This window comes from Cydia amplana, chromosome 21 (assembly GCF_948474715.1).
Source record: "Cydia amplana chromosome 21, ilCydAmpl1.1, whole genome shotgun sequence".
NCBI classification, from domain to species: Eukaryota; Metazoa; Arthropoda; class Insecta; order Lepidoptera; family Tortricidae; genus Cydia; species Cydia amplana.
The window spans coordinates 6,373,519-6,517,697 of NC_086089.1; the positions used below are offsets into that span (position 1 = coordinate 6,373,519).

Below are 144,179 nucleotides of genomic sequence, written 5' to 3' on the forward strand. Positions count from 1 at the left end.
GAAAGTGCTATCTTCAACGATGAAGTAGTATTTACTGAGTACCAACAAGAGGCTTTACATAGGTACTACGCGTGATATTGATAGGTGACCAGTCTTCAGTCGTCTAAACATTTTTGACAATCAATTTCCCTTTCATACTAAAACTACCAGAGTAGTATGCGTTGTTTTCACTTTCCTTATTCTCTCAAACTTTGTATCCCTTCTTGATAGGTATTTTAATTTTGTAACGGTATTAAGTTGAAAATAGGTAGTCCGTCTTCTAAGCTAACAGTACCAGAACAGTACAGACGGAATAACGTGTGGAATGCCTATAACCTTTTAGACGCCAATGACCGATATATCCGCACTGCAGGTCCAACGACGCAGAGCAACATAGACCTACGTGCATATGCATAAAGTTCAATTTCAGTTTTGACACTTCGGTGACGTGGCGTCCGAGTGACAGATTTGTGTTTGACACGGCGTCGAAAAGGTTAAATGTCATATTTGTAAAGCAATTTAACGTAAGATGGCACACTATGTAAAATATGTGTACAGTTAGCTTGATCCGATTCTAGGCGATTTATAATCTGACAAAAATCTACGCTCTTCTATAATTTAATCTCTACCCACTACAACACTATTGAACACTGCCGGTACTCAATATCTGGGCGATTCCGAATCAGTCAAGGACGCCGTTGAGGCGCTGGTGGAGCGGATCAGTCGAGAGAGGCGCGACAGCGGCGCCGTAGCCCAGGGCTCCAGGGGGCTGCCGGCTTCGGGGACTGGAGACACTCTGGAATTGGTAAGGACATTCTGTGTAAGTATTGGTAGTAACGGATTGGACAAGTGTATGCGAAACTGGGTAGCACCCGAAATTATTTTCGTAAATATCGGTTTTGGAGGTCTGAACTAGAGATGGACCGAATATTCCGTAGATAATAATAATTCTGCATTCCCTTTTGATCCATTTGTTCCAGGGAATTGCCTAGCAAGCGATTTATCTTCAGTTGCTCATTTAATTGAAGTCTGCCGAATATTCAACTAGATTACCACGACACTGAACTCCTCCTAAACGTGTTAAAATAATTAATTAAATATTTACAATACTTACATAGATATACATTTTATAATAATAACATTGAAATAATACTCCCTTATCATAAATATTATAGTATGCATTTTTACACACTAACACACACACACACTCACACACACAGTGTAACTCTCTGTACAATTTGTACCTACCAATATATAGATTAAGAAACTAGTATAAGTAACGAAACTGGGTCCTGTAACACAGGGTTTCCTAGATCAGGACACAGGGACGTGATTTACTGTATGTCTAAATTTATACAATAAACTTTTTTCATTCGGTTCGGTACCTAAAGGGCCCTCCACACTCGTGCGCGAATCGCGGTGCGCAGCCGCGAACGCGAGTGTGGCGTCGATTTCGCAGATTGTTCACGCCTTCGCGCATTGTTCCCCATTTTTTGTCGGTTTTTCGGCCCGCGTCAAAGGAGGCGCGAACTAGCAAGACTGCCAAGACTCCACATTACTCACTATTTTGGCTCATCAGTTGCAAGATTAATATTAATTATATTATATAAAGCTTCTATAATTTACGGTTTTACAACAAAACAAAATGGAAAAATAGCCACAGCAAGTATGATGCCGTAGATATTTGACAGTTAAACTCGATCAGCTGATGCTTTTCCGCTATCTTGGCGCGAACCACACTGCGAATTCACCGTGAAGTGTGCGAGTGTGGAGTCGTAATTCAACGTCGCGATATGTTCGCTCTGCGAAGTCGCGCCGCGATTCACGCGCATAGTCTGGAGGGGGCTCAAGATATAAACCGAACATTCTTTGCTTTTGCTGGCAAACTTTATCGATTGACCACGATAAAGTTTGCCAGCAATTTTATTATCAAATTTCACCTGTTGCGACGGGTGCGCGCTGTTTTCGGCCTAACTCTTCTCTCGTACTGCGGTTTGTTCTGAACTGGTGTAGCTTCAACTTCCGCTCCATCACCGGAACCTGCGACATATGTATAGTCTGTCAAGCCATTTCCGTCAATAGAAAAAAGCTGCAAATTTAAAAAAATGTAGGCGCGAAGGGTAATCTTCCCATAGAAAAATTGATTTTCCCGCCCTTTTCTACAAACTTTTCACCGGCTATAAAATTGTTTATAAAAGCCATAATAGACTACCGCACCAAGGTCGCGGTACGGCACACGTATCGGGGCGGTTTTTTTTTTTAAGTTGTCCCCTACACTTTTTTTTTCATATTTGGGATTTTTTATGTTAATTCTACTCAGAATCACGAGCTCTTTCTATCCTAATAGGAGAAAAAAAGTGTCCCAAAATTTCCATACATTTTTCGATCTTTCCATTCCGCGACCGCCATACAAAGTCTATGAAAAATGGTGACGGAATGGAAATAAAAACATTAGGACACTTTTTTTTCTCCTATTAGGATAGAAAGAGCTCATGATTCTGAGTAGAAATAACATAAAAAATCCCAAATAAAAAAAAAGTGTAGGGGACAACTTTAAATAAAAACGCCCATCGATAGTGTGTAAGGTGGTCGCCATTAATGCTTGCGATAAGGACGCACTATGTCGCGGTGCGGTGCGGTAGTCTGTAAAGGCCCCAGTACACAATGGGCCATCGCTGGCCACTCCAAGGGACGCAGCCATGCGGTAGAATGAGATAGCAATATCACTTGCTCCCTCTAACGCATAAATGCGTCCCTTGGAGTGGCCGGCGATGGCCCATTGTGTACTGGGGCCTTTACAGTTAGTCCACGGGGTCTACCGCGAAGTTCGCAAATTGCATTATTCTCTTTTACTCCAATAGGCGTTTGACAGAGAAAGATCCCGCAATTTACGAACTGCGGAGTTCACGATAGGCCCTTCAGAATCTAGAACCTCACCGTGTAAGGTGCTTTTAAGCTTTAAAAAAAACGCCATTACCAATATTTAAATTTTTTACGTAAAAAGGTAACGTGTAAATTGGGCTGCAGGGCAAGTTTCCTTACCTACGACATAAACGGAATGTTCCACAGGGTTTTGCCCGGTTGCCTGCAGTATGCACAGGGGTCGTGCTGCCCGTATGCGCGCCGCGTCGTCCCGACGACCTCCAAGCGCGCTGGAAATTTGATAGAGTCCTTAAAGAGGGGTCCACACAACTTTCCACCCCTTTTCATCCCATTATGCATGTGGTGGTCAAAAGTTGTCGGTTCAAATAGGATCCTTATCTTACACAGACAGGTTATCAGGGGAGTTGAGACAAAGATTCCCTTCGTTCAAACTCTTAAGGCAACTTTTATCTACTTAAATCGGTTCAGATGATGACGGTTAGAGATTTTCTTATGGTTAGTTAGGTGTTAGGTACCTATAAAGCTAAGGGTACTAACGAATTATTGCCGGAACTGGGCTGGTCTTCTAAGGGGGCGTCGCTTTCCAAAGCACTACTTTCCGATGCAACAAAATACATTGACCTGAAACACAAACAATAAGTATTATAATATATCTATATAGAGGCTTTTCACCGATTATTCCTAACTGGCAGCCTTTCTAGGTGCAATAATTAATTTCACATTATATCATAGTGTCAAAGGACTGTCTCATTTCAAACAAAGACGGAGTGAATCATACTATATTTGTCTTACACTAGTACTAGCACCCAAAAGAAAAGGATGAGTATAGTATTTTTTGTTCCTGTTTACTGACAAATTGGTATAGTTGATACCTGGCTGGTACGTAGAGGTGCGGAGGGGGTGGTTCAGCACGTTTCGACGCGGAACGCGCTCGTCGCGCCCTCGACGCTCGCCCCAGCAATACCGATTCTGAATAAAAGCAAATAAAAGATTAGGTCAACAATCAAATGAAATTACTTCACTGCGGTTGTACATAAGGCGGGTCGATATCGCTCTGTTGATGCCGCTCGCGCCGGTACCCGGTGTCGCCTTGCCCTAACGCAGTGTACTCAGTGTTGGCCGAAACGAATGCAATTGAAAATGTTGGCCATTAACCATTATAAATTGAACCTTAAACCGTAACGGACGATTACAGTTTACGGTTCAATTTATAATGGTTATTGGCCAACATTTTCAATTGCATTAACGTTTCGGCCAACACTGAGTGTACTACGTCAGACGTGTCTCACTCCGCGATTACGTCGCTTTGCTTCAGGTAGCTAAAAGTACATCCGTTCGGCCCCAATTTTGGGGAAAGCCATAAGCCGCGCGTGGCGCTGTCTCCACCTAGCGGCCATATCTGTGCTGATCGTAACAGACGCGTTTTGTTAGAGTGAGTCTTCTGTACTTAGTACTATTATTTATTCTGTGACTACGTAGACGAACAACACGCGAACGCGAAGCGAAGCGATGCGGCGCATTGTGAATGAATTATTTGATACCTATAGAAGTGTCCTACGTAGTACGTGGGCGATCTCACGTACATTGCCAACATTGAGAGTTAACACTACATTGCCCTCTGCCTAATACCTGATGGTAGATAGGAGATGGGTAGCTGATGTCGCTTTGTTCTTGCATTTTTCGGCGCTAGCCGTCGCCTTGGCCTACCAGAGTCAATATAACCTTGAAAGATATAAGATATCACCTTGGCCTCTGCCTAAAAGTGGTAACACACTATCGCACCGAACCGCGACCTTGGTGCGTCGCACCCATAAGTTAGAGCGAGAAACAGATATCTCTTCCTCGCTATGACTTATGGGTGCGACGCACCAAGGTTGCGGTGCGATAGTGTGTTACCACTATAAAGCCCTTGCTACACGGTCGCCGACAAGCCCCTCAGACCGCGTGGCCTTGGTCTGGACGGACCGTGTAGACAGTTGTTTCCGACAAAATTTGACCAAAACTGACCAAGGTCAGACCAAGGACAGACGGTTAGAAGGCTTGTCGGCGACCGTGTAGCTAGGGCTTTATACTTACCTGATGGTGGATCACTGTCGCTCTGCTCGTGTCTTTCTCGTCGCCAGCCGGCATCCGCGGCGGGCGCGTCGGCCGCCACGCCGAACAGGCCCGACACCGCCCCAGCTACCACCTTGCGAGCTGACTTCGCTGTTGTCTACATAGAAAGAAGAATGGTAAACCATATTGTTGGCACCTATAGCAGGCATACAGGTGTCTAAAATTATGCAAAATTGAACCCTACCACTTTGCAATAAAGTCCAAAATGGTAGTGGTAAACCAGCAGTAAATGTGGTAGGTATACTTAAATGCTGTTCTCGACATTTTTGTTTACAGTAATAACCTAATCGACACTAAATGGAGTCGAATTTTCATACTATTTTCGCACTATTGAATGATTTATGATATAATATCAGTCCTGCTAGCATGAGTTGTGTTCTCGCGCGCGACTTCATACATCTAGCGTTCTAGCGCGATTTCAAGTAGGTATGGACTCGCGCGTGACAACGCGCAACTCATGCCAGTTAATGTATTATATAGAAGTTTAGATGTACGAAATGCGATTTTCCATAGATATCTATTATCCCCATCGATAAAAAACATCCCTAAAAACTTACGCTCATATTGATATCGATCTCCGGAACCCCCTTCAGATCGGCGGCCTGCTCCGCTAGGTTCCGGAGCTGCCCCCGGTCAGGGCTCCGCGAGTCCGCGAGCATCACCAGCTCGAACAAGAAGTCACGGAACGATTCTACTGGCACTGGAAAGGTAATTAGGCCAGCCCTAGTAGCACGGTAGCATTTTTATCGTTTATTACGTGCCCGCTGCGGGCTCAGCACGGATCCATTTTTATCCACTATCACTATGCCCGTCACTTTCGCACTTACCTACTTGTTAGAACGTGACAGGCATGGTGATAAATGATAAAAATGCGACCGTGCTACTAGGGCTGGTGGGCCATTTTATTTAAAGTTGTCCACTACACTTTTTTTTTTAATTTGTGAATTTCTAGGTTATTTCTACTCAGAATCAGGAGCTCTTTCTATCCTAATAGGAGAAAAAAAGTGTCCCAAGGTTTTTTCCCATTCCGTTACCATTTTAAATAGACTTTTGTATGGCTGTCAGGAAATGAAGATCGAAAAATGTATGGAAATTTTGGGACACTTTTTTCCTCCTATTAGGATCAAAAGAGCTCATGATTCTGAGTAGAAATAACATAAAAAATCCCAATTTTGATAAAAACTGTAAGGGACAACTTTAAATAAATGGCCCTGTAGGTACTTAAATCAAAGTCCTTAAGAAAATAACTACCAAAGGGGCATAATTGATAATCAATTTACCAGGTGGCTGCGGTACTCCAATTGTTAACATATCCTGCATCATAGTAATCTGTCCCGTAACAAGGCCTTGTCCTGGCAACGATCCTCCAGCAACTAATCCTGATGGCATACCCTGTCCAGGTATGCCTTGCACAGCTCCTGACCCTGTCAAAATGCCTTGCGAGCTTTGAACCTGTCCAGTCAAACCAGCTCCTGGCAAACCTCCTGGAACATTTGGAACTGTCGGAATAACCCCAGAAGGCACTTGTAGCCCTGTTCCAGATGCAGGAATGCCTGCAGTTTTTGTAACTGCAAGCCCTGGTTGGCCTGGTGGCACTTGTCCAGGTTGACTAACTGTAGTTTCGCCTGGTTTTGGGATGGTTTTCCCGTTTACTAGAAGGTCTGGCGTTGGTTGTTTCATTTGATCTGTGCCTGCAAAATTATGACAAGTTAAGACAGACAACATTGACCTTTTTAGCCTACTGTTTACGCTTTACGCTGCAAAAAGGGTTATGTACAGCCAAGAAAGTGGTCTACCACCCTACGTTGAGGTTCGTTTGAACGTTATGAGACAACAAGGTCGATTTACTTTAAACTCCGTTAGAAAAATCAAATTTAGCGATCGTTAGATCTCGCAGAAACTTTTGTCAAAGCTGGTAGACCGCTTTCTTGGACAGACAGCCGCATTTCTAAAGAACGTGATGTCGTTGCAGCATACAGCGTCTAACAGAGACCAAGACTTACTATTATTTTTGTAAATTCCATGCATAGGTAACTTGGGAAAAAATGGGGCAATCAAAATTGGCAGTTTTCAAGTTTACAATACCAGTGGAACCAAGATCCAGGTCTTGCGTGAAAGCCATGACATCCAGAGCGGAAGACAGCGCGGTCCCAACTCCGTTGAGAGCGTCCCCTCCCGAGAGACCAATTTGGCTGACCTCTGCGGCTGCCACGCAGTCCGGTGGAGCGGCTTGTGGGCGCCTTCTACAAACAAACGTTAATTATTTGTGATTAGCCTATGCAAGTATCCAGTCAGACTGCACTAAGAGTAAGTATCCTACAATAGTAGATTGTTAACCGAGGGGTGAAAGGCACTCATTTCTGCCGAGGTAGTTTGGTGCTCGAACGCAGTGAGAGCGCCAATAGTCCGAGGCTGAAATGATGCCTTTCACCCGAGTTAAACACTCTACTTTTTATTTCGAATACGAGGAAAGTAAAATGCATGTGTTTTTTTTAAAACATGAGAAAGTAGAAATTAGGCAAAAATATCGTTATTTATGGAATGGGGAGTTAAATATAAGAATGGAACTTGTATAACAAATCCATTTAAACCCAAATTTTATTACCAAATGGAAAGAAAATTCAAATAGCCGTAGGTACTTACTTGGAACGTAAAATGCTCTAGTGCAGAAACGTACGTATCATTTTCTGCACACCTTTTAGAACAACAATGACCCTCTTTCAGAGCATGAGAATTGAAAACAACATTAACATTTATGTTAGGTATTACCCAAGAGGTGCTTTAGTGGGCGTGGATATAGACACGCGACCCCACATCAGCCTTCGAAGGTCTTCTCCCGTGATTCCTCGTCTTCGTAGCTCTGCTATCGTCACCCTCCCAACACGCTGTCAATCAAAATTCAATTTCATTGTTGTAGGTACAGTCGCCTTCAGATATATCGGAGCGGCCAAGGTGTTCACAATATCTGAACAAAGCACTCCAACGCCTTGACAATAGAGGCGTGTTCAGATATTTGTGAGCGCCTTAGCCGCTCCGATATATCTGATCGCGACTGTACGTATGCGGAGCATTCCAAAGTTTCAGCTTAAGAATGTTTTGATGCTTTTGAAAATGCAAGGAAGTCCATCTGGTCTGAGAATTCACGTGTCAGATAGACAATTTAAACTTTTTTGAAGATTAAGGAAGTCGACGCGGTCTTCTAGACAATATTCAAAAACCAACCGATACGACCTTTAAGAAAAGAGCATACTTACTCCCATCTTATTTTCCGTCAATGCACGTACAACCCTCTGGTGTTGCGGGTGTCCATAGGCGACGGTAATCGCTTACCATCAGACGATCTGCTCATTTGCCTCCTATATCATCAAAAAACGAAATCATCTTTTCTTTACCTTCCAGTTGGCTAGTGCGCCTTTCCGCTGCTTGGCTCTCGTCTTGTCCTTACTTTTGATGACCATGACGCCACGCTGCTCGTACCGCGGGTCGTCCGACGGGCCTAAGCCGATGGAGTACTCTTGCAGGTATCTGTGTGCATCCTCTTGCGCCACGGAGCGCTCGAGAGAGACAACGATCTTTGCCCACTGTGGGAAAGGCAAAAACATAAGTGAAGGGTTTGGTAAATTAGAACCAGGGCTCTGTGCAACGTAGGTATTACGATGTCTTCTGACACTTTTTCGAGTCACATAGGTATTAAGGATTGAGGCCAGGATAGTATATAATTTCAAGTCACTGCACGGGATTGTCTTGTGTGTGGAATCGAATTGGATGGATGGTCTCAATAATGGTCTGATTCAGTTAAAGCCTGACCAGTAATATATGATGATTGTCAGGAGGGCGCTGTTATTCTCATGTATAGGGTGACAGTTCAGTATAGTATGAAAAAAAATAGTCCCAGTGAAATTCCGCAACATGGCGCGTGACGTGATCATAATATAGTCAGGATTCACTTGGTTCTCTACTTTATCAGCTAAGTATTAGGAAATCAGGTTCATGTGTTCACCTTCTTTATTTACTTACATATTATTTTAAGTGTGAACAACGTTAATTAGTTTAACAATAATACAGAAAATCGACAGGGAAGGAAGCTAATGGTCTTTTGGCAATAAAAACATCTATTCTATTCTTTACAGACTTGTATTACAATAGTTGACAGACTGTTATCATTCCTGACCTGTTTAACCCATTCCTTCTCCGATTGCTCGATGACATGCGCATAAGTGTTCCCCATCATGGCGATCAGCATGTTGAGGAGCAGGATCGGCACGAAGATCATGAATAGAGTGAACACGGACTTGGTCAGGTTTGGGTAGGAGGTCATGCCCAGGTCAGAGTACTGAAATCAACATCGATCATTATCGTCGTCATATGTAATTGTAGTCCTAGTGAATAAGGGTAATAGGTGCAGGTGTAAAAGGGTGTAATCCACGTAACACTTATGCCCTTTTACACTTAAGCTGCGCGAGACTTGTACCCTTTTTCACTAGGTCTACAGTATGCAGTCATAAGTCATAAGTCTGGTTGGATCGTCTCATCTAAAGCAGAAATGACTTCGTAGAGCTGTTGGATCACCCTAGGAATCAAAGACATGTCTGTGAGCAATGCGGAAAGAAATGCCGATGGACTATTTGTATTATAGTCATCGCTGTCGATGTAGACGATGTAGTAGCTAGCAGGGATCGGATACCGGTATTTTTTGTATGGGAACGGAAACGGTATTTTTTCGTTCTTTGCTAATTACTTTATTTCTAATCGGGCAATCTAATAGTACGAAGTCGTAACCTAAAAACACAACCGAGTCCTACATTTCGAGTATAAAATAATTCGAAAAATATGGTTATCTCTAAGTTTTTGCAAAAAACCGGTTCCGATCCCTGGTAGCTAGACTACCTCCTCAAAATACCTCCTTAGTTCTACGCTGCAACTATCGTCTGAAAAGATGCTGTTGCCAATGATGACGATGATATGATGCAATCATGCACATATTGACATAACTCAGAATTAGAGGCTTAGAGTGAGGACACGTAACCACCAGTTCAGATTGGGAAGGCCTAGCAGTAAGTACTCTAAGTTCTCGAGTATTTTGTATATTTTTTTATAAATCCTGGCGTCTTTTACTTACGCTATAATCTCCGAGTGTTATTTGAAACAAAGCCATCCACGTGGTCGGGTAACTTGCATATAAAGTGGATGAAACATTGGGGAACCCTGTAAAAGTAAACGTTTAATAGTTGAGCGAGTTTTTCAATTACTTTCTATCATATTCACAACGAGAAATGCTCAGATAAACTTTCTAAACAAGTGCTACCATCTCATCATCGGTTTTTATCACCTCATCTACCGTCAAAGGAGAAAAGCTCATCCCCACTTCCTAGATACTTTACACTAAAAATGTGACGTCCCTCGGGTAAAGGTACCTTATGGCGGTTGGCGATTACGCTCTAATACTAATTGCGGTGCTATATGCGACGTAAGCACCAGCCGCCATAAGGTACCTTTTCCCTTGAACTTCACAAATAATCGTACTTTTATATAATTTTTCCCTAGACGGTGCAGCATGTAGAATGAGCTACGCCTCAAGTTTATTTTGTGCTTTGGGGCTCTTCAAGATGAGAGTATCGTTCGGTTCCCAGTTGGGCGACACAAAGTGTAACGCTGCATTTTTTTTTGTGTTGCAATAAATGGTTTCTTATTCTTATGCGTCTTAGCGAACAACTCGCGAACACGACGCGACGCGGACCCTCGGCGTTCGCGTTCGCAACGAGATCGCCCACGTAGAACACTTCTATGGGTTCGTACCCGTGCATACTCGTGTATCAAAGGATTGATTCACCCCGCGCCGCATCGCTTCGTTTCGCGTTCGCGTGTTGTTCGCCTACGTTAGCGGTTCTCAATCTTTCTTTTCACGCCTTTGACGGAACCCTTTTGGAAAGCGAAATACTTGATGGAACCCTACAATACGGTGGCGGCATAGTAAGATTTTTCGAGGCGACTAAAGCATAACACTCTAAATCTTGCGGAACCCCTGCAGGGGTGTCGCGGAACCCTAGGGTTCCGCGGAACACACTTAGAGTATGGCTGGCCTACGTAGTACGCTGCGTAGAGTAAGTTGGGGCGACAACAGATAGGGTAAAGGCACCAGTAGTCAGCCTTATAACGACTTTTTTAAGTTTGAACGTTCGGCATTTCTACAGGATTAGTCGGATAATTAAACAAATGACATGGTTAGATCAATTGTTTATCATAGTTTTAAAACATAATATTTAAAAAAATAACAATCCTCTTTATAATATCTCTAATTAAGTTTAAATAAAAAGTGGCACTTTTCTCCAGTAGTATGTATGTATGTATAAACTCTTTATTGTACAAACACAAAACACAAATTTATGGCACAGGATAGGCAGTACAAAGGCGAACTCAGCCAGCCTCCAAAATCCAGTAAGCAGCTTCTGTGTACCTAGTACTCAGCCTATATAAACTATTCATAATAATTAGATCAAAATCACTAATATTTATATCAAAATCAACGATATTATAATATTTTTTTTTTATAATTGTTATTGTTATTGTAGTTAGTTGTAGTTTTTAATTTTAGTTTATAATTTTTTGCATATATCAAAATCAACGAAGTTATAATATCTATATTTTATTTATAATTTTAGTTATTGTTATTGTAGTTAGTTGTAGTTTTTAATTTTAGTTTGTTATTTTTTTGCTTATATGTATTACTAACTTGTTTACTTATTTAATAAAAAAAATTCTTATAGGTACATACAATTCTTATGACACGAAATTTGTTGGCCATAGGTACTTAACTAACACTATTCTTGCAAACTAAGAATCGCAATATTTCTTTTCTAATAATTAATCCGTCAAAAATTAACAAGGTAAATCCTAATATATAATTATGTTCCTAGTAGGTATTCGGTAAAAAATAATTAAACGAGTCTATTCAGATCTAATTATCATTTTATCATTAATAAACAAAGTCATATTATACCGACCAGGAAAAAGCAAAATGTTAGTTATGTATAGTTAACGTCAAAAATATGTATACGCTTTTGAACCTTATTTCAATGAGATAGGGTTTAAAAACGTGGATATATTTTTGGCGGCGACGTACCAAGCAAGGTCAATGGCTGAGTACTGGATCAGCGAAACCCAGTGGTCTGCCGCATTAAAACGTTATTTCAAATGCGGCTGACTACTGGGTTTTACTTTAAATTGACTAGGGCATGCCTAACTAAATTTAAAAATGTAAATTTAACGGTTCTAACGGTCGCATTGGCTCGAAAATAATAAAATAAACGAATAACCCAAAGGTCAGCCGTGGGGGGCTGGGTACTGGATTCTTTGGAAAAAAGTGTTATCCAGTGGCCAGCCCCCTCAATTTATGAGTAAAATATTGATATTTTCATTCAAACATAATGTTTAATAGATAAACTAATAAATAAACCAATCATTAACAAAAACAATAACTTTTAATAACATTAAAACATAGTTTTTCTTGCCTGTTAAGAGAACACCACGTGCAGTAAAAAATATGGCGGACATGACACTATTGCACTCGTCGACAAACAGCACCTGTATGAACGAGTATATTTCTTCCCCCCGTTCCCTCACCGCACCTGTCGTGTGACGTATTAACCAATAAGGAAACAAAGCTCCTATTTGAGTACTCGTGATTTGTTTAAACGAATATACCAGATATTTATGACCAATAAACGACTCAAAAGGCTGACTACTGGTACCTGGCTGGCCACTGGTGCTGTTACCCTAGTGGTTCCCTTGATGTCCATGATCTTCCCATCAGGCGGCGTCTGCTAGTTTGCTACATAAGAAAGTAGTAATATGTACCTTTGTAGAGGAAGTAGAAAGACTGCGAGAAGCCGAACAGCACGATGCAGTAGATGATGCCGAAGGTGAACATGTCGCCAGTAATCATGCTGAAGATCATCGTCACGAACGGACCCGTCAGCCGCACTGCCCTGTGTTGGAAATCAATTTATGTTTGAAATAGTTATTTATGAGACAAGTGCGGAAAAGAGGAAAATCGAAGCGAGTGGCGATAAAATAAACGTCGTGTTTTATTTTATCGCTATTCTTTTCGAATTTACTCTTTTCCGCACCTGTATCGTAAATAACTATTAAGTCAAAAATGTGATAGTTACGTAGAAAGTGGCGCCCTCATTTATTTTCTACAATTTTATGTCGCACTGTAGCGTGGTGTTCTGTTAGTTTATTTTTGTGGGAAAATGCGTCGTACATTCTGGGTATAGTGTAGACAGGTGTAGGTAGATACCACGTAGATACTGTAGAATTGTAGACAGATGGCGCGCCTAAAATGGTGGAGATGCTGGGATTCGAATCCGGTTCATTCAACGTTCACTGGTGGTAGTATAATAGTATTTTTCAAACTCAATGGGTACGCTGACAGGTGTCCGGAGATTTAGCATATGCAGATGACACCTGTCACCCTACCCATCGAATTCGAAAAATACTATAGAGATGTCACCCCTTTGTCTTCACATCCGCTAAGCATAACAAGACCATTATTTTTTTGAATGAGTGAAATGGACTAGTATATGCTTAGATTAGTAAATATCGTACCCAGCAAAGAACATGAGCAGGAACCAGGACCCGGGCAGCAGAAAGATGAGCAGTGCCTCCTCCAGCATCGGCAGTCGCATCAGCCTCGCCGGTATACACACCAAGAGTAGGAGGTTCGATACTAGGAAGATGAATTTAGCTGGTTCGTGAATCTGCGGGCAGACGATTAGGTATTAGATAACGCTCTATAGTACTGCATGAGTGGACGCTTGAGCAGGGCGTGCAGCGTTCATATGAGTGCACACTGCATAGATCAATTTTCCCACTTGCCGGCACGGGGCTATTCATAAATTACGTCATTTAAAATTAGGGGGGGGGGGTCTGGACATCGGATGATGGTAGCAACACGTAGGAGGAAACGGGGTCATTCGAAGCATGATAGGGATGATTTTAGGGGGAGGGGGGTCAAAAATCGTCAAAAATAGATGACGTAATTTATGGACATCCCCACGCTGTTCGCCAAAATAAGCAAATTTAATAAGCATGTCTATTTGAAGCTTAATGATTTGACAGAAAGATACTCGTATAATTACAACAACTCTAAAAATGATAAACTTTGTTTTCTGTTAAGTAAATTTTGGCTACTCACCAACTGTTTGAAGTAAGCGACGACGCCCTGGTTTTTTAATTCGTCGCCTTGTTGAAGAACAATGTAACACAGCGTACTGACGATGGTGCCTAGCTCGCACGCCAGTCTGATGCCGCCTCGGGCGTCTGTTATCTGAACGATATAAAATATAAAATGAGGCTCATACTTATAATCTTCCAGCTTTAGGGTATGCGAGCCAGGTAAAGGCGCACCAGAGAGTAGAACAGCTACACTCTAATAACACTAACTATGCCTACGACCAGAGCACACAGTCGCTGTAGCGGAAATTAGAGAAAATATTACAACTTGAGCCAATAGGGACAGTCTTCTGGTGATGCGATTGGTACGACCAGGCGCCGTTATGGCTGTAATGCACCTAGGTTTATGTTGCTCTGTGGTCTATGACCGATTAATACGTCTTTGGCGTTGGACCTGCGGTGCGTATATATCGGTCATTGGCGTCCAAAAGGTTAACAGAATTAGGCGTCAGGCATACAAAAGGCGCAGGAGACATCCCTTTCCGAACAAAATAAGGTCTGGGATCAGCTTAAAACATTGCTAAGGCCGCCACTGCTCTAAGAAAAATGCGACTGATAAGTATAACTTAAGCAGTTAGTGATTGCATGTCCACTAAGGTCATTCTCGTCCCGCAATATAAGAGAGATCCAGATGAGTCCTGTACATGTCTCACCATGGCTTTCTTTATCTTCCAGTACCTATACCTACTAGATAATTGTAGCTTGGAAAATTCACCTCAAGTCTCCACTCAGGATTACCCTCTGCCTCTGCAGCGCTGTGCCGGAGGTACACAGACACAGAGAGCAGTATAAGATGTACCAGCAGGATCAGCAGGCGTTTGAGGAATTTGTTCTGAAAAGTTGTTAGAAGAATTTAAGAGAAGGAAGCTGTTGTTAAATAGGTGTTTCAACATTAAAAGTTCACTTTGGTATCCGGTCGATTCGTCCCGTCGCAGTAGCCTTAATTCTATTGCCGCAGTGAAAGTGTTAATAATAATAGTGTTAAGGTTCTCTAAAGCGAAGAAATCGGGTCTAGGTAAGTATTACAAAGTTATGTTGTGGATACTATGTCTTCTTAAAATTAGGAAAGGAACTTACTCTTGCAAAAGTCTTCCACTTTTCTTCTAAAAGCCTTTGGATGATCCCTCCGTCCAGCATGTTCAAATGCTCTTGTTTTGTTCCGTTAAGGATTATGAAAAGCGCCGAGTTCCAATCTAGATTAGAAAGCATAGGTGTTTCAAATATGATTTTTTTTCTCTATGACATTAGTAAACCAAACATTATTGGTATTCATCCAAGAAAAGCCGTAGGTTTTAAAATTAACTAAGATTTCTTTTTCTGGGGCGGGCCCAGTCGAAATACGAGAGTCAAATAATGCAGATCATTTACTGGTTCCAAATGTTTTTACTAATTCTGAACAGAAGTTGACTTCCATCAGAATAGTAATTATCCGTAGACCGTAAAGTTATAGATGCCGATGTTTAGTTTATTCCATCAAGCTGAAGACCCCATGCCCATTGAAAGGCTTTTAATTCCTCAGGACCTCAACAATTAGGGGCAGACTTGAAAAAGGAGGAACTTACTTGTTCGTCCATCAGGTAAAAGCGTGTCCAAAGCATTAAGAGGATACGCAGAGCACGTGATGTTAGAGTACCGCCAGAACTCCCTACAGGACAGCTCAAGCATCTCTCTGAACACGGAGTCCCGACCCAGCTGGCAGGCCAGAGTGAGGGGGGTGAAGCCGGCACGGTTCATGCGCCCGTTGCTGGCTGGCACCTTCGGGTGGCGGAGCGCGTAGCCAAACATGTCCTGATAAAAATACCGTGGATTTTTGAAGTGAAAACTTCTTTAGCGGCGCTGTGCACTTTCGGAGGTGGGGAAAAAATGTTAAACTCGAGACAGCGTAAGACGATCACGTGACCGTAAGATTTAGATGGCCACTCATTTAGATGGCATTTAAATCAATAGGTAAAGAAAAACTGTTACATGTAATGTTATTGAGTTTTTCTTTATTGATTTAAATGCCATCTGGTGAGTTTCGCTCTAACTGGTATTAATATAACTCGAGTACTAACAGTGATCTGCTTAGGGGTTTCAAGTAATTAACGCTAACGCTAGATGGCGTTAACCTCAATTATACATAGTGCATTTTGCACTAGTCATTGAGTTTTCAGTTTTTCACATTTGCCGGCAATTTAGATTTAGATAAGGAGTGCCTTATATTGAAATTCTTCGGCTATCTCCGAGGGAAGACAGTTAAGATGAATTATTCTAACATCACATCACATTTTCGCTTGAATTCGAGACGGACTCTAGGCGTCACAAAGCAAGGGCATATAGGCTAAATCACTATAGGAATGCGACGATAATCAAGGAATGGCGATACTCACCAGTTTGTCACAAACGACGACCATATGCAGTATCATGTTACCAAACGAGTCCTGCATGTCCGGGTCCGCACCAGACTCCAACAGCAGGTTGTAGACGGATTCATTGGCGCAGCACGCCGCCCACGCTAGGGGGTACTCGCCCAAATACGCCAGGCCTTCGTAGTTGGTCTGCCGGGCTGGAGGGACCTTCTGCTGGTCGCGGGGCAGGAAGAAACTGCCTGGAATTTTTGGGAAAGTCGGAAATACGAAGAAAAATATTTGAGTGTATTGTCACCATGTGGAAAGTAGTCCCGGTCATAGAGAAAAAAATACATAGAGTGCTCACTCCATACATCAGTTTTAGTACCAAAAAGACTATTAGCATCTAGCATCGAGTAGCGGAACTATCAGTACTGCTACTTGACATTCTTGACAATAGATGTAGCAGTACTGATAGTTCCGCTACTCGATGCTAGATGTAGACACTGAAATTAATAGTCTGAACTGATGTATGGAGTGAGCACTCTTGTCTTACTATATTTCTCTATGTCCCGGTTTACAAGTTTAATTTTCCAATGGTTATTAGGTACTTACCAATCGCTCGCTGGTTGACGTCACAACCGCAGTCCACTAGATCTTGGACCAGCTCGTTGTTACTATAAGCTATTGCCAAATGTAAAGAACTGGCTCCTGCAAATGAAGTGGAAGTAAAGTAAATAGATCCTGTACAACACACATGCAAATAAAAGTAATTCATAATGTTTGTGTGATCTAGTTTAAAAGCTCATGCATCACCATGAGACAATAGATGGCGTTGAATGGTTGAAAAATCATCATTATCGACACGGCTCTCCTGACATTTTACGTGTCCTTAAATCCTATAAATATAACATTGGACTTTGTGTTTACCTAAATACTCCTCGCCTTCCACGACATCCATAGATAGCTTTGGAAAACATTTGAGAAGGGTTCTGGCGAGTCTGGTGTGAATCTGTAAGAAAAGATTTATAGAACGATGATAAATAGGCTTCGTGTACAATGTAAGGTACATGTAGTTACAAAGTCTATACATATATACACGATGGAAAGAGTTACGATTTACGATCCAATCGGCCCAATTTTTATTTAAAAACCTAACATCTTGGTTAAGATTGTAGAGAGCGGTTGAACAACGACAGCGCACGGGATAGGTCACTGTCAAGGAAATTGAGGTCGCATTTTAATAAACAGTGACCGCCTTCTCAAGTGATTATGAACAATATGAACGATACGATTTGTGGGATATTCTTTATGTATTAACAATACCTTTGTATCGCAAATGATGAGGACATGCAGCAGTGACTCGCCCAGCGCGCCGCGATAGCTCATCTGCCAGCAGGACATGTGGTCTTCCCACTTTGCCAGGGGATCATGTGGAGACAACGACGCTTCGATCGGCAGGACCACCTGAATTTTATAGGAAATTAGAAGTTATTTAAATCAGCATATAGATATGAACTTACTCTAAATAATTATTTCGGCAACAGGACGTCGTGGCTCCGTTGGTCTTGTGTCCGATTCGGTAGTTTACTTCCTTAACACGACTGAGTACCTACTTTTGGGCAGAAGTGGACGTACTCAATGGTCCCTTGGCTGGAGTTGAAATGCACGTAACTAGTGCTATAGATAGTGGCGCGTTCGAAGCTGGAACACCCTCAGTATGTAACCGGTCTTTTGGTGTGCATATGCACACTCCCCCACTTCAGCAGCCGTGGTGGTGTGATGCAGGCATAATTATTTGTTTCACATAACCATATTGCAACCTCCTATCTATAAATGCAGTTGTATCGAGTTTATATGCTAGACATGCGCAAAACGCTTCACTGAGTTGAATGAGTGATTCATATCTTCGCTCACTTGGCTCAGTGGATTTGTAGACTATATTGTTCACGAGTGAGTAGAGAGAGATGTCAATCAATCAAATAGATACAGCCATAAGTACGACCAAGGTAGCGTATCACGTGATACGATCCCGCCATGTTTTCCCGACACCCTCCGAATTCTTCCGAACCGCTCCGAAACCTATTCGCATAGTCTCACTCGCTCCTCAAGCTCGGCCGGCTCATTCGAATCATGAGTGGGAAAGAGCGCGCAAGGAACACTGAGCGAGTTAAATCATCAGTGAGTTGAAGAGTGAGCGAGTTCAATAGATATACCTACTCACTCGTGAACGACACATGTCTATTATATACCTGTTCCTGGTCTCGGAACTTCCACCGCAAGTACTCCGCGCGGTTGATGACTCGCCCGCGCCCCCCGGCGTACATGTAGGCTGCGAACTCCTCGCGGATCAACTTCTCTGCCGCCACCATGCCGCCTTTAGCATACGTCTCTAGCAGTAGACCTCCTGTAAATTTGGAAAATATTAGTATCTGCTTTTGGGAAATAATTTTGTATCTATACATCTGCGATTAAAATTAAATAGGATTAATAATTAACACAGTGAAGATGGCATGAACGACATCAGAAATAAAACCATTATTTACGTAAGATTGCAATTTTCGAGATTGTGGTGAAATGAAACAAGAAACTGCGAGTCTGTACAAAACACCATGGATAATATGCAATATAATAACTCAGTTAAGCATGGCGTTCTCAACTATTTTTCCCATTTGCAATGGTGTAATGTCACAATAAATTTAACAGATGGCGTTGAACTCAATTTATTATCTCCCACACGGCCATCCTGACTCTGTGAGCGCCCTAGAATACAAAAAGCGGCCAAGTGCGAGTCGGACTCGCCCATGAAGGGTTCCGTATTTAGGCGATTTATGACGTATAAAAAAAAACTACTTACTAGATCTCGTTCAAACCAATTTTCGGTGGAAGTTTACATAATGTACATCATATATCTTTTTTAGTTTTATCATTCTCTTATTTTAGAAGTTACAGGGGGGGGGGGGGGGACACACATTTTACCACTTTGGAAGTGTCTCTCGCGCAAACTATTCAGTTTAGAAAAAAATGATATTAGGAACCTCAATATCATTTTTGAAGACCTATCCATAGATACCCCACACGTATGGGTTTGATGAAAAAAAAAATTTTGAGTTTCAGTTCGAAGTATGGGGAACCCCAAAAATTTATTGTTTTTTTTCTATTTTTGTGTGAAAATCTTAATGCGGTTCACAGAATACATCTACTTACCAAGTTTCAATAGTATAGTTCTTATAGTTTCGGAGAAAAGTGGATGTGACATACGGACGGACAGACAGACGGACAGACGGACAGACGGACAGACCGACAGACAGACAGACATGACGAATCTATAAGGGTTCCGTTTTTTGCCATTTGGCTACGGAACCCTAAAAAGAGCAAGTTCGGCCCTAATGTGTGTTTCATACCTTTATGGAAGTCGGCGAGTTTGTACAGAACCGTGTGGGCCTCGCTGCTGGGCTGTGAGATGACTCGGTCGAGCACAGAGCCCACAGACTGGACCTGGGGCGAACAGAGCTTGCCTAGCTTGCCTCCCATTTCACTAAAAACAAAACTTTTGTAAGAAGCCCACTCCTTGGTACAGTGACGTCCCACTTCTTGGTATCTCTCATCTTGTGCGGAGAGCGACATGCGACATGGCAACAGACAAAGATAGATTGTTGGTTGAAAATCAAATAACATTAAGTTTGGAAATACACAGAAACTTACAGAAGATAATCGGCAGCTTTTCACGATCCTGCTTAGTTTTTTCATAACCACCCTCCGGATCGAGGTTGAGAAGGAATGGCACGGGCACACCATCTCTTAATCTGCCATCTGTTTATTAAGAGGATACGGGACCTGAGATTTAAAAATTTTAGGTAAACATACCCGTCTCGCTAATGGAAGCGGCTCCTAAAACTAGTGCGATAAGGACAAGGCGAAAAACCCTGCATAAAAATGTCAAAAAACGAAGTTTCGTACTCGACTGTTTCCTCCCCCAAAACTTAACCAAATGTGACGAAATTTTGAGATCTAAATGGTAATGAAATTATCTTTGTCGGACCGTTTTGTTTTTTTGGCTAATTGATATCAGGTTTGAATACCACGCCTCTCATTGCGGCATAGGCAATTAGGCCATTTTGGCCATTTCTGAAAGGCTCTAGCGTCTTAAAAAACAAAAAAAAAGCAAAACGGTCCGACACAGATATTGATAATATTAATCTGTGTTGAAAAAATCATTGCTCTAGCTTCAAAACCCACGGAGGAAACAGTCGAGTACGTTTGTATGGAGAAATGACCACTCCTGTTGGCTCTTGAACTCAAATTAAGGTAAAAACGGAATCGACAAAAAAAACAATTGACCAAATTTCATGAGAATCGGTTGAGAAATGCGACCCGTAGAGAAGAACAGCCAACCGCGCAAAAGTATTTTTGTCCAAACTGGAACGGAGACCTTCGCTCTCGCTCAGACAATTAAATAGGTACCTATATTTATATAGGGTGTCACTTTCAGTTTGGATCAAACTAAAGGCGTAATAGTGGTCCGAGTTGCCAATTTGATTTGGTTGATGTATTACTGTGTCTTGGGTTGATTGAGTTGGCAGAAAACAATTAAACTAATATTATACATATATTAACCCTATTGATCACACCAAAGTGATAACAGGCCAGCAAAGCCTTTAAATTCTATAACTTTAGCATTTTAAGGTCAAAAAATTATACTTACCAAAATATTAAACTAATAATACACGCTTATTAATTACTTAATTAGTTATCATGATTGGTTAAACATTAGGTCAACATTCCTTTTATACCAAACGTGAACTTAATTAGCACAGTCTTATTCAAATTGTTTCAAAAATAGATTGTTTTATCCACAATCTTCACTTCAAACCTGCTTAATTGTAAACAAGGACATTCTAACACTTTAAAAAACGAAAACAAAAAATAAACGCCGAAAAACGAGAAAATTTACAATTTCGTGAAATAAACGTGGTAAACATGAAATGGTACCATGGTTACCTGTCAACAAAAGGGTACCTGTACAGTCACCTGCAATGATGTACATCCTGCAATAATATGTTACACAACGAAGACGGCAAAAATATCTGACACGATCTTATTTGTAGAGCCATAAGAGCGTGTTACATATTTTTGCGGCCTTCGAAGAGTAACATTTTATTGCATTGCAGGTGACTGTACCTACTTATTCTGATTTATAGTGCCTATACACCGTGAGAAGTTGAAAACCAATAACCCGATTTCCGGATAACGGGACAAGTAGGTAATCCACCTCTTTTTTAAGTCGATTAATAAATAAAATACCTACTTACAGGGTTAAATTTTAATCACTAGCCAAACTCTGCTTAGTGACTTTATAGGTCAATTAGGTCATATCATACGTCATACTGGACACTTTTACACAGAATGACCTAGTCCCACCAGGCACCATCCCACAGATCAATAATAAGGCTTCTTTTGCCATCATAATATCAAACAGGTATTAAAAATTATTTGTTGAGTAAATATTGATACCTCCTCTTTTAGTAGTCGGTTAAAAACAAGCCAACACGCTCTGCTTCGCGGACACTCATTCTAGCATAATCGAACTTTTACATGTACAGGTATGAATTACGAAATTCAACTCTATATCATCAGCAATAGGAACGCTAACGGCCGCATTACTGAGAAGTTGCGTCAGGGTCGTGTCCATGTTACTAGGCATAGCGATTTAGCGCCTAGCGGGGCGCGATGTAGTACTTGTGAAAAAAATATGTATGTGCAAAAAAAAAGGAAATTATGATAGTCTGCAATTTTAGAATACTTTTTTACTAAGTATATCTTATACGAAAAGCTTTAACATTTTTCCCAATACCTGCAATAATTCTACATCCTGAATCATTAAAAAAATCTTTTAGTTATACGCTACTACCTACGTAATTGATTTTAATAAGGAAAACAAGAAAGTATTAACCTACTCTGAAAACATTCGTGTTAATGTTAATACTACACCGCTTATCGCTGTCTCTTATCAACGAAACCACACCGCATCGCTATGGGGAATCACTACTATGTGTGAGTAACCTCGCAATGCACACCTACATCTACACACCCCCGCTTCCCCCGCACTCCGCCCTCGACAGTCTCGACACGCACACACATGGAAATGACGCCACAGAAGGTGACAGAAGGCACTTGAACATGTACCATTATGTATGTGTGTGTTGGCGCTCGAATTACCTACTTGCACCCTCCCCCCGCGCCCGCCCGCGCTTTCCGCAATGTCAACCAAATATTCACAAAATACTAAGCGCGTCGCTACTGTGGTTGTAGAAATATTATAAGCTGAACCATTACTACAATTGAAAGTGATGCCAGTGTAGTCATTGGAATATTGGTAATTAACTGATAGCGAAATTGAAGTAAATGAAAAAAGGAATGACATTAAATAAAATTACTAATTATTATAATTAGGTAAGTATACGGAATTTAAGTTTGGTACTTTTATTCAAAGATAATACAATAAGTAGGTACTCTTTGCTTTTTTAGGATGATAAGCTAAGTAAGTAAAAGTATCAAAACTTATTGTTTGTACTTTGCAGAGGTAACTTCTGCATTTTTATAAATAAGTAGGTATTGGTATTGCTCATTTCTATCTTACATTCAAGTTATACTGGTCTAAACCGAATTCAATATTTTGCCTGTATTTGTGAATGAGTCACAAACATTAATGCATTAGTCCAAAGCGCAGTCAAAATAGGCTATACAATCCCTTTTCAAAGGCTAAATAGTTTATTTTGAAGTTAAAAATACACTCAATCAGTAACAAAAGACAACTAAATCTTACAATATCTATGAATTTATTGTATTAAAAAGAAAAGAAGCGTCTCCAACAAAACTGCTCCTACTAAAGTCTATTTTTTATTCCGTAGACTGAAATGACAGTTAATTGTATGAACATGAAATGTCATTTCATACTATTAACTGTCATTTCAGTCTACCGAATAAAAGAATAGACTTTAGTCAAATCAGCTTCTTTTTTAGAACTGTCAAAACGATTTGCTAATATGGAATTTATACTTGGTCAACCAGATCTTGACAGTAGAAAAAGGCGGCAAATTTGAAAAATGTAGGCGCGAAGGGATATCGTCCCATAGAAAATTTGAATTTCGCGCCTTTTTTTACTGACAAGATTTGGTTGACCAAGTATAAATTGAATGATATATGAAAACTAGTATAGTGACGTCACGGTCAACTCGCCTACTTTTTAGGGTTCCGTAGCCAAATGGCAAAAAACGGAACCCTTATAGATTCGTCATGTCTGTCTGTCTGTCTGTCCGTCTGTCCGTCTGTCTGTCCGTCCGTATGTCACAGCCACTTTTCTCCGAAACTATAAGAACTATACTGTTGAAACTCGGTAAGTAGATGTATTCTGTGAACCGCATTAAGATTTTCACATAAAAATAGAAAAAAAACCATAAATTTTTGGGGTTCCCCATACTTCGAACTGAAACTCAAAAAAAATTTTTTCATCAAACCCATACGTGTGGGGTATCTATGGATAGGTCTTCAAAAATGATATTGAGGTTTCTAATATCATTTTTTTCTAAACTGAATAGTTTGCGCGAGAGACACTTCCAAAGTGGTAAAATGTGTGTCCCCCCCCTGTAACTTCTAAAATAAGAGAATGATAAAACTAAAAAAAATATATGATGTACATTACCATGTAAACTTCCACCGAAAATTGGTTTGAACGAGATCTAGTAAGTAGTTTTTTTTTTATACGTCATAAATCGCCTAAATATGGAACCCTTCATGGGCGAGTCCGACTCGCACTTGGCCGCTTTTATATTTCTATCCGATATCCGATTTATTAAATAGAAATTGTGTTTAAAAATAACTACTAGATCTATGTTTTTCTAATAATTATCTGGTACTTTATTTCGTGCATGGTGTGAAATAAATTATTTTAAGTAGAGGAAAGTACCGTGAAAGTACCCAATTGTGCTACTCGACCGACTAGTCCGTCTAAACGCAGCACGAGGGGGCGAGGCGCGCGTGAGCGGTGCGGTGACGCGCCCGCGGTGCGGCGGGCGGCCATCTTGTTGGTACTGGGTGTGAGCGGGACGGGGATATCGATGCGTCAGCTGCTCGCTCGGCTAGCGAGGTGTAATAGAATGTTGTCAAGTGAAAATACGCATCTTTAAAGATATTTGTTTTTATTTACCTACTTTATATTAAATGGAATTTAAAACAGATGTATATATTTTTGTTCACTACCTAAGTGATTGATTAAGTAAGTATATATTTTTGAAGTGAAAACTTCTTTAACGGCGCTGGGCACTTTTTGAGGTGGGGAAAAATGATAAACTCGAGACAGCGTAAGGCGATCACGTGACCGTAAGGCGATCACGTGACCGTAAGGTTTAGATGGCCACTCATTTAAATGGTATTTAAATCAATAAAGAAAAACTCAATGACATTACATATGAAAAAGGTTCTAATCTTGTACGGGCTGAAATACGAGGATCTCACAGTTACATTCTAACTTTATATCACTTAAATATAATTCAATAAAGCTACATCTTGATGAAATCACTAATAAAAGTGAACTCTAGTACTGGGGAATAAAACTCAAAATCATGACCAAATATATTTAGATGCGAGGTCTGCAGTCTGCAAGGTAACTTTACAATTTCTATTCGAATTTTAAACAATTAACGCTGCAAATTTAAGCTCACTGGCCAGCAATTTCGGAACTAAAGTTTTTCAATAGAAAGGAGGATGGGTCAATTATACATAGTGCTGCTGACATTTTGGACTAGTCATAGAGTTTTCACTTCTGTCGGCACTGCCGGAGTGCAACCCGTTGTTTTTTTTTATTTTATGTTTTAGCGAATTTGTTTAAAAATATATGTATTCTTAACAATATTTAATTATAAACGAGCATTGTTTTTAAACAACCAAAAGATTTTTTTTTATGTAAAACTATATTGAAAACAAATTATCGAATATTATATTTAAAGTACTGCCTCCCTCGAGAAAAAGGACATAATTGCTATGAGCTTCATAAGAAAATAAGCTCTTTTGTTTGTAGGAACTTCATTTTTTTATCTTGTCCTTATCCGGGACACGATGCGTAGAGATACTAATGAATGAATGAATGAAATCTTTATTTCACTTTTTCTTTTTTACTAATGTGAGTAACGTGGCTTTTTTGACTTCATATCATAATAAATTAATACGTAATATTTTTTCACATCAAAAATAATCAAATTAACGCTAATTAATTAATATAATGAATGTTATATTAATTTTTTGTTCTTGTTACATTTGTTACTTATATAATATATGGTGTTTTTTTGTTTAAATTTTAAACTCATAATTTTTGTAAAAAATAATGTAGGTAAGTACTTATACTTATCGTATTGTATATAATATTCTATTGGAAATATATAAAAGTCTTGGCAGGTCTTTTTTTCAGTTCATGTGCATTTTTCGAATTCCTCGTTATCGATAGAAGGACTATTATCAAATCAAGTTACCTCGATCGCCCCTGAGAGTTTCCGAGACCCTATAATAATTGTGGGATTAATATTATAAAACATAGCCAATGTCGTATATATAAGTACAATTCTGCAACAAGACTAGCGGCGAGTAGTAGAGTGCGAGGTATTTAAAATTATCTGAACACGATCTTGTTCATCATCAAAAATCATGTGTAAAGCCGGCTTCCCACGGCCCGTGTTTATTACAGGCCAGGCCGGATCGCGCCACGCCTGTGGATGCCTGTGCGGTTGATTAAGCCGGCTTCCCACGGCCCGTTTTTTCACAGATCTGACCGCGCCTGTAGAGGCCGACAGATCGTGGGAACGGTCGCATCCGACGAGGCCTGTGCGCTGTCCCAGGTGAAATGAACCGACGCAGACGCGCCCCTACAGGCACCGTCGCGCCGCGCCGCGACGCGCCTTTGAAGTTACCGACTCCCGACGGATCGGACGGGTGACGACAGGCCTCGTCGGATGCGACCGTTCCCACGATCTTCGGCCTGTAGAGGCGCGGTGATTTGTGAAAAAACGGGCCGTGGGAAGCCGGCTTAAAAAATCAAAATTAGGGGCTATTCACAAATTACGTCATTTCAAATTAGGGGGGGGGGGGGGGTCTGGACATCGGATGATGGTAGCATGACGTAGGAGGAAACGGGGTCATCCGAAGTATGATTTTTGGATGATTTTAGGGGGGGGGGGGGGGTCAAAAATCGTTAAAAATAAATGACGTAATTTATGAACAGCCCCTAACTTCAATAATTGGGTTTTACAACTGCCCCGTAAAGGTTAGCATAAAAGTTATTGACAAAATATGTCCCAATTTAAATATAAATAAAAAATAATTCTAGTCATTCTATTATAAAAATATCAAATATCAATGTCAGGATACCCCTCCCCCGCGCAGCTAAATGACTGGCACGAGTAGTGGAAGTCGTTCAAACGCGCCTCTCCCCCTCCCCGCTCGCGGCGCTCGCCGGTTTCCCCTCCCCCCTGTACCGCACCCCGCTCACCCGTGCCCCGTAACTTTCCCTCCCCTGCCCTTCAGTTCAGTCAAGTCGCTCCTTCGTGCGTCGGCAATATGACAACAGTTTGTACAACATAACCTAGAAATGTTTAACGTGAATAGAAGTGAAAATTATTTGGTGAATATGAGATCTGTGATGATGATGAGTTTTTAGTGGCAAATTTAAAGGATTCGGATCATGTTGTCAATTGTAAAGATGGATTTCGATTCAGGTATTTATATTGTTTTAATGTATTTATGTAATTTGTTAATACGCAATACAAATTGTATTATGGCATGTAGTTTATTAAAATACAATCACTGTTTTGCGTGTTAACTGTTTACATTTTATCGTTACTACGAGTGCATACCTATCTCATTTGTAACTCGCGCGATAGTCGGTCAACTGTACAGTTGACGTCAAAGATATGTTTACACTTTTGCACCTTGTTCCTTTGTAATATAACTTAATAAGGCGGAAAATGTAAACATATCTTTGACGTCGACTGTACCATGACTACCATAACATGAGTTACTGACAGTGTCAACACTGACATATACGGTAACATCTACGTAATTTACTTTCTACACATCTCGGTCGCACTAATAATAATTATGTCAGTACGAGCGAGATGCATAGAAACTAGAAAGTAAGTTAAGTAGACTTTGATAGACGTCAGTGTTGACTTGACACTGTCAGTAACTCATGGTAAGGGTACTCATCAAATCGTTGAGTATTAAGGTTGATTCAATAAATGACAGTAAATTATACTACTACACTATAGTAACCTGCAATAATATGTTATACAAGTACACAACGAAGACCGCAAAAATATCTGATACGATCTTATAGAGATCTCATCACATATTTTTGCGACCTTCGAAGAGTAACATATTATTGCAGGTGACTGTATGTACACGACAAAGTATTGTAAAAAATCCTGTACAGAATTACGTCAGAAGACTGCCATGGGAAAGCTTTTATCACTTTAAAAACCGGACAAGTGCGATTCGGACTCACTCGCCAAGGTTTCCGTACTTATTTATATTTTTAGTATTTGTTGTTATAGCGGCAACATAAATACATCATCTGTGAAAATTTCAACTGCCTGCCTATAACGGTCACGGTTCACGCAAAGAGTAGTATAATATATACAGTGCCAGCCACTTGAATAGCCTCACTCAACAAAATTAATATTTCTCATAGTAATATAAAAAGGAGATATATATTAAACATTAAATATGAAATAAAACAAGAAACCTTGTAATAGTAAATACAATATTTATTGTTATCTAATCAAAGTTTTAAGAAATAACGTCAAACAAATAAATTGACCCTTCCACTTGAATAGCCTCACATGCTAAAAGATACTGTTTAGTTATTAAAACTCTCGTTTAATATTTCGTATACCTTCCATTAGACCTTATTAATTCGAAAATACGTTTAGGTAGTGATTCATATAAAGAATGTATGTAATTAACGTCCACAGAATCCCAAACAGTGTAAATAGCTTGAATGAGTTCTTCTTTATTACTAAACTGTCTTCCGTTGTAATATACTTGCCGAGAAAGCCAACCCCAGGCATTTTCCATGATGTTCAGATCAGGGGACAAGGATGGCCAATCTAGAACTTCAATCAGATTTTCTTCAAACTACTTTGTAACTATGGCTGACTTGTGTATGGGAGCATTATCATGCTAAAGAAACACTTTTTTTCTACCTATTACTTTTCTGATCTTACTTTTTGTTTCTTTTAATAAATTTAAATACTTTTCAGAATTTAGTCTTCCGTCTACCACAATTAAATCAACAGTACCATAGTAAGAAATTGCTCCCCAAACCATCACCGATCCGAGAGTTGAATGATGACGTGATAGTACTTTCGGTTCTTTCCTTAGGTCATGAAAATAATATTTAAATCCATCTGGACCATCTAGATTAAACTTTTTCTCATCACTAAAAATCACATTTCGCCAAAGCTTACTTTTTAGCCAAAGACAGTCGACCCGCCACATGTTGTTCGCGCAAAGGAGGTTTACTCATGATTTTTTTTCGTTTGAGGTGGGATGATGTTCTAATAATCCGTCGAACTGTAGAGAGAGGTGCTCTAGTATTTATTTCACTAGCTATTTGCCTGGCGGTCTTGGTGGAATTTGAAGCAGTGCGTAAAATAAGTCGACGTTCACGATCCGTAGTGGCAAATTTTGTGCGTCCTTTATACTGGTGGCCGTAATTTTCCTTATTTTTAACATAATTATTAATAACTTTAGGGCTGCGACCTATTTTTTGAGCTATCTCACGATGGGATAATTTTAGAGTTAAATAAAAATTAACCTTTTCAATTTATAAACTTGTAAGTTTTTTCCACGTCCCATAGTCACAAAAACACTGTGTTTATCGCGTTACTGCAGGTACTTAATAGAATGCCATCTGTATTATCTAATCATAATAAAATAAATTTGAAAGCGAAACTTAAATGCACGGTTTGGACGATTATGTTACACTGAGGCTATTCATGTGGACGGCCCGTATTAGCTCTTGCGTCCACAACGTTTCGCGCGCAGACAAATTCGGACTTGTTAATGTGTCGTTCGATAAACGTCAGGGCGTACAATTCAAATTTAAGATATATTGATAAAAATAATCACGTATAATTATAATACTCACAATATATAGGTGAGGCTATTTAAGTGGTTGGCACTGTATATGAGAAAGAGAGCCCTCTCGTGGAACTTTTTTGTATCCATTATGAAGCGCCATCTGTAAATCTGAACACACACACAATATTAACGTCAATATTCATACCTACAGGGCCTGTTTACACATTGATTAATGTTTAATATGAGTTCATACATTTGCATGTGACTGTCCCCCCACTGGGTTCACGCCCTGCCAGCCTATTATGGATAGCTTTATCCATCTTTATCCACGTGATAAAATAACTGTCACTGTTTAACACCGTGGGAAAGAAAGTGACGGACACCGTTTTATCACGCTGTCACGTAGACAAGAACGACCATCATATCCGTACTGTACGGATCCTACAAAGTAGTTTTTTTTAATGGTACGGTCGAGGTCACAAACATCTGTACAAGCCATTTGGTTCCAAAAACATATTAACACGGCCTGAATGTCAAAGTGTCATATAGGAGTGTAAATATATTTTTGAAAAGATGTTTGTGATTCAACCGTACCATATTTCTGTATCCGCTATAACAACAAATATTAAAAATAAAAATAAGTACGGAACCCTTGGTTATTTTGAGGAATAGTTAGATGTTGTTGTTGGGCAAAAAAATGGCGCATTTTTAGAAGTATTATGAATGGTTTTAGCTTTATTACAAATATTAAAAAAAACCAACGGGTTGCACTCCGGGAGTGCCGGCAGAAGTGAAAACTCGATGACTAGTGCAAAATGTCAGTATAATTGAGGTTAACGCCATCTAGCGTTATTTCACTTATTTCATCGCATTACTTGAAACCCCTAAGCACATCACTGTTAGTACTCGAGTTATATTAATACCAGTTAGAGGGAAACTCACTAGATGGCATTTAAATCAATAAAGAAAAAAATACATTGTAACTTTCGTGTCCGTCTTACGGTCACGTGACCGTCTTACGGTCACGTGATCTGTCGAAATTTTAACATTTTTTCCACACCTCAAAAAGTGCACAGCGCCGCTAAAGAAGTTTTCACTTCAAACAGTTATTTTTCAAGGGCAGTCTATACGGGAAAAATTTTCGCACAATCTGGTTAAATTATCTATTTTTAGGGTTCCGTAGCCAAATGGCAAAAAACGGAACCCTTATAGATTCGTCATGTCTGTCTGTCTGTCCGTCTGTCTGTCCGTCCGTATGTCACAGCCACTTTTCTCCGAAACTATAAGAACTATACTGTTGAAACTTGGTAAGTAGATGTATTCTGTGATTTCTGTGAACCGCATTAAGATTTTCACACAAAAATAGAAAAAAAAGCGGCCAAGTGCGAGTCGGACTCGCCCATGAAGGGTTCCGTATTTAGGCGATTTATGACGTATTAAAAAAAAACTACTTACTAGATCTCGTTCAAACCAATTTTCGGTGGAAGTTTACATGGTAATGTACATCGTATATTTTTTTTTAGTTTTATCATTCTCTTATTTTAGAAGTTACAGGGGGGGGGACACACATTTTACCACTTTGGAAGTGTCTCTCGCGCAAACTATTCAGTTTAGAAAAAAATGATATTAGAAACCTCAATATCATTTTTGAAGACCTATCCATAGATACCCCACACGTATAGGTTTGATGAAAAAAAAATTTTTGAGTTTCAGTTCGAAGTATGGGGAACCCCAAAAAATTATTGTTTTTTTTCTATTTTTGTGTGAAAATCTTAATGCGGTTCACAGAATACATCTACTTACCAAGTTTCAACAGTATAGTTCTTATAGTTTCGGAGAAAAGTGGCTGTGACATACGGACGGACAGACAGACGGACAGACAGACAGACATGACGAATCTATAAGGGTTCCGTTTTTTGCCATTTGGCTACGGAACCCTAACAATAAATTTTTGGGGTTCCCCATACTTCGAACTGAAACTCAAAAATTTTTTTTTCATCAAACCTATGGTATCTATGGATAGGTCTTCAAAAATGATATTGAGGTTTCTAATATCATTTTTTTCTAAACTGAATAGTTTACGCGAGAGACACTTCCAAAGTGGTAAAATGTGTCCCCCCCCCTGTAACTTCTAAAATAAGAGAATGATAAAACTAAAAAAAATATATGATGTACATTACCATGTAAACTTCCACCGAAAATTGGTTTGAACGAGATCTAGTAAGTAGTTTTTTTTATACGTCATAAATCGCCTAAATACGGAACCCTTCATGGGCGAGTCCGACTCGCACTTGGCCGCTTTTTTTAATTGTGTGTTGCGGAGCTAAAATAAAATTGGTTCATCGATCCCATTTGATTCAATTAGAAGTAGGTATTATAAGTTATAACCATATTATAACATTGTGACCGATCAAATCAGGAGGTGCGGACGAAAAAATTACAAATTTTCACCAGCTATCATGGTCGCATTTTTATCTCCTGTCATGCCATGCGTCACTTTCGCACTTACATATTTGTTAAAACGTGACAGCTATGGTGACAAATTATAAAGAGCCGGCCATCTTAGCCCTACTGCGGTGGTAGCACGGTCGCATTTTTATTTGTAAGTGCGAAAGTGACGTGCATAGTGTAGGGTTGCCATATGTGTGGGGACTCAGACCAGGACATTTAAAGAAAACCGGCCAAGTGCTAGTCGGACTCGCGTTCTAAGGGTTCCGTACATTACACAATTTTTAACAATGTATTTTTTCATGTGAAATGTGAGTGAAATGTCTATAAAAAACCCGTAGGGGTAGCATCAAAAACTAAGTAATTAAGTCCGACTCACGCGTGACTGCACATTTCTAATAGGTTTTCCTGTCATCGATAGGTAAAGAACTATTTTGTGTTTATTTCCAAAATTTTAGCACAGTAGTTTCGGAGATAAACTTTCCATGTGTTTAAATGACTATTCATTAACCAGTCAAGCTATCATGTAGATTCACAGGGTCAACCAGCAAAAAACGCGAGCGCAGCGAGCGCGAAATTTTTTGTGACAAAATTGTGAAAGCGTGTTAAAAAGGCCGGGCCGGGCCTAAAAATCCGAAGTTCCCAGTGAGGCGCGAGCTTTCATGTGAGGTCGAAGCCGTGCTTCAGGATAAGCTCAGCTAGAGCATAAACGCCAACAAATGTCCATTGTATTAAAAAGCGAGACTGCAGGCCGAGCTTGGCGCAGCGAGGTCAAAGGCTAAGCTGAAGAAATAAAATTTAGGTAAAAAGTGAGGCTTGAAGGTCGAGCTCAGAAATTTTCACATTACTTAATAAGCCCGAAGCGTACTTATAACCAGCGCGGTGAGCTTTCATGCGAGGCGGGTTATTCCCACTAGTTACCACCAAGTTGTTACCGGTGGTAACTACTGGGAATTTTTTTCCCACCTTTTACCACTGGTAACTACTGGGAATTTTTATTCCCAGTAGTTACCACTAAAAAATTTGTTAGACTTAAATACTAATAAAAACAGTATAAAATAGTATAGTATAAATATAGAGTGATTTTGAATTACCGAATAAAATCACTTAAAAATAATCTAAATGGATTATTAAATTTATCCTTGCATATATTATAGTTTTTGTACTAGTACCGGTTAAACTGTTTCAATTTTTTTCGTCACTTTTAAGGCAGTTTACTAAAACACTAATCGACTTAATAATGATTTATTAAAGCACTCTATATTTATTTTAATTTTTTTTGTACTGTTTTTATTAGTAGTTAACCCTAACAAAATTTTGGTGGTAACTACTGGGAATTATTTTTCCCAGTAGTTAACAGTGGTAAAAGGTGGGAAAAAAATTCCCCGTAGTTACCACTGGTAACAACTTGGTGGTAACTAGTGGGAATAACCCTGCGAGGCAAATGCCAAGCTTCTGAAACAAATGTTTATATTTGATAAAAATTAAGTGACGTCGAAGGTCGAGATGTAAGAAAGCAGCGCTCTAACACGAACCAATCGTCAAATGTTACTCAACAATAATATTTGTCATATGTACAAGAGTTACTCGGAGGGCCGAAGTTCCATTGATGAGGTTTTAGGCCCTTCGGGAGCCTGAAATTCGTGCTCTACATTACAGACTTTAAAAGCTATAAAATAACATAATTTACATAATCATCTAATGATTGTGTGTCTGAGAAACTGATATTGGACATTAGGTAAAAGTAGGTACCATAAAACATTTTTTTTTAAATTTTGGCCATATGAAACGTAGAAATGCAGGTATTATTATTATTTACCAAGTCTAGCCCCCTACTAAATAACTATGATTTTTAAACCGGGACAATTTCCTTATCGGCCGGGACGCCGAGACACCGTGCTTCAAACCGGGACATGTCCCGGCGAACCGGGACGTATGGCAACCCTAGCATAGTGACATACGATAAAAACCATGCTGCGCCCGCTGTACTAAATTGAAACTTCCTTAGGATGATTTGTATCCTTCTTGTCTATGTATTAACCAGTATTATAAAATTTATAAATGATGTGTGCCAAATTTTCAGGCATCGGGTTTTGAGACATTAAAACGCATTGTGTGTTGTGTGTTACAATAAAAAAATGTGGAAACCGTAAGCGAGGAATGCAAGAGTAGAACTATGTTCCCGATTCTTTCAACTACACATTTCTATTGTACCCACTTTGAAGCCTCATACTTGTACTAATATATATTATGTGTAATTGTGTAGTAATTTAATAATATGTTTTAATTGTCCGCAGATGTCGAAGTATTGGAAGAAGATATCAAAACAGAGGTGATTGATATCGACGAAAACTCAAATGAAGACAAGAAAGATCTAAATATACTAAATAATGTAGTACATGATCTAGAACTAATACCCATCGTGTACACGACAAAATTGGACGATATGTTTGTGGGGAGAACTTTATATCCCATTGGATTTGACCCAAAAGAAGCTACCGACAGGATATTAAAAGAAAGTAAACCTGTACTACGCACTATCCCCGGACCTCCAAAAAAAGGACGAAAGAATAAATGGAGATTTAGAGAATTAGAAGATACACTTCGAAGAATATATCATCCAATTAATAAAATGCCTATTAAAGAAATAGAAACAGAACCTGATATATGTAATATTCAAATTGATTCTGTGAAAAGTGAAGTTATAGATGAACCAATTATTGAAGTGAAAATTGAAACTTTAGAGGAACAGTCTACAAAAGCGGCTCCCAAAGACACGTGTAAATATAGTGAACTTCTAAAACAGTGCAAACCGTGTAGTGTTTTACTTCCAGTACTAATAGGACAAGGGCAAGTGTTACATGGTGGACAGTTGCTTAAAGCAAGTAAAGTAAAAAAAGGTGGCGCAGTTAGTTCATCGCTAAGCTCTTCGGATGATGATGTACCATTAATAACATTCCCTCCAGATCTACTAATAGAACGCGGGAACAAACCTGAAATTCCTGAAAAATCAATACAACCAAAAGTAATTGAAATTAATAGTTTACAACGAAAAAAATCAAATAAAGTTACTTCATTTGAAATAGCTCAACGTGTATTGCGTAATAGCTTATTGGAAATAGAGGACATATTTTCTAATGAACATTTCTTTTACTTCACTGATAACGATGGTAATTTATTACACTATTTTGAAAACCTTAAAAACAAGGCTCTGTATGAGGCGACAAGTTTACATGAGGCTAGGTATAAAATAAGTAATTGCTGCTGGGTCAAGAAGGATGAATTTGTTATGTCGTTGTATCCTAAAGTTCTAAAATATCCCAACGTACGTTTCATAAAAACGACACACCCGTGCAAGCCAGGTGCATGTATTTGCTGCTGCCGCAAAACAGAAGTATATAAGAAGCCTGATGTAGATTTTTCTGGTGAACAATCAGTTAGTAAAAAATCTGTGGATGATGGTGTAGTTCGGGACTTGGAAGATGAAATTGATGTAAGCATCATAAATATTAACAGAGCGCCGAAACTTAATTCCAATGATTGGTTGAAAAATATTTTAACTGCAAAGCGAACTGATGACGTTAAAAATAGTTTAATAGGAAAAGCACTAAATTATAAAAAACCTCCGCCTGCAAAATCGGCCGATAATAGGCGTTTAGTGACATTAAAAAAAGCAAATTTTCATAATCCCGTCCTAGTTTTCCGCAACTATGCTGAAGACTTCATTGAAATCTATGAAGTAGATTGTATGGGAAACATAGAAACTTATTTAAGAACAACATGTTATAGTAACGCAAGTCGGCCAGATGTTGTAAAGTTATTAAAGAGACGGACTGTAACAACCGAAGCAGTATGTTGCTGGTACAAACGAGAAGAAGTAATTTCCAAACTCCATGCGTCCAATGCATTGCATCCTGATGCAATAAAATATGTTAGAACCACCCATACATGTCAGAGTAAAGAATGTAAGTGTTGTTGCAAGCCCGAAATAAAAACGGGAATACAGCTTGACAATATACCTCTTCCGAAACGAAGCTTGCTTAGTCTTCAAGCTATAAATGCCTGGAAACCTGGCAATCTTTTAGAGAAAGGCGATGACGATTGCCAAATTACTTCAGTAATGACCAGCCCGACACTTAAACAGTTACCACAGAATACTGAAATACCAGTTACTATAGTGCCTACACTTAAATCTTTGCCACAGAATACTGCAGTGCCTCCAAGCATGTTCGTTACTGACGTTGTAGACAGTGATGAATTGTCAAAGGAAGTCAACTCGCTGATTGCCTCCATTTTGGACAGGTTTAAAGACGTGCGGCTTACTATTAATGGCGATGGCAAAGTAGCTGCCGCCTTAAACACACCCGTTAATACATTATCTACAGTAGAGCTTAAAGTTCTCGCTAATATACTCTCGTTTGCTCAAAGCCAAATTAATTTGTTGGGATCGAAAGTAAGCTCAGGATCGTCTTTGTGTCTAAGTAATATTATTAATCTTAAAGTAGACGACGTGCAATCAAACACAACAATCGATCCCAATACTGTTTACAAAGAATTTGGAAAAAATATAAACTTAAATACAAGTAATACAACACAAACACAACCGATACAACCAACTATTGTAAATATGAACCCTCCATTGGCATTTCCGCAAGCTCCAACGGCACCACAAACATACACGTTCTTTACAGATTCAATGTCCTCGAAAAAGCAACAATTTAATGATGCGTTTTCCTCGTTCGTTAACTCAAAAATAGATGCAAACACTGGAACTGCGACACCAGTGATTGAAAACGTGTTTTCATTAAAAGAAACTGAAACTGAAAGTGCTGAAGAAAATTCTTCATGTTCAACCGTCTGGTATAGAAAGCCTGCGTCTCAATCTAGTTCTTCTACCTCTACTCCTGAAATGACAACCACAAATAATACAAGTAAAAAACGGAGCGACGACAGCAAACTAGAGACAGGTCAACCTAAAAAAATAAGGGTTAAGTCGCCTACGAAGTTAGGTGCAGTTATGACTAGCCCTCCAAGTATGACAGCCAATATACCAATACAACAAACTCCTCCAGCCGGAGGAGTTATGCCAGGAGTTTACGTTTTGCCAAATAATAACTTCGTTGTTCAGTCTTTAGGTCAACCTCAAATGGTCAATAGCGTGCCAACCAATGCTCCAGGGCAACCACCAATGCTTGTTATAAATCCTCTACATAATAATGGTGGTACACTAATCCCAATGAATCCTCCGAATCGCGTCCAATCACAAATACCAATTATCATAAATGTCGCTAATACTACATCACAAGTAATAAATACTGGTAATAATTATATAACAATTGAAAAAGGTGTTCCGACTCAAGAAGCTGTGACTGCAGACGCAGAGGTAATAGAAAGCACAGATCCACTGAATGACTCAGTAATGGACAGTGCTCCAGATATGGACGGGGATTCAGAAACGGTCTGCGTTCTAGAGGACGAGGGCATAAAAACGGACAACGATGACGACATGAACAACGATGAGGACATGGAACTGAAATATTCTCCAGAGAATACTGAAGAAGAGGAAGATTGTATACTTGGTTTCTAATTTCTAAAGCCCAGAAAAACACCCGTAAGGTTCAGAAAAACGCCCGTTATTTTGAAAACATGACGAGACCCGTTTATGAGTCGTAATTTTCGTACACAGTCTACGGACGTGATTAGAGCATATTTAATCGTTGACATTTGGTATAAAGAAGCATTTTGTACAAACCAGTGTCATGTTTACAAAATGACGGGCGTTTTTTCCGAGCCTTAATGATGATTGAATTTTATTTTTCGTAATATTAATGATCTCAACGTATTTGATATGATTTTAGTGTGAAGTAATTTAAATAATAAGTAAAAATGTTAAGTTTGTTTTCCAACACAGCCCATGATGGCGTTCGAATTGGATATAGATAAACCCTTTCATAATTTTCCTAATGCAAGGAAATTGTGACTAGAATTATAAATATTATAAGAGTTTTGGTATAATTTTTCCTGGTAGCCTGGTAGGGTAAGGCGCTCGCTATCTAAACTAATTTAAAGAATCGTGATGTTTATATCTAACATTTAACTTCTAGTAATTTAATGTTTTTACTAACTGTAATTTATTTAGGTACCTACTTATTGTATAGGTACTTATAATATTGTTTTAATAAAAACAAATAAATGTCATCTCATTACTAGTATCTAGTAAAAAACATCAGTTTTGTTACAATTAGTTGTCAAACATTGGGACATGTACCGTACACTGTACACTTTGTAAAATTAAACACTTTTAAAATAAATGCGTGTGATAAATGCTTTTACAATTAAAACGATTGTTACTAGTGAAAAATGTGAATACCTAGTATTAATACATTATTTAATACATTATCCTCTACTGCGAAAAAAGTAAGGATTCACTCATGCGAAATAAACAATTTATTTCTTCATTTTTGTATAGTATTTTTCTATCCCCATTCCCCATACCTACAGAGTACAGACAGCAAAGTTTAAGGCGACTAGTGTCGTCTACGACCTTGGCGGCCCGACTGCTCTCATGATCGGTCATTTTTACCTTTTGTAAAAGTACCTACCTCTCTATACCTACTTGTTTTTTTAGCATTAGAAAGAAGGTAAGCAATCTTGACGTGTTTTTTTCTTGAAAAACACTTGAAAAATAAGTTGTATATACAGCACATATTAAATATATGATCAATGATCATTTACATTTTCTTGGCTTTCGTAGGTGTATAGTTTATATTTTATTAAGCGTTTTTAACAAAAAACCAATTGATAAGATTGTTAACCTTTTTAGGGTTCCGTATTCCGTACCCAAAGGGTAAAAAAATTAGCCAAGAGCATGTTGGGGCCATGCTCAGTGTGTAACCCTGAATTTTCAGTAATATATTATATTATAGGGCTTAACATGAAGATATATTCTTAAAAATATTCAATTTGAACTTAAGAATTATTGTATGTCAAAGTTCCTTAATTTTGACACTGATTCACTCACTCACGATCATCATAATTCTAAGGTCCTTGTAGCATACCCACAACCCACAAGCTTCAAATTTTAAACATAAGTAGTTTTCAGCTTATCAAGGCATAGAAAACCTAAAAATATTACAAAATCAGTCACGTTTTAAAGATCTAAGAACTGCATAAGTAAGTTTGTAATCCCATATAAATATATGCTATCACAAAGTTACTGTTGCAGTTCCTACAAATAGTAGGTAAAGTAAAGGTACACTACGATGTACGATAGTACGATGTAAGATGTAAGTATGAATGAAGATGTGTTTATTTATGATATGTGTATACATAGTATGGGTATGAGTACCCGAAAAGAAGGACTGCCTACAAAAAGAGATGAGATCCCATCAAAAACATTACATGTAAAAAGCGGCCAAGTGCGGGTCGGACTCGCCCATGAAGGGTTCCGTATTTAGGGGATTTATGACGTTTAAAAAAAACTACTTACTAGATCACGTTTAAACCAATTTTCGGTGGAAGTTTGCATGGTAATGTAGATCATATATTTTTTTTAGTTTTATAATTCTCTTATTTTAGAAGTTACAGGGGGGGGACACATTTTACCACTTTGGAAGTGTCTCTCGCGCAAACTATTCAGTTTAGAAAAAAATAATCTTAGAAACCTCAATATCATTTTTGAAGACCTATCCATAGATACCCACACGTATGGGTTTGATAAAAAAAAATTGAGTTTCAGTTCTAACTATGGGGAACCCCCAAAATTTAGGTATTGTTCTTTCTCCATTTTTTGTGTGAAAATCTTAATGCGGTTTACAGAATACATCTACTTTAGTACGAGATCTTAGATCCCGTTTTCTAAGGGGACCTTGCATTTTGGAGACAAAGCAAACCGCTTGGAACAGGTGTTCCTGGGGGTTATCTGAACTGATTTCGCTTGATTCTCAAAATCCCATACAAAATGATACTTAAAATAACGCAAACGCGTACTCACGTCACGCTATTGAATGAAATTGACATTATGGGTACAGACAAATTAGTATGGTTACTATGGTTTGCCATCTCACCTCTCACCGTAGTGTAGTATCGAGTGTATCAACTCAGTTTACCACTATAAATGGATCCCGACATACGTCAAAAGCATACGTCATCGCAGATCATCAAGGCGACGCGCTAGCTACGAAAGTACGAACTACGATGGAAGCGATGACATTGTCTTACTTTCAAAACAGCGTAAGTCATATATTAAGTTAAGTCATATGACACTCGGCGCCACTTAACCACTTATTACGTTTTGGTTCCAATGGTGTCGCTGTAACGCCCAGCGGCGGCCATTATTGTGACGTCATCATTGCCCGTATTCTGGAAGTTGGCGCGATTTGAATGTAGTTTTTGTGGAGTTCCGTTGCGTTTTATTTTTTTTAGAACTAATGCGGGTTTCAGTATTTTTGTCTTCGAGATTATTATTATTAGCATAGCATACATTTTTATATGCAAGGCTGATAAGCTTATAGTAGTTATAGTTTTGCTGACGGTACGTGGGTATAATTAATGTGGGTGTGTCGTGTCGTGGGTGTAATTAGGTACCCATGTTACGATTTCTAAGATAACAATCCTATGAACGTAAAAAACCATTTTAAAAATAAAATATATTGTGTTGGGGACTACAACATCCTCGGTTGTAGTGTAGTAGACCGTGAAGCTAGAATACACTACCTACCATTGAGTGTCAAATTGTATCGTAATATTATGTATGTACCTTAATTTCTAATCTATTGAAATTATTTTCTAGAATAAAACCTTAATTTTAAAATTACATTAGGGCACGCATACGTATAGGTAAGTATTTAAAATGAAAATGCTAAAAATAAAAGCGGCCAAGTGCGAGTCGGACTCGCCCATGAAGGGTTCCGTATTTAGGCGATTTATGACGTATTAAAAAAAAACTACTTGCTAGATCTCGTTCAAACCAATTTTCGGTGGAAGTTTACATGGTAATGTACATCATATATTTTTTTTTAGTTTTATCATTCTCTTATTTTAGAAGTTAGGTGGGGGGGGGGGGACACATTTTACCACTTTGGAAGTGTCTCTCGCGCAAACTATTCAGTTTAGAAAAAAATGATATTAGAAACCTCAATATCATTTTTGAAGACCTATCCATAGATACCCCACACGTACGGGTTTGATGAAAAAAAAATTTTTGAGTTTCAGTTCGAAGTATGGGGAACCCCAAAAATTTATTGTTTTTTTTTCTATTTTTGTGTGAAAATCTTAATGCGGTTCACAGAATACATCTACTTACCAAGTTTCAACAGTATAGTTCTTATAGTTTCGGAGAAAAGTGGCTGTGACGTACGGACGGACAGACAGACGGACAGACAGACAGACATGACGAATCTATAAGGGTTCCGTTTTTTGCCATTTGGCTACGGAACCCTAAAAACACGTAAGTTGAAAAAGGGAGCCAGCTCCACGATTTTTAGCCATAAAATAGAAATACTTATACATATTATATGAGTAAAACAGAATAGGCAGGAACAATAACCATTAAACAACAGTTTTTAGCGGAACCCAACGCAGGTAGGTTCCTTATCTATAGTATGATAATACTATTACCTACTTATTCTGTATTTATAGATAACCTATTACCTACTAGAAAGCAGTTTTGTCGAAAAGACAGGCATGTTATAGCTGATCAAGCAAATCTTGTCAGTAAGAAAAGGCGCGAAATTCAAATTTTATATGGGACGATATCCCTTCGCGCCTACATTTTTCATATTTGCCGCCTTTTTCTATTGACAAGATCTGCTTGACCAAGTATAACAATCTTACCGAAGAGAAACGATTATTTCCGCCAACATTATCATAATAATTAATATCCCCGCATTCGTGATTCGCAATGCTCGGTATTTAAATAGGGGTCAGGCCAAGGCACCTCTTAAAATACGGTCCCTTTTATTATTACACTACACACCCCAGGCACAGTTTATCGCGACTAGAAATTACCCCTACTAAGTCAAAATAAATCGAAATAACCATAAAAACTCAAGAACGCACTGTTAAAACCTGTCTGTTTACAAACAAGAGGAACCTTAGTTTCGTAACTCGTTTGACAACATTTTATGAACTGAACTTTAAAGACGCAAAAATAGCTTCCAATTATCAAAATACCTTGCCATCAACAACTAGTGAAAGTGACCCACAAATATAATGTTTAAGATTAGTTACCTTTGGAAACTGAAAAAAAGATTGCTTCATTTGGTACTCATTTCCAAGACACGACCGCTCCGCTCGCTGCCCGCGACCTAAATGAACTAAAATGCACGCTTGGCGGGCTAGAGGGAGATAGCACCCGCCGTCCCTCTCGCACTTGCGGAGCGGTTGTCAAGTCGATTCAACCGTCCGCCGGGCCACGTTTCTTCCATTTTGTTTTCAATCGTCACAGCGTACACGACTGGGAAAAGTAAAACATGGTTATCAAACGTGTCAGTGTATCTTCGAATTACTGATGAATCGCGTGGTGAATTTTAGTTTTAGGAAAGCAGCAAAAGGATAAAGGTAAAACATAATTGTTAAATACTTATTTATATTGTTTTGACAGCTGTTGCGAAGGTGCATTTTATTTTTACTTTTTTTCTGCGTTTAGTTCGAATTATTATTTGAAAGTGATTGCCGTGAGCGCTCGGCCGAGGCGTCATGCCACCGGGAGTTGAGAAATAATAATGAAGTGAATGTTTGTTTACAGTACATATGGGGCTACTTTTCCGCACTAGTGCGTAAAATAGCACTTTTCGTGCGTATGTCGAAACTTTAAAGTGCCATATGTACTGTAAAACGTTGTTCGATACACGTGCGAATAAGTAATTCGCAACTCGTGTCGATTCCGACTCCCTTCGGTCGTGTTTTAATTTATCGCCACTCGTTTCGAATTTCCTCTTTTTCGCACTTGTATCGAAAATAACTATTTCGTGACTAGAATAGCGCGGTGTATTTTATTTTTATTCTTGTGCCGCGAGACGTGCGCTCTGCAAGACTAGTGTTTGTAGGTAGAATGAGTGGGTTGTCCGCCATGTTTTTTGTGCAGCTGCGCGTAACGGATTAGTGTTGCCAGATTTTATTGTTATTAGGTAGTAGGTATTTGTTTTAAAGTTTAAACTCATTATACTTTTCGAAAACTGAAATAGGTTGAATTTAAAAGACAAAATAACAAAATATAGGTTTTAATTTCTTTGAGTTTAATTAAGTATTGGAATTTGGCAGGTTTAAAAAAAATTGCGGGGCAAAGCATATGATTTTTTTATATTATATTTTAATAGTCCAATTTTGTACTTACACGTTATTCAATTAAAACTGACCAAGTGCGAGTCGGACTCGCGGACGAAGGGTTCCGTACCATTATCTATTGTTTTTAGTACTTGTATAGTATAGTATAGTATAGTATATCGTTTATTGCAAACCATGGTACAATATAATAGATGTTACAATAAGAAACAGATCACATGGCACCCTGGTAGGGTATGGCAATTATCCTTAAGACTACATTAACTAAATATAATATTTAGTACACTTAAACATACTTTGCTTGCTACTTGCTACATATTATTATTTTCTATGTTTAGGAACTTTGTTTACAAATATTATCATAATAGATCATCCTGCATAAATTCTTCGATGGTATAGTATGATTTTTGCAATAGAACGGACTTGAGTTTTTGTGTAAATAAATGATTTATTTGTATGTTTTTTATTTCAGTAGGTAGTTTATTATATATATTTATTGCTCGGTAGTACGGTCCTTTTTTATAAATATCTAAGATTGGTTCTGGGAGGATGAGATTATCTTTGCGACGCGCACTCTTGTTAAATTCAAATAGGTGTAAATTATTTTTGACAAATGAAGTTATTTCCAGGATATACAGAGAGGGGAGAGTCAATAATTGAAGTTCCTGAAAATGGGGTTTGCAACTGTCGGTCTGTGGAATATTTACCAATATACGGATGCATTTTTTTTGCATTATAAATAGGTCGTGGGCGTCGCTGCTATGGCCCCACAATAGCAAACCATAACTGAGCCAAGACTGTGCATATGCGTAGTAAGCGGACAGGGCGCAATGGATATGTGTGTTTGATTTTAAAATGCTGAACGCGTATAGGAAGGAAGATAATTTTGCTTTGACTTTGGCTACGTGTTTTTTCCAGTCTAGGTGGGTATCAATAGTTAGTCCTAGCAGGGTACATTCAGTCTCTTCTATTATGTTTAAATCTTGTAATAGTGGTGTCAAGTCAGTCGGTCGTTTTTGGTGTGGTCTAAATTGTATAGTCTTTGTTTTTGCTGTATTTATAATTAAGTTATGGTCTTGTAGCCATTGTGATATGTCGAAGAAGGTTTCCTTTATATGTGAAAAGTTATTGTTTGGGTCATTATCGTGTTTAAATAAGAGTGAGATATCGTCGGCAAATACTACGCATTTATGGTTAGTAATTTTTGGGAGGTCGTTTATGTATATTAAGAAGAGCACACATCCCAGTACGCTGCCTTGTGGAATTGAGCTGTTGACAGTTTGCCACTTTGACTGGATTTTTTGGAGCTGCCCGGAATCATTATGGTAGTGGTCAATTTGCACGAATTGTTGTCTGTTTTCAAGGTATGATTTTAACCAGTTGTAAGCATTGCCTCGGATACCTATTTCGTATAATTTGTTAAGTAGTATTGGATGGGATACTCTGTCGTAAGCTTTGGACAAATCTAGCAGAAGGCCAATGGCATAATTTTTGTTTTTGAGATATTCTAATATATTTTGGATGTATGTGTAGACTGCTAGGGTGGTTGAACGTTTCTGACGGAAACCGAACTGATTTTCTTCTAGTAGGTGATATTTTTCTAAAAAATTATAGATTCTATCTGCCATGCATTTTTCAAATATTTTCGATATGGACGGTAAGAGCGCGATAGGTCTGTAATTTGTGAGATCGGATTTTTTCCCGCCTTTTTTGAGGATAGGTTTAATTGCTGCTATTTTTAATTTCTCTGGAAAAGAGCATTCGTTGAATGATTGATTGATGAGAAATGTAATAGGTGGTGTTAACTCGCTATTACAGGTTTTTATCAGACTGGGTGGAATTTCATCATATCCACAGCTATGTTTGTTAGGGAGGTTCTGAATAACTTTTTGGACTTCTTGTTCGGTAACAGGATGGAGGAATATTGAGTTGACAGAAGGCTTGGGACATGGGCGCCCTAGCGGGTTTCTAGGCCCTGCGCTGTGGCCTACAGAGGTATAATAATCACTAAAAGCATTAGCTATCGCTTGTGGGTATTCAATCTTTGTGTTGTTAAGTAATAGCTCTATATTTGTATGTTGTGTTTGTGTGTTTTTGCCGGTTATATTTTTGATTACTTGCCACATTGTCTTAGTTTTGTTTGAAGATTCTTCCATTTCTTGTATATAATTAAGCCGTTTTGATTTTGTTATGCATTTTTGGAGTATTTTGGAATATAACTTGAAATGATTTTTTAATACTATATCATTATTTTGATTAACCATAATTTTTAACTGCCTTTTATGAGCGCACGATATTTTGAGACCCTTTGTAAGCCAATTCTTTTTCTTTTTAGTATTACATTTAGTGTTTTTTCGTGGAAAGAATCTATTCAATAATGTAAGTATATGGTAATGGAATATATTATAGTTAGCGTTTATGTTATCGTTCTGAACTAAAATGTTTTTCCATTCTATATCATGTAGAGCCGCTTTAAATTTAAGTATGTTATTTGTATTAAAAATCCTTTTATAACTATATGTGTTGTTTAAAGTAGTTTCACTTTGCTTAAATTTATAGATAAGGCTTTTATGGTCCGAGAGTCCATGGTCTTCTATATGTACATTGTAGTTTTTGTAATTTGAAAATATGAGATCTATACAAGTTGCAGTATTAGTGGTAGATCTAGTGGGTACATCTATGATTTGCGTGAGATCAAGCTCAAGCATATTATTAGTAAGCCTTGTGTAATTTGGAGAGTTTTGAAATTTATTTAAATTAAAGTCACCGGCTATAATAAGATGCTTGAAGCTTTTGGACTTTAATCTATTTAACAGTTTTCCTAAAAATTCAAAAAATATGTTTACATTTCGATCAGGTCTGTACAATGTAACTAGTACTATATTAGGTTTAATTTCAATTGCACAACACTCCACGGTGCATTCTACTGATAGGTCCGCGATGTCTGGTATTTCCTTATACTGAATGCCTTCCTTTAAGAAAATAGCGGTGCCTCCGCCTCTATGTTCACTTCGGCAGTAGCTGGCGCCAAGGACGTAACCGTTGAGGTTCATTTGATTCTCATGTTCCTTTTTAAACCATGTTTCTGTTAGGCAGATTACTTGGTGCTGGTTTTCTTGTAAGAAAGTTTCTAATAACTGCACTTTATTTTTCAGGCTTTGAATGTTTTGTACGAATATTGAGAAGTCAGTCTCGAAAGGAATGGTTTCGGGTTTGTATTGGTTGTGTGTTGTTTATTATGTTATTATTGTTATTAGTAATAGTATTATTTTCTTCTGTTTCAGGTGGCGTTGGTGAGCTGTGATTGTAGTAGGCGTGCTCCTGGTCCGAAGTTAGTTCCTGTGGCGTCAGATCCTGTGTATTGATTGGCTTGTGAACCTGACCGTTAACTATTAGTTGGTTATTTATGATGACTGCGTGGTTGCCATGACGTCTTGCTTCTTGTAATAGTTTTACCAGTTGTCTTCGTTCACGCAGTGAGTTCTCATTGAAGTATTCTGTAATAGATAGGCCGGAGTTTCTAAATAAGTGTCTATTTTGCAGTACATGTCTTGTCATTTTCTTGCTTATAAGTTCGATTGCTAGAGGACGTCTCGCTCCTTTTTTTCCTATGCGATATACATCCTCAATATACTGATCCAAGTTAGTATTCATTAAGTCTCGGAAGATATATGTTAGTCTTTCGTAAACATCTTGTTCCATTTCGCCTTTGTACTCTTCTAATCCATGTAGTACAATGGTTTTATTTTGAGTTACGGAGTCAACAGTCAAGTGTGACATGTTTGTGGTGTTTTTTTGTATGAGATGTATTTCCTCTTGTAGCTTAAGGTTTTGTTTTTCTAGGGTTTGGATTCTTCGGTTTAGATTAGTGATATTTTCTTTTATTTGTACCTGTTCAATGGAGAGGTCATCAGTTTTTTGGGTTACCTCTGACTTGAGTGAGGTGATTGCCGTATGTATCTCATCCTGTATAATGGTCTTGAACTGTGTGATTATTGTCTGGTTATATAGTGCTAATTTTTCGTCAAATATTCTGCTGATAGCATCCATAGTAACGGTACTATTAACTTTGTCTGGTTCAGAGGAACGTGAAGTATTCTGGGTGTCTCCTATCAGGCTCTTGTCGTCTAGAATGTGGTCATGTATATCTATTGATGGTCTTATCAGTGGTTGGGAATTTTGTGTAGCTGTAGGTCCCATCGGTTGCTTGCGTCTCAAAGTCATATTAGTGTAGTTTGTAGTTGTAGTTTTCGTGGTAAGAATAGAGTTCCTTTCAGGAGTTTTCTTATCATTATTGTTTCTCAGTTTGTTTAGGCAGTTTTGGCATTTCCACGCTTGTTTGTGACTTAATGTCATCGTATTGTAAAACCGAGCTCTAGATACATTAGTGCAATCACGATGATATTTGTCGCGGCACATTGAGCATAATAGAAATTCTCGGTCTATTATTTTATCTTCACATTTTACGCAATCTGCCATTTTCGAAAAGAATATTGCATCTATTTATGTCTTAATTAGAAAAAGAATATCGGTATAGAACGTGGTTAGAAACTTTTATTGATAACTGTTTTCAATATAGGTACAGTACTTAGCTTAGAAACATATCTACCGCGCTATCTAGCGGATTTTGTTTGTCAATTCAAAGCTAGCTGTACAATATAGTCGCTGGTTAAATAGTAATATAGTGAGTTGTCTTCATTTGGTATTATTGCGAACAAATTTGTACAGATGGCAGTATCACGTATAATTCAAGTTCTGCTACAACTAATTTTCAGCACACTTCATAGATGGCGCTGTACGGCAAACGCTTCAAATCATATGCGCGTAGGGTCAACGTCCGGTGAGCGGCGACGGGCGTAATGTTTGAATTTCTAGGCGGCAGTTATAAAGTATTTGGATTTATAGGTTAAGTTTTAGATTTATGAAAGTAGTAGTAACATTTCAACTGTCTAGCTATCACGGTTAATGAGATACAGCCTGGTGACAGACAGACGGACAGTGGAGTCTTAGTATTTAATGGGTCCCGTTTATACCTTTTGGGTACGGAACCCTAAAAACACGTTTAGTTACCGGGTAAAAATAACAGCTGCTTACAAATTACAAAATACATCTAACTAAGTAGCTAAGTTGTTTCTTAAATATCATTACAATTATTACGTTTCTAATTAAAAATAATAATAGGTACCTACAGGTATCTAGGTATCTACTTAAGTAAGTACCTATTAGTCTGAGATCTTCACAACAAGTTTGCATAAGATTTAATTTTCTACTTTACCCCACAAAAGTGACCACCATGTAACTTTTTTTTTAAATACAATTTATACAATTTATTTATAGCTGGTCAACCAAATCTTGTCAGTAAAAAAAGGCGCGAAATTCAAATTTTCTATGGGACGATATCCCTTCGCGCCTACATTTTTTAAATTTGCCGCCTTTTTCTACTGTCAAGATCTGGTTGACCAAGTATATTTACGGTAAGTAACTAAGTACACGTCCGTCTTTGGGTCACCGACTACATTTGTGTCCCAAATTTCAACCTAATCGGCCCACTTGCAGCAAATTAACTTGGGAGAGACATGACGAGAGATCCTGTAAGTAATGGTTTTGTGTTTTCTTTGTGGTACAGAACCCTAAAAGCTCCAAAAACAATAAGTAAATGAAAAAAAACCCGTTCAATTATCGGAGCTGTTCAAGTCAAAACGGAGACCTTCGCTAAAGGGCTCATTTAGACGGCGCGCGAACTCGTATACGATTTTAGTTACATTGCGGACCATTGAGGTGACGTCAACTCAGCCGACCGATCAAATGACGCAATGTAATGAAACTCGCATGCGAGTTCTCGCACCGTATAAATAAGCCCTAACGCTTCGGTCAATTAATAAAAAAATATTCATAAACCTTAGTAATAATGTGGGAAACATTTATGTTTACGCAAAAAAAAACTTACCTAAATAGGTACCTAGGTACAAGAATTTTATATTACCTATATGAACCATTATTTAATGATTTGATTATCAAGCATCCGTCGATGGCGACACCCGGACAATTATGTAGGTACTTAGTCGGTAAATGATTCTGAAAATTGAATTTTGGATACGGAACCCTAAAAACAAAAATAATACTGCGAGAGCCACTTACGCCAGTTTACACCATTTAATTCAGACATCGTTGTAAGTAGAGCTCGCTCTCTGTACAAAATACGGCGCAGATGCGGCCTTCTTACGCTTGTTTTTTATTTAGCAAATCTAGAAGGTCGTAAGTACATAGATATTTGTATTAACAGACTTAATTAATATACCTGAGGGTCTACCGCGAAAATCGTAATTTCCTCTCTATCGTATTTCCATCCTGCGATAGAGACATCGACATAAATATTAATTAATAATGGATTTTTTACACAAATTGACTAAGCCCCACGGTAAGCTCAAGAAGGCTTGTGTTGTGGGTACTCAGACAACGATAGATATAATATACAAATACTTAAATACATAGAAAACAACCATGACGCAGGAACAAATATCTGTGCTCATCACACAAATAAATGCCCTTACTGGGATTCGAACCCAGGACCGCGGCTTCACAGGCAGGGTCACTACCCACTAGGCCAGACCGGTCGTCAAATCGTCAAATAAATGTGGGTATACAATAGATAGAGAGGCAAATAACGAAATTTTGATGTTCATTTTTGTAGGCCGTCTGGAGTCAAGGCGGCTTTGTCCTTGACATTTAGTCAACTGTCTAGACTTCTAGATCTAGAGTCTGTGCGGAAACAGAAGAGTCGTGGATTGTATTGGGCCCCATACTTTCCACGACTCTTCTCTTTCCGCACAGACTCTTTTAACAACAGTTGACTAAATGTGACGTTATCTATGAAAAGGGACCTTATTGTCGATGGCGCTTACGCCATTATTCTGCCGTGCTAACAACATTACGCAGTAATCGCAGTTGAAAAGTTAAGTATGCAATCATTATGCAATTGTTTATCTTGTTCTCTTTGAATAAGTTATTTATTTAAACGATGATTTTCATGGAAGTACCTACTGCCAGGGATCGAATACCGGTATTTTTTGTATGGGAACGGAAACGGTATTTTTCGTTCTTTGCTAATTACTTCATTTCTAATTAGGAAATCTAATAATACGAAGTCGTAACCTAAAAACACAACTGAGTGCTACATTTCGGGTATAAAATAATTCGAAAAATATGGTTATTTCTATGTTTTTGCAAAAAACCGGTTCCGATCCCTGCCTACTGCACTTACTATTAGCAGGGCAGTATTAACGATGATCCGATATAAATACAATGCCGCGCGGAGCTGTGCGGCGTAAGCACCATCGACAATAAGGTTCCTTTTCATAGATAATGCCCCAAATGTCAAATCCCAACAAAACCGGCCAAGACCATGTCGGCCCATGCTCAGTGTAAGGGGAAGTTGCGTTTTTTTTATTTTCAGAGCTTCAGAAAATTCTTATTGATTTTTTAATTGAAATAGTGACTAATCGTTATGAAAAAAAAAAAAATCCAACGACCCTCCACACCATATGGTTGCCACACACCACAGAATACGTGTAGGGGAGGTACTTAGTAGGTACTTACGTACATTTATTTTAGTTGATTTTATTTTTTTGTCAGATTTTGATAGTTACGGTTCGTTTGAAAAGCTCCTTATTCTGGTTGGAATAAACACGGAATCCAAATTTGGGGCAAAAAAATGTCCTACCTATGAAAATTCCCATTGAGTTACGGAAAATTCCATACATTTTCCATAACTCAGTAGAAGATTTTGTAGGACACAGTGAGATTGCGGTTATGTTGTAGGTACATAATAAGGAACTCTATGCACCAAATTTTATCAAAATCTGAGTAATATGAATAAAAAACCGGCCAAGTGCGAGTCGGACTCGCGCACGGAGGGTTCCGCACCATCAACAAAAAATAGAGACAAGCAAAAAAACGGTCACCCATCCAAGTACTGACCCCGCCCGACGTTGCTTAACTTCGGTCAAAAATCACGTTTGTTGTATGGGAGCCCCACTTAAATCTTTATTTTATTCTGTTTTTAGTATTTGTTGTTAAAGCGGCAACAGAAATACATCATCTGTGAAAATTTCTACTGTCTAGCTATCACGGTTCGTGAGATACAGCCTGGTGACAGACGGACGGACGGACGGACAGCGGAGTCTTAGTAATAGGGTCCCGTTTTTATCCTTTGGGTACGGAACCCTAAAAATTACCCAGCAGGCTAGCTAATAGAGAGAGAGATTACAGTTTCGCTTGCTACCGCGCAAACTGGTATTTTGGCTAGGCACCCTGTTCTGAGCGAGTTCCTCCTCCGTCCTTCCTCCGTTCACAACACTCTTACACCAATGGAAATGGATAGAGCAAACATTTGCTAAATACAAAATATTTGCTCAGGGGGCCTACCGCGAAAACCGAATTTCGCAAATTGCGGGGATCTTTCTCTTTTACTCCGGTGAAGGTGTAATTAGAGTGACAGAGAAAGATACCCGCAATTTGCAAATTTCGATTTTCGCGGTATAGCCCCAGGAGACTAGGTAGGTGAAAACTTGAAAAGGCAGCTTACGGCGATCGAAAATTGAAATTTCGTTATTTCGGGCGATAAAAGATATTAGGGTTCCGTATCCAAAGGGTAAAAAACGGGACCCTATTACTAAGACTTCGCTGTCCGTCCGTCCGTCTGTTACCAGGCTGTATCTCATGAACCGCGATAGCTAGACAGTTGAAATTTTCACAAATGATGTATCTCTGTTGCCGCTATAACAACAAATACTAAAAATAAAATCAAATAAATATTTAAGGGGGGCTCCCATACAACAAACACGATTTTTTTGCTCTATTTTTTGTTGATGGTGCGGAACCCTCCGTGCGCGAGTCCGACTCGCACTTGGCCGATTTTTATGGTTCCTCTACAAGTCTACACGATGGGCCATCATACTGGAGAACTATTGTATAATCTGTGGCTATATAGGCCGCCTTGTTTTATGAAATGCTCAAAATTAATTTCTATTTTGTAATTTGTCCATTATAAAGGCCTTTGGGATTTATGAGAAAATAGTACGGATATGGAGTGGCCGGCGATGGCCCATTGTGTACTGGGGCCTTAATAAAGTCTATTTTTTTATTCGGTTTTATTATTTCTACTCGTCGACTGCAATGCTTGAATTAAGACTTCGTATACCAAAGTGAAATCGCATACTTTTTTCACTATGGGACCCCAACTCAACTATAATATTCATTTCGATACAGTTTAGTCAACTATAATGAAATTGACCAGTCGAAAGCGCGGAGCAAGTACCAGGGCCTCATGACTCTCATGAGTTACGAGAAGGTGTCGTTGAGCAACCGGCCGGGGGCGCGGGGCGCGGGGGCCGGGTCGCGTACGAGTACGAAGGAATCGCGGCTGTTCGCGCATCTTAGCTGTATACTTTTGGTTTTTTTACCTACATATATGATTCTTCTACTAGTTTTAAGTATTTTTTAGAAAAAGTATTGTATACAATAGTGAGCTGTGCTCAAGCAATGCTCTCCATTATATCACGATTGTATAAAATACTATTAGTGTCCCTGCGTTGTTCACATCGATTTTATCATTTCTGGTACAGCAAAATGTCGGAGCTGGACAAATTCAAGCGGCGCATCATCCGCTCGGTGGCGCGCCTGATGCTTAAGGAGAAGAAACCCGATGAAGAACTATGGAAGGATATGAAGAAGGAAACCGGCTCGGACTGCCGTACTCTATGGTTAGAGCGTCTACTTATATTCACTTAAAATCAATGAAAACTGGTTATTCTCAAACAAAAATATAAAATGTTTGATATGATAATCCCTTGGAAAAACCCTGCATGGTCTAAGAACTAGAGACATCAATGCAAAAGGTAATTGCATTGTATTGTACGCTAGATGGCGGTGTTCCGTGAATCAGTCGCACAGATTAGGTAGGTATAGGTACCTAATAGTGCATCATCGTTTTCCATCGTATTTTCACGGAAACGTACGAACGTGTCATATTATTTCAGTCAATCGCAGCACAAAGGTACTGAGGCTGACTGGATTAGCATGACACAAACGATGATGCAGCAGGTACGAGCGCTCGATTTCGTGTGGCTCGCTTCAATACTATCTCCACTGCTAGGTACAGATGTAGTGCATAATTATTTTCCATCGTATTTTCACGGAAACGTACAAACATTGTTTCAGGGAGCGAATGCGAGCGTTATGCGTGAAAAAGCTAAACCGTATGATAGCAGTCGACGATCGCTCGGCCAATCTCCCAAGCATCGCTCGACTATCCCTCACCGACTGGCTGCTAGTGGACCTCGTGTTGGTGCATGAGGAAATAGACGTTATTGCTATGGTAAGAAGGGTTATATTCCTATAGCAGTCGATCGCTCGGCCAATCACCCAAGCATAGCTCGATGCTTATTGCAGATGGAGCATAAGGACCCTTCTCTGATGGAAAGTCACATATTATGATGAAAGTTAAACTACGACTTTTTTTCAGGATAAGTCTGATAACAAGGAATATCCAGCCCTAATAGAACTATTCAGCTTGGTACAACGATTCGACATTGAAAGGCGCGCCGGGGAGCCGCTAGCGGAGGCCTGGGCCGCCGCCACCGTCTACTACAATCGACAGTTAGTATCTCTCATTATACAACAGTTTAGACAACTATAATATTCATTATAAAACGATTCGACTCTGAAGGGCGCTCCGGGGCTAGCAGAGGCTTGGGCCGCCGCCACTGTCTTCTACAACCGAAAGTGTCATGTGTACAACAGTTTACACAACAATAATATTCATTATACAACAGTTTAGACAACTATAATATTCATTATACAACGATTCGACTCTGAAGGGCGCTCCGGGACTAGCAGAGGTTTGGGCCGCCGCCACTGTCTTCTACAACCGAAAGTGTCATGTGTACAACAGTTTACATAACTATAATATTTATTATACAACAGTTTAGAAAATTATAATATTAATTATGCAACGGTTCGACATTAAACGAAACATCGGACAAACATTTCATCTCTTTCTAACGCTACGTGATTGTTGAGCCATTCAGGGTTCTAGCTAAATTGGATATTCCGTAGCGCAAGTATTGAACAACCAATTTAGTTAGGACCATAACATAACAATCGCGGAGCGTGATGGTACAGTCGCCATCAGATATATCGGAGCGGCCAAGGTGTTCACAATATCTGAACACGCACTCTAACGCCCTGACAATAGAGGCGTGTTCAGATATTTGTGAGCGCCTTAGCCGCTTTGATATATCGGATGATGGCGACTGTACAGGTAATGTTGACGACCGGTCTGGCCTAGTAGGCCCTGCATGTTAAGCCGCGGTCCTGGGTTCGAATCCCGGTAAGGGCATATTTGTTCCTGAGTCATGGTTGTTTTCTATGTATTTAAGTATTTGTATATTATATACATCGTTGTCTGAGTACCCACAACACAAGCTTTCTTGAGCTTACCGTGGGGCTTAGTCAATTTTTGTAAAAATATCCTATAATATTTATTATTTATTTATTTGATATTGTAAGTACATATATGTATAATGTTCGTGTTACGCCTTCAGAGGCCGCCAATGCTCCCCGATGCTGCTCCAACGTCGCTGGTACCAGCTGAAGAAACTGACCCGCTGCCGCTTCTACAAGTTCTGGTTCTCATACAAGGGCAACACCCGTCTTCTGGAGGAAGCTAGAAAGTCTATGCCCTCGAGGCTGCAGATGGCTATCGCTAAGAGGTATTTAAATTTAAACTTAGTAAACAGGAATTACGGTACATATTTGACTGACAGTACAAAATTTTTACCATATGTACGGTTCAAATCCAACGACTAGCATCGGGGCGCGTCTCATTACAATATAATTTGAACCTTGTATGATTTAGTTACAGTCCATATTTCAATGACAGGGCGAATTGTGGCGAGCCTGCCCATATTAATACAGCAGCGACTGCGTAACGCCATCTTTTGGGTTTATACGCCAACTTGCGACCTTTCCGGTTTTTTCTTTTCACAGTTCGAGTTATGCTGGATGCGGTGAATTTTTAAAATTTTCCTTTTATATAAAAATTGTAGGATCGCTCGACGTGTCTGCTTGATAAAAACTAGTTATTATGGTCGCTTATCTAATGGCTCCTCTACACGATGGGCCAGCGCCGGCCACTCCAAGGGACGCATTTATGCGTTAGAGGGAGCATGTGATATTGCTATCTCATTCTACCGCATGGCTGCGTCCCTTGGAGTGGCCGGCGCTGGCCCATCGTGTAGAGGAGCCATAATACGCGTTTTAGTACTAGTGCATTGCCTGAAATTATGTTAAAGAAACTATTATTTGTTCTAGATACCCAGAAGTAATAACGAAAGAGTATCCAGATTGGGACGAATTAATAGAAAAACGCTTTGTCATAATGCCGGAGGAATTTGTAAGTGTTTATTTTTTAGTTTTTTGTTAATATAAAAACTTATATCGTTATTTAATTCACACACACACACACACATACACATACACATATACATATATGTAGGTATATCTTAAACCCTTTGAACGCCACGTTTATCGTGAGCGGCGCGTCATCGTGAACCTTTTCGGAATGCACGAAGGTTGATATTGGGCTGTAGCTGCGCGTGTCAGTTGACGTCTTTGGCGATCAAAGGGTTAAATGAGACAGTGATACATACCTCTCACTCTAACTGTTATAACTTTCCCTAATCATACCAAACGAGACCACAAAGAAATCGTATCTAATAAATATTCAAATTTTTCAGGAAGCTAAAATGAGGATGCCCAACTTACCGAAGCCTTGCAACTGTAAGTATTTCTCATTAATAATATTACGTTCAGACAAAAATACAAATATCATTAATGTTGAGGTTAAGGCATGGTCCTTCTATTAAGTAAAGGCCCCAGTACACAATGGGCCATCGCCGGCCACTCCAAGGGACGCAGCCATGCGGTAGAATGAGATAGCAATATCACTTGCTCCCTCTAACGCATAAATGCGTCCCTTGGAGTGGCCGGCGATGGCCCATTTTGTACTGGGGCCTTAACACAAACCAAAAAAAGTAAGTTAAGTCCCGTCGTTGTGACAAAAAAAGTAGTCTCAAAATTTAGACATTAAAAAGAAAACCATTTTTTTTCAGCCAATGCTCCAGATCTAGTGGTTGTTGAACCCGTAATCGAGACCATAGACCTCCGCTTAGAATCAGACCCAGAAGATCAAAACGATGATGAAATGGAAGACACGTCTGATCCGGAAAGGAGCAATGATGCAACTGATATAACTCATCCAGCTACTGAAGAAGACATCCCAGTTGCACAAGAAAACCCAGTTACTGAAGAGGAAATACCAGTTGCCGAAGAAGGAACCCTAATAAATGACGAAGCTTCAGGTATACAAGTTAAAACAGAACCCATGGAAGAAGACGGCTTATCAAATGTACAACTTATTTCTGCTGCGCATGTCCCTGAAGTTGAAATACCAGACGATAGTCCAGATGAAACTGCTGAGGTTGTGTCTACTAATTCAGATGAAATTGTAGTAAAATCTGAGGTGAGCCAAATGGAAACAAGTCCAGATGATGAAGATGATGTTATACAAATACCAGGCGCAACTCCTGTAGTAGAACTATCTCCTGAAATTGTACAAAGAGAAACAGCGGACGTACCAAGTAACGTTCCATGCGACGTGGATATTATAAATGACAGTGATGACGCTGTTGATGACATAATAAAAGTTAAAGCAGACGAGTACTGCCGCAAAAAGGATGAAGTTCCTGTTGAAAAAAACAATGCAATAGATGATTTGATAAAAGACAAATTAGAGACGTACCTTAAGAGGCCCAAAGAGGCTATACCACTTGTTGATAAGAAACCTGATGTTGACTCTATTGACTTGAAAAATAAAGCAAACGTAGCCGCTATAGATTTAATGGCTGATTTAAACTTCGTTGATGACGGCATTGAATTTGTTGATGATGGCGTTGAATTTATAGAAGAAGATCACGCACAAACTATTGGTAAGTATATTTTTATACCTAAATGAATATTATGGAAATATGTAGGTATATTTACTATACATTTACTGTGTGATTATGCGTCACCATCGAAGTTAATTTAGTTTGCCTTTTTAATTGCAGAATCCACAACCAACGTACCTTCTAGTAAATCAATTGAAGACAATGCAGTTGAACAAACTGAAGAAGAGGACGATGAAAGCCACAAATTTGACTTAAAACTATTAATGTATCCTGTTGTCTATACTACCAAGTTAGACCAAATGAAAACGTTCAAAAACAAAGAAATTGATTCAGTAAAAGGTACAGAGGATATAGAAATGGCGGCCATTGAGAGTAAACCGGTGAGTAATAAATCACTTGATATTAAAATAAAAGAGGAAAGCGTCATAAGTGCCGCAGAAGACATAGCAGAAAGTGATGATCTTTTCACCAATCGCGAAGTAACAGATGATGAAGACTCAGAAGAAGATGTAATAGTGTCACCGAGCAGCTATATGTTGAAGAAACCCAGAACTCGCACTTACGATCCTATAAAACTTTGCAAAAATCCCGATTTCAACACGAAACTTAAAAGATTGACTATAGGTTTTCTGAGTTCTACAAGAAATCGACAGTATCTCAATGCCTGTATACCAATGACAATAGATTTAAGTAAAGCTTTTGAATCAAAATTAGTAAATGGTACATTGTATTTAAAATCCAGTGGTACGGCTGCAATTGTAGAAAAACCGGAAGTAATAGAAAAGCGAGCGTCTTCGATTGTCCCGACCGCGATGCCCGTACAAAGTCTCATTGATAATTCAAAAGTGGATATTCAAAATTTGATTCCACATCCATCCCCAATAGTTTCTGAAAGGACCAAAGTTATAAATTTACCAGATATTGACAAAGTTAGGAGAATAAACCAACAGTTGCTTACTGCTCAAGTGCCACCACTTAGAGTTTTTGCTGGCAACAGTAGAGCTATTCATCCACAAGAAGTTAATCCAACAGTTTCAACTGTCCCGAGCATCGAACCTGTACAACCAGTGACTGATTCCATTTTCATTCAAAATACCGTGCCTAAAATAAAAATTGAGGGTGAAAAAAGCGATAATGACAGTTTGCCTACAGAAACCTTACCACCAGCTAAAGAAAAGCTGATAAAGATGATCAATCAGGCGAAAATCTTAACTAAAGAAGCACTGGACAAAATTGATGACGCTACAAAGCCAAAAGATTTTCCAATGCCGATTGTAGTACAAGAAGTAAAAACCAACATACCTCAAGAAGTACCAACCAGAAAACACCATTATCAGCCTCGAGTGCCACTGCCGTGGGCACCAAAACATGCAGTACCGACTAAAAATAACTTTGACGATTTTGGCCTGCTAACTTCAGATACGTTAAACAAAATGTTGCATTTACTGACAAGTGGTAAAGAGGGTGATGGTTGCAAATGCTGTAATATACCGAAGAAAAAGAAAAAGAAAAGGAAATGTAAGGAAAGCGAAGCCCAACAAAAAGACTCGGACAACTCAGACTCGGTCCAGGAAGTCGGTAAAGTAGACGAAAGTAAAACATCTGATGTTGCAGTCGCAAAACAAGCCCCAAAACAAACGACCAAAGTGGTGCCCGTATCTAAAGTGGTAAAAACTAAATTTTGTTGTTGGGCTAATCAAAAACTTAATAACCGTAGACGTAACTCCAAGCACTTGTGTCCTCCTAACCCCTGCCGATGTTGCTGTGCGGATAAACTGGTCAAAAAAATTCAGGCAGACGAGGAAGCAAGGAGATTAAAAATGATGGCGAAAACTGTAGTTGAACTATCAGATGATGAGGAAGACAGCCTGAAGAAAGCTTGCGAATCGATTGAGACTGTTGTGCAGCAATCAGCTCTACTGACAGATCAATCTAAGGGCAGAACTTCTGCAGTCCCGGCTGTGTCCGTGGTGGACAGAATACCTGTCCCAATTGTGAACGTGGTGAAGAGCTCACCTCATGTTCCAATTGTGACCGTGGTGGAAAATACAATTCGTGTTCCAACTGTAACCGAGATGGACAATGCACCTGATGTTCCAGATGTAACAGTAGTTTCACCTCCAAAGCCCTTGACACCATCTATTAATGTTGAAGTAGTCGCACCATCTATTTCTAAAGTGACTATAGATTTGGGTATTAATGCCAATGAAATTAATGAAACACCAACGTCGCCAACAAAACCTTACATGAAAATAAGAGCCGCCCCAATTGCATCTTTAATGCCATCAGATCGACCAGCAATCAGACCGATAATAAATCGACCGACCATACCGCAAATCAATCCAGTAACTGTCAACAGGGTACCTCTACAAAGAGTACAAATACATTCACAGCGAAAACCATCGCCGTGGGCCTCTTGCTCCTGTCAGAGGCCTGCCCTCAGTCAAGACACTCGGCGGAACATAGTGATAGACGCATCCACACAGTGTCCCATTCATCCGACGCCCATCGCTTCCAAACAAATTGTGAGTCCCCAGAAAAAAGACTCATCACTTCAGATTCCAGAAACACCCAAAGAGAAGATTTTATATCTACACAGTAAAAGTTTAGCCAAAAGCCCATCGGAAAGCCCAATATTTTTGGGCAAGAACAAAATTTTATTGACCACTGTTAAATTTCCGCGAAAGAACGACGATGTTGCTCCACCGACTGAAATTTTCCAAGCTCCAAAAGTTATCCCAACTTTGCCCCTGCCTGCTGGTGTGCAGTTAGTACTGATGCCTTCAGGTAATGTGACGTACACTGTGGATCCGGGCGTTGAGTTAGATGAAGCGCAATTGGCAGCTTTACCCACGATTTTAGCAGCAGTGCAAGAACAGCTTAATGCTTCAGGCGTTACTCCTTCGTCGGCTGTTCCTGAGCCACAAGTCAGCGCAGCCAGAGACGTTGAACCAGTTACAGCTGTTACCCAGCCCGAAACTACTGGTTCTGAAAATATAAACTTGTCACAAAGCGATGAAACTGCGGAGACACCTCAAGCCGATAGTAATATTAATGACCTTACTGACACTCCTGTAACATTAGAAACGAACGAAGTATTCCAAGACACAGAACTGCCGCCGAAATATACTAATAACGTAGATATGGAAGTCGATACACAGAGTACAAAAGCAGATACAGCAACAGAACAGGATACATCTACTACTACTAGTACCAGCGATTTAGAAAAAGAATCTGTTCCCATGACTAAAGATACGGTAAGTGAAGCTACAGTTGATGCTGAAGCACCAAACGATATTACTGAACCACTTGCGTCTGCTCAAACAGCGCCGGTTATTGAAGAGTCACAAAGTGAAAAACAAACTCTAGAAATCCAAAGTGTAGCAGAAGATAAAGAAGCACCTGAAGTAACTCAAGAGATTCAAAGTGTAAGAGAAGGAAAAGAAGATGGCATTAGCAATAGAAAAAGTTTGCTATCTGACTTGATGGAGATGTCGGGAATATCTGCGGAAGATACGACGGCGCCCGAACCTCCAGTCATAGACCTAGTACAACACGAAGCTATTGTAAATGATGAATCGAAAAATCTGCCAGAACTCAGCCCAGTGACATCTTTTGCTGAGCTTAAGTATGCATGCGAGCAGAATGGCAAATTCTTTAAACTAGACTTTGACACGGGAGTTATAGTCCCTATTAATGTTTGCATCAAAAAGAATCCTAAAACGAAGACAACTCCTACTAAAACAAAGGAATTCATTGATTTGACTGAAGATGTTGACAACACTGAGACCCCAGATACTCTAAATATATCTACTGAAGGCCTACCAACTAGGTCTTCATCATTGAAAGAGCCAGTCGAATATTTATATAATGGTAAAACTGTGAACGTGTCGAGTAGTATAGTTAAACCAGTCAAATTATTTAAAGCTCTTCACCCTACGCCGAAGCCCAAGCCGAGGGTTCTAAAAGCTGGTCCACTAACAATCTCATCATATAACTCTGCAAGCTTATTAAAGCGAACACATGAAGAAAAGAGAAAGCAGAAATTCTCAATAGTCAGAGCGAAGGTCGAAGCTAAAATTGATTTGGTCGATTCTGATGAGCCAATGGAGGAAGAATACCTTGTAGACAGTTCTGACAATGACAAATCGGATGACGATACAGGACCCGAGCCAATGCTAGTTGAAGCCTTGAACACTTCACTATTAGACGAATCATCAGACGATGAACCTCTAGCTAAGAAATCTAAACGTTTAAAGGAAGCAGATGAGAAAGAAGTAAGAGAAACGAATATATTTGATGAAATTCCTGATGCGGCAAGTCCTGATGAACTGGCAAATGATTTGAACGATTTAGTAGAGCATATAGAGACTGCAGCAGTTACTGGTGGAACTGATCAGGTACAAAAAATTAGTGTGATAGAGGGCGTGGTTCCTACAAGCAGTAAAAATGATACATCTGATGGTAAGAGAGATAAGCCTCAGGCAAAAGTAAGAGAGACGCTTGAACCTAATGTCATTGTCCGGTCTGAAGGCCCAATAGAAATAAATGTTCACAATCCGGTAGACAACCAGTCAGACGATGAAGAATTAGATAAAGCGCCTCCTGAACTCAGATTCTTATCTGATCACAGCGAGAACGGAGACGGGGATGAAGACTGCATACTAGGATTCTAAATTTTAACCACAAAAATCGTCCGCTAAAGTCGCAAGTCTCGGAGTAGATAAGAGGTTTGCAAATTTAGGTATTGTCAGGCGTGACTCACTCCGCGATTTCGTCGCGTCGCTACAGACAGGTACCTACAAGTACATGCGGCCCACACCAATTTTGGTGTCTAGCCATAGTAGTTGCCGCGCACCGCTACGGAACGGACACCTGCTCGCGCTTGCGCCACCTAGCGGTCATATTTGTCGTAATAGACGCGTTTTGTTAGAGAGTGAACCTTCTGTACCTAGTACTATTATTTAGTCTGTGACCCAATCCAAGCTACGTGAAAAATATTATAAAACATACCTACATATCATTGAAAAATTACATGTTAAAATGACGCCAGTGGTTTTGTAATATTTTAACAGAGTTACTTATTGTCACAGACAATCCAACCTCTAGATATAGCATAGTCGCGCTACCCCCTCTGCCACACATACGGTAGCGTTACTCCATCTTCGAGTCAATCCCGTGCCGTGATTGGTACGTGTCTTTGAACGGACCAATCACGGCACGGGATTCGCTCACCTCGTCCCCCCGCACCCCCGTATTTTTGGCAGCATCGGTTTCATGAAAGAATTGGCCTAAGCTCAGTCTAGAGGTTGGATTGTCAGTGCCTATTGTACAGTCGCCATTAGATATATCGGAGCGGCCGAGGTGCTCACAAATATCTGAACACGCCTCTATTGTCAAGGTGTTAGATAGAGTGCGTGTTCAGAAATTGTGAATACCTTGGTCGCTCCGATATATCTGATGGTGACTGTATGTACATCAGACATCACTAATACGAGAGTAAACCATAGGTTCTCAACGTGAATTTACTAGGTATTTTTATTCTATTGTATGATAGTTGTGACTGTATTTAATTTGTCTGTGATATTATCCTGGTATTAGGATCTCAATGTATCTAATATAAAACCTAATAGCTGGTAGAGATGCAATACCTCATTGTATGTATTACTTTCTTACTGTAGGGGTAATTGTAATTTCATCTATTCTTTTTGGCAGGACACTTTCTGCTGAGAGGGATAGAGAAAGGTGTATATTCTTTGCTTGTCCCTCTTATCAGAATGTCCTATAAAAAGGTTAGAGGTTTATTAAGTGTTTTATTGTAATCTGTTGCATTTTATGTGCAAGTACCTATTCGAAAGGGCTCATTTAGACGATGCGAGAACTCGCACGCGAGTTTCATTACATTGCGGGTTTTGATCGGTCGGTTGAATTGGATGTAACTAACATTCCGCAATGTAACTAAAATCTCATGCGAGTTCGGGTGCCGTCGTGCCCTTAGTTAATGGTAGACTAACCACTCAATGGGGTTCGCCGGTCGAAATATACAGATGGCGCTAGCATAGGTTTTACCTGTTAATCTTACGAATAGTGTCAAATTCTTGTTTTTTTTGGGATATTTATGGCTTTAAGCCAAATCTCACAGAACAAAACTAGAGTCAGGTAAAAGCTATGCTGGCGCCATCTATAAAGGCATTTGACAGTTGCCAACTCAAGTTTGTATCTGTTTTCACCAGTTTAAAGAACTAAAGTAACAATTACTTTTGTGAATTTCTGGTGTTTTTAACGTAGGTAGGTAGGTACTCTTATTTAATTGGTTTTAGAACGATTAGGTAATTTAATTGTAAATTTTATATTCCAAATTGATAAAATGTAGGTAATACATAAATTTCTCCTTTCATCCTAATTGTCTTTGTGCTCAGGACTTTAAATACGAGCATGAATTTACTAGAAATTCTCAATATTCCAGCAGGCTGGCCCAAAATATGTAGACAAAGAATTTTAAGGATTTTTTCACATACACATACGATCACTTAACTTATACAATACGTATTTATCTTCAAACGCATTTCTTATAATTATCAACATAATGCCGCAGCAGTGAACGTTTTTGTCAACAAATTTTTGGGCCATTCTGTATGACCTGACCAGGTCCAAGCTGCAAGATACCCTGTATAAAAATATGGCTATTTTTAATCTGTATTATATGGGCATTTTTTTCATATGTAGATTGGATTATACTTAAAATGATATTATGTTATAAATATCTGTAGCCCTTGGTATACTTTGTAATATAGAGATGTAGATACATACTTGTAATATGTAGCCACAATCCATCTTTTCTTTATGAGTGGTTATTTTGGCAACCTTTTTTTTCTCAGTGTTACCTTTTTATCGTAATTGACAAGATTTGAGATAATCTAGTTATTTTAAGTAAGGATCGTGTTTAAGTTAAGCATTTAATATTAAATGAGCGAATAAAGCTGTTGTGAAGATTTTTTTGTTTTAATTATTAATTCTAGACAGACTACGAAACAACTATAAAAAATTTCATATAGCTTGGGTACGGTGCCAGCTGTCATCTTCATACAATGGGGTTGGCCGGTCGAAGTATTTAGCAGATGGCGCCATCATAGCTTGCCCTGTCAATCCCTAGAATTGTGTCAATTTTTTGTTTTTTAATGCCCTGAAAAAGGGGCAAGCTATGATGGCGCCATCTATGCAAACCTTTGCCAGTTGCCAACCCCAATATTAACGTAACGTATTCAGACAACTGTCACCGTGCCCAAGTTTGCATGTGAAATATACTATAACATTGACTATGGAACCCTTAAGATAGGTTTTCCTAGGATAGCGGTGCCGTCATATAGCGGCCGTCTCCATACTGAATAATACGGCTAAATATGGATGTCGTAGTATTTGCATGGAGACGGCCGCTATATGACGGCACCGCTATCCTAGGAAACCAGAGCATAAGCGGATCGGTACTTTAACAACACCTGGTCAACCATGAGTATCATGGCTTAATTAAATTTATGTGTAAAAATTAAAACATTAAAAACAATAACATAAATATTTATTATACTAACGTAGGACTCACTCACGCAGCAGCAGAATTAGCTAAGCGGGCGAGGTGTTCAAATTGAACTAAACAACTGTATTGTTAAGATAATTAATAGTGTGCAGATAAATACCTCGCGCGCTTACCTAGTTCTGTTGCTGAGTGTACAATTTATTTCAACTTTTAACTGAAAGTATTACATATCAAACAGAGTTGACTGGTTGAAGTATTTTACAGATAGTGCTAGTACAGGTTTTACCTGTCAGTCCTACGAAAATAATGCCAATTTTATTTATGGAGAGTTATGACCTGGATGCCAGCCCTTTACTTAAGCCAAATCTCATAGAACAAAACTACAGACAGGTACAGCCTATACTAGCGCCATCTATGTTGCCAGTTACCACTGTTGGCAGTGGCAGCTCCATTACTTTGACTCTAGTAAGCGTCGTTCAGTTCAGACATAGTATAGTTGGTCAAACCAATTTGTCAGTAAATAGGAACAAAAAAAACTATACTCATCCTTTTCTTTTGGGTGCTAGTACTAGTGTAAGACAGAGATAGTATGATTCTCTCTGTCTGATGCTTGAAATGAGACAGTCCTTTGACACACTATAGTATAAATCAATTTAGTTTTTTAATGATTTATCTAATAGCAACATTGAACGTCGCGATGGCCGCTTTCTCAATCTCCTTATGCACACGGTTAACCTCTGCTTGTGTGAGTGTCCTTTCTAGATGTCTGTACACGATGCTGTAGCATAGACTATGCTTCTTTGACTTTGGATGGACGAATTTGTCTTTCAATTTTACCTGTAACAGAGAATAATAAAATTAATAAATAACTATTAGTACCTAAGTGTTTTTAATGACTAAACAGAGGGGCTACCGCAAAAACCGTAATTCACAAATTGCGGGGATCTTTCTCTTTTACTCCAATGAAGGCGTAATTAGAGTAACAGAGAAAAATGCCCGCAATTTGCGAACTTCGATTTTCGCGGTTATAGCTCAGGATAGTTCAATATACATGATTATCGAATTTGAGCAGTGTCTTACACACATGGACACGTAAAAATCAGGATGCCGTATCGACGCGACGCGTGGTTATAGTTGGTAAAAGACTTTTGTTAGTGGGATGAATATAGTTATTTTTTCTGCGGTTACTGACAAAACTTGTTTAGCTTTGTATATTAGGCGTTTTTTTATACAAAGACATAGACATTGTTTTCTTTAGTGTGCATGCATGTAACTCGACATGCCTGTGGTTCAATAAGTTAAATGTTCAGCAAACTAAAGGTTAACAGAAATAGTACTTTGAGAAGAGCGGAGCTAAACAAAATAGGTGTTTATAAATATTTAGACAACCTTGCTCTAATAAATTGAATCAATAGTTATTTACCTGTTCAATAATATCACCACCAATATCTCTGACTAGATCATAGAAATCATTGCTCATAAATATATCAATAGTGAGCCCCTCTGGCAGCCAGAATGATATATCATTCGTACACTGGGGGTACATAGACACAGGCTTATATGCTATCTCCGCATTCAGCTCCTTATTCTGAAATTGTGTCAAAAACCCCGAGTCCGTACTCCACATTAATCTTATATCAGGGATTTTATACAATGCCATGGCTAGCCTTTCTAAACCCAAGCCAAAAGCATAGGCAATAGTGTGATTTGGTCCTGCATTCACTAATATTTCATTTCTGATGATACCGCAGCCTAAAACTTCTAGCCAATAGTTGTTGTAGAATATTTCTAGTTCGTAAGACGGATGGGTAAATGGGAAGTAAGCTTCCACCCATCGGTATTTGATATTGTCTCCGAATAATGCCTTTATAAGGCCGAGGAGATGCTCTTTTAATTGATGTTCCATGAGTTTAGTTGCTTCTAGTGTGTGGCAACTTTGTTTCGTTGGATCGGAGATGGAGTTGGTGAAAGCGTGAGGCTTCGTTGTGTCGAATGACGGTTCAAATATGTGTAAATCTTCGTTTTCCGGGAATAAATGTTCTCTTCTTTGTGATCTCACTGCATCAACCTGGAATAAAAATATAACTAAAATAAATATTATTAATCTTTTTAGTTTTAAAAAGCGGCCAAGTGCGAGTCGGACTCGCCCATGAAGGGTTCCGTATTTAGGCGATTTATGACGTATAAAAAAAAACTACTTACTAGATCTCGTTCAAACCAATTTTCGGTGGAAGTTTACATGGTAATGTACATCATATATTTTTTTTAGTTTTATCATTCTCTTATTTTAGAAGTTACGGGGGGGGGGGACGACACACATTTTACCACTTTGGAAGTGTCTCTCGCGCAAACTATTCAGTTTAGAAAAAAATGATATTAGAAACCTCAATATCATTTTTGAAGACCTATCCATAGATACCCCACACGTATGGGTTTGATGAAAAAAAAAATTTTGAGTTTCAGTTCGAAGTATGGGGAACCCCAAAAATTTATTGTTTTTTTTTTTTCTATTTTTGTGTGAAAATCTTAATGCGGTTCACAGAATACATCTACTTACCAAGTTTCAACAGTATAGTTCTTATAGTTTCGGAGAAAAGTGGCTGTGACATACGGACGGACAGACAGACGGACAGACGGACAGACAGACAGACAGACAGACAGACAGACATGACGAATCTATAAGGGTTCCGTTTTTTGCCATTTGGCTACGGAACCCTAAAAAGGCAAGTTTATTGTTCGGTTTAAAATGAAACCACAAAACTTTTTTGTATATTTGATTAAATGCGGTTTTTCATAAAATTCTGACAAGCTTTAGAAAAAGTTCTATCTTATATTGTGATACATAAATTATTAACACCTTTTATATGATCTTTAAATAATTGTAAAGGTTTTACATTCATTTTTATTTGTGTGGTTGCATTTGAATTCGATTGATAATGAAAATTAAAGGTTAACACTACCATAATCTATAAATCTTAATTATAGCTCAATCTGAAATAAAGACTCAATTGAATTCAGTACCTGATGAAATATGGGAAAATGTGTTGAATCAATTTCATCCCTTCTAAACACAGGTCCTATCATGAGGAAGTTGTCCAGCCCAGACCTCAGCAGCTCGCTCTGATGGGCAGTCATGTGAGCTCGCAGTAGCGTGCTCCTATTAATGTAATAACAGTCCGACTTAACCCGACTTGGATGGTCCAGAGGAATTAACAGATCATCATAGTTCTGCTTCGTCGTGACGATCGGCGACAAGTTATCGTACACGCTGAACGTCGGATTACCTCGATACGTGAACGAGGAATAGAAATAGTTCACAATTCTTTGCCGCAATATCGAGAGAGGGTTATCTTTCTGAAGATGCAAGTTCCGGTCCAAATATGATAGTATTTTAGGGGTTACGTTGGTGTAATCGTCGGTTATGAAGTCTGCGCCGTTTATTCTTATTGTAGATTCTGTTTTCGGTGCCGTGCTGTATTTTAATCGGTGTAAAACCGCAGAGAAGATGCGGTTGGGTTTAAGAAACAATTTCGTCATTTTTAAGAGGTTATGAGCACTTAGCAATTGGTGTTTCTGTTAATAATGATTCTGTCCTCTTGTTTTATTTAAACACTACTTAGAATATTCCATACAGGCGGATTTTATGCATATTGAAGTTTATTTACGTAAATTTATATCACACATCACACAGACACACATTGATTTGACGATTTTGACGTATGGGTTGCGTTTTGTTTCGAATGTAATTCAATCGAGCTCTTACAGAGGACAGAAATATATTATTAATGGCGCTAAGTTTATCCCTTTCATCAAATTTATATCTTGAGTATAACATCACTCAAAATATTTTTTTATTTACTTTAGGTAATAAAGTCAATTTATGATTTTGCGGATAATTTTATATGACAAACTAAACGCTTCTGCATACCTATCAAACATTGATTATGATTACCTAACCTCAAAACTCCTTGGACCCAAGTTATTTGATTATGTTTGAATAACTTTTATTTTATGCATGTAAAAAGTGTTAAACATGATTCGAAAGCGGTTAACCAATTTAGCTCAACTAAGTGCTGTGGGCTTAACTGGATACTGCTTAGGATTTTACAGTGAACGAAATATCGACTTATTTAAAAGGAGAGAAGATTCTGTTATTATAAATGGCAAATCCATCAAAAATATGCCCGGTTTGCCAATATTCGGGAGTGTATCAGCTGCTACGCCTTACGTCGATTCCAGTGCGCCTAAAGATAGAGTAAGTTTCATTGATAAATTAAAGTTTTAACTACATTTTTGAAACTATTTTTCCAACGTAATCCTAATCTCATTCCTTCTCATTGCAAATATTGTCATTTGACGTTAGATTAGTGACATTTTCTGTCACACGCAGGCCTGAGAAATAACAATGGTCAGAAAAATAAAACAATTTTTACAGATATCGCAAATAATGAAATTCGGATTCCCCGGCTTAGATAATGTCCGATCGTTCGACGACTACGTATTGTCTTACGACCGACGTAACCGCGTCGCGCACTGGGTGTTCGAGCATCTCACGCGTGCTCACGTTGCGAAGAATGCTACGGTAGACCGGAGCAAGTGTGAGTTTACTGCGGATGAAAGTATACATCCATTTTTTAGGTAAGTTGTGTGTGAATGGCATACTCATATTTATGTAAATTCTGTTTTGAAATGTTTTTATTTTTGTCTATTTCAATATGGAACATAATGAAAGTGTGACATAGTAGGCTGTGGAGAGAATCATATCTAACCTGGGTAAGATAGATCATATTAGAATTTAGTTTTATTACTTATTAGCATACAAAAATGATGTTAATTTTTCTATTGTACATGCTCTTGACAAAATAAATATTCCGGATTGGCAACCTTATACTGAATGACATGGATGGTTGATTAGAGAAAATATTCAAAATAAAGATCCTTCACCAAGACTAGGGCTTCCAATACCGGGATCCCGGTATTTCGGGATCCCGTCTTTTTAAACGCATTTTTCAATACCGGTATTTTTAAAGGCAATACCGGGATCCCGGTATTTTAAAAAATGAGGGAAATGCGCAGTATAAACCCCTTAAATCCATTATATCCGGCTATATCAAAAAGCTTACTAAAGGTCAGACGCATCTAGAGTTACACCAAGAAAAGTCTGCAATGATTTTGATAGCACGCGCAGCGCAGTGCAAGTGTTATATTAAACGTCAAAGTTCTATGAAATTATGACGTACAAATAATACTTGCACTGCGTACTGTGTATGTTATCAAAATCGTTGCAGACTCTACTTGGTCTAACTCTAACTGGTCTCTAGCCCGCATTTTATTATTGAAACAAGATCGTTGCCTAATGCGTCAGATAAATATTTGGTGGTTGGTGGTGGATGAATCCTGAAGTTATGCGAGTGATGAATATGATGATAGTGACAATAACATTAACATAATAATTTTATCAAAAAATAAAACGAAAGAGCAAGGATAATTGTAAAAATGGCAAACCAATTTTGACGGAAATTTGAAAAAATGTTGTCTGGTTGGTTAAGTTGGACTACAAATGTGACTGGTGAGGTGAAGTCAACAAATTGGATAAAATTATTGCCAACCTGGAGTGTGAAATAAAATTATTGCAGATGGCGCCATTGATTGTTTATTGTTGTAATAGCTTTTAGGACATATCTGGTATTCCAGTGAGCCTTTCTAATTCCCCTTTTTAATAAAACTATATATTTTTAAGCGATTCATATCCAATACCGGGATCCCGGGATCCCGGTATTGATGAAGACAGTTTCGGTATTAATACCGGTATTGTGAGAAGTCCGGTATTTGGAAGCCCTAACCAAGACCCCTGCCTGCAGCAGCCGATTCATAAACTTTTTTGACCTGAGTTAATGAAGAATATCTGGGACTTGGGAGACTGATGTTTGCTCGGAAAACATATAAAAACTCATAAATGCGCGTTTTCCCAGAGATAAGACCTAGCTAGATCGATTGTATATGTGACGTTCCACGGTAAAAGGTACCTTACGGCCGCTGGCGCTTACGTCGCATAGCGCCGCATTAATATTGGAGCGGCGTTAATAATAGCGTAAGCGCCAACCGCCATAAGGTACCTTTATCCGTGGGACGTCAATATATATTGATATAGCAAATTTCATTGAAATTGGTACAGCTGTTTCCGAGATTCCCGAAATACATATACAAAAATTGCTCGTTTAAAGGTATAAGATAAGATAGACTTTAAATACATTTTTCACTATATTCCAGATCACAGAACAGTGACTACAAAGGCTCGGGCTTCGACCGCGGGCACATGGCGGCCGCGGGCAACCACAAGTTGGCGCAGAAACATGTTGAACAAACGTTCCTGCTCACTAACATGGCACCACAGGTCAGTATCATAGTTCAAATTCTTTGCATTATGTTATCATAGGATATTAATTTAAACATTCCTAAAATAAAATGACAATCGCGGTCCGTTTCTCCTTGAGTTTATTAAAGATGCAAAAAAGTAAAATAGGTCGGCGGTCCGGATGCGGACCGCGGCCCCCCATTTGGTGACCCCTGGTCTGGAAATTGTGTTTATAATAGCAATAATAGTCTCTTTTTCTGTATTTAAGCCATAAAAAAAATCACAGAAAATGTATAATCAACGTAAACCTCGAAAGAAAACTTATAAATGTTCAGCACCAACTTTTAGGATTATCAATTATGCTCCTTTTTTGTCCAAAAAAAGTGAAAATACCACTAATTCCGAGTTCAAATTATCAAAGTTTAAATTTATAAAAAAAAATGCCCTAAAATGGATTTCCTAAAAAACATATTTTTTTTCTATTTTACAGGTGGGTGAAGGGTTCAATAGGCATGCATGGAACCGATTAGAAAAACACGTTCGCAACCTTACCAAGGTGTATGACAATGTGTACTGCTGCACAGGACCACTGTATCTGCCCAGGTTAGACCCTTTTCTTATACATATTACAATACCTGCTCACAAAATCTCAATGAGGCGTGCAACCTGTAGAAGAGAACAAGCCCGAAGTCATTTGCGGAAGTGCCGCACTCTTATGGATGCTGATTGAACCATCATTTTATTGATGTACAGGCTAATGATGATGACCTACATATTCAATTCACCCCTCAGAGTTTGGTCAGTGATAGGCATACCTCGCAACCGAGCTAGCAAATCTGTAGCAGTTGTACGTCAGGGTTATCACTACTACGCATAAACTAAAGTACAACAAATATATTTTCTTTGTTTTCAAACACACCAACATTATCAAGCAATAAAAATTCCATGTTAATATTTGAAATAAATGCGAAAAAAAAACGTGATTTTATAAACAAAATAACAAATACATTGAGACGCATATAATATTGACATTGACCTGTTAATTTATATTATTTGACAGTAAATTTAACCGGGTTATATCGGAAGAGGGTCAACAAGGTTCTCGATCAATTTTATTAATCTTACATACAATAAAGTTAAAGCAAAATGTTTCATCATAATCGCCAACCCTGACACAAAACTGTCATATGCTACGGTTTTGCTAGCTCCGTTGCGGGGTATGGCTGATAGGTAAGTGATAACAAAAGCAACCTGTATAAAATGATGTTCATATGTGTGTTGGCCTCAACTGACAAATGCTTTATTATAAGGAGCGTGCATATATACTATAGGCAGCACAGGAGCCGTCAGATTTTGGGCGCGAGGCGTAAATGTGAAGTTTATGCTTCCAATAATATATACTTAGCCAACGAGATGGCAGAATCTATTATGCACAAGAAAACGTACGAGAACGGTAGATGCGACACATGCTTTGGCAATGTACACGTTTATGTTTCCGATTCAGGCCACAAGATGGCACACCCTCCAACGTGTATGGTCCCTATTTTTTTTTATCGTATGGCATTACATGGTCCCTATAATGCTGAGTATTTTTAAATTAGAACAATTATTTTTGTGTCGACAGAAAGGAATCTGATGGCAAGTCGTACGTGAAATATCAAGTGATCGGCGCCAACTCAGTAGCAGTGCCCACACATTTCTACAAAGTGGTGGTCGGCGAGGCGGGCGGCGTTCTAGACATGGAGGCCTATGTCATGCCCAACCAGAAGATACCCGATGAGACGCCTGTGGCTAACTTTATGGTGGGTATTTTCACTACAGTTACTTTTGTACACCATTGACGTTATATCACGTCATAGGCGCCACATCACTTTACGTATTTAGCCACCATAAATCGGATTGACGTCTCCTCGCGTCACTGATGATTTTAGGGGTCAAACATCGTCAAAAATAGATGACGTAATTTGAACAGCCCCTAAAAGCGTGAAGTAAAATTACTTTAAATACCAAGTACATGTCTGATGAATTGATGATACTCTTTACTCTTTCAACTTTAGGATGGGTAATGAATGAGAAACATGGGGCCGTGTAGTGCCATCTACTTCAGCTGTCAAAGCTGCAGATATTTTGCGCTACTTAGTATTGTACTACTTTGTTTATTCAAAATATACCCTTGTCAACCGTCTTTAAAATAATACGTTTCTGAAATAATTTTAATATGTAATTAATTTTTTTTTTGCAGGTACCTCCAGAATCGATAGAGAAAGCTGCCGGTCTCCTATTCTTCGACAAAATACATAGAAGCAAATTAAATAAAATTAACGGCAAGAAAGTTTAATGTAGCATTAAAGTCTATTTTTTTATTCGGTAGACTAAAATGACATTTCATAGTATGAACATCATGTGTCCTTTCATACTATGAAATGTCATTTTAGTCTACCGAATAAAAAAATAGATTTTAGGTTCATAATTAATTAGTACAATTTTAGACAAATCATACCAGAGATTTGCTAATAAAAAACTGCCAATTGCATTATCTTTGGCGGCACGTTACAAGAACTCTAATTCTCCGAGTTTAATAGATGTTGTGAGATGAGCAGTTTTAATTTTTAACCTAGTCTCTGGTTATCTGACTATTAGACCAAAGATTATATTCTTTGGATGGTTTTACCAGACTAAAGATTGTTTTAGTTACCTATCATACTGTATTATATCTGAATGACGTAGATTATTAATTTAATAGATTGCAATAGGCATTATTTTGTAGTGTTTGTATTATTAAATGGACTTTGTAAATATAATTTTGTTATGTAAATAAATGTTACCGTTACCTAAATACTGTTTTATTTATTAGGTACAACCTAATGGAGAATATTAAAGTCGGGGCTGTATAAAAGTTGTATATTAGCAACATATCGCTATACATATAATATATAGTTCGCCGTGTTCTAGTTATCTTCCTCGTCGGATGCGCCATTCTGTTGCGTCTCTTATTTTACAGGTGTTATAAGGGCTGTATATAGTAAAGACGGGGTTGTATAAAAGTTGTATATTAGCAACATATCGCTATACATATAATATATAGTTCGCCGTGTTCTAGTTATCTTCCTCTTCGTCGGATGCGCCGTTCTGTTGCGGCTCCTCGTCCATACCAGCGTCGCCCATACCTGTACAAAAATAGTTACATTATAATAAAGAACTATCCTATTATTCCTATATTATGCCAAACAGAATTAAGAAGACATAGAGTGCTCACAGTACATTATCAGTACTGCTACTCGACAATAGATTTCGCGGCGAACGGAAAGTCTAATGCTCAACGATTTTCATCTAATATTATAACATTTATAACCGGACGGAACTCTATTTTCAACTCCTTATAATATTAGCTATATGTGACGTTATCTATGAAAAGGGACCTTATTGTAGCTGGCGCTTACGCCGTTATTAACGAAGCTCCGATATAAATACAATGCCTCGCGACGCTGTGCGGCGTAAGCGCCATCGACGATAAGGTCCCTATTCATAGCTGACTGCTAGCAGTCATCTTATGAGTATAATACAACTGCTTTATTTTTTTTAAAGATACAAGTTCCGATCATCTTGATTGAAAGAGGTATGTTTTCATTTACAATAATAACTCTTTTTTTTTTAAATAATAACTCAATTTTTTTTAAATAATAACTTTTTTTTTTTTGCTGCAGCTGTCATAGAAAAAGTAATGTATGCAACAGCTCATAATTGGTTCTTAAAATTCTCGGGTCTTTTTTTACAAAACTCGACTACGTCTCGTTTTGTAACTTCGACCCTTGAATTTTAAGAACCCTTATTATATCACTGTTGCATAAACTACTATTAGCTACCTGTAGCAAAGCGATGAAATGAGAGTGAGCCACGCCTGGTTTTGGTGACAAAACTGATGTATGGAGTGAGCACTTTGTCTTTTTAATTCTCTTTGATTATGCGTTAAAGATATAGCAATCCATGTTCATTTTTTATTCCACGACGGTTGCAAACAAGCATATAGTCAGCCTGATGATAAGCTATCACCGTAGCCTATGGACGCTTGCTACATATGCGTTGCCGTCTCTGTAAAAACTGGTCCTTTCTGAAGAATCTCTTAGCGCCACTTGCACCATCCCACTAACCCGGAGTTAACCGGTTAAACCGTAAACTTAGTGTCAAATTGTATTGGTAACCATGGTAACTCCAGGTTTAACCGCGGTTAACCCCGGCTTGTGAATGGTGCAAGTGGCTCTAACTGTTCAATAAATATAGAAAATATTGCGTTCAGAAGCTTAGGCCCACTTGCACTATTTCACTAACCCGGAGTTAACCGGTTAAACCAGGAGTTACCATGGTTACCAGTACAATTTGACACTTGGTTAACGGTTTAATCGCTTAACCTCGGGTTAGTGGGATGGTGCAAGTGGACCTTAGTGTCTGTTGCGCTAGTTTGGTTTCCTCCGATTGTACAGTCACCTGCAATAATATGTTACTCTTCGAAGGCCGCAAAAATATGTAAGAATAAGAATAAGAAATTAGCACAAATAATAATTAATAACACAAGATAAAATAACACAAAACACAAACACGCTCTTATGGCTCTACAAATAAGATTGTGTCAGATATTTTTGTAGATTTTAGAGATTTTTTGTAACATTTTATTGCAGGTGACTGTACGTACCGTGGTCCTCGTCCTCCTCGGCGGAGTCCCCGGCCACCTCCGCGTTCTCCGCCTGCTGAGGGGCTATCCTGGTGTTTGGATGCTGAATATGAACTCCAATGTAGTTACTATGAGTTTAATTATAAAAAATATACAAAAATGTAATGGAGCCGAGTCATCGCCGCGGTGGCTAGTAAGTCACGTGATCACTTGGCTGCCCCCCGCTGGAACCTCACCCCGCGGTCGCCTTGCTGGAGTGGTACGCGACACCGCCTCCGCGCGCTCCGTCTGCCGCGCCAGCTCCGCCTCGTCCGTCGCCGTCACCTTAGGCTGGTTGTGGACTATAGTTGTTGGGTGCTACTACTCTGTACGTACCGTGGTCCTCATCCTCCTCGGCGGAGTCCCCGGCCACCTCCGCGTTCTCCGCCTCCGCGCGCTCCATCTGCCGCGCCAGCTCCGCCTCGTCCGTCGCCGTCACCTTAGGCTGGTTGTGGACTATAGTTGTTGGGTGCTACTACTCTGTACGTACCGTGGTCCTCGTCCTCCTCGGCGGAGTCCCCGGCCACCTCCGCGTTCTCCGCCTCCGCGCGCTCCATCTGCCGCGCCAGCTCCGCCTCGTCCGTCGCCGTCACCTTAGGCTGGTTGTGGACTATAGTTGTTGGGTGCTACTACTCTGTACGTACCGTGGTCCTCGTCCTCCTCGGCGGAGTCCCCGGCCACCTCCGCGTTCTCCGCCTCCGCGCGCTCCATCTGCCGCACCAGCTCCGCCTCGTCCGTCGCCGTCACCTTAGGCTGGTTGTGGACTATAGTTGTTGGGTGCTACTACTCTGTACGTACCGTGGTCCTCGTCCTCCTCGGCGGAGTCCCCGGCCACCTCCGCGTTCTCCGCCTCCGCCCGCTCCATCTGCCGCGCCAGCTCCGCCTCGTCCGTCGCCGTCACCTTAGGCTGGTTGTGGACTATAGTTGTCGGGTGCTACTACTCTGTACGTACCGTGGTCCTCGTCCTCCTCGGCGGAGTCCCCGGCCACCTCCGCGTTCTCCGCCTCGGCGCGCTCCATCTGCCGCGCCAGCTCCGCCTCGTCCGTCGCCGTCACCACCTCAGGCTGGTTGTGGACTATACTTGTTGGGTGCTACTACTCTGTACGTACCGTGGTCCTCGTCCTCCTCGGCGGAGTCCCCGGCCACCTCCGCGTTCTCCGCCTCCGCGCGCTCCATCTGCCGCGCCAGCTCCGCCTCGTCCGTCGCCGTCACCTTAGGCTGGTTGTGGACTATAGTTGTTGGGTGCTACTACTCTGTACGTACCGTGGTCCTCATCCTCCTCGGCGGAGTCCCCGGCCACCTCCGCGTTCTCCGCCTCCGCGCGCTCCATCTGCCGCGCCAGCTCCGCCTCGTCCGTCGCCGTCACCTTAGGCTGGTTGTGGACTATAGTTGTTGGGTGCTACTACTCTGTACGTACCGTGGTCCTCATCCTCCTCGGCGGAGTCGCCGGCCACCTCCGCGTTCTCCGCCTCCGCGCGCTCCATCTGCCGCGCCAGCTCCGCCTCGTCCGTCGCCGTCACCTTAGGCTGGTTGTGGACTATAGTTGTTGGGTGCTACTACTCTGTACGTACCGTGGTCCTCATCCTCCTCGGCGGAGTCCCCGGCCACCTCCGCGTTCTCCGCCTCCGCGCGCTCCATCTGCCGCGCCAGCTCCGCCTCGTCCGTCGCCGTCACCTTAGGCTGGTTGTGGACTATAGTTGTTGGGTGCTACTACTCTGTACGTACCGTGGTCCTCATCCTCCTCGGCGGAGTCCCCGGCCACCTCCGCGTTCTCCGCCTCCGCGCGCTCCATCTGCCGCGCCAGCTCCGCCTCGTCCGTCGCCGTCACCACCTTAGGCTGAACAACAACAAACATCAGTCATCATCTTCATCCTGTTGTCCGGGGCTGTGCAGACTCTGTGTGGAGGCAGAGGAGACGCCCTTGCACATCCTCGCAGAGTGCCCTTGCCTAAGTGTAAGGCCTGAGTGGACGCTCGAGTTGTGCGTGCAGCGGGGCGGGGCGTGCGGCGTGCATGTTAAACAAATGCGCACGTATAGGAGCGGCCTTAGTGCACGCTGCTCACATCACGCGTGAGCCCACAGCCACGCTGCACGCCCCGCCGAACGCTCCGCTCCGAGCGTCCACTCAGGCCTTACACTAATGCGACTTGATCCTGAGCAGATACATATTGAGCCCGGAGGAGTTAAAGTCTCTCGAGATCAAAAAGATCCTACAGCTGTTTGAAGTTGCAGGTTTGGATCGAGAGTTGTAGTAGGTGGCGATCACAATTGATCAGGGACGGTCGCAGTGATACATAGGCTATGAAGCCTTATATAGCCCCTAACAACAAGAATTGTCCCGGGATTATTGCCACGGCTCATGTGAGCCTAGGGTCCGCTTGGCAACTAATCTAGTAGGCACTAGTTTTTACGAAAGCGACTGCCATCCGAACTTCCAAACTAGAGGGTAAACTAGGCCCTTATTGGGATTAATCCGGTTTCCTCACGACAATAATAATCATAATTCAAGTAAACATAGTTCCTAATTCGCTGACATAAGAGCTAAGGGACATATTTTTGAGTATGATGTGTGTATTTTCACCTCAGCAGCTCGGACAAGGGTACTTTGCTACTTAAAAACAGTGAGCAAAATTGAGACAAAATGAGCAAAATGCGATTTTGCTCAATCAGTGAGCAAAATGCGATTTTGCTCACTGTTTTTAAGTAGCAAAGTACCCTTGTTCGAGCTGCTGAGGTGAAAATTTAATTGTTGGTATATCTTAAGAAAACATGAGTGAATAGAGGTAAGTGATGAAGAAGGAATACATTTTTCGGGTTCTCTAATATGTTCTCACTGCTGAGGTGAAAAATGTTGTGTACTACACGAGATCAAAGTTATTTACATCTCGTGCGCTTTTGAGTCCCTTACTCGCTACGCTCGTGAATCTACTATAGAATCTTTCGCTTGCACGGGACTCAAAATAAGCACTCGAAGAAATATCAAACTTTGATCTCTTGTTGTACAAATAACTATTTTACACTTGATGTACAATGCATGTTCGGAACAAAAACGATCTGGAAAACAGTATAAAAGTAAACGATTTGAGTAAATTTTCTAGTGGGTTCATCATACAGCTTTTAAATCGCACAATTTAAAAACAAACGCACTAGCGACCCGCCCTGGCTTCGCACGAATTAACAAATTAAACACCTAAACCTTCCTCAAGAATCACTCTATTAATATGTGAAAGCCGCATGAAAATCCGTTCAGTAGATTTTGAGTTTATCGCGAACATACAAGCACACAAACAGACAGACGCGGCTGTCGACAGGCGTAGTATTAGACCTACTTACTACCTACACTACGAGTACATCTTCTGAATTAAGCCTATGACGTCAGTCTGTCTGTCAGTATAAATTGTCAAGTTTAGAGCCAATGGAGACATACCGCCATCTGTATGTTGAACACGCCGCCAGCGGTCGTGATGTTCTCCTGTATCTTATCTATGGCGTCCTGTAGCGCCTTCAACCCGTCCGTCTTCTCGGGCGTTGAAGTGGTCATTACTGAAACAATGATATTAGGTAATTAACAATTGACACATTCGTTGCCACCCAGCCAAACAACACATCCACGCCAGGCCACAAAAATTTCGTCATATAAAGGTGTAAAGTGTCATTCTATGGAACATGCTAACTATGTAAACAAGTCACTAGTAAATTGACATTCAGAGACGATTTCAATATGGCGGTTTGTTTAAATAGCAAGTTCCTTAGAATGACACTTTAGTATCACGATCTCGACTATCGGGTCGTCCGGCCAGGGAACGAAATCATAAAATACCCGATAGTCGGGTTTTCGGCACTGAATGTGTTTGATGTTTTTTATATTTGGTTATTAGTGTACTTGTTTGTAAGCGACTTAAGTCTTAAAACAGTGCCTTTTAGAGTATTTAGGTAACTCTTAGGACTGGGTTTTGGCATAATTAGATGTAATAAAACATGCATAAGGTTGGCATTTCACAATTTCTGGGTCTAATGTGTATTGCGTCTCACTCTCTCACCTTAAAGAGGTGGAGTTATCAGATAAGTCTTAATAGGCATATTTCAGCAGTGGAGAACGTAAGCCTGGCTTTAAGCTCCAAAACACATTGTTACAGTATCTTACCATATTGTTAATGTATCTTACCATATAGAGGCGGAGCTATGAGGTTGATCTTAATAGGCATCTCAACAGTGGAGACGGTAAGGCCGGCTTTAAGCGCAGCCTTCACCGCATCGATCCCCTCGTACCCGTAGCACGCGCACTCTATGTCAGCTCGGATCTTCACGGCCTGCGAAGTCAGCTTACGCTTGATATTGGCCAGGAGGACCTCCTTGGTCCTCTCGTCTAGGCCACATTCGTTGAGGACTGACGGGTCACTGAAAAATTTGTAAGTATTCAGTTAAAAATTATGCTTAACAAACGACCTTATATGATACAATGATGTGCAATCATTTTATTAACCATATAAACAGATTTTGTCATATATAATGTAACAGGTCTACTGAACAACTTTAGTATTTTACTAAAAATTACAATCATTTTCCAATTGTTATTTCTATTATCAAAAAAGTAACAGTACGGAAGACGAGTGCTCGGGTACACATTTAAAGATTTAAGTTTTAAGATTTAAGAGATATAATTATAGTAGGTAAATTACTATTTCTAGTAATTATTATGTGTAGTAGTGTATTTGAATACATAGGAACTAATAAGTATTTACCAACAAATATTCAATGCTCAACCAGGCGTGTCTCACTCCGCGATTTCGTCGCTTTGCTACAGGTAGCTAAAGTACATCCGTTTGGCCCCAATTTTGGGGAAAGCCATAAGCCGCGCGTGGCGCTGTCGCCACCTAGCGGCCATATCTGTGCTGATCGTAACAGACGCGTTTTGTTAGAGAGTGAGTCTTCTGTACTTAGTACTATTATTTATTCTGTGGCTCAACACACAAAAAAAAATTGATATGTATTATGTATTGATACTTACACAGCAGCTTGTTTAAAGAAGTCATAAGCGGAAGCCTTCTTCTTATATTTCTCTTCAAACAACCAAGCAGTACGCTTGTACAGTTCCTCCAGCTGCTCCGAGCTCTCGTAATGAAGCAGCTCCGCCACGTGCCGCAGGATGGAGTTCACCGCCTTGGCTTTGGCGTACCTCTCTGTGCACTTGTCTATGTCCTCGGCGGATACACGACGTTTTGACAAGTCTATGTAACCTGGATTGAAGATAGAAATGTTCATTGTTATAATATATAGAGTTAATTCCAAATAGGGCATTCACTAAAAACTATCCTAGTTATATTTTATCATTTTGAAAACTAAGATTCAGAAAATTATAAGAGAGAACTAGCTTTATTTATTGTGTGGATTTTTAAATAATGCTAGCACCCAAGTTGTCAATCTCTTATACATTAAAATCCCTGAACTCTGCATGATATAAATTATAAATGTCATACAACTTTATGGCAGAATTTAATGACATAATTATATATTTAATCTAAGATGGTTTCAATATTGTGACTTTTAAGAGTATGCATTTAAATCACTAGTTTATTATAAAATCAGAATGAAGTGTTTTGTGGTTTTAGAGCATATTAACTTTTAATTAATTTAATAAACCATGGAGAATACCATGGTAATGAATGATTGTTAGAACAAATTCAGTAAATCCTTAACTGTGCAGCCACACACTCAACGAGTGGTATGGGAAGTAGGCAGAGACGTAGTGTGGCCACGTTACTCTTCATCGGCCGCCATACTGCCCTGCATACTTCCTAAACCACTCGTCTAGTGTGTGGCCGGGGTATCAAAAATTATCCCACAAATATTGAAGTTGTAACTCTTGTAACAGATTATTAATCAACAGTGTTAACGCAAGAGATTTTTAGCTTACCTTTTTCTTTATCCACTCTGATCACCACAACGGGCTCTGTCTTCCCAACTCTGATCAATTTATTGATGGACCTGATACGTCTTCTCGACAACTCGGAAAGCAAAATCATGCCCTCAATATTGTTGTATTCCAACAGATGTACGTAGGCGCCCATCTCCGCGATGGACCGCACATTTACCATCACTACATCCTCGATTTCAGGGTATTTCTCCTGGTAAAATCGACACGACAACGGCATCTGAAAACCTCACGATTATAACCTATACAAGTTAACAAAAACTATACTTTGAATTGTAAAGTTTAAGTCAGCTGACGGTTTTACCTTGTTTCTGTGTTTGTATATCCGTTTCTAGTTATTTTAAACAAAATGGAAGTAAATGATGAAATTAAAATTGTTCACGTTGACACCGTCGGACACATGAAGTTATATTTTTTAAACTGGAGCGAGTTGTCACTTTTTTTGCCATACTAATTTGAACCTTATCACCGAGACAGAAAGTTGTTCGTACCAGACTAGAGAAAACGGTCCACTTGAGATAGAAAAACCCGAGCCCTGTGTCTCACTCGCACATGTTGCCAATGTTAAAAAGATACCATTGTGGTAGAAATTATATCAATACACTACTGAATTTAATTACCTTCTTATACAATTTTAGTGCTATATTCAGACTACAGTTCTGATATCTTTTAAGTAATTTGTAAATAATTATGATGCCAATATTATTAACTGATTAAACCAAGCGCATACACAGCAAAAAAAACTAAATTTTAGTATGGTAGAAGTTGTAGTAACTTTAAATATTAATTGGTATCCCCAACTTGATGACCTTTCTTCAAAACACGTGAATGCGAAATTTCTTCAAAATTGTGAAGAAATGTTGTGTTAAAGGTTGTTGGAGTGAAATAATTGCTAATTGTGGAATATTGTTTCACAAGAAAACCACAATTATTACATTTTACTATAAAAATACAAGACAACATTGTCAAACTCATTAGGGTGACTATGATGTCGGCACGTTTTGAATCGGTCTCACAGAATTCTTATTATTAACGTAGGTAATGTAAAAGTAAGTTTAACATAATAGGTACCTTATGTCTTTATTTCGGCATGTTTAATTTAAGATTTGTTGTAGAATAATTGAAGGGATGTTTACAAAAACAACATAACTGCTTAGACCGGTTGACACTTTTTTAAGAACATTATTAATCGTTTCAGGTGTCAACCAGTGTAGTCAGGTATGTTGTTTTTGTAAACATCCCTTCAATTGCCAAAATTTAAAACCAAAGTGCTTAACTGTTTAAACATTACAGACTCTCATTTATACATAATATTTTGTTAGGTGTGTCAAACTGTTTATATATGTCATCGATTCTTTACAGGTAGGACACATTTCCGTCAATAGAAAAAAGGCACCAAGTTTAAAAAAAACGTCATATTTGCTAAACAGATCTTCAATGACGCTTACACTTAAAAAAAACTGAAGTGGACAAAAGGGAAGCCTACCTTTATGAACATACCATGAGTGAGTGCGAAAGAGGCCGACTACAAATGAAAAAAAAACCTGACCACTTAAAATTACACTTTATTTAGAAAATGACACACCCTACTGATATATTCCATGTTATCCTAATATCCCACATACAGATGTCTTATGGTCACCCTAATTAGAACGAGATGCAGGGCTCTAGTTTGACTTCTCATGTGGACACACTTTTTGGTCAATGTACTCGATCCAGTTTATTAACTCTAAATCCGTGGTCGGACACAACTTCTATGACCCGGTCTACGCAAAATCTATTGTTATAACTTATATGTTTGAAAATTTTTGAAAGCGGCAATAATCTTAAGATAAAACGGAACGTAATTATGGTGTTGCCAGTACAATTATGAACAACCAACACGTTATAACGACGTTACCGTTACATTTAACGTTATTTTACTAACAAGGGCCAATGTTTTCGGCTTTATAATTTCCAAATCAGTGCCATTACTGGCGCTATTTGTAAATTTACGAGTAGCCGAACACTTATTTCTATTAAATCTTTTCAAAGACCGCTACTTTTGATTAGTATGGACTATAATTGGTTATTACGTGATATGCTCCTTTGACTCACCCAGTGCATTTCATGAATAAATATCTCGTAGATTACACACTTGTTAAGATTCTGGGAATATTAGTCGTCCCAATTGCGTCCCAATGCGCCTTGACATTGTGCATGTATAGAGGGTATTCTCTATAACAGAGAGCATTCAGATAAACCATTCCATTGTTACCAAGAGTGAGTTTATAAATTGTTTTTAGTAGGAGATAGCTTTAGCGGATATTAAATACAATAGGTTATTTAAGTACCTATCATAATTATGACTTCAACTTTCTATAATTATCCTACTTACACAGATGATAATAACACCTAACTAACACATAAAACCTGTGCAACCAATTGCCTACATAAAACTTATATAATATTTAAAAACTATAATCTTATTTAAGTACAGAAAGAAGGGTTAAGAATAAAATAATTTTATTTATGGGATTTTTATAATTCCTAGAGTCTGTGCGGAAAGAGAAGAGTCGTGGAATGTATTGGGTCCCATACATTCCACGACTCTTCTTTTTCCGCACAGACTCTTTATTTAACAATAAACGTTTAACAGAGCCACATTGCGGTGAGTGAGCCCCGCACTAGGCATGGCCTGTATCGCAGGGGTCAAGGTCATCACGAGTTACCAATATTATAATATTTGTAATTAAATTAAGGATAAGCAAAGGAAAGAAAGAGGAGTGTGAACTTGTACGGGTATGTGTGTAAGCTGGTTGTGAGGAGGGAGTGAAAAGTGTGTGAATGAAATCTAAAAATGTAATGAATGTATAATGTATATAGCCTATCTCTATCTCTATGTATGTACGGGAGGGTACGTACATCGACAAACGCAAAACGAATAGAAAAAATGTATCTGGATGACAGATACTACGAAAAGTCACGTGACTTGTTTCCATACACTATTCAAGTTTCGATTGTAATTTTTTTTATCAACGGTCGTAGCTTTGGCTGGGCTTCCTTGCAAATTATTGCCTTTCAATCGCACTACTTTCAATCAAACGTCCTGTACAACGAAGCCGCCCCGTACGTCACCGCGTCACATTAAAAACGCCTGACACGCGCAAATTAATTGATATATCACTCGATTGCGGCAGTCAAGCGGGCTCGTGCCGCGCCAAGCCGGACGCGTTCGGATCTCGGACTATTGACGGATAATGTTGTAACTGTTGGTTTTTGATTCTGTGAAAATGTGGCGGATTTGGTGAGTTGATTTTGGGAAACCTTAAAAAATAGGTATGAAAACACGTAAGGTAAACGTATTAGTGCTCGACATGTTAATGCCCAATAGATGACACCCTGCTGTCACGTCTATTGACAATGACTTAAGTTTCAAGATGACATGTACTGGGACCGCGTCGAGCACCAGTACGTTTACCTTAGTTCGCGGAATCTGAGGAGAGAATCGAGTCCGAGGAATTTTAAGCCAAGGAAGAGGGAAGGTGTGCGGTGTCAAAAATTTATTTTCCTTGGGCCTTGCGCTTGTATGCTACCATTCTGTATAGGTATATTCAAATAAAAGATATATTATTATTGCAAACTTATCACTTTAGGAGATCTCTTACAGCTAACGTCTTTAGCACTTTTACATTGAACTTTTACTTGTAAACTTTTTTTTATTAAAAGGAACCTACTCTCTGATGGTTAAAATTGTAGTGATGAGGACGCTCAGTTTAAATCACATAAATTAACTTTTAAATAAAAAGACACGTAATAGAGTAGGTATCTCAATTAAATTTCAAAGCTTGCGTGAGTGTCCCACTACTGGGTAGGTACCAATAGGCCTCCACCCTGCAACTCCGCTAGATTCCTAATCCGTATTATGTTCAATTGTTCATATAATCCTGTACCTACTATATTTTACGAACACTAGCTATTTATAGGTATATTTTCAGTCATAATGTTTTAGTAGGTACTCTTAGTTTTGCACCGACTTTTACTTTTAGTGTGAAAGTGCTAAGTACAGTCGACGTCAAAAATATGTGTACAATTTTGCACCTTACCTTACTCCTTTGTAATAAGACTAATAAGGCGAAAAATCTAAACATATCTTTGACGTCGACTGTACCCTCAGACGTCATATATTTTCATTAGAATTCGACGTTTTTGGTAGCACTTCCATGTATGAGCATTATAGGGATATGTGTGAATTCTAACTGTCAAGTTCGTGCAAAGTTAGCGTGGTCAGAGTCTATGTAAATGTACCAAAACACTTTATCTGATGGGTTCAAGTTTCGTTACTCTAGAGGCTAAGGACATCGTGTATTATCGGGCCATTTTATTTAAAGTTGTCCCATACACTTTTTTTTTAAATTTGTGAATTTATATGTTATTTCTCTACTCGATCAGAATCACGAGCTCTTTCTATCCTAATAGGAGAAAAAAGTGTCCCAAGGTTTTTTTCCCATTCCGTTACCTTTTTTTTATAGACTTTGTATGGCGGTTTCGGAATGGAAAGATCGAAAAATGTATGGAAATCTTGGGACACTTTTTTTCTCCTATTAGGATCAAAAGAGCTCATGATTCTGAGTACAAATAACATAAAAAATCCCAATTTTGAAAAAAAAAGTGTAGGGGACAACTTTAAATAAAATGGCCCAACCAACCTGTAAAAGTAGCCCACACAAAGGTTTGGACACCAATTTAAGACAACGCCTGCTTGTCGGCGATACATCATGATTAATTAAAATAACAAATAAGATCGGTCGTAAAAACATCAATCTATAACTGGGTCGTATATTTGTAGCTGATTAACAAAAGGGTCTGGAATTCTGTATTTCGTTATAAGATATATCGGAGCGGCCGAGGTGCTCAAAACTATCTGGACACGCACTCTAACGCCTCGAAATAGTCGTGTTCAAATATTTGTGCGCACCATGACCGGTCCGATATATCTGATGGCAACTGTACCTACGCGAGGCGTTCCATGGGCTGTTCCACGGGTTGTAAATTAATTACAATCCACTAGCGGCCCGCCCCGGCTTCGCACGGGTTAACAAATTATACATAAACCTTCCTCTTGAATCACTCTATCTATTAAAAAAACCGCATCAAAATCCGTTGCGTAGTTTTAAAGATCTAAGCATACACAGGGACAGACAGACAGCGGGAAGCGACTTTGTTTTATACTATGTAGTGATTGATTTATTCATACGGTTGTTTTCGCATAACAAACACCTTGAACTAAAGTCACTGTAATAATGGTTGCCAAAATGTAATTGATCGTCATTGAAAAGCATTGATCTGGTCTAAGTCATCAGCCCCATTTAGATCAATCAGAAGGATTGTTAAATAAATTCGGCCAAGTGGACTGCGGGTCCTGGTATAACCGCGAAACTCGATGTTCGCAAATTGCGGTGTTCGCGGTAGGCCCTCTGATCAGTGCCGGCCCGAGCCCTTGATCAGGGTAGAGCGAAATCGGGTTTTGGCGCCCGTCGTTGAAGTTTTCAAGCGTATTTTCCACCACCCCCCCCCTCGCCACACTCGCGTCTTTTAAAACTTTTTTTTTCTCATTTGCCATTTTGGCGCCCCCCTTGTCATCCGGCGCCTAGAGCGGCCGCTCCACTCGCTCTACCCTAGATCCGGCCCTGCCTCTGATGCTAAATTAGAATCAACATTTTTCTATATAAAATATGACTTGTCTTTAAAAGCATGAGTTTTTGGTAAAGGTGTTGGTATATATATTCTTCCAATTCCCTCTGCGGGCCTACTATACAACCACGGGACTTAATTTTCTAAATTAAATTTTGTAAACAACTATTGCTATAGATCAACCTTTCGATTTCTGCTGATTGATGTTTTTATGGGATAGATTAATTTTTTCCTGGGGTCGAGAGTGTCCCTAAACGTTGTTCAGAATGGCCTTACATAGGTGTTTTGTATCATGGCTAAATATTGGATAGTGTACATCCTACATACAACTTATTGCATATTTACACACCAATGACAATATCTCCAGATCTCCACAACATGCACCTATTTCCTAATTAAGATTGTCAAACACTCTCAACCCACCACTTAAGAGTATCAACATATGTTGATAAATGATAAACCTAGATGAATCAAAGGGACGCCGCCAATATCACTACACTGATTGACCGAACTGGCAATTGCCCCGACCTAGACCGGAATACTTTAAAATGAGTTCGCCGTAGGTGTAAGTGTGAAAGGGCCATCAACATCTCACGTCATCATCTTTGTGAAAGGGGACATCATCATCATACACTTACACAGAAAATATAAGGTTCACGTCTCTTCAACACAACAGACTTATCCAAAGGATACAATACGATAAAAATCCTCTTTATTGCACAACCTCAGAATAAAATGTTCATAGAAACAAGTAATACATGAAGACAGAGGTAAACAACAGGCTAAGGAGCGATCTCTTCCAGACAACTTCAAAGGATGTGAATCCTAGATAATATTTCACCACACCAAAAAATACCTAAAAGAAGCTCATTTAAATAAAGACGTAGCGCAAGACCGCGCTAGATGGAAATTAAGGACAAGGAAGGCCGACCCCAAGTAAATGGGAACAGGTCTAGCAGGAAGAAGAAGAAGACACCGGCTCGTAGAGGCTCTCTTTATTATTCAAAAATGGATGAAAAAGTTGCATTTTATCCACAAGAGTGACGAATAACTTGATGCAAATTTTGAGTTGGTACCTACTACCTACATGTTGGCTGATGGAATTGACTCTAGTCTAGAGTGATAATTTTGAATGATAAATATTTAATACATGATCTCACGTTTACGGTATTTTTTAAGAAATTATTAGGTAAAGGATGACTCACGTCAGACCGGGCCGAGGTGTCCAACATGTCACTTTCTATGACGGTTGATCGGTGATCATGCGGTGCTTTCCATAGAAAACGAAGCGCCGGAAGCTCCGGCCCGGCCCAGGCCCGGTCTATCGTTATTCATCCTTAAATGTCATACCCGCTTTTTATCCCTATTCACTCCACCATACCTGTTTACGTTAAATCAAGCTTTCGCGCAGCAAAATACGTTTTTTCGACCGCCTGAAAGTATCAAGTATCATACAAAATTGCACTTGAACACATGTTACTTTCATCATGATTGGCGCACCACTCCAAGGTCCCCGAACTAGGCCGCATCCATCAATGATTGACCCAGAACATCGGGATTTAATGGCAGAACCAAGTGGGCCAATCATTGAATAAGAGCTCATATTGGCGCTAATATACCGTATCACATTGTTCGTGCTCATTGATTATTTCTGAATCTTATTGCAAGGGTATAAGGTCTATCGATGGTCAATGCCGAGTATAGTTTGTGTTGCTACCGACTAGAGTTACCAGATCCTTTGAAATTTCATGACAAAATTCCTGATTTGCGAATTTTTTTCCTGACGCTCGTATCGGCGGGCGACGGGGGGTCTAGCCGTATGCGATATATACATATGTATGCTTGATAAGTAAATTTGAATAAAGTACCTTTTTAGGTACATATTGTTAATTCGCTAAAATTCCTGACATTTTCGTATTCCGGCAGCATTCCTGACAAACGGCCAAATTCCTGACATGTCAGGAAAATTCCTGACGTCTGGTAACCCTACTACCGACTCAATAGCAATTAAGTAATTATGGTACGGCGTTATTCATAAACGTCTGCTAAGTTAATCAGCTGATGATAATCGTTTGTCCCTCTCTATGGCATACGACAGATTTATGAATAACGCCATAGATTTTTTAAACCTGAAGCACTTCATACCAAGCTATCTTGTTTAGGGCCACCCCACATCTAGCGTCTTTCGAGCGTCGGCGTCTACAACTCTATGGCCCTGCTCGACGCAACGTCGACGCAACTGCGCAGCGACGTCATTTTCCATAGCGCTGACCAGACGCCGACGCTCGAAAGACGCTAGATGTGGGGTGGCCCTAAGTAGATATTGGCCATTTTCAAAATTACCCCGCTTTAACGCAACGTACAGTCGCCATCAGATATATCGGAGCGGCCAGGTGCTCACAAATATCTGAACACGCCTCTATTGTCAAGGCGTTAGAGTGCCTGTTCAGATATTGTGAACAGCTTGGCCGCTTCGATATATTTGATGGCGAATGTACCATGGAGATACTTAGGGCGCCTAATTCAAATGGTGATCTATTTTCAGGTGTGCTGTTTTGGTCTATTTGACTACATTTCGTTCAACATGCTACGGCCAGACAGGTGTGTAAACACTAAGGTTATCATTATCACTAATTATATACTTGCACAAAATCGCCAATGTTTTTTCAAAACCCATTAATTTTTGCTGAACGTGCATAGGGGTGGAATTGCTAGCTCTAAATTATCAATAACACAGGTACCTACCAAACATACAGTTTTGTCTGTCATAAGTTTACATACTAGTCGCATTGGGATAACTTCGAAAGTGGGGTAATTTTGAAAATGGCAAATATCTACTAAAGTAGAAACTATAATAGTACTTTTTACTGTAGCAGTACGCAGGATGCCTTGGTAAGCGTAAGGGTGTGCTAAAGTTAGAAATCTTTCTGGTTGTACGAGTTGCCATTTAAAAATTATCCCGCTTTCGAAGTTACCGCAATAAGATTTACAACGAACCTTAGATAAAGAGAGTTTATTATTAAAGTAGGCATATTAACTGATATTACAATGCGCTTATGAACGTCAAATAAAGCTACACCGGCTCTAACCCTACACCTCTGTGTCGAGAAGATTTAAATCCCCCCTTAAATTAATGAAGGCTATAGCTGGTCAACCAAATCTTGTCAGTAAAGAAAGGCGCGAAATTCAAATATTCTATGGGACGATATCCCTTCGCGCCTACATTTTTCAAATTTGCCGCCTTTTTCTACTGTCAAGATCTGGTTGACCAAGTATAGTTTTTGTTACCCTTTATATTTAACTTTAAGCAGCTATATTTTTTCAGAGAACTTCACGACCCAAGCCCCATACCCCATCTACCTCCCCCTCCGCTGCTCCTCGCCAAGACCAGGAGACGTAGACCTTCAAGGCATAGATCTCATAGCCGTGTACCAGCTGGACGGGCCCAATACCACAGGAGTCACTCAGGTCCGAGGGTCCCAGGATATGCAGAGGGCCTATAGGATCAGTGATGGGGCTAATTTGACTATACCTTTAAGGTAGGTTTTCGCACTGATATCAGTGAATATGTATATTAAGAGGAACTTGAGTTTTTAATTCTTTGGAGCTAATAAGTTGTACGTAGAGTCTGCAATAAATAAGTGTTAAATTAGTTATTTTCGATACAAGTGCGAAAATGAGGAAATTCGAAACGAGTGGCGATAAAATAAAACACGACCGAAGGGAGTGTTTTAAATCGACACGAGTTGCCCCGGTAACCCCTCTGTACAGTTGAGTCGCGCCCAATGTGGGGTAATTGTTTAACTCAAGTCAGACTTCTATAGGTTCTAGTTTGATGTAATGAGCTAAAATAATCGGCTTTCAGAAATGTCTTCCCATCCGGCCTTCCCGATCAGTTCAGCGTGGTAGCCACCTTCAATGCAAGAAGCCAGATTAGGCCTTGGATGATTGTACGGGCCACTAAGACCCTTCAGTTCTCTCTGACCTTGCTCCCTCGTATTGAGAAGTTAGCTGTGCTTGTGGAGGGAACTAGACTGATCTTCGATTGTGAGAAGGTAATGTAAATTAATTCCATCAAATGGTATTAAAAATCTCACTAAAAGGCCGCAAATTATTGCGGGAAGGTGACATCGAGAACCTACCTATATTGATAGCCAAATCAATGCCCGTTGTGCGAGTTGTGAAGAGTATTTAATTCTCTTAAACTTTGCTGCTTCGCATTGAAATATTAGGTAGCTGGGCTAGGAACTAGACTGATCTTTGCTTATGAAAAATTCTGAACGATTAGAGTATTGTGGAAATACTCTTGGACTTTGATTACAACTTTCCAGTCTTTTTGTCCATTAAGGTACTTTCAACACTCGCATGCTTGCGTATTTTTAGATTGTTGAAGCCCTAACGTATTTTGTTTTGTTTTAGTTGTTCAGACCAGGATGGCATAAGCTGCACGTAGCTGTCACCAATGATACGGTACATGTGGCGGTCGATTGTGAGGAGGTATGTTTTGTGTACAATCAACAGCAGTAGTTGCTCTAAAATTCTAATTTTGGAATAGATCGAAACCAAACAGAAGTGCACTTTCTTCTATTATTTTAAACAATTAAGAGCCAACAGGAGTGGTCATTTCTCCATACAAACGTACACGACTGTTTCCTCCGTGGGTTTTGAAGCTAGAGCAATGATTTTTTCAACATAGATTAATATTGTCAATATCTGTGTCGGACCGTTTTGCTTTTTTTGATATTTTTGTTTTTAGGCGCTAGAGCCCTTCAAAAATGGCCAAAATGGCCTAATTGACTATGCCGCAATGAGAGGCGTGGTATTCAAAACTGATATCAATTAGCCAAAAAAGCAAAACGGTCCGACACAGATAATTTCATAATAATTTAGATTTCCAAATTTGGTTACGATTGGTTAAGTTTTGGAAGAGGAAACAGTCGAGTACGAAACCTCGATTTTTGAGAATTTTACGCAGGATTTTTCGCCTTGTCCTTATCGAACTAGTTTTAGGAGCCGCTTCCGTTAGCGAGGCGGGTATATTTACCTAAAATATTTAAATCTCAGCTCCTGTTTCGTCTTAACTAGGGCTAATAAGATGGCCGGCTCTTTATCATTTGTCGCCATGGTTGTCACGTTCTAACAAATATGTAAGTGCGAAAGTGACGCATGGCATGACAGGTGATAAAAATGCGACCATGATAGCGGGTCTGATCTGATCATTCAATAGTGACATTACGTTCTTGGTGAGACCAAGTTGGTATTTGTTCGAATCTGTTTCGATCACGAACGTAATGCTTGTGTCACTTATCGCATTCTAACTGGAATATTGTCAATTGTTTTCAGCTGGTACCACAGAACATTACGAGCCACAACTTGAGAAATGCCACCACACTGTCAATCATGGCGCACGAAGATGGCACGCCGGCTGCTGTGAGTATTTCATTTATTTATTTGCCATAAATTGTATGTTTACATAAGACGGTACCATTTTACATGTCGTATTGTCTCAATACAATTTTACCAGATCAGTGTAGCATAAATTAAATCAAATTAAAATACAATATTTTCAATATTAGCTAGCATGCAATTCATTCTATCTTACATTAAGTTTTATAAAGTACTCATTAAGGCTATACGGAGCTCAATAAGATATTTCTTTAGACTAGGGAAGAATTTAGTAGGCGAGAGAGATATAATTTCAGTCGGTAAGGCGTTGTAAATGTTTGCCGCAACATGCCTATGGCATCTCAAGAACATTGCTGTTTTCGCAACAGGAGCCTGAACGTCATGAGCAAATATTTTATTGAGCCTATCACTATTAAAATTGGTCTTAGTGTAAGGCCTGAGTGGACGCTCGAGTTGGGCGTGCAGCGGGGCGGGGCGTGCGGCGTGCATGTTAAACAAATGCAAACGTATAGGAGCGGCCTTAGTGCACGCTGCTCACATCACGCGTGAGCCCACAGCCACGCTGCACGCCCCGCCGAACGCTCCGCTTCAAGCGTCCACTCAGGCCTTACACTTAAGCGGATATATGCCAGGATATCGCCGTACAAGTTTAAAGAGCTCCATTATATATGTACAGTGCTGGCGGTCTAGCACAACTTGCGTTCTCGCGCGCGAGTCCATAACTTGAAGTCGCGCCAGATGTATGGAGTCGCGCGCGAGAACGCAACTCATGCTAGACCGCCTGACAGGGTGGGTAGACTTAATTGCTTAAATCATTATCTACTATTAATCTTATTGACCTGGGGCACGGTACTGCCCTCAAGACGAGCCAAGCGAAGAGCAAGGGCACTACCTACCTTTTCTCGAAGCGCTCGTCTTTTTTTTATGCTATATGGCTCACACCTAACTCTACAAGCCCTAACTTCACAAACTCTACACCTTAGTCAAAATATGTGGCTTGGCCGTTTCGTTATTAAATAATTATTGTGTAACCATGTGACGGTTTTGTTTTAAAATCTGTTTTATTTAATAACTAGCGATCCGCCCCGGCTTCGCACGGGTTAACAAATTATACATAAACCTTCCTTTCGAATCACTCTATCTATTAAAAAAACCGCATCAAAATCCGTTGCGTAGTTTTAAAGATCTAAGCATACATAGGGACAGACAGACAGCGGGAAGCGACTTTGTTTTATACTATGTAATGATGATTTATATCGGAGCTATTAGTATTAGGACCGCCAGATGCTAGAGGTACCTACAGACCGAATAAGTTTGACATTGAAAACTGGATTGCTGTATTTATATTTTCAGGTAGATCTCCAATGGTTGTCCATGTACTGTAGCCGGTACAATCTGGCCAAAGACAGCTGCGAAGAAATCGTAAGTTTTGCTTGTTGTTCTATTTGAATCCCCAACTCGCTGCCTGCCTGCAATACGGCCACATCTTCAAATTTATGATTATTGGAGATTAAATCTTAATTAAAAATAATAAAGTTAAGTTTCCTTTAAACATTCTGGTGCCCAAAAGGCCGGGAAGAAACGAAACTAGTCTAATCTAAACTTTAAAAATATTAATTTAATTTAACATTATGTATTCACATCTCGCTAGTAGCCCTTGTAGGTAGACATTTACATACAAATTTAATTACATACCTATATTTTGCTGGATTCTTTCTAATAATTATCTCGCTGAATGTGATATCAGGGAAACAGCACATACTTTTCCCTGTCCCTGAAAAATGATGTAAGATGTAATTAACCCCTTCTTTTTAATTTAATTAGTAAGTACGTTTTATGTGTAATAGACAGGTTCTCTCTCGCTGTGATTTGATGAGTAACTACTCGTCAAGCACAACTGTGCTAATAGCCCCGCAGGCATGTTAGAAATTTTGTGAAATAGATTTTATTTTTCAACAGGATGAACCAGCACCCATAGTGTCTACCGCTTCTCCAGTGAGTATATATGTCTATTAGCGAGTTGAATGATTACACACAAGCAACATATAAATCCACGCCAATGATATCGACCTCAAAGATATGTTTACATTTTTCGCCTTATTGCAAAGGAGTAAGGTGCAAAACACATTTTTGACGTCGACTGTACTAAGTCGCGGGAAACAGCTAATCGATACAAACATTTATTTAAGTACCTTAGTAATAATATTAATTGGAAATTATTTAGCGATTCTTTCAGTTTGAAGCCGGAGCTGATAGGATAGAATTTCCTGCTCTCAACACCTGTAACCAATCCTGCCCGCCGGTGAGTTGTTTTTTTTTCGTTATTGGAGCGAAAATTATGTTGTTACCTACCTATTTTTTATATGTAATTATTTATTTTCTGTATGTCTATTTACTTTGTGGTGGACAATTTTCTAATTTAGCAATTTATCTTGCCATTTTGATGACTTACGCTATTATTATGTTTTCATATGTTTTCAGGGTCCAATGGGTCCATCTGGGCCACCGGGAGAACCGGGAATCAGAGGCTTTACAGGTCTACCCGTGAGTACTAAAAGATTATTTTATACGTACACGAATTTAAAGACACACACTTGCACCAATCCACTAATCCGGGGTTAACCGGTTAAACCGTTAACCCAGTGTCAAATTGTACTGGTTACCATGGTAACTCCAGGTTTAACCGGTTAACCCCGGGCTAGTGGAATGGTGCAAGTGGCCCTAAGAGATTAAAAAAGATACAAGAACTATGCAATAATACCTCCTGTTATTTAGCTCTAATTTTGTTGCTGTAATGTTTTCATTTATTGAGGTGTGCAAACTGTGCAAAAAGTATTTGTATTGTATTGAAATATGTTCACAGGGTGTACGTGGCCTTGAGGGGCCTATGGGTCCCCCAGGGCTCCCGGGGCCCCAAGGCGAGAGGGGCGAGCGGGGACCACCGGGGGAAGTAACAACCGTGAGTCCGAATTTGCTGTCTTTAAGGCCAAGGATTGTTGATTCTAAAGCCAGCCGTAGCCGACAATGGTTATACAATATAAAATTAACCTTAATACATTTTAATAAAGTTTACTATTACCTGTTATATCCAATAGTCATGGCGGTCAAAAGGTTAAACAAGATTGATTTGAACGAACTGTTTCATTATTTGGACATGTAAAAACAGTGTCTAAAAATTGCAATACAATTTTTCGTACTGTATATTCCGTTACCGTCATGAAACGTTACCCTTCTCTGATCTAAAGCCACATATAACTATTACCTGAATATTTTCAGGGGACCGTAGGCGTGGCTGGACCACCCGGAAAACCGGGAAAGTCGGGTCGAAAAGGTGACAGGGGAGACACGGGACAGAAAGGTATCTACCATCCAAGGCCGTTTGCGTTTGGTGTAAAGAACTAGCACATTCCACCTCTTTCTAAATTGAATCTCACTGATATTGGGTAACCGGTTAAATTTGAAACGGGTAGCTTAATAGTTATCTATTTACTATTTAAACCCTAAGTCTTTAAACATCATTACAGTTAAATTTTGAGGGCGAAACGTGCTGCTGTCCATAGCTATATAATTTGAATTATACGTTTAATCAGTGCTTCAATTTGTTATTCATGAAAAATATATTCTAATTTTAACCTTATTTTAGGTGAGCCAGGTGAAGCAGGCCTCACGGGCCTAGGCGGTCTTCCAGGGGACCCGGGCAGAGATGTAAGTTAATAGTTTCTTATTTTCCCCATATTACGTCCAAAGCGCCTTTTAGACACATCTATGTTTAACTAACAGTATAAGGGCTCATTTAGACGATGCGAGAACTCTCATGTGTTTCATTACATTGCGGGGTTTGATCGGTCGGTTGAATTGGACGTAACCACCAGTCCGCAATGTAACTAAAATGGCATGCGAGTTCGCGCGCCGTCTAATTCAGCCCTAAATAATAAAACAATACTAGCTGTACACGTCCTTATTTTCATACAATTAGCTCTTTGGTCTCATAATAGAGCAGTGTTTCTTAACATTTTTTTATGACGAGACCGTCACGGCATCAAAAAATCAAGAGATAAACGAGATGAGAGTGAGCGCGATATAGTAGTAAATAACGTAACATATATGTATTATGCCTGCCACAGGGTAAACGAGGCTCGCCGGGGCCTGAGGGGCCGCGTGGGTTCCCAGGGCACCCTGGCCCTCCAGGCACCGCTGCGAATATCAACGCTTCAATACTGCAAGGTAGGATATTTTATAGTAAATGAAAACATAGAATTGTAATACACTGTATATACCTACTGTACTGTACTGTATATACATACAGTGATATTAGGTAATAAGTGATATTAGGTAGTAATGCGGTTATCACATTGATGATGATCGTAAGGCCATCTAAGTACCTGTAAAGAATAAGGATCTTAATAATTTTTGTGCTCACCGAGTTAATATTGTCGGATATAAAAACTTCGAAAGTCCAAAAATTGCGTGTTTTTTTTTAACATTGAAATCGTCGCTCTACAAATTAAAAAAAAAGTCATGAAAGTAAGGCTCTATAGATACAGAGTTTAAATTAAAAATATTATGAACACGATCAACAAAATATTTGTATTTAAATTTTCAGTGTGTAAGTGGAAGGCCTGAGTGGACGCTCGAGTTGTGCGTGCAGCGGGGCGGGGCGTGCGGCGTGCATGTTAAACAAATGCGCACGTATAGGAGCGGCCTTAGTACACGCTGCTCACATCACGCGTGAGCCCACAGCCACGCTGCACGCCCCGCCGAACGCTCCGCTCCGAGCGTCCACTCAGGCCTTACACTAAGTGTTTATTAAAATTAAAGAATTATATAATGTACCTATTGATTATTTACAGGTGCAAAAGGTGAAAGAGGAGTCCCCGGTAGACGGGGTCAGGACGGGAGCCCGGGACCCGCCGGCGCCCCCGGGGCAAATGGTGCCACGGTACAGTGTTCTGAATATACTGTAAAACACTAAAACATTGCCCGCTTTTCTCGATATTTTCCTCTTTTTTCGACTTTATTCTCGCCTTGTCTGCTCTGGGTGCGTAGACAAGATGCCATGGCAATCATTAACGCTCCGTAGCGAACGAAACGCAACTGGCTCTGTTGCACTAATATGGAAGAGTGATAGAGAGTGTAGCGCTGGTGGCCTAGCGGTAAGAGCGTGCGACTTGCAATCCGGCGCGGGTTCGAACCCCGGCTCGTACCAATGAGTTTTTCGAAACTTATGTACGAAATATCATTTGATATTTACCAGTCGCTTTTCGGTGAAGGAAAACATCGTGAGGAAACCGGACTAATCCCAATACGGGCCTAGTTTACCCTCTGGGTTGGAAGGTCAGACGGCAGTCGCTTTCGTAAAAACTAGTGCCCACGTCAATTACTGGGATTAGTTGCCGTGGCAAAATGCCGGGACAAAGCGAGGAAGAAGAGAAATAGAGAGAGAACTCCGCTACGGAGCGCGTAAAGATAAAGATAAGATAAGATAAAAGATAGTTTATTCAAGTAGGCATAATTACAATGCGCTTATGAACGTCAAATAAAGCTAGGTAGACCGGCTCCAACCCTACACCTCTGCCCCGAGAAGATTTAAATCCCCCCTCAATTGGAGGAGGGTATCCCAATATGGGACCGGCAACAAACTCGGCGGGACACATCTTTTCAAAAATAATTACATCTTATAATTAACATGCATTACGAGAAAATAAGGGAAAAAAATACAATTTAAATTACTATAGAATTCATGCAATTATACACATAAGGTGTAATAGAAATTTGATTTAGAAAATATACATATGTACATGGAATCATACAAAATCGTAGCTCTTTCAGAAAACATATCAAATTCTTACAAAAGGAAAAGAAAATAAAGTTATTAAAAGAAATGGGAAAACATATTATATAAATCTGATTGATTATTATTAATTACCAACATATAATATTTGATGTGCTTTCCTGCTTACCTGAGCTGTGTCACCTATAACTCTATACATAATACAATGTTTTTAATTGCTACTACTTTTTATTAGTTAGTTTCTGGTTTGGACCATGCATGTTTGTCTGTCAAGTAGTCCTCGACTCTGTAATAAGCTTTTAACATCAATGACTTTTTTAAGTCACCCTGAGAACATCCGCTCGCCACACCTACGATTATGATTTATCTTTATTTCAGGGTCCACAAGGGCCACAGGGCCCTGCAGGTGTTCCGGGACCCCCAGGTGTGATAGGCCTCCCGGGGCCAGGCGGGCCTCGTGGTGAACGAGGTCAAGATGGAGCACAGGTACTAATATTACGTAAAAAAAACTTTAATCCTTCATCGTCGGTCCTAACCGGGCTTCTCAGAATGTTTTGCGGACTGTTATGTTTTACCATACATTACAGAAATACGAAAAAGATAAAAATTTACGGAATTGCCAACCTCCTTCTTCTTTAATTGTTTAAAATACATTTAGGACATATTTTTTGTCACGCAAAATTTTAAGTGTCTCGTGTATTTACTGGATAATATGTGTTACAATCATGTCTAGGTGTCTTTAATGACACTAGGTCCGTGGGGTAGGGGGGCTCGGGGGCTCCACAAGGCGCTCAGCAAACGCCTAAGGCAGGCCACAGGTGACCCTCGCGCAGGCAGCTTTCTCGCGCAAAGATTGGCCATAGCAATCCAGCGCGGGAACGCTGCCTGCGTGATGGGCACCTTATCAAGGGCGCAAAATTTTGATAGGTATTTTGAATTTTTTAGCTTTAGTTATTAGTTGTAGTTAATTTTAGTTTTATATTCATATTATGTCTTATCTTAGAGCTCAGTCAAATGTTAAATGTTACCATCAGGGTCGAGAAGGCCTCCGCGGCCTGCCTGGCCTACCAGGCCCACCGGGTTCCAACGCTGCCCAGGGCACCACTGTTCCTGGACCACCAGGAACCTCTGGTCAGGTAAGGACTACTAAATTAAACTCGGGTTCAGAGTCTGTATCTCTTGAATAGGAAATAGGAACCGTGTGCGTTGGAAGGTCTGCCATCTTGTGACCTATTTCGGCATTGCCACATCCCTTAAAGCAGGTGCTGCCATCTCTCATGATTCCAACGAGAACGTTAACTTCTCGCTTCAATTTCATAGTTCTATAAACACAACTGTAAAGCTTCAGAACCAGTGATTGCACAGAACGCCTTAAAGCCGGTCAGTTAAGGGGCCCACTGATTAACAGTCCGCCGGATGGTATCGGCCTGTCAGTTGTTCGGAACTGTCAAATTTTTGTTCTAACTGACAGGCCGATACCGTCCGCCGGACTGTTATTCAGTGGGCCCCTTTATAAACGTAGTTTTTTGTTTGATTCATTTAGAACTTTTTCAGATTGACCATTAGTGACCAAGTATTAAGAAAACTCCTTTTTACAGAAAGGTGAACAAGGCGTGCCAGGTGTACCCGGCACTCCAGGAATAGATGGCACACCGGGCACACCGGGGCAGAGAGGGCCACCTGGTATTCCGGCGCCACACAGTTTGATATCGCAAGTAATAATACTACTCGAAACTATGAAATATATCATGACTACATAGGTACGAGGGCTGTTTGATAAGTACCCGTTTATGAAAAAAATAATCAGTTGTTTTTGTTTATATGCATTTATTTTTCTTCATAGTCTCCTTTTAACTCTATACACTTGTTCCACCTATATTCAAGCTTCAATAAACCATCCAAAAAGTATGATTTCGGAAAGTCATTAAAATAGGCCTCTGTGGCGGCAATGACTTCGTCATTTGATCCAAATCGCTTACCACCGAGCCATTTTTTCAGGTTGGGAAACAAAAATAAATCGCATGGGGTCAAATCTGGAGGATACGGGGGGTAAGGCAATAGGGCGTAGCGTAATTGTGTTAATTTAGCCATCACAACTCTAGACGAATGAGCTGGTGGGTTGTCGTGATGAGACAGTACTTTTTTATTTTTTAAATGGGGTCGTTTGTCCTTCAACCCAGCGTCAAATTCATCCAATAAATTGGCATAGTACTGCCCTGTTATCGTTTTCCCCTTTTCTAAGAACTCAATATGTATAATACCCTGCGAATCCCAAAAAACGGTCGCCATGACCTTTCCAGCCGATGGAACGATTTTTGCTATCTTTCGCGCAGGTTCACCCGGTAAAATCCACTGCTTCGACTGCCCTTTCATTTCCGGGGGGTAGTGGTGACCCACGTTTCGTCTACGGTCACGAAACGACGCAGAAACTCCTTCGGGTTACGTTTGAACACGGCCAAACATTGCTCCGAAGTAGTCAGTCGGTTCCGTTTTTGCTCCTCCGTGAGTAAACGCGGCACCCACCTCGCCGATACTGTCTTCATACCCAATTTTTCTTCTAATATGTTTTGTACCCGCTCGATTGGAACATTTACAGCATCAACGATTTCTCGAAGTTCAATTCGGCGGTCGGCTAAAACGATATTTTCAATTTTCTTAACCATATCGTCTGTAGTCACCTCAATTGGGCGGCCTGGGCGATCCTCATCAAAGACGGTTGTTCTCCCCCGCTTAAACTCGTTAAACCAGTATCTGACGGTTGTCATAGAAGGAGCACATTCATGGTAAACCGCTTGCATTCTTACTTTTATTTCATCACATGTTTTTCCTTCCAAAAACAAGAATCTAATTACAGACCGATACTGCTCTTTCTCCATTTTCACAATTTTAAGTTCACGCTTTCACTGAATCGCTGTCAAATGAGAAAAAAACAAAAGAATGCTGTTTTTTTTTTAAATTTTCCCACCTCTGAAAAATGGCTTAAAACGATTGTATACATATTTTCGGCCCGTGATATTAATACATTTGGAAAACGGGTACTTATCAAACAGCCCTCGTAGTTAAAAAGCGCTGATGGGCTAGCGGTAAGAGCGTGCGACTTTTAATCCGGAGGTCGCGGGTTCAAACCCCGGCTCGTACCAATGAGTTTTTCGGAACTTATGTATGAAATATCATTTGATATTTACCAGTTGCTTTTCGGGGAAGGAAAACATCCTGAGGAAGCCGAACTAATCCTAATAAGGCCTAGTTTCCCCTCTGGGTTGGAAGGTCAGATGGCAGTCGCTTTCGTAAAAACTAGTGCCTACGTCAAATCATGGGATTAGTTGTCAAGCGGACCCCAGGCTCCCATGAGCCGTGGCAAAAATGCCGGGATAACGCGAGGAAGAAGAAGAAGATAGGTAGTATAAAACAAAGTCGCTTCCCGCTGTCTGTCTGTCCCTATGTATGCTTAGATCTTTAAAACCACGCAACGGATTTTGATGCGTTTTTTTTAATAGATAGAGTGATTCAAGAGGAAGGTTTATGTATGATTTGTGAACCCATGTAAAGCCGCGGTGGTTCGCTAGTTTCTGTATATGGAGAAATTAAAATTTGTTTAGGGCTCAAGGTAACTAGATAAGTAGAAACTATTTTTTTTTCAGGCACCGACAATATCTGAAAGTGAAGTAAGAAATATTTGTGAAGCCCTTATAAGAGGTATTTGATTTAAGCTTAGAATAAATTTAAAAGTGGAAAAATTACTGTCTAGGGTGAGACTTGAACTCACGGCCTCTGGATCGATACTCCAGCGCTCTGCCATCTGAGCCACCAAGACCTCATCCATAGCCAGCAAATCTTTCCACTTTAATAAATTACCGAAATTTTCAAATTTCTACCATTGATTTTAAATGTAAATAAAATTCAATAAAAATACAAGCATTTGCCATTAAATCGTCAGAAAAAATATATGTATTTATAATTCCAGATCGTCTTAAGGAATGGACGCAAGGGCTAGCAGGTCCCCCTGGACCTCCGGGGGTGGGTAAGAGGGGACTACCTGGAAAACCTGGAATTGCTGGTGCACCTGGTAAGTTACCACTTACCACTACCCTTATCATAGTCATTAGGGGTTTGTTAACATCGTCGATACCGTTAGGGGTCCGATTTTTGAATTTCTATCGCTCGATTTCGTCACTCGAAAATCGGGGGAAAACGGCGAAATGCTGATTTTTGAAATACGAGCGTTAGAAATTTGGAATCTAGTGGTATTGACTATTAGTAGAATTTAAATGCGTAGTAGTGGAGATATTATTGAATGAAATACACGAAATCGAGTGGTAGAAATTCAAAAATCGGCCCCTAGGTTTATGATTAAGACACGATCTTGCTTCGGACTACACTGAAAGTTTTGTGCTCTTGTGTAAACTATGCCACAAATCAGGTAACTACATACGTAGAAATAAACCATTTTTAATGCACCCCTCCAGGTAGGTTATACCTAAGATGCTGGCTACGCTCTATGTAAAATTGTATTTTTGACCCCCCAACTGGCATTTTAGATTTGAATTTTTTTATATTAGAAAAAATACCTATGTCGATTGCTGTCTATATTAAAAACACATTGAATTAATAAAATAATGAATTATTGTCATAGGTGCCCGAGGTGAGCCTGGAGAGACCGGGCCTCGCGGGTACCCCGGCGAGGTCGGCGGCCCCGGCAGGCCGGGCGAGTCTGGGCCTCGCGGCGACAAGGGCGACAAAGGCGAGAGGGGGGCGGAGGGACGTGGTCTACCAGGCCAGGACGGCCCGAGGGGGATTGCCGGTCGGTTGTGTTTTTTTTAAGAATATTTTAACGCATCTTTGACAAGAAATAAAGGAGATAGGGGGACGAAGGGGTACATACAAGCCATAACATTAATATTTTTTCTCAAACATGCAATGAAATGTCGTCGCTCCGGGCGTTATATCAGGCTTCGAAGTATCACGTTTAGGGCGGAGCAACTCAACTCCAGAGAACTGTAAAGGAATTTCATACGAAATTGAAGGCCTAGGCCGGGAAGTAATTTTTTTTTAATTCTAATGTAAACATGGGGTCTGTGTCCATGAACAGACTAAACAGCCGAATTATATATTTTTTATATATTTTTAGTGAATGAATGGTTATCGGACCAAAATATCCGTGTTAACGCCTGTTATACACGAACGTACTGATATTAAGAATACGAATCTGTATGATTCAATGTGTTGATGAATAAATTTAAAATCTTGTCTATACATAAGTCACCAGAGACCATACACAATATTTAAAATCCTCTGCATTTATTTTATTTATTGAAATTGAGATTCTTGTTATCAGGTTGTGTATAATGGCCCTAATAGGGTCTATTCGAACACTACACACGCGAAATACGGACGACTTCCGTAAAAAAAAAGTCATTATGGCAGGATTGGAAGGAAAATTAAAAAACTTTTGTCGTGTAGCTATATGTGGTTGATATTTATAATTTGTTTTTTTTTGAGTGGTGAATTTTTTTATTTCATTGCATATGTTTGAGAAAAGCACTATACATGCCTAGCCGTGAAAAGGTCTTGCCGACTTCGTATCACTATCCGGCCTCCCTACGGTCGGCCGGCTATACCTACTCACCCGGCAAGCCCTTCTTTCCCGGCGTCTGCAGTAATGTACTATTCTATGGGTACCCGATTGTAAATTGGCAAAAAAAATTGACCAGTTTTCTACAGGTAAACGATTGTCATTTGACTAGGTCTGGAATTTTTGTATTCAGAATTGAATTTAAATTTTCTTAGCTGTCCGTTATCTTGTCGTAGATAAGAAGTTATTGAAAAGTTTTTTTTATTCAGGTCCTATTGGCCCACCTGGCCCCGCTGGACGAACAGGAGACAGGGGAGAGGCTGGCAGGGAAGGTCAGAGAATATCGTCATTATTTTTTTACTTTTTATAGGGTAAATTTAATACTAATGAAGAAGATTCATTGACTGTTTAAGATGAGTAACGTCTAAGAAAAAACCGGCCAAGTGCGAGTCGGACTCGCGCACGGAGGGTTCCGCACCATCAACAAAAAATAGAGCAAAACAAGCAAAAAAACGGTCACCCATCCAAGTACTGACCCCGCGACGTTGCTTAACTTCGGTCAAAAATCACGTTTGTTGTATGGGAGCCCCACTTAAATCTTTATTTTATTCTGTTTTTAGTATTTGTTGTTATAGCGGCAACAGAAATACATCATCTGTGAAAATTTCAACTGTCTAGCTATCACAGTTCGTGAGGTACAGCCTGGTGACAGACGGACGGACAGCGGAGTCTTAGTAATAGGGTCCCGTTTTTACCCTATGGGTACGGAACCCTAAAAATCATGCACCCGAGTTTGATAGCTGAAGTAGATGGCGCTGAGGAGATTTGGTGGGACCGTATAGGTAGAATAATCCATTCGTATCGTATTTTTTCGAAAATGTTCGTATTTGTCATGGTACTTACTTCAGTCAGTCCTAGTACAAAAAGTAGGTACATAATACCTACAGAAACTGAGCAAGTATTACATTTCACTACATCTGTACAGCAACATCACTTCAGTTGTCAAATTCGAGACGTTTCTAACACTAACCCATTCCTATCATTAATAATAACATTAATTTATTTAACTCTTTGATAACAACTATAAAATAAAATAAAATGTACTCTGCTTGATGACTATTTCGGAATCCAACATGTCTGCCGTGCACTTTGTCCTAAAAGTCGTCATGGGTGTCGTTTTATAGGTTTTAGGGAGTGCTAATTAACTACCTACTGTACTAACCATAGAGAAATACTTATATTTCTTACAAAGAAAGAGTGGTAACTCCATACATCAGTTTTCTTACCAATACGCGAGTTATTTAGTAGTCGACATCTAGCGTGAAGTAGCGGACATTATCAGTTCTGCTACTTGCTGTTTGTTTTTCTATTGACTATCGGATGATATTAACAAATAACACCAATATTGTAAATTGTTTTACAGGGGCTATGGGCCCTCGGGGGGTGCCTGGACCGCGGGGCTCCTGCGATTGCCCCACAGCCGCGTTTTACGCGTACCCCCAAGGACTGAACAAGGGACCGTAAACTCACAGCTATGGACCATAGACAACGTAACTTACCTCGCGCGGTGGAAGAACCACGAATTCTTTACTTTTTTACCATTTAAACGGTTGAAAAACTTGCATGCAATATTCGATACATTGGTAACTACAGACTACAGAGTACAGTCAGCAGCAAAAGTTCTTAAGCGGGCGAGGAGTTCAAAATTACCTTGACGCGCTCTTATTCTGTTAACAAAAGTCGCGCCAAGATCCTTTTGAACACCTCGCCCGCTTAGCAACTATTGCTGTTGACTGTACGATGAATTCGACCAAATACCGCAATGTAACGAAAATAGCAAGCGAGTTCTTGATCCGTCTAAATGGGGCTTCAGAATGCTGAAATAGTACCCCTTCAAATAAGGAACTTTGGGTGCCTTTGACACGGGATATCTTTCAGAACAGAATAAACGTCAAGTATACAATACATTGTCAAGACCAGCATTATCACCCATGTCTGCTATGTGTCGACACTTATGGTGGCGTGAACACGTCAACTACTTACTCGATGCCAAAAAAACAAGACTATTAATAAGGTGTGTCCACATCTGGCAAACACGCCGCGAATGCTCGTTAACTGTGCGCGAATTACGCTTGTGATATGCGATTGACATTAGCGACGCATTCACCAAATGTGGACAAACGTTTACTCGTAATAATGTCAACACAATACAGAGCGCGGCGCGGTGCATTACTTACTTGTATGCGTTTTCAAATAACATCTTCTGATCTCCTATGTCATCTTTTGTAAATAAGTTAAGGTAAACAACTTAAACTGATGGATTTAGGTATGTAAGTAAGTACAGTACCATTTTAAGCTTACAGTACCTACGTCAATTAACAGGAAGGGAGTTATATCATTATATCGATTTTTTTCCTAGTAATGCTGTCAAGAACTCGCCTAAATCAATAAATATAGCACGTTTTTACTATTTTGTAATGATCAAGTGTACTTAATGTAGTAAATGAATATTTAAAATAATATGGTTTCATTTGAATACTTTATTCTGAAAATCGATTAAAAATAACTATTTAAAATAAATGAACAAAATTCAAAATTAATCAAGCGATTACAAAACGAATACAGTATCATAAAATAGAATCTAACTCTTAAATTCAACTATTTTCAACTATTGGTTAATTTATACAAGGTAGGTATAATTTTAAAATCCGTCCAAATTGACGAATGTGCATTTAAGTCCTCATAGTGCGATTAATACGCAGGTGGTTTTTAATCACGATAAAGCACGGTTTGTTTCATCTCGTAGGTGCGCAATGAAAGTGAAAATTAGTCAATACGACCTATAAATTCATCTCACAAAATATGGCTAAACATTGAAAACAAACATCCTGTGGGGCATTCTACAAAAAGGTCTAGACTGGGTCGAGGATGTGACGTGTATGGCCGCTACCGCAATATCCTGCAGAAATCTGGGCTATAGACGGTTTAAATCCACACAGTTATAGACGGGTCTATCGCGAAATTTATTTTATTACCTTTATTTACCGACGTTTCGACACAGGTTTCACTGTTCGTGGTCGCCCACCCGTCTATAAATGTGAGTTAATATGTGTTCAAAACGAGAAAGTTTTAAATATTATATACCTATACCGTTGAAGTATAAAGGTAGGTAAGTTAAATAAGTATCATGTCAAATATTAAGTGGTAAAAAAAGGGTCACTCCAGAAATGCGCTTTGAATTTGCGGCGTATTCGACCGGTCTGGACGGATGGTCTTAGATTGCTTCAGTATCGAAGGAACTTTTATTACTCGTATTGGTTGAATCACAGAGTGAGACCGTCGCATCTATCTCTTTTTGAACAGAAGTGAGCTGTTCTTGTCGCCATACGTTACTATTAATCATCGAGCTAAGAGTCTTATTGGCTAATGTAAGCCTAAGTACCTACAGGGTCAGTTGTTTGCCGGCTCGATTTCACGTACTGTTTCGATCTCCGCTTTACAGAAGAAACACTGCTTGCTATTCAGCATGTGCTGCATAACACAGGCTCTGAAAATCAAGAAAGTTTTTCGTCAAAAATCCTAAAAAAAGACCTCACGCAAGTAATGACGCCCCCTAGCTAGTGAACAAAAGCAAAATTTATAGGTACATGCCCTCACCTGCACGAATGGTGTCCACATGGCATGAAGGCAGTGTCCGCGGGTCGCGCGTAGCAAATAGTGCAAAGCAGTTCGGATTGTGTGCCGCTACCTCCTGGTGACGACTCCTGCAAGTCATAGTACAGGATCACAGATGAAATTATACATGAAAAAATAAGGCAAGCACTAAGACAACTTCTGTGAGACGCAGACATGTTAAATGTGTTGTAAAACGGGTCACTCAAAACGAGTTTTATCACATTTGGCATACGCGCTTTTATACGCAGCCTTACCAAGTTAGTTTTGGCAGCTCGGAGTTTTTCCACCACTGATTCTAACGCTTTCAGCTCTTCAACCGTGACGTCGTCGGGGTCTGTTAAAGAACAATTTTAACAAGCACATTCAATAAAGAGAGAATACAATTACCATTGAATACGTACAAATTTTCGGTATTAACCCGGCTGGGCGTAATATAGGTACATAATTCTATTTATGACAAGTTCAATTCTCTCAAATCTTCTAAACTTCTGAATGGATTTACTCTAAGATGGGAAGGGGAATACGTAAGATAGATATGTACTAACAGTTGTAGAAAGAGAAATCCGCTCTTTTGCACTTCCCCAACATGAAGTCGAGGCCATCGATGTGGAAAAGCGGTTCGGAGACCAGCGCCTTCGTCGCCCGCTCCAAATGCTGCCACAAACACATATAAAAATATAGATAAAGAAATATTTATTAGCACAAAATATACATAGTTTACAAATTATTATTTAAAGGAACAGAGAGTTGCGCTTATGCATACAATCTTGGTCTAGTTGTGGTCTTTTTCGGTATCATGGGAGATATATTATTCTTCATAGGAAGCTTGACTTTTAGAAAATTTCTTTATTGCAACATCTAAATTCTAACTAAATTCTAAATTCTAACATACCTCCAGTGGAAGCTTCGGGTCCAGCATCCTGATGATGCATCCGGCGACCGGAGCCAGTGCCACGTAGTAGTGAACACGGTCCGTGTCCGGCAGGCCCCGGGCCACGAGACGGGCAAAACCGGCGCCGCCGCCGGACCGGACGCACACGCGGGACACGACGGCCATTAGTATCTGGAGAATGTGTATAGTATAGGCTCCAGTACACAGTGGTCAAGGATGGTCCATGACAAGCCATGCTTTGCAATGCGCAACTGTAGGCCAACATCATGTAGGTCACAAATATACATATACATACATATTATACATATCATATACACAACAGTTTCAAAGTGACCTGCATGCCGTACCTTGGTCAGACGTTTTGCTGGCGGGCGATGTTAATGAAATGGTAAAACGTTTTGAAAGTTTGTTGACAATATTGTTTGATAAGCATGCACCAGCTAAACGAGTTTGTGTACAAGAGAGACCGCATCCTTGGCTGACTGATAACATTAGGCTTATGATAAGTTTACGTAATAAAGCACTTGTAAAAGCAAACTCAACCAGAACCGAATCACATATAAAATACTATAAAGAAATGCGTAACTATGTAAACAGTTCTATTAAACGAGAAAAAAAAGCTTATTTTAATTTTTATGTTAACAATAATATCAAGACGCCTATTAAAATGTGGCAGCATTTAAAACGCTCTTCAGCGTTAGGTAGCGAAAATGTTATGATAATACCTGACCATCTGAACAATCCCGATGACATTAATGATTACTTTTTGGATGTGCCAGGTAATGGTCACCTTGATCTAAACACTTATAGTTATTTCATTAAGAACAGGTTTGGAGACAATACTTTTGATATTCTAAAATGTTCCGAGGATCAAATTTTAAAAATAATTACTAGTATTAAAACGAATGCCTGCGGTAGTGATTCAATTACTATTCAGATGATTCGTATGACCCTGCCGCTCACGCTGCCAATAATTACGGCTATAATAAATATGTCAATTTCTGAAAAGGTATTTCCGGAGGCATGGAAGCTCGCCAGAGTTAAATGTCTGCCCAAAAGTACTTCTGTAGAATCTCACAAAGACTTACGACCAATAAGCATCCTGCCGGTCATGTCAAAGGTTCTTGAGAGAGCGGTTTGCATGCAGCTGACTAACTACGTGGAACAAAATAATATGCTACCGAGCGTACAGTCCGGGTTCCGTAGCGGCCACAGTACGGCCACCGCGTTAGCCCAAGTTACGGATAACATAATATCAGCTACTGACGATGGCAAATGCACTATATTAGTATTACTTGATTTTTCACGAGCATTTGACTGCATCAGTAAGGAATTGTTAATAGCAAAAATGGCTTACTACGGATTGTCAGTATCAGCACGGAAATGGTTTATGTCGTATTTGACAGATCGTAAGCAGTATGTTCTTACAGAGGATGGTCAGGGACAGGAGATACGGTCGACTGTAAAACTAGTCAAAAGAGGCACACCACAGGGCTCGATTCTCAGTCCGTTGCTTTTTATTCTGTTTACTGCTGACCTTGGCAAACTACTCAAGCATTGTAGTGTTCATTTGTATGCCGACGATACGCAGGTATATTTTTCATTTGACCCAAAAGACACAAAATGTGCTATAGAGCAAATAAATGAGGATCTGGATGCAATATACAAATGGGCGTATAACAATAACCTAGTTTTAAACCCCTCAAAAACTAAGTACCTTATATTTGGATCTAAGTTACAGCGGAGTCGGATAATTAATTCTGATCCTAGATTAGTGATTAATGGTAAAAGGATTGAGAGAGTGGATACAGCCAAAAACTTGGGATTGATTATAGATAGTGACATGCGCTACATTGATCATATCAATACAAAAATAAGAAACGCATTTTACAGGCTAAAAATTTTGTATGGTATTCGAAATTACCTAACGGAAGAGGTGAGGCTGGTTCTGGTTGAGGCGCTAGTGTTGTCACAGTTTAATTATTGCGATATCGTTTATGGACCACGTCTGCTGGCTAAAACCGCGCATGCAATTCAAAGAGTCCAAAATGCTTGTACTAGGTTTTGTTTCTCGGTGCCAAAGCGAGCCTATATCACACCGTTTCTTAACGAGAGGAAAATTCTAAAGATGGCAGCACGTAGAACCTTGCATATGTCTAGTATGGTTAAAAATGTAGTTTCTAGTCAAAAACCAGAATATCTTTATAATAAGTTTCAATGGATGAAAGACATTCACGGTCGAAATACTCGCAGTAAGTTTCTAAATAAAATGTGTGCTCCGAAACATAGAACAGCTGGTTATCGTGGCAGTTTCAAATACTCTGCGTCTAAGATCTGGAACGACCTACCACCGCCATTACGAGCTAAAATGTCCCTTCCAACTTTTAAACGCAAACTGAGCCTACTTTTATTAAATCACCAAATTTCGACAGAGGATATAATTACTTAAAATGGTGTTGTGCTATACTTATATAGGGCACTTTCTTTTCCTATTGTTTATAATTTTTTTTTTTTTGTTTATTATTATTATTTATAAGTATTCTCTCATACAAAAAAGTACTTATTATGTTTACTTACCTATTTAGTAATAAACTTAAGCACTTATAAATTTAACCAGTAGTTAATGTCAAGCTAATTCGTAATTTAACACATTGTAATATTCATTTGTAGTAAAAATAGTCCTGCAAAACGATTTTTAACATACTTCTAATAATAATGTCGGTTTTTTTGTTTTTCTAACTGTTAAAAAAGTACTTATTTCTGATAAATTGCAAACTGTAAAATTAAGATAAGACTTATCCAATAACAAGACTTAAACTATTATTACCTACTTTAAATAGAGATCTTTGTAGTGGTTTTTTGTTTAGAATTTTTTTTTTTAACCCGCATAAATGTCAATGTGGTTCAGTGAAGGGGACGGACTGAAAATCAGCGCTGCGCAGGCAATTTGTAATGAAATGACTGACGCAGCGTATGCTGAGCCCGTTCCTTTTGCCGCACAATTATTCTTATTTTTTCAATCCTTATGTTTTGTAACCTGTATGCTTTTTGTGTTGCAATAAATGGTTTCTTATTCTTATTCTTCTTATTCTTATTCTAACAGTGGGTCTCTCCAGCCAGCTGTCAACTGACAGCGTATTTACGTTTTGATCACGCGATCTCGCCAACAAACTGCAATCGCAGTTTGGCGAGGAATATAACTTGTTATAAATTGTTGTGTACTTTATGATAAAAAAAAACATGAAACTAAACAAACAATGGCGACTGTGTGAACACCACAGGCCACGGTACGCCACGATTCCTTTGATGTGTGTCAGAAAAACCGACAACTTCCCGATTGCCCACCACGGCGTGGCTCACTCCGCGATTTCGTCGTGCCGCTACAAGTACCTACAAGTGCGGCCCACACCAATTTTGGTGTCTAGCCATAGTAGTTGCCGCGCACCGCTACGGAACGGACGCCTGCTCGCGCTTGCGCCACCTAGCGGCCATATCTCTCATAATAGACGCGTTTTATTAGGGAGTGAATCTTCTGTACCTAGTTCTGTTATTAATTCTGTGACCCTGGATCAAAGATCCATGTGGTTAAAGAGGAAGGGAGGAAGAATACCAATTCTAGTATCTTAAATCCTCATATACCTAGGTACCTAAGGTTGGGTTGAAACAAATCTTACCTGACACGTCCTGCCCAGTAACAGCTCATTTTGTTTATCACAGGCCTCCGCCTTGGTATGAACTGTAGGCGCCAGACATATAGCCATCTCCAGGGCCCTCGCCAGTCCGTGGTAGAGATCGAAGCAGGTTGCACACAGCTTGATTTGACGAGATTCTAGGTTGGAGTCCACGTTCACTCTGTCCATCTGTAATTTTAATTTAGGACTTACTAAATCGAAATCGAAAAAGGTAAAGCATTGTTTCTTCGATTACTAGGTATTTTGTCATTAAGTTTCTCTGTCTATCTCTATACTTTTATAACTAAGGACTTAATCACGTAAGACTTACGTTTATTTATGGTCTGACGTTTCGAACGTGACGTTACGTTCGTGGTCACAGGCATGGCAGGCAAGTATGAGTGAGAAACGTGTTAGTTTAAATCAGTTTGTACTGTGTTTGAAAATGTGTCAGTCCGGTAAGGATAAACCTGTTTTGTATTCATGTTAAACTATTAGGTACATTTAAAATAAATTGTCCAGCCAAAGTTCTTCATCCAAACTCCATATTAAAGTTTTCTAAAACCCGGAACGTGCAATCACGCAACATTAGGTATATTGGACAAACTATTTCCAGAAACTAAAACGGAACAGTTATCCGTCCGGACACATGCAACTGATAGCTTCTAGTATTTCATGGCAATTTCACCGGACACAAGTTATCGGACGTTCGGAACTGGGGAATGTCCGTGCCAAAATCATGGATAACAAACTCTATAAGATACCCCACTCTTAGGAAAACTGTTCTGAATAACTTCGTGAACTTTCGGTTTATTTTGAGGGTTAGGTTTGCTACTACTTTGCCAAAACGGAAAAAAAATGAAAGGATAGTTTAAAAATGCACTTTGTTATTAAATTATTATTGTAAGTATCTTTTGGGTCTCCTATTTTAGTTTTTAACTCCCGACGTAAAAAGAGGGATGTTATAATATGTTTGACGCCAATGTCTATCTGTCTGTGGCATCGTAGCTTTCCAAGGAAGGGCCCGATTTCAATGCGGTTTTTTACGTGTAAGCGAGTTTACTTGCGGTGGTTATTAGTTATGTTTTATAGAATCTCTCTACGTAAAGGTTTTTATTGTTAGACTGGAGTATCTGTTACTTTTAATCTATGCGAAAATGCTTGGCACGCGTCGTCGGAAAAGTTTTAGATCAAGTTTAAAAGTGTTTTACAAACGCAATACGGAATTATGGATAGTGTGAATTGTATAAGTAAAATAAAATTTACAAGTCGGACAGTTATCTGGACACGCTTTGACAAAGTGCATAGTATCGGATTGGTTTGTTAAACTAAAATACAACGACGTGATGCGACTTCCACGGGATGCCATGCGACGCCGGTGGTATAGCTTTATAGCCAGACAATCGTGTTAAACGCTCTAGGTACATAATGCACCTAATTTCCTGATTAAAACATCCCTCCTTAAGGGGACGGTATATGACGTTTTCGATTTAGAGCTCACTTTGTGCAATCAATTTGTTCAAGAAATGTTTAATAACTGCATTAAATTATACGTAAATTTGTTCACGAAGAAGCCGTGTACCGGCTCTTCACGCCATAATATTTTTTATTTGCTGTAATTCTTCACAAATCGACACTAAAAGTATCCAAAAATCAAAATATGGAGTTCCGTTTGAGCAACACGCATTACAGTTTTGCCTTTGACAGTAATTGAGTTGTTGTGTGATTTTGAAAACTAGATAACTAAACTAGCAAATTATTATCTACTTATATTTTTACTCACAAATACAACACAGAAATTCAATCCCAAATGTAAACTTTCGTACAATTTCCATACATTGACGACATCACTCAAAATTCTTCTTCGAGTCAGATGGCCGCTGGCCTTGGATCGAAGCAGACGTGTACATCGTCGTAGCTCGTTTTTGACATTATTATAGACATTTCTGGACATTTCATCATATACGCATACGAAAATGTATACCAGTAGATAAATTGTATTTCAAAAAATAGGGTAAATAAATATAATTAAAATTTGATTTGTTGTTATTTACAGGTCGTAACGATCGAAAACAGCAGTAAACTATCCTAAAACAATACGATTACAATCGAATTTAAGTAACTTGTTCCTTCAAAACCCGCTTAAAATGAAAAAAGTTTAAAGACTCGTTTTACTGATTGGGATTGATTTTCATTACTCTGGTATCAATTTTGCGTCATTAAAAAAAATGTATATGACTTCTGTACGTCAATGACTTTTGATGTCAATTGTAATCTTGTATTTACGTTAGAGAATTATATATTCATTTAAATATTACGTACCTATTAATACGAAGCGTAATTCGTTTAATACCTGAAAGTCTTACAGTGTCTACACCTACTTTGTTGCCGTTCGTTCCGTCTATATGTATGCGATTACACCGTGCTGTTCTGATAATCTTCAAGAATCAAGAACAACGGCAAGACCAGCATTTAGTACTAACTAGTTTTTGCGGATTTGGAGACCGAGATGAAGCTTACAAGCCAATACCGCAGCGGCCTGGTTATTGTTATGTGTATATATCGAGTATTATATAAATTTAATATAAAAAAACAATGTTTTATTTCAATGACATTATGTGCGTAGGTATGTAGGTATGTTTCGATGATTATAAGAATTTTGTCCACACAATAATTGTGCAAAGCAGAGACATGCTTTCTTTATGGTATAAGCGGTATGGTACCGTTATTATTTATCAATACCGGTTCGTTTTGAAGTTAAAACTATACCGGTTGAAATATAAAGTACGGTACCGGTATAAAATTACAGCAGGGACAACCATTTTTATAGGTGTACAGTCAGCTGCAGAGAAAAGGTACCACCCTTGCAAAGATGATTGTATGCAGGGGTGGTATATACCTTTCCTCTGCAGCTGGCTGTACCTAAACCATCATTGACCGAGCGTTAGCTAAGGTCTCCGTTTCAACTTGGGCAAAAATGCTTTCGTATATCCGAATTCTTCTCCTTTGCAAATCACATTTCTCAACTGATTCTGATTAACATTTGTAAGGAGGTTCGGTACTCGGTAGTTCGATATAATTATTCGGTTTCTTTTTTTTAATAATTAAAAAAAAAACGTTTATTTCAGACAAACATGGTCCATATTTTGTTAGTACATCTTAACAATTTAAAACTTATAGCTAAGGTTAACTTAAAATAAAACTTAAATATCTATCATATTAAAATAGGCAGAAATTGACATAAAGGACTTAAGCGCCAGTAGGGTCTGTGACACTTAAGACCATTGTGATTATTAGGTACTTACTGGCCCCTATTTCACCACGACCACGGTGACAGATGCAAAAATTGTCGACATCACTGTTGCTGACGTCACAGGCCTCCAAAGGCTACGGTAACCGCTTACCATCGGACGGGTGATGTGCTTATTTGCCACCAACATTTTAAGAAATAAATAAACTCCATTATATTGCCACTAAAAAAATCTTATTTTGTGGCAATTGTCACTAGAAACACGACAATTGTCACGAAATTGCGACACAGAACTCATTTCCTGTCAAGACTTACTGAAAACTCTTTGAAAAATCTTGTGACAATTGTCACAAGATTTTTTCGCAAGAGAAATGTCTGTTTTATCCGATAAAATAAAGTTTTTTTAAATAATACAATGACGGTGGCAAACACGAATACGGCCCGCCCGATGGTAAGCGGTAACTGTAGTCCATGGATGCCTATGGCGTCAATAACAGTGATGTTTTATAATTGTCGTACCTGTCACCGTGGTGAAATAGGGGCGGCGGCATGGAACGTGAAGTGCATTGGGGTAAGTGCATACCGTTCACTCAAGGAAAAAAATATCCCTTATAAGATCAGTCGTGTGTCTGCCATTTTTAGGGTTCCGTAGCCAAATGGCAAAAAACGGAACCCTTATAGATTCGTCATGTCTGTCTGTCTGTCTGTCTGTCTGTCCGTCTGTCCGTCTGTCTGTCCGTCCGTATGTCACAGCCACTTTTTTCCGAAACTATAAGAACTATACTGTTGAAACTTGGTAAGTAGATGTATTCTGTGAACCGCATTAAGATTTTCACACAAAAATAGAAAAAAAAAACAATAAATTTTTGGGGTTCCCCATACTTCGAACTGAAACTCAAAAATTTTTTTTTCATCAAACCCATACGTGTGGGGTATCTATGGATAGGTCTTCAAAAATGATATTGAGGTTTCTAATATCATTTTTTTCTAAACTGAATAGTTTGCGCGAGACACACTTCCAAAGTGGCAAAATGTAACTTCTAAAATAAGAGAATGATAAAACTAAAAAAAATATATGATGTACATTACCATGTAAACTTCCACCGAAAATTGGTTTGAACGAGATCTAGTAAGTAGTTTTTTTTTATACGTCTTAAATCGCCTAAATACGGAACCCTTCATGGGCGAGTCCGACTCGCACTTGGCCGCTTTTAATCCAGTGAAATTGTAGAATTTTGTAACGTGGCTCTTCTGCGTCAAATCCGGTAGTTCTGATTTTTTGCAGACTTATTTATGATGTTGGCCCAATTAATAATCCAGGTTTGTGACCTCGAGCGCCGAACGCAACTTTGTCAAAAATCGAAAAAACCGCGAAAATTTCGGTTTTCTTTTAGATTTGGGCGATTATAACCCTAAAGGACTAGTTTTTGATAGTACCTTTCTTAAACGTTTTTAAAGAAGACTAAATTTGCTACAATACGAGATTAGAACTGTCGCTGAAGGTTGAACCAGCCAAAGAATTATAAGTAGATATATGCACTTATCCCAACGCACCTCACGTTCTACTCTGCACGGGGTTCATTGCCGCTCCTACCTCCGTAAGTAACTATCAACACCTACATTATCAAGGCTACGATCGAAGATAATCGGTTCAGCACTGAAATAATACCGGTGGAATACCGGTATAATATTTTTTATTTTCATTTTATTAATTTAATAGCGAAACAAAAGGCGAATATACGACATAAAAGTATATCGGTAAAGATATTAGAGGTACATTAGCCAATACTGTTTCCATATATTTTCAAATTTTCTTTTGTCCGCCATAATGAAATTTTGCACCCTGCCGGAACTTTATTTATTTAAATTCTCATTGAATTGATTTTGCGCTTTATGAAAAGTCGTATAGAGTATAGAGTAGTAAATAAAATTTTACATTTGACTTTATGACATCTGGTTTTATTCGGTTTAACTTTAGAAAACGCGTATCTCGACAAAGCCATAATGTAGAAAATTGTCAACAATCAAATGAATTTTTAATACGTCACGTGTGACATGAACAGACAAGGAAAGCAAGATTAAATGTATTGTTTCTCTTTCTTCTTTCAATGGAACGCTTTTCCTAAAAGGAGGCCAGTGGTTAACACTAAACTCAACCAGCTATCTTAAAAAAAAGTTGATGGGTCAGTGACCTGTCCCAGTAAAGTGAGGTAGTGTGCGTGAAGTGCGCTTGTGTGTGAAATGGGGTAAATTGACAGAATCTGAAAATTTACCCACCTCTACCGTCACCTTAAGTTTTCTGATACGTACCTAATTGCTTTTCAAGAGCAATTACTTTCTGCCCAGCAGTCTTTGGATCTACATCTACATAGTCTTAGTGCCTCCGCTGTATTGCGCGGGCGTACGGAGCAGGTACAAGACCGCGGGTACGATTGCGGTTAAAATCCGTCACACGAGTTCGCGCCAGTTAGCGTTGCTCATACTATTTTTTTAATCATCATCATCTCCTAACCGTTTTCGGCCACAGCGACTGCTTTCTACCGCTGAGAGCGTCGCTGGTGCGCTCTCAGGTGACTGACATAACCAAACTTTGCAGCAAATGTGCGGCCACACTCGCTGCAGGTCAGCACCCCTCCGACGTAATTATATGTGATGGCCACAGCTGCCCTGCTAATAGTAAGTGCAGTACTTGCATGAAAATCATCGTTTAAATAAAGAACTTATTCAAAGAGAACAAGATAAACAATACTTTTCAACTGCGATTACTGCATATGTTGTTAGCACGGCAGACAGGTGGTCTGGCCTTTTAGCTCGTCACGCTTAGTGTCGAGTTCTGAGCGTCGCCTGGCTTCAAATTCACGCACGTGCATCTGCACAGTATGCCTCCACTGTGGACGGTCACCAACTAGAGTCTCCCATGTTATTGGCTCTCTTCATATGCCGCTTCAACACATCTTTGAACCGAACCAACAGCTGAGGCACTTACCTCTTGCATCATAGTGATGAACTCTGAGAACGCCCAGTTGAGTTGACTCAGCAGCGAGTTGAAGAATGACGCAGCTTCTTTAGGATGTAACGCTATGTAGTCTCGTATTCGTCGTTGGATCACTTCTGATGGACAGGGGCCTGTAGATAGTTCAAAATATGATATTATACCTTTACCTACCTAGTACCTACCCACAGACTTATACAGATTGCGGAAATGTTCTAAATAGTTCTAGCAAATATCAGAATTGAATACAGAAATATGGACATCTCGCAATTTCGGAGATATTAGTACATTTCAGCATTGTGCACTGAAGGTCACATACGTCTTGTATTTGTTTAACATTGGATGCTGCGCAGGACGCCCCGCTGGTCACTTGTGCTCGTCCATTACGTTTGGGCCCTATTATGAAGTGCTACTTTCGTAAAACTGCACACCTATCTTTTACTAATAAGTAGTGCGAGACAAAAAGGAGCGGAATTTGTATTTGAAGATAGTACAAATAGGTACATACCAAAACATTGACTCATAAGTCCGGCATCTACTTTGGCACCAAGATTGTTTACTGTCGGCTCTCTGTCACCGTATCTGTAAATAAATGTATGTATTAGGTAAGTATACATTTTAATGCATTCAATATACCTACATTATATCTTTTGATTCCTGAATAAAGCTCGAGCGCATGACTTTCGTAGGCAGTGAGATAGCTAAGACTTTGTCATAAGTTTACATTAACACCAGCCCTGTGTAACTTGGCCACGATGAGAAAATAATACAAGAAAAAATTACAATCGTCGCTGTTAACGTCAGCATCGAGCGATATCGCTTGTAGCGATTTAAAAAGTGTAGACGCGCGTGTTAGTTTGTCGGAGACGAAGAAGTGTTGTATTGTATTGACACCCGGTGTGCACTGACCTTGATAGTTTAGTAAGTCACCTGGCAGCAAGGTGCGGCCACTGCCGGTGCCGAAACCCGAATCCTGAGCCGTGCCAGAAACGTACAAGCACCCAGTTGGACTGCGCCCATGCTCGGTTCTGGTACGGACGGATCAGTTCTTCCACCATGCACATTTGACTGCAACAATTGATCAGCATTGAACCTAATTAATGTTATCTACAGGTTAGCAGTGTCTGCCACTCTAGGCCTCAGGTCCTGTAGTAAGTACTAGCCGTCATATAGGTAGACTGCCGAGTGCCGAGTGCCGTTCTTAATATCTCGCCGCTCTAGGCCCGCGCGGGCCCACTTGGCCTTAGGGTAAATCCCCCACTGCAATATTCGATTATTTTAACCGCATGGTTTGTAAGGACAATACGTAACAACATTGATCAATTGTAGACACCGCATCGCTTCTATCTCTCGTTTAGGTAGGTACAAAAGTTAACTTCAAGTAAGACCATTGACTACGAAAAGAAACTAATATATAGTGGAAGCCCGTTCTGTTTTGATCTCTAGTACGCGTGTGCCAAATGGCTAAACTGTCCATCGATTTGCGGTTTTTCTTTGAAATTGGGCTTGTACGGCTTCCACTAATAGGTACCTATCTTCTGTATTTTGAGGAAGAAACACTTACTGTTTGACAGGCACCCGCTCGATAGCCCTCATGGTAGGCGGTTGCGTGGCAAACGATGCCAGCGTCTGTACCAGTGACTCTCGAGTACTGGCCAACACAATACGCTGGTCCGCGAATTCAGAACACAGGAAAGACGCGCAGGACACCATAAGATCTTCCCATTCTATAGTAAACACGAAAAGTTTATTGATACAAGATTTTATGACGACTAATTCTAATGCATCATCTAGACGACCCAAAGCCCTCAATAAAGTCATAAGGAGAATCAGCTATTGTCATTCTAGAAAACAAAGCCTACTGAAAACCAAGTCACTTTTTCTCTGGTCTGAAGAACTAGCGCGGTGGGGTGTGTATATACATCCAACCTTCGTGGTGGTTGGTGGTACGTGGAAGCTTACTTATGAGGCGACTATGGTCTTCCCTGGTTTCTCAATGACTCTTTCTCCAAGGTGTGACATAAGTAAAGTACTCAAGTTTACCTGGTATCTTATGAACTGGTACTGTGGGATGCATGTACAACCGGAGTGTGTTGCAGAGTTCCAACATGGCGTCCACATGGTATTCCGGTACGAACGCGAACAGGGGCTCAGAGAACTCGCGCGGCCCTGGTTCTGGTAAGAAGACAGCACGAAAGGAGTCCCGTTTCTCAAAAGCTTGTAACTTGTAATACAAGCGGATGCCACTTTTTGACAGCTTTTGTTATAAAGGGACTTCCACTTGTATTACAAGTTACAAGCTTTTGAGAAACGGGCCCCTGTTCACGACTTTAGATGTTTACAATGTGTATGAGATGGGATGCTCATAACATTGAATAGAAATAATATAACGTTAATACCATTATTATTTCACAAGTCACGACTTACGATTGGCCGGTCCGACTTGTGTGTTGGATGCGTTTCGGGGGGTGGCCGCTGTTGAGTTTGGCGTCTGGGGGCTAAACATAGGAATTTGTTATATTGTAAGGCTATTGTATGTATGTATGTATGTATGTCACTTTATTGCACATAAACAGGTTTACATAAAACGGACAAAAACAAAACAAAAATAAGAATGTTATGTACAAAGGCGAACTTATCCCTAAAAGGGATCTCTTCCAGCTAACCTTTGCGAAAATGCGAAAGGATCAAACACTAACAGGTGAAAGGCTATTTATAGGTAAACTGATAACTTAAACTACCGCGGTGAGGTTGCGAGGTTGTATGATTTGTTTTACATGTTCAGCCTTATTTAACCCAATAAACAATTGTCAACTCTAAAAAAACTGACTGCCAATATCTAGTCTCCAGATGTGCAAGTTGCGTTAAGTTTCCAAAAAGTTTTTGGAAAATTTTACAGGAAATAAAGAAAACGAAACGAAAGGAAATGGAAAATTTCGATCACCACAATAATATCAGAAGTGTCCGAATTTTTTCTATAGCAAATTTTCGTAAGTACCTAATTTTGGAAACGATATCTACAGCTGTAAAAACAGTGTTTACCAATTACTGGAGCTGTCTGTGTATTCGAGCTGTAGGGACGCGTAGCTTCCAAGTAGAGAACTCTTCCCTGGAAGGATCTCCTTACTGGCCACCTGTAATGACAATTATGTTATTCCTAGCCAATCAACTTGCACAAAACATGAACACGATCATCAAGTTTACTTGATCCAAACACTAGTTATGGACGTAAAGGTGAATATCTAAACGAAATTAGAAAGAGACAGTACCTGAAACTTAAATGAAGCTGACAGTTTTGTTTATAGCATATTCGCAGAGAATGCGAAGTACTTGGCCAAGTCAATCTGTCCGTGTGTTGAATACCTGAGTGTGAGCAGCATACTCGATGTCAGAGGCAAGCCGCATAGAATGCAGCGTGCCCGCGAAGTGCTTGGCCAAGTCCGCCTGTCTGCTCTGTGTCCAGACAGCTCCGATCACCCACGCCATTTGCAACGCTCCGGCTTTTAGCTTCTCCTAAAAATCATCGATACTTTAACTCTCGTAGCAGCTATAACCAGTAGGAGGTAGGTCGGTAGGTAGGGGGGTAGGGGGAGGGAGGTAGGTAGGTATTATACTTCGTTTTTTTAGCATTAGAAATAAGGTAAACAATCTTGATGTGTCTTTTAATTGAAAAACACATTTTAAAATTTTTAAATAAGTTACGGTAAATATGTAACAATTATGAATCTAATACGATATTTTATAGTCTTCTGCTTTCATAAGTAATAGTTATTGATTTTTAAAAAGTGTTTTTCAATTAAAAGACATGTCAAAATCGCTTACCTTCTTTCAAGTTCTTTCTAATGCTAAAATAAACGAACTACCTATAAAGGAAAATAACTTAAGTAACATGACCACTGACCACGCAAAGGATCATGCCATAAGTGCTGGTAATGCCTGATTCTACAGATTCCCTGGACCTATTTCGTACAACTACGGATAAAAAACGACCCATAACGTATGGCACCATCAAATGATGGCAGAAAAGACTAAGGTACTGTGGATGAACGCAGTGGATCGACCTATCTGTGAAGACTGTAGAAATGCCTTCCACAAAGTATTTTAAATAATCTAATACCTTTAAACGAGCAATTCTTGTTTATTTATTTATTTATATATATATATATATCATCATCTTCCTCGCGTTGTCCCGGCATTTTTTGCCACGGCTCATGGGAGCCTGGGGTCCGCTTGGCAACTAATCCCAGTAATTGGCGTATATATATATATTTCGGGGATCTCGGAAACGGCTCTAACGATTTCGATGAAATTTGCTATACGGGGGTTTTCGGGGGCAAAAAATCGATCTAGCTAGGTCTTATCTCTGGGAAAACGCGCATTTTCGAGTTTTTATATGTTTTCCGAGAGAAGCTCGGTCACCCAGATATTACCTATTACCAAAGACCAAGTAGGACTGGATGGCACACAAAATTGAAAATTATACTAGTATTATATTTTGTTGAACAAACGTATTCAATTACCTCGTAGACACTTTTGGATCTTTCGAGTTCTTGAAGTATTTTTTCAGTCAATTCCTTTTTTGGTTTGTCCGATTCGGAAACTTGATGTTTACCTGTAATGTAAGCAAAATGTTTTATGGGCTTCAAAATTTCGTAAGAGGAGGTCCAAAATTCGTCGGAAGCTTATTTGGGGCATTATCTATGAAAAGGGAAGGGACCTTATTGTCGATGGCGTTTACGCCGCACAGCGCCGCGCGGCATTGTATTTATATCGGAGCATCGTTAATAATGGCGTAAGCGCCATCGACAATAAGGTCCCTTTTCATAGATAACGTCACATTTTATGTATACTGTCTGTAAAACTGAATAAAGCTAGCAACATCTTTATTACATAGTGAGCTCTCGCTTGTCATTGGTTGACAGATTGGCTCAAAGCGTATTTGAATAAAAATCACATTGTGATTGGCTAGTTGGCTGTAGCGCTTCTCAGTCTAAAATAATACGCATACCTACATGTACAATGATACGTAGAGAACCGAATATATGCCTGCATTAAGTAGGTACACATCAGCCGGCCTAGCTAAGGTGACAATCGCTATCGCTTCGACAACGAAACGCTTTGTGTCTCTCTATCACTCTTCCACATTGACGTATAATATCTAAGGACGGGCTAATGGGGCACTAAAAATCGTACTAGTTCAGCGGTGTTACTCACGAATTTCAGCCAATCGTGCAGTCTAACGCAACTAGTTGCGACCAATAGCGCGCGTAATGCGAACTCTCAACCAATCGCGCGCATGATGCGAACTCATCAACCAATCACGTTGTAGCGGTTTCACACCGCTGTACTGGCCCCTGTCATGCCTCATTTTTATTGCCCGTAAAGCCACTCCGCTAGATATCTATGTCAATGCTCTTCCATATTAGTGCGACAGCCACAGTTGCGTTTCGATCGCTACGGAGCGATAGCGATTGTCACTTTGGCTAGGCCGGCTGTACCTTCAGCTTCCAATTCGCTGGTTATGGCAGCGATGCGATGCTCGATGTCGTGGAGGCAGTCTGCCATGTCTTGCTGATTGTCCCTTAGCTCGCATAGCTAAAACATATAAGTCATATTTTCATTAAGATTCTGTCTTGCCACTATTATGAAAGTAAAAATTACATACCGTTTCATTGCGACTAGTCTTCAATTTTATTAATATAAGTATTATGTAAAACATTTGTTTTTTATTGTCTTCTACTCTTCGCGTGTTGTGATGGTGCTCAGAACTGGTCTAAAGGTACCTTCTCAGCATGTTTGATAGCTGAGCCGTGGTATAATGCTAGTAGTCCATTTGGCAGTTGCAGATACCCAGTTCTGACGTTGATGGAGCCATGGTATCATGGACCGGGTACCCATGAAGTGGCAGTGCTGTTTCTCCTGAACCAATGGGGTTGGCAACTGTCAAAGGTTTGCATAGATGATGCCATCATAGCTTGCCCCTTTTTTATGAGTTTTGGCTTAAAGGGCTGGCATCCAGAGCATTAAAAAAACAGAAATTTGACACAATTCTATATATTAGGGATTGACAGGGCAAGCTATGATGGCGCCATCTGCTAAATACTTCGACCGGCCAACCGCATTGTGTGAGGTGGGATTCCTTTACCTTCTCAGCATGTTTGATGGCTGAGCCATGATACAGCGCCAGCAGGCCGTCCAGGAGCCGAAGATACCCTGTCTTGACGTTGATGGAACCAGCTCCAGGCATCATGGAGCGAGTGCCCTTGAGCGCCAAAGCCGTTTCTCCTGTAGACCTGAGAATATGATGATATTGGTCTGCAGTGATTCTAAAGACTCTAGGCTCCGAAGTAGCTCGACATACAACCGGGATGAACCTTAATATTCTAATTTAATTTATTTTCTTTATTGGGGAAAAAAACAGATACAGGCCAATAATATTTACAGGAAAAATTACAAAATATAGCCTACATCCTAAGACAATTCCCACTAGGAGGTGTGACAATAGTTTTAGGATAGCATTGTGATCGGAACTAAATAAACAGACTTACATTACACTAAAATGCGAATTTTGACACTTCCAAAGCGACATTGAGCACAATATGAGAGAGAAAGAGCGTATTTAAATAAGGAGGGAGGGGATTCGAACTATGTTACACATTCTGTCTCAGACATGGGCTGATCATAATGGAGTGCGGAGATTTTGGCGTTCAGAGGATTTCCTATTAGAATACCTACCTGTTGGGAATTGGCGGTAGCGTGGCGTGCATGAAGCGGGCCATCGAAGAAATTACTTGAGGCAGTGTTGCTAGACCGGGAGAACCTGCACCCATTTCGCTCACACCTGCGGTAAGCGTTTATACTTTTAATGATATAGAGCTTTCAGCTATCTCATTCTCTCAGGTATTGGTGCTAACGTCACCGATAATCCCTTGCGATTTGCAATCCATTGATAGGTATCAAATATAAGTTCCGAAAAACTCACTGGGACGAGCTGGGGTTTAAACTCGCAACCTCCGGATTGACGGGCTGGCCACGACATTGCGCGACTGGCTTCACTAAGGCGACAACCATAGGTTGGAGTGAGATACAGCGATCGGACCTTTCGTTCCCAACTATGGTTTTCGCCTTAGCCGAAGCCAGTAGGCTACCAGAACTTCAGTAATTTAATTAATTATAATAATAAGTAATAATACATAATTACCCATGTCAATCCCACCACCCCTGTTGTAAGTGGGCTCAAAGCTTTGCACGAACGGATTTTCTTCTCCCAATACATTTATTAGCTCTTGTCTGAAGAAAACAATAGTTATTATTATCATATTTTGAATGTCCGGCCGTTCTCCTCTACACCTACAGGTCACATTCCCCAACCAATTCTCGTGAATTAACCCGTGGAGCGCCCCAGAATTACCATAGTATGGAACTCCTATACCTACTAGTTACCAGCACACGTGTCTTGGTAGGGCGCTCCACGGGTTAAGCAGCCTCAGGGAATCAGGGTTTGGATATTTTTCAAAATGGCGGAGCCAAGGGGTCACGAGATCGACTAGTAAGTGTTAAGGTAGCTATTTGCATGAATCAGGTAAAAGAAATAGCGTACCGTAAGGTTCTCACTAGAAAAGGCAGCACGCCGCCCAGCCGATCCACGTTGTAGTAGTCCAGTTCTCCGTCGATGAACGACTTGGGTGGGGTGTAAGGATGAATGGCAGTGTTGCTGTAGAAAGGGAAGAAAGTGAGAAGGTTATCACACTGGTGAGGTGTCATTGTGAGGTGCAATTACGTGGCCTAAAATGAGTATTTGATTGAAAGAGAGGGGACACAAGAAGGCGTACCATTTGCGAGACCAGCTGTGGACAGTCTGGGTTCCTCACGTATCATTCGGCACGCCGCGGTCACGAGAGCATAATTACGCCTCAATTTCAGGGAGTCAAAGCCCAGGGTGCCAAGCAAAAATTTCGTCGGGTAAATGAAGGGAAAGTACCCATAGGTGTTTTTTGTTATTGCGTTTATGTTGATTATGTTAAATGGACATTTCTTGATATCTGTTAGACAATCCAGTTAACACAAAACGGGTCTGCTTCGGGTTTAGAGTCAGATTTGGTTCCGATCTGGGGCTGGTAGAACCAGGCCTGCTCCGGGTCCGGAACTGGTCTGAGTCTGAGTCAGATTACGGGGTCCGGGTAAGGCGGATCCTATGTCCACATGTGATCTGTATGTATTTTTGAGCTAATAAAGCGGTAGGATGTGAAATTGTGCAAAACTGTGTCAAAAGAGGCTCCTCTACAATTCCTCGGACCTCTAGTGCAGACTTTATTTCAGGTCTAATACTAACGTTTGGCCCAGAGGCTTCTCGTCCCGCAGCTTAAGCACGGCGAACAACAGTCGAGCGTGGCATCACAACAAGATGGCAGAAGGTTAACTCAATAAGTAAAACATCCTCTAAGGCATACATAATTACATATAATACTGTCGGTGGTTAACCCAGTGAGTATACTGACGTTTGACCCAGTGGTTTTTCGTCCCACAGCTTAAGCACGGCGGACAACAGTCGAGCGTGGCAGCACCACGAGATGGCAGGCGAGTTGCGCGATATGTTGAACAGCCTCTGTACCAAAAAAGACCCGTGAGGGTATTTCATAAATTAAATATCTACTTAGCGCCACTTGCACCATTCCACTAACCCAGGGTTAACCGGATAAACCTAGAGTCACAATGGTTACCAGTACAATTTGACACTGATTTTACTCGGGTTAGTGAGATGGTGCAAGTGGTCCTATTCAATATTTACCTATACATTGAGGATCTAAGGGGTCACCAGAACCAGAGCTCGATTAAAATATGTTAATGTCTTAACTCCTAATATTTTATGTCTACCCCTTTTTCCGGGCTTAGCCATCAGACTTGACGTCTACACAGCCCTTAACAGCTTACGTTTGCTGATTTATTATTTAATTCGGCACTTCTCAGAAAAGTTGTATTTAAGTAAAAAGATTCTACAACAGGCGGCCTAACCACAAGATGACGATCGCTATCGCTTCGCCAACGAATCGCTTTGTGTCTCTTTATCACTCATCCATATTAGTGTAGCAGTGTCAGTTGCGTTTCGTTCGCCACGGAGCGTTAGCGATTGGCATGTTGGCTAAGGGGCCAGGTTATTAAAGTCGGGTAAAATCACCATGTCCAAAATGCAGTTGTCCATGATGTATCTCCTGAACTTCTCCATGAAGATCTTCCTCGTCGACGGAACCATGTTCGTGCCGTCCGAGTTGTCCAGCAGCATCAAGAGAAACTCTAGCTGTGGAACAAAAGGACCCATCATCATCATCAGTTGGCGCTGACGTCACCAATAGATTTTGAATGCCATTAAGACCCACTTGTACCATCCCACTAACCCTGGATTGAGCAGTTAAACCGTTAATCCAGTGTCAAATTGTACTGGTAGCTATGGTAACTCCAGGTTTAATCGGTTAACCCCGGGTTAGAGGAATGGTGCAAGTGGGCCTTAGACGGTTCAATAACACGCATGCAATATTCGATACATACACATACATACTATAGACACACACATCTACACGTTACACTACACCTACAGTGTGTGTAACTAGGTTACTACAAAATACACTGAATTCAATCCATCGACCAAATATCGCAAATGTAAAGAAAATCGTATGCAAAACACTGATTTAAACTTTCACGTTCTTTACACATTATTAAATTGTTCGTGTTGGAGCTTAATAACGGCGTTGTCCCTGTGGTCTCGGAGAAGAATCGTATGCAAGTTCTTGAACCGCCATATAGTACGGCTTAATCGTTTGCCACTACCGTGGTAATCAACAACTTATTAAATGGTTATGAAGGTACCTGGATCTGCTCTAAGGGCGCGACAGCTTTAGTGATTTTATTGCAGTCTTCCTTGTACTGCGTTTCTATTTTAATGTCGTCAAGTGATGTGGTGTATTCGTTTTTAGTTCCTGTAATTAATGTATTGGAAATTATCGAAAGGGACAAATATTACAGGCCGACCAGAAAGAGTAGAAATTAATTGGGCTATATTAAAAAATAAATAAAAATAAAATATTATGTACAGATGTAGAGCATAATTATTTTCCATCGCTTTGTCACGGCAAAGTACGAACGTGTCTTGCTATTTCCTTCGATCAACACGGGCTTCCGACACGTCGGAAGGGATAGGCCCAAGCGATATCTTGACATTCAAATCATTCTGCCATTTTTCGCGGGGGGGAACGTGCACACAGTCGCACTTATCACACACTTACATACATAATCCAATCTGTAATGACGACACAAATACATAGAAAATGACACACGTCAAAGACAAATCTGGCAAACCTCGATCTCTTTTTGTGTACGGACGAGTCACAAGTGTGACAATTAACACGCACACTAACACATTTACGTAGAAGAATTTTATTGTATTCTGAGAGATGAGAAGTCGGATTTGTCGCTCGACCGATCCACAATTTGTACTGGACGAGCAAAATCGATAAATCCAGCAATTACATGAGACTAAAATATAATAATTTAATTGTGTTTAAATGTAATTAAACGTATGACATGAAAAAAAAAATTACATGTGAAATGTAACACCTTCTTTTTGTAAATTTGATGTCCTCGACCTCTTTTTACAACAAAAAACCGAGCAATTAGGCATTTTTTCTGCTGCTGTGTTCACTCGCGCGTCTGGACTCGGTCTAGTTAAAAATCCGAGCGCAACTAGTTTTATTACCCGCGCTAGATCAGTTGATCTTGTACCTAGGCAGAGGGGAAATAGTGCGAATGCCGCATCCCTTCCGTGTTGATCGAAGGCTATTTCAGTCAGTCTTGGTACAAAAAGTATAGGTTGACTGAAGTAGGCATGACAAATACGAACGTTTCCAAGAAGGGTAAGTAATAGAACGTATACAAACCTATAATATATTGCTCAGAATATATAAATTCAATTAGTATAATTTTGAATGGCATAACGTGCAATAAGTATAATGTGTGATACGTATAACAATGAATTCCATAATTTTATAACGTATAATGAACTTTACATATAATATCGTTTATGATAAGTATAAAAAGATATAACGTTGAAATAATATAATATACAAAACAAATACCACGCAATAAATTTAATTATAAATTTTTAAGGGGGGTAACAGTTCTAACCTAAAATATCCTACTTTTAACGTAGCAGTTTCTTTCTCTGAGGGTTCACAGTTCTAACCTAACCTAACCTACTTTTCTGGTAGCAGTTTTTTTCTGTGGGTGGTCACAGTTCTAACCTAACCTAACATATTTTTATGTTAGCAGTGTCTTTTTCTGTGCGGTACTTTTCTGGTAGCAGTTTCTTTTTCTGAGGAGTCATAGTTCTAACCTAACCTAATCTACTTTTCTAGTAGCAGTTTCTTTTTCTGGGGAGTCACAGTTCTAACCTAACCTAACCTACTTTTCTGACAGTAATTAGTTTCGATGACCTATGAAATACTGAGCTATCCAAATAATTTTACTGATGTCTTGTTCAGATACTTATATGAGATGTTATTCATTATTTTAATTTATATGCATAATGAATGTTGCAAAAAAGCGCTGGTGGCCTAGCGGTAAGAGCGTGCGACTTGCAATCCGCAGGTCGCAGGTTCGAACCCCGGCTCGTACCGATGAGTTTTTCGGAACTTATATACGAAATATCATTTGATATTTACCAGTCGCTTTTCGGTGAAGGAAAACATCGTGAGGAAACCGGACTAATCCCAATACGGGCCTAGTTTACCCTCTGGGTTGGAAGGTCAGATGGCAGTCGCTTTCGTAAAAACGAGTGCCCACGCCAATTACTGGGATTAGTTGCCAAGCGGACCCCAGGCTCCCATGAGCCGTGGCAAGAATGCCGGGACAACGCGAGGAAAATGATGATATGCATAATGAATGTTATATTAAATATAATTAGTTTATTTGTATGTTATACCAAACAGCGGTATGTATATTGTATGTTATATTATTTTTATGTTATACTTATTGAAAATATAGATTTAGTGCATTTTACATAAGATAAGTATACGTTTTGAACGTTTGTAAACTGAAATTATACCAAAAGTGCGTATTCATTATGATACGCACCCTTCCGAGAAAATACAATGGAAAACAATTTTACACTAGATACATCTGTACTATGTTGCATTGACACGACGGTTGTAAACAGCAGACAGCCATAAATCTATTTTATTCTGCCACATAAGCGCGCGTCCTGTAAGTTTATCAGCACTTGAATGTTTGATTGTTTTTGACACTTAGGGGCTTAGGCACCTGCCGGTGAAGAACGTTTGCGAGAAACCCAATAAATTAAAATCATGGCAGGTTGGTATGCTTATTGACCATTGTCCAGGTTCTTATCAAGACTCTGGTGTTGCCAGGGTAAAAACTGTTTTATTTCTCTTTATTTAATTTCCACTCTATCTTATCGGATTGTAAACCGAATCCTGGAAATCACGAAATAATGTAATTTTTGGACCATTACCTCCCGTGAACGGGTTAGGACGTGCTAGCGTGCCTGTTTCTGCCATTTCTGTAAGTTAAAATTTGATTGTTCGTTTTTTTTAGCATTAGAAAGAACTTGCAAGAAGGTAAGCGATCTTGACATGTCTTTTAATTGAAAAACGCTTTTTAAAAATCAAAAACTATTACTTATGAAAGCAGAAGAATATAAATGATCGTATTAGATTCATAATTGTTACATATTTGCCGTAACTTATTTTTAAAATGTGTTTTTCAATTAAAAGACACCAAGATTGTTTACCTTATTTCTAATGCTAAAAAAACGAACTATAAGTCTGTAATGTAGGAATAAGTACTGGGCTGTACATTTTATTATGATTATGATATTTATGATTGCACACTCCCATTGAGGTATAAAAGAGAAATTGTCCTTATAAGTAATATCGCCCATCTAACCTTCGACCGAATGAAAATTTAATAGGTAAGATAAGACAGCTTGCTGTCACCATATTACTGGTAGAGTATAAAAGTGCAGGGCCCGTTTCTCAAAAGCTTGTAACTTGTAATACAAGTGGAAGTCCCTTTCTTTCTAACAAAAGCTGTGAAAAAGTGACATCCGCTTGTATTACAAGTTACAAGCTTTTGAGAAACGGGCCCCTGGTGAATGGAATAAGACGATTCTGAATTTAGGCAGTGTCATGACACTCATGACGGATCCTTGCGGAAGTCCTTGAGGAAAGCCCATGTCCAGCATTAGACGTTTTGGCCTGATTGGATGATAATGAAAACGTAGGTATACCAGCTATCCGAGGATCTGTCTCCCCCTGAACAGGAGTCGGCTTCTGCCACCACGGGTTGCGGACGACGGTTTTGAGGACCGCCTCGTCCGGGCACTTCACGTTTAGGAAGTTGTCGAATCTGTATATAAAATAAAAAACTACCTATTGACAATCCAATAATGAAATTCAATGAATATACGCCATATATTTATACCACTCACCATTAGAATTATGAATAGTCAACGTCATGCCAAAATAAATGAACATTTATGATATAGGATTTTTATTCGTTTAATTTTCTTTCCTGATCAGTTTTGGGATATAAAATTACTAATATATCTTTTTTTAAAAATATTTTGAAAAAATATTAATAATAGGTACAACCTACTTAATTCGATTTGGCGATTTCGTTGAAAAAATGTGAAGTCACACCAGGGGGAGGGGTTTGCCAAATGTGACCAATTGTGACAATGAGGGGGAGAGGGATCAAAAAACCTAGAACTTCGTGTGATGTAATTAATGGATGACCCCTAATGGGAAGCGATTACCATCGCCTATGGACACCCGCAACACCAGAGGGAGAGGGGTTGAAATATCCGGTCTTTGAGATGGGAATACGCTCTTTTCTTGAAGGTTTATAGGTCCGAAAATACCGCATGCGACATTCATTCATTCAATGCCACTAAAGACTGGCGCAGTGTAGTCAGTGTGTATGCGATTTACATAAGACAACAAAGAATTTTACGAGATTTTGTTGAAGAAGACGTATTTGACGAGGTGGTGCCTGGTCTCCACGTGCTGCATGAGACCACAGAGTACGTACACGCCTTCCAGCTGTTGGGTGAACTGCATGTCCTGCGATGGAAATTTTATATAAGCTGGAGAGTACCAATAGTGCTGGAACGACGCACGTTCAAGCCCTGCTTGAAGCTACGATTTTTCTTGTTTACTTTTCTATTTAGCTGTAAGTATATAGTGTCCAAATCAAATAGGAAGAGTTATGACTACACTTATATCGACCGGGATATGAACCGTGATTACCTTTTTGTATTGTTTTCGAGCTTCCGATATTTCGACGCAGTTACAACAAAAGAACAAACAATACAAAAGGTAATTCCCATTTAAAACTGTTATAGGAAGAGTGATGACTTTTTCGCTTGTTTCCCGCATATAGGAAGACACGTATAGGTTTTATTTTAGGGTTACGTAGCCCATAACTAACGTACCTACCTACCGTTATGGAGTACCTACTATCTATGGGACGTCTGAAATAAGTATACAAGTAAAATTTGTGATATAAGTGGACTTCAAATTTCTTCGACAATAAAGCTAGGTGGCATAATAGGTAGTGCTTTCCTAGGGTCTGGCCTGTAATAAGACTAATAAGTAATATTACCGGGGACACCAAATCGAAGAGCAGGCATTCCCTCACGACGCAGTGCTCCAAGATATCACACAACGCCGCTTCGTCCAAGAACGTCCACAGCAGGTCCAGCATCGTGCACAACTTCGGCTGGGCTTGTGATAGGAATTTGACTGACAAGTCGGTCTGGAAACAAACGAACAGGATCTTTGCGATATGGAACATAATATTCAATCCTCAGGACACATATTTCATTAAAAAACTTGGGGATGTTTTAACATATATTTATTTTGACGGTACGGGGAACTACTTACAAAATTCCTTTCCTTAGCCTTGGCATAAAAGTCGGCAGCTAGTGCGTCCACATTGATGGATCTGTTCTTGACGCCGAGAGCGCCTCGAATTCGAGGCAGTAGCTCGGACACCACCACATAGGAGAGTCGGAGACTGATGCCCAGCTCTACCACCGCCAAGCGGGCCAGGGACATGAGGAAAGCCTGGAACAACGAAGATTATTTATTGCTAATCTTAGGTAAAGCCAAGAAACAGTTCCAAAGAGTTCTACTGCTCTTTGTTTCCCTCTCAATCACTATTGCAATAATCGAGAGAAATATCGATGTCAAATATGGATGGATAATGTGTTCGAATGCTACGGTAAAATGGCTTTAATACGATTGCCAGTAATGACCGTTCTCCTCAGCTCAACTATAGGTTTTTGTAGGATACAACTTTTTACTAATATTTCATCATCTTACAGTAATCCTTCTAGTAGTTAGATCAGGAATTCAGGACTGAGGGATTTGGAATATTAAAATTTTAATTTATTAAAGATATAATTGTATGCTGTGGAGGCTCATTGGAAGACCGTGATTTAACAGCGATCCAACTCTTCAAACCATCGGCTTAAGGACGGAGCTGTTGTTTAGGTACGGTACATATCCATTTTCTTATCTTATTTAACTGTATGTTATCTTATATCTTTTTCTTCTTGTCTGTGACCCTCCGTGATTCTTCTCACTTGATGGTCTCATCGGAAGACAGCGCTCGAAGCCACCAGCAACATGCTGAGATGAGGCCATTTCGTGGCACTTTAATCTTATTTGGTGTTTTCTTTTATATTATGTATTGTCTCGTTTGTGCTTACGAATAAATTCTATTCTATTCTATTCTATTCTATTCTGTTCTGTTCTGTTCTGTTCTGTTCTGCTCTGTTCTATTCTATTCTATTCTATGCCCAGACTGGATCCTACCTTTCTGGACATCTTCTTGTGGTCCGTGCTGTTCGTGACCGCGACCTGATGGGGCGAGGGTTTGGGGGTGTACGTGGAGTTGGAACTGTGGATGCGCAGTGCCACCTCTTCCTCCGTCGCTTTGGAGGATTCTGACCTGGCCTGAAAAAAGAATAATGGCTACTTTGTGTACCTTTGGTGGTGGTTTGTTATATTTATGTGCGTATTTATTTTCACGGTGATTTTTTGGCAGGGTGAGAACATTAATTGCAAGCAGAAAATACGCAAGTAGGTAAGTTTAAGTGGTTGGTATATGATAAATTATTTCGCGGATTGGCAAAGTAATATTTTAAACTAAAATAAGTGTCATATAGGTACAAAAGACATCAAAACAAAACGAAACGGATTGTCGAGCGGTCTAATCATCTGCCGCGAGTTCATTCGACGCTGGTTCGATTCCAGCCCTGGACACTGGAGGCCTTGGTGACTTTTTCTTTCGTAAATATGCCATCTACGAGTATTTTAGTTTATAATTTATATAGTTTTAGTTAGTTTCTTACTTGAAATAACACAATTTGTTTCCTCATAAGTAATATTTTTGTTTTAATTAAGATCGTCGAACCTTACTACTCTTAGCCGAGATCGGTCTAAGGTCGTTGACCCTGGCCAGCTCTTCCAGCAGCGCGTCAATGGACTTGAACAGTAGGGCTGCGCGCGCGCAATCCCGCACCGGCGGCAGCTGGAGCGGCGCGAAATCGTCCTGGGGGAATCTGACAACGATAGTTTTACTAGCTTTTCACCCAATTTAAGGCTTTTCGCCAATCTGATCAAATTGTCCGATCAAATCAGGCCGTGCGTACGCAAACGCCAATTTGGCTCGCACATACCGATAAAATGGAGGTGCGGACGCAAGAATACCAATTTGTAGCTCCAGTATTCGCGTTCGGTGGCACTTTTTTAACCCTTCGTATGTATTAGCACTGATCAGTGCGAACGAATTTAAACCTTTTGTATTAAACAATGGACTTAAATTTGTGCGCACTGATCAGTCCTTAGACATACGAAGGGTTAATTTAGAACGCTCAAATATCACCATAAAACTAAAATTGGTGATTAAATTGGAGATCGACGCCAATTTATTTTCTGATAAAATCGATTCGATTATCACGTCTGGACTTTAAACTAGGAAACTCACGTGACATTAAAACTTCTTAGAATGTTTAAAACGTGGCACGTAACCGTATATTTTTTTAAAGATGAGTATCTATAGTAATTACGCACTACCTACTTAGGACTAGCACAGGAGGGGCGAGATACTGTCACGCCACTCCTGTGCTAGCCGCCTGGCCCGGCTGAAGTGAATGACGATTTAGTTCAGTTTCAGTAAGAAGGTAAACAACCAAAACATTTTATCTTCTACTCGGAAGATTATGATAAAGGTGCACTTTAACGACGTGTATGCGAAGAAGACAAAGGACGTAACTACTGACATAGAGAAATATAGTAAGACAAGAGTGCTCACTCCATACATCAGTTCAGACTATTAATTTCAGTGTCTACATCTAGCATCGAGTAGCGGAACTATCAGTACTGCTACTTGACAATAGATGTAGCAGTACTGATAGTTCCGCTACTCGATGCTAGATGCTAATAGTCTTTTTGGCACTAAAACTGATGTATGGAGTGAGCACTCTATGTATTTTTTTCTCTATGCTACTGATGAGTAAGAGCGTGTAAACTTACACAAAAGGCACGTGTCCGAAGTTAGCATACAAGTGTTCTTGCATCGCCAGCGAAACGGCTGGGAAGTAGGCGACGCCGTTACCGTGAGTGACGTTGTTGAATGCCACGCCCATGGAAACACCGTTCCTATTTAGAAAAACTAGATATAAGTCAATAGGTACCTACTTAAAAGGTTTAAAATGATGGCTACGTTCCATATACTCTGCCACAGTGATAGTCATAACCATAGATGGTGACAGTGTCTTCTATCCTTATTTTGCTACAGGCATCCTCTAGGGACTAGATCTTACCTAAAGTATGCCAGCGGCTCATTATGGATCTATGCAAGAGCCAATACCGTTACCAGGCAACCATGATACTACGTTCAGCTACGTTCCACCTCCTGACTACCACCGTCATAAGCATCGGAGTGCGTAGTATCTCAGACCGTTGAATTGCTGTTCATGGGCCAACCCAACGCGAGATAGTGACTATAGCCACAGGGCGGACACGCCATACATCAAAAATGATTTGCGTTTATATGTGTGCACGGCACGTCTGTACACGCGTCATTAAGTTTCTGACGGAATCCTGACATGTTCTCAGTAGAGCGACTTACGCACACATTCATGTCGCGGCCTGTCGCGGGCGAGGTAATCCGAATCGGGGCGGGGCGGTGCGTGTCCGTTCTGTATGATATTACTATTACTTATTCTGTGCTATAGCCATGACAGGTCTTACCTAAAATACTCCAGTGTTCCATGATCCAGGTCTATGCATGAGCCTATCACGTCTCCTGGCAACCATGCTTGGCCGTAGGGAGACGTGGCTACGTTCCACCGTCTAACTCTTCCACCGTCGTACCCATAGGAGTTCGCGGTGTCCCCAACTCCTGTGTCCATGGAGAAGAGGCAGGAACTGGTGCACCAGCCAATCTGGATATCAGATTTTATAAATAGATATTTAAAATTATAGAGTGTAGATACACTCTATAATTTTACATATACGAAAATGTTTAGAAAAATACATGAGAAGAGTCATTTTTAGAGTTACGTACCTCAAAAGGAAAAAAACGGAACCTTTATAGGATCACTCGTGCGTCTGCCTATCTGTCTGTCTGTTCGTCTGTCACAGCCCATTTTATTTAAGGCTGAGCCCCAGTTTTTACGCTGCTTAAAAATAATATGTAAAAAAGTTTATCTTTCATGTTAATTTAAAATCAATTCAGTCTTGGTCATACAAGACCTATGATAATTATATATGTTAGTATTAACCTGCATGATCCCTTTGGTCCCGAGCTGGACTTCATACATCCACCTCCCGGCAAACACGCAGGCTGTAGCCCTGATGGTCGCGAAACTGGAGAGACCCTGGACGCTGACTCTCTCGTCTCCGACCAGAACTAGCCGTCCAGTACCTGGAACACAAAGTATTCCATAATTGCCGAATAGCACCTCATGTAGGTATGACTAGACCATCATGTACTACGAAAGTCTCTTCTTCTTTGGCCAACCCTCTTCCCAACTCATCTGGGATCGGGTCTCCATATACGTTTACGCCAGAGAGCTCTGTTCTGGGTTGTCTGCGTAGTTAGGCTGTCCTAGTTCATCTCTTTTTGTACTTTGGTCCACCAAATAGCGGGGGGGTCTACCTCGTCATCTGGATCGGTTTGGTATGTTCAGGACCAGGATGTACTATGAAAGTCTGAGCTCAAAAATGACCACGGCACGTGAATTGTACCGCGAGCGACTCCATTGTACTGCGTGCAGCTTGAAAACATCAAATATTGAAATGCTGTGCTAGATGTTTCATATATAGAATTTTATTTTAGTCAATGAAAACTTTTGTTGCGCAAACACAACTTTTTAATAGCTGGAAATTACCCAACCCAACCTAATTATTGTTGGAAAGCCAGAGATATCTAGGAAGTTGCTAATTCTCACTTGCACCGGACTTCGCTTGAACACATCTTTATTTTATTTTATTTTTCATTACAGTTTGACACGTGTATATGACTCGTGTAAGAAAATAAATACGTATCAGTGATACACATGTCAACGAGTACGTAAATAATACGCATGTGAATAATAAAACGTAAAATCGTGTCAAAATAGCTTTAAGTATATAAAACTCTATGTTTAAAAAGCAAAGGGTTGCTTTTTGAACCGTAATCTTAAAATAAATGTACCTACATATTGAAAAGGAAAAGTAATAAATTTAAAATATGTAATAAATGAAAGAAATCCTAGATAAGTTAATTATGCCGAAAATTATTTATTAGTATGACGCACAAGATAATAGCTTTTATTACTTATGCGTAGCTGTCAGAATTCCGCAAAAAAATGCGCATTGATTTTGTATAAAACCTAGCTTCTACAACGCTGTGACCATTGTCCCTCATTAGTCCCAGTTTCAAGTGAACATCTATTTTACTCAGAAAACCTCATAATGAAGGTATTTGCAGTACTTTTGTGCACCTTTGTCGTAGCTTTTGGCGCGACCGTAGAACATCTAATGGAAGAAGAGCATCATTTGGGAATTTTCGAAAGCATACTTTTAGATAATCTTGGTGAATATCTGGGACTACAAATGAAAATGATTGGCGGCGTTCAGAAGATACAACAATTATTGGGTAATGTAGAGAAAATCTTGGAAAAGGAATTTACTGACAACACCCATACACCATATGTTGGCGGGACCATTCCTGAAGAAAAATATGAAGAACCTATTGTGTCTTTGGAAAATGACTTCGAGAGAACACTTTTGGGTTATCTTGGTGCATATCAGGAACTACAAATTAGATTGAATACGGGAATTGAGAAGATACAACTAGCCTTGGGTAATGTGGAGACGATCTTGGAACACTTTTTTACTAACGAGCCCCTCAATGAAATCGAATTCGAAAAATTAACTAAACCGAAAGGTAAGTGTTACACTTCAACAGATTGTTTTATTACATGACGTTTGTTTATATTGTTTATGTTGTTATTTATTATTTAGTGTTACTTAATTAGGATAATTAATATCTGGGAGACCGAGCTTTGTTCGGAAAACATATATATTCTTCTTCCTCGCATTATCCCGGCATTTTGCCACTGCTCATTTATTTATTTATTTATTTATTGATCAAATAAGTAACACAGCATTACAGTACAAAACCAAGGCACTGTGAAACTACAAAATATAAAGATACAAAGAAAAACAATATACATAAAAATGAAATTAACTAAATATTAGATTTGGGCGACGACGTAACAGCGTGGCTCCGTAGCGTCGTCTGACTCGGCGTGGGGTTCGGCAGGTTGCCCCGGAACCGCCGAAACACCACACCCTTCGGCCAGAAGTCCGCGCTTGCGATGGTCTCATGGGAGACTGGGGTCCGCTTGGCAACTAATCCCAAGAATTGACGTAGGCTCTAGTTTTTACGAAAGCGACTGCAATCTGACCTTCCAACCCAGACCTTCAATCTGACCTTCCAAACTAGGCCTTATTGGGATTAGTCCGGTTTCCTCACGATGTTTTTCTTCACCGAAAAGCGTCTGGTAAATATCAAATGATATTTCGTACATAAGTTACGAAAAACTCATTGGTACGAGCTGGGGTTTGAACCCGCGACCTCCGGATTGCAAGTCGCATGCTCTTACCGCTAGGCCACCAGCGCTCGGAAAACATATATAAAAACTCAAAAATGAACGTTTTCCCAGAGATAAGACCTAGCTAGGCTAGATGGATTTTTCGCCCCCGAAAGAGTGTATTTATATGCTTATGTAATGAAACTTCCTTTTTTTCAGTTAAGGATTCAGCTAAACGACAAAAAAATGGGAAAAAGGTTTCCACTAATGCCTAGGGAATCTCAACACGTTTCAACATCTTGTTGAACGAGCTGCAAGTGGGCGTCAATATGTATATCATACTTCTTCAAAAATAATTTTAATAAAATATTTATATTGTGTATTTTTTTGTAAAATTGTAGGTATAGCAAATATTTAACCTAATAAATTCAATAATAAAGTATTTTTTTGTGTGTTACTCATATGATTTCCGCTATATGATAGAGCGTTATCACATTGGAGTAGGCTGTATACCAGCAGTGTCAACGTTACGTTTCACTCACATTCAAGTCAAGTGATACCTAAAACACCGAATCCTACTTTTGCCTAGTCTACCTCAGCCTCAGTGGAAAGGCAACCTTATATTATGGTACGGTACACACTTACCAGTAGAAGCATCAAAAACCACAATCTTAGGTCCAACACGACCGTGTCTGTCATCTTGAGTTTCCACATTCTGTAAAAATAATGCAACTACAGTTATTTTGTATAGTATACTAGCGACCCGCCCCGGCTTCCCACGGGTTAACAAAGTTATACATAAACCTTTCTCTTGAATCACTCTATATATTAAAAAAAACCCGCATCAAAATCCGTTGCGTAGTTTTAAAGATCTAAGCATACAGACAGACAGCGGGAAGCGACTTTGTTTTTGACCGACTTCCAAATCTAAAAGGAGGAGGTTATCAATTCGGTTGTATGTTTTTTTTTATTTTTATTTTTTTTTATGTTTGTTACTCCATATCTCCGTCATTACTGGACCGATTTTGAAAATTCTTTTTTTGATTGTATGTATATGCATACAGATTGGTCCCGTTTTGGTCAAAACCCAGTTCTGATGATGGGATCCATGAGGAATCGAGGGAACTCCTCAAATCTTAAAGGCATACATATAGTGATTTTTGTGTTTTTATCAACAAATCAAGCATATACATTCAGAAACGTGACATTTGATGAAGTGGAACTGCTGATGATGATCAGAACAGAACTCTTCAACGACGCATAGTTCACGTTTGGCGATTTGTCCTCTTCGTTATGTTTGTTAAGCAAGTTAAGTTTTTAAGCCACATTTTTGTCAAGCTCGAGTTCTGATGATGGGATCCATGAGGAATCGAGGGAACTCCTCAAATCTTAAAGGCGTGCGTATAGAGATTTTTGTATTTTCATCAGAAAAATCAAGCATTTTTATTAAAAACTGTCGCATTTGATGAAATGGAACTGCTGATGATGATCAGAACAGAACTCTTCAACGACCCATAGTTCACGTTTGGCGATTTGTCCTCTTCGTTATGTTTGTTAAGCAAGTTTAGTTTTTAAGCCACATTTCTGTCAAGCTCGAGTTCTGATGATGAGATCCATAAGGAATCGAGGGAACTCCTCAAATCTTAAAGGCATACATATAGTGATTGTTGTGTTTTAATCAACAAATCAAGCATATACATTTAAAAAGTAACATTTGAGGAAGTGTAACTGCTGATGATGACCAGAACGAAACTCTTTAACGACACATAGCTCGCGTTTGGCGATTTTTTCTTTTCGTTATGTTTGTTAAGCAAGTTAGGTTTTTAAGCCATATTTATGTCAAGCTCAAGTTCTGAACATGGGATCCATGAGAAATCGAGGGAACTCCTCAAATCTTAAAGGCACACGTATAGAATTTTCTGTATTTTCATCATAAAATAAAGCATTAACATTAAAAACAGTCGCATTTGATGAACTGGAACTGCTGATGATGATCAGAACAGAACTCTTCAACGACGCATAGTACATGTTTGGTGATTTCGAATTTCGACTTTGACTTGGACTGGGACCCGGACTCGGATCCAGATCCGGACTCGTACCCGGATCCGGTTCGGACCCGGACCCGGACCTGGACTCGGACTCGGACCTGGACTAGACCCGGACTCGGACCCGGACTTGGACACAGATCCGGACCTTGACCCGGAAAATCACTATGATACCTAAACTAAATAAACCACTATGATTACCTACCATAAAATGTAGGTATAAAGTATGATGAGGCCAAACCCCTCCCGCTCAAACCCCCGTACACCGCACCGCATGCGCCGTTAAGTGGGTTAGGTTAGGTTTGAACTGCTATCCTCACAGAACCGAACAAAAGTGGGTTAGGTTAGGTTAGAACTGAACAGAACAGAAACGAAATGCTTCCTTTTCTACATAGCGCACCATCTACAATAATCTTTCACCGGGCCGCATAGAAGTCGGTTTTTTTTTCTTAAAAATTATATACTATGTAGTGATACCTGATGAAACAGAGTATACCTACCGAGAGACTTGTATCCAAAATCGTATTAAGAAAAATAATCAGGAGAATAATTTTGTGACATTTGACTGAAACTACTTTTTTCCTAAATTATAGATAAAGTGGTATATAGCGTCATTTTGTTTTTTTTTTTTGAAAAATTAATGTACCAAATGTACCAATATTCCTTTACTGAGCAGTGAGCGTTATTTGCTACTTTTACTAGTAATGATGATGACTAGACTGATACCTGACTCCACAGGCAAACTAAGTGTATCTTGTGGAGCTTTTTTTATTTAACCTTTTCGACGCCGTGTCAAACCCAAAAGCTGTCTCTCAGACGCCACGTCACCGAAGTGTCAAAACTGAAATTGAACTTCATGCATATGCACCTAAGTCTATGTTGCTCTGTGGTCTTTGACCGATTAATACGTCTTTGGCGTTGGACCTGCGGTGCGTATATATCGGTCATTGGCGTCCAAAAGGTTAAAATATGTATTTCTAAATATTTATTCTACAATAAAAAACAGTACAAACATCAACTATTACCACAGCAGTGTGTTTCTTGCTCGATTTGCTCTTGTGTGTGGAGGCTGCCTTGCTGTCCAACATTTTTGGCAGGTTCTCCTTAATGTGACTTAGATACTTGCTTCTCCTAAAAAAATAAGTATATCATCATCATCATATCAGCCTTTTATCGCTTTTCTAATAAGTAAATGAGAGAATTTTCTGCATTTTTTCCGAGAACCATGAATTCTTCCTTCTCTATGCGGCATAACCGAGGCACAAGCGGAATCTACGATTTTTAACACATTCATTGCCACCCAGCTAAATAAGGCATCCGCGCCAGGCTACAACAATTTCGTCATATAATGTTGTTACGACGATCCCGACTATCGGGTCGTCCGGCCTGGGAACGAAATCATAAAATACCCGATAGTCGGGTTTTCGGCACTAAATGTGTAAGTGTAAGGCCTGAGTGGACGCTCGAAGCGGAGCGTTCGGCGGGGCGTGCAGCGTGGCGTCGAGCTCCCAAGGGATTTGAGCAGCGTGCACTAAGGCCGCTTATACGTTTGCATTTGTTTAACATGCACGCCGCACGCCCCGCCCCGCTGCACGCCCAACTCGAGCGTCCACTCAGGCCTTACGCTACGGCTTACGTAGGCGGACAACGCGCGAACGCGGCGCGGCGCGGCGCGGCGCGGCGAGGCGGCGGCGCGGCGGCGGATGAATCAAACCGTTGATACGTATAGGTATGTCCTACTCGTACGTGAGCGATTTAGACGGGAAGCGGCGCGGCGGCCGCGCGGCGTTCGCGCGTTATTCGCCTACGTAAGACGTAGCATTACACTAAGGTTAAAATTTAAATACTTTTCCTAGATGTTCATGTTCCTTGGGTACTAACACCAAATGTCGTTCAGTGTTCTCTTTCATGACCATATCGTTTCCGAAAACACGGCGCACTGTGTCGTGCACTTCGCTCTTCTCTGCGGACCCGCTGCACACCCCGAAAACTGACTTTAGTACGTTCATCATTGGGTCTAGTTTCCTCTGCACCTGCGGAAGAAAAGTCTACTTAATACCTACAATAATTAATATGCCCATGAAAGACACCCCAAAAGGGGACACATATTTTTCCGA

At 39.7% G+C, this 144,179-nt stretch overlaps 8 protein-coding genes across 9 annotated transcripts; 4 read left to right on the plus strand and 4 right to left on the minus strand.

Annotated features, from left to right (window-relative positions):
• Positions 1-615: 615 nt before the first annotated feature.
• LOC134658190 (uncharacterized) lies at positions 616-20,351 on the minus strand. Its single transcript, XM_063513799.1, has 26 exons — positions 20,244-20,351; positions 19,943-20,076; positions 18,791-18,945; positions 17,865-18,005; positions 17,469-17,550; positions 17,154-17,249; positions 16,581-16,798; positions 15,774-15,999; positions 15,289-15,404; positions 14,927-15,043; positions 14,174-14,305; positions 13,585-13,736; positions 12,832-12,962; positions 10,097-10,182; positions 9,149-9,310; positions 8,370-8,558; positions 7,747-7,862; positions 7,063-7,220; positions 6,258-6,668; positions 5,535-5,677; positions 4,939-5,074; positions 3,735-3,831; positions 3,400-3,483; positions 3,022-3,131; positions 1,920-2,019; positions 616-775 (listed from the first exon to the last, which is right to left on the minus strand). The coding sequence occupies exons 2-26, from the start codon at positions 20,070-20,072 to the stop codon at positions 640-642; spliced, it is 3,624 nt and encodes a 1,207-aa protein (XP_063369869.1). The 5' UTR covers positions 20,073-20,076; positions 20,244-20,351; the 3' UTR covers positions 616-639.
• A 6,784-nt stretch (positions 20,352-27,135) lies between these two features.
• On the plus strand, positions 27,136-37,704 carry LOC134658192 (uncharacterized). Its single transcript, XM_063513800.1, has 3 exons — positions 27,136-27,301; positions 34,415-36,285; positions 36,322-37,704. Exons 1-3 carry the CDS (start codon positions 27,268-27,270, stop codon positions 37,702-37,704), a joined length of 3,288 nt encoding a protein of 1,095 aa, XP_063369870.1. The 5' UTR covers positions 27,136-27,267.
• Positions 37,705-42,277: 4,573 nt separating this feature from the next.
• Positions 42,278-62,114, plus strand: LOC134657863 (uncharacterized). Its single transcript, XM_063513443.1, has 10 exons — positions 42,278-42,677; positions 53,024-53,161; positions 53,619-53,775; positions 53,923-54,056; positions 55,004-55,171; positions 55,773-55,854; positions 56,198-56,240; positions 56,573-57,448; positions 57,569-59,448; positions 59,485-62,114. Exons 2-10 carry the CDS (start codon positions 53,028-53,030, stop codon positions 62,083-62,085), a joined length of 6,075 nt encoding a protein of 2,024 aa, XP_063369513.1. The 5' UTR covers positions 42,278-42,677; positions 53,024-53,027; the 3' UTR covers positions 62,086-62,114.
• A 3,469-nt stretch (positions 62,115-65,583) lies between these two features.
• LOC134658103 (probable phenylalanine--tRNA ligase, mitochondrial) lies at positions 65,584-68,615 on the minus strand. Its single transcript, XM_063513710.1, has 3 exons — positions 67,962-68,615; positions 66,364-67,008; positions 65,584-65,777 (listed from the first exon to the last, which is right to left on the minus strand). Exons 1-3 carry the CDS (start codon positions 68,475-68,477, stop codon positions 65,610-65,612), a joined length of 1,329 nt encoding a protein of 442 aa, XP_063369780.1. The 5' UTR covers positions 68,478-68,615; the 3' UTR covers positions 65,584-65,609.
• A 333-nt stretch (positions 68,616-68,948) lies between these two features.
• Positions 68,949-73,648, plus strand: LOC134657793 (endonuclease G, mitochondrial). The gene is made up of 6 exons (XM_063513340.1): positions 68,949-69,195; positions 69,376-69,578; positions 71,211-71,334; positions 71,786-71,898; positions 72,920-73,097; positions 73,538-73,648. Exons 1-6 carry the CDS (start codon positions 68,974-68,976, stop codon positions 73,631-73,633), a joined length of 936 nt encoding a protein of 311 aa, XP_063369410.1. The 5' UTR covers positions 68,949-68,973; the 3' UTR covers positions 73,634-73,648.
• A 681-nt stretch (positions 73,649-74,329) lies between these two features.
• Positions 74,330-82,334, minus strand: LOC134658096 (eukaryotic translation initiation factor 2 subunit 1). 2 transcript variants are annotated; one of them, XM_063513701.1, is made up of 7 exons: positions 82,237-82,334; positions 81,915-82,152; positions 81,009-81,237; positions 80,166-80,398; positions 79,428-79,543; positions 76,953-77,064; positions 74,330-74,462 (listed from the first exon to the last, which is right to left on the minus strand). In XM_063513701.1, the coding sequence occupies exons 2-7, from the start codon at positions 82,150-82,152 to the stop codon at positions 74,392-74,394; spliced, it is 999 nt and encodes a 332-aa protein (XP_063369771.1). In that variant the 5' UTR covers positions 82,237-82,334; the 3' UTR covers positions 74,330-74,391. The 2 variants fall into 2 exon arrangements, with proteins under 2 accessions (XP_063369771.1, XP_063369772.1); XM_063513702.1 differs by lacking the exon at positions 76,953-77,064 and adding an exon at positions 77,726-77,837.
• An 8,621-nt stretch (positions 82,335-90,955) lies between these two features.
• LOC134657806 (collagen alpha-1(I) chain-like) lies at positions 90,956-105,908 on the plus strand. Its single transcript, XM_063513372.1, has 21 exons — positions 90,956-91,144; positions 91,471-91,660; positions 92,025-92,102; positions 92,949-93,035; positions 94,365-94,433; positions 94,971-95,006; positions 95,248-95,313; positions 95,493-95,555; positions 95,875-95,970; positions 96,288-96,369; positions 96,655-96,716; positions 97,136-97,235; positions 97,862-97,950; positions 99,181-99,288; positions 99,837-99,938; positions 100,401-100,517; positions 102,444-102,498; positions 102,767-102,868; positions 103,436-103,603; positions 104,644-104,706; positions 105,798-105,908. The coding sequence occupies exons 1-21, from the start codon at positions 91,092-91,094 to the stop codon at positions 105,896-105,898; spliced, it is 1,887 nt and encodes a 628-aa protein (XP_063369442.1). The 5' UTR covers positions 90,956-91,091; the 3' UTR covers positions 105,899-105,908.
• Positions 105,909-107,786: 1,878 nt separating this feature from the next.
• On the minus strand, positions 107,787-144,101 carry LOC134657796 (E3 ubiquitin-protein ligase RNF123-like). Its single transcript, XM_063513349.1, has 36 exons — positions 143,944-144,101; positions 143,076-143,193; positions 140,663-140,732; positions 137,720-137,862; positions 137,187-137,380; positions 136,467-136,592; positions 135,346-135,493; positions 134,745-134,885; positions 133,809-133,991; positions 133,528-133,680; positions 132,877-132,986; positions 132,152-132,270; positions 131,375-131,422; positions 128,716-128,825; positions 128,030-128,149; positions 127,353-127,459; positions 126,455-126,568; positions 126,056-126,144; positions 125,590-125,695; positions 125,000-125,147; positions 124,353-124,449; positions 123,375-123,466; positions 122,218-122,367; positions 121,897-121,988; positions 121,282-121,352; positions 120,898-121,029; positions 120,419-120,581; positions 119,785-119,922; positions 119,363-119,436; positions 118,849-118,988; positions 112,616-112,801; positions 108,942-109,112; positions 108,595-108,703; positions 108,304-108,383; positions 108,032-108,138; positions 107,787-107,921 (listed from the first exon to the last, which is right to left on the minus strand). Exons 1-36 carry the CDS (start codon positions 144,072-144,074, stop codon positions 107,825-107,827), a joined length of 4,377 nt encoding a protein of 1,458 aa, XP_063369419.1. The 5' UTR covers positions 144,075-144,101; the 3' UTR covers positions 107,787-107,824.
• Positions 144,102-144,179: the final 78 nt, after the last annotated feature.

Bases quoted from the DNA above. Each gene is read 5' to 3' on its own strand.
- LOC134658190 (XM_063513799.1), bottom strand. From the start codon at position 20,072: ATGGGAGGCAAGCTAGGCAAGCTCTGTTCGCCCCAGGTCCAGTCTGTG. The intron at 16,000-16,580 runs GTGAGTATCGCC...TATTTTTATCAG, and splicing joins TCGTCGTTTGTGACAAACTG to GACATGTTTGGCTACGCGCT. The intron at 3,832-4,938 runs GTAAGTATAAAG...GCTTTTATTCAG, and splicing joins CGACAGTGATCCACCATCAG to AATCGGTATTGCTGGGGCGA.
- LOC134658192 (XM_063513800.1), top strand. From the start codon at position 27,268: ATGTTGTCAATTGTAAAGATGGATTTCGATTCAG. The intron at 27,302-34,414 runs GTATTTATATTG...AATTGTCCGCAG, and splicing joins AAAGATGGATTTCGATTCAG to ATGTCGAAGTATTGGAAGAA. The intron at 36,286-36,321 runs GTTACTATAGTG...TCTTTGCCACAG, and splicing joins CACAGAATACTGAAATACCA to AATACTGCAGTGCCTCCAAG.
- LOC134657863 (XM_063513443.1), top strand. From the start codon at position 53,028: ATGTCGGAGCTGGACAAATTCAAGCGGCGCATCATCCGCTCGGTGGCG. The intron at 53,776-53,922 runs GTAAGAAGGGTT...ACTTTTTTTCAG, and splicing joins AAATAGACGTTATTGCTATG to GATAAGTCTGATAACAAGGA. The intron at 55,855-56,197 runs GTAAGTGTTTAT...CAAATTTTTCAG, and splicing joins TCATAATGCCGGAGGAATTT to GAAGCTAAAATGAGGATGCC.
- LOC134658103 (XM_063513710.1), bottom strand. From the start codon at position 68,477: ATGACGAAATTGTTTCTTAAACCCAACCGCATCTTCTCTGCGGTTTTA. The intron at 67,009-67,961 runs GTACTGAATTCA...TTTTTATTCCAG, and splicing joins ATTTTCCCATATTTCATCAG to GTTGATGCAGTGAGATCACA. The intron at 65,778-66,363 runs GTAAATAACTAT...TCTCTGTTACAG, and splicing joins GTGGTGATATTATTGAACAG to GTAAAATTGAAAGACAAATT.
- LOC134657793 (XM_063513340.1), top strand. From the start codon at position 68,974: ATGATTCGAAAGCGGTTAACCAATTTAGCTCAACTAAGTGCTGTGGGC. The intron at 69,196-69,375 runs GTAAGTTTCATT...CAATTTTTACAG, and splicing joins CCAGTGCGCCTAAAGATAGA to ATATCGCAAATAATGAAATT. The intron at 69,579-71,210 runs GTAAGTTGTGTG...ACTATATTCCAG, and splicing joins AGTATACATCCATTTTTTAG to ATCACAGAACAGTGACTACA.
- LOC134658096 (XM_063513701.1), bottom strand. From the start codon at position 82,152: ATGCCGTTGTCGTGTCGATTTTACCAGGAGAAATACCCTGAAATCGAG. The intron at 80,399-81,008 runs GTAAGTATCAAT...CAAATTTTTCAG, and splicing joins TTCTTTAAACAAGCTGCTGT to TGACCCGTCAGTCCTCAACG. The intron at 77,065-79,427 runs GTATGTCTCCAT...GTCCACAACCAG, and splicing joins TGTTCAACATACAGATGGCG to CCTGAGGTGGTGACGGCGAC.
- LOC134657806 (XM_063513372.1), top strand. From the start codon at position 91,092: ATGCAGAGGGCCTATAGGATCAGTGATGGGGCTAATTTGACTATACCT. The intron at 95,556-95,874 runs GTGAGTACTAAA...ATATGTTCACAG, and splicing joins GAGGCTTTACAGGTCTACCC to GGTGTACGTGGCCTTGAGGG. The intron at 96,370-96,654 runs GTATCTACCATC...ACCTTATTTTAG, and splicing joins GGGAGACACGGGACAGAAAG to GTGAGCCAGGTGAAGCAGGC.
- LOC134657796 (XM_063513349.1), bottom strand. From the start codon at position 144,074: ATGATGAACGTACTAAAGTCAGTTTTCGGGGTGTGCAGCGGGTCCGCA. The intron at 119,437-119,784 runs GTGACTTACTAA...ATTTATTTACAG, and splicing joins TGGCCGCACCTTGCTGCCAG to ATACGGTGACAGAGAGCCGA. The intron at 109,113-112,615 runs GTAAGATTTGTT...CACATTCTCCAG, and splicing joins TACTGGGCAGGACGTGTCAG to ATACTAATGGCCGTCGTGTC.